Consider the following 144,179-nt stretch of genomic DNA (forward strand, 5'->3'; position numbering starts at 1 on the left):
GATGATCTCAAGGGTCCAGTCACACGGATGGCCAATCAAGCTGTTTTCGAAGAGTCGTTGGATGCAAGTGTTAAGAGAGGGTTTATATCAAGGCCATCCCCAAACAGATCTGCTGCTCAACTTAAACATTGGTGTCCCATTACGATGATGTCAGTAGCATACAAAATTATTGCCAAGGTGATAGCTCTCAGACTTGCCCCCCTCCTAAGTCGGATCATTTCTCCCCATCAACACGGGTTCATTAAAGGGAGATCTATATATGACAATATCTTGGCAGCAATGGTAGGAATAAAGTATGCATCCTTCTCCAAGCAAGAGTGCATCTTGCTGCAGCTGGACCTCGACAAAGCCTATGATAGAACAGAATGGTCCTATATAGAAGAAGTCATGGGAGCTCTGGGCTTTGGGCCTCGCCTTTGTCGCCTCATATGCACACTAGGCATTGGCAGCCAATCAAAGCTCATGTTTAATGACAGAATTGTGGGCTCTTTTGAGGTTAAAAGGTCTATTAAGCAAGGATGTCCCCTGGCCCCCTTGCTTTTCGCCATCGGGTCGCATCCTCTCAACACAATGCTCGAAGCCAGTGTTGCGTAGGGAGAGATTTGTTACCATATACATGTGGTAGTGATGTGTGTGAACACACTAGGAACGCCGGGGCATTTTTTCCCTCTTTAGGAGGTTTTTTCCCCCGTGCATTGTATATACGCCCATCATTCTAGGGCAATCTATCTTTCCATTGCACACTAAGTAATACATTCTCTGTTGTGTGCCTTGAGCCTCCTTCGTCTTCTCCAAGCTGTGTGCGTTTCTCTGCAACCCTAATTCCAACAATTGGTATCAGAGCAGGTTGCGTCCTCCCGAGCTTAGTCGCCAGCTGCTCCAGTACACGCCTGCTCACTTTCTTCGATTTTAGTGAGCTTTGGCGAGCGTTCGCAGGTTTACAAATACTTTGGGAAAGCTCGTATAGCTTGGTCTGCTCAGATTTTTGATTTGGGCTCATTTCGGCCTCCGTTTCCACTACAAGCAGGTCTGCACATGCAATTTTGTCATTTTGTGCAGAATTTCTATCAGTGTCGTTTTCTGCATAATAGGTGCCATATAGTCTTCTACAGTTTGTGCTATATAGCACGTGTTGTTCCCGCTCCGTTTCTCCTATTTTCGGGCAGTTTTCACATCAGGTGCAACATTTACCATGGCTGACAACAACAACATAGATGTGTTCAAGATGTTTGATGTTGAGGATAGGTTGGATGGGAACAACTACCCTATGTGGGCTTATACAAGTCAAAGGGCGCCTGGAACATTGTGCAGGGCATTGATGTACGTCCTGGTTCTGAGGATGTAGGCGATGTTGAGGATGTTGCGGGTCTTGCTGCAAGGATTGCTGCTGTGAGAGTTGTTTTGCCTACGACAGAACAAGCTCGTTGGGATGTTAAGGATGCGCAGGCTCTTGCATTGATTGCGTTGTCTGTGAAGCGCACCATTGTTCCTCACATCCGTTCAGCAAAATCTGCAAAACAGGCTTGGGATATCTTGGCTGGTCTTTATGCAAGTCGCAATGAGGCTAAAATTGCTTTGCTGCGTACAGAGCTAGAGTCGAAGATTATGCATGAGGAAGATGATATGGAAACTTTCCTTGCTAGTGTCAAGGATATCAATGAGCAGCTTATTTCTGCAGGTGAAGTCATTTCAGACAGTTCACTTGTGCAGACTGTTCTTGATGTCTTACCAGATTCTTACCAGACTTTTGCTAGTACTTGGAGACTTATGACCCAAGGAAATCCTGAAGTTATCAAGTTTAATGCATTATGCACATTGCTGTTGCAAGAGTCACTTTCCAGGAAAAACAGGACTATGCAGCGTGCAGTTGAACTGGCTTTTATTGCTTCTCAAAGAAAGGGTGGTAACAGCAATGCAGCCACTTCTTATGGTTCTGTTGCGAGTGGCAAAAATTATGTTCCTAATGCTTGTGCTAGCAGCAATTCGTCTTGAAATTTTGGTGATAAGGGCAAAAAGAAGATGCGTTGCCATTATTGTAAAGCTAATGATCACTTGATCAAGTCGTGTCCTAAGTTGAAGGCCAAAGAGGCTAAGAAGAAAGAGGGTGGTTCCACTGCAAATGCTGGTTCCACTACAAATGCAGCCATTGTTGGGTCTTCTGTGAAAGGAGACTGTAATGCTCATGTTGATGCAGAATGGGCTTTTAGCGCAGAGTGCACTTACAATCCCACTGTCCATGATGCATGCTTGTCAGTTGCTGCAGATCCACATGTGTGGTATTTCGACAGTGGTGCTACAAAGCACATTACCTCACATCGTGAATTGTTTACCTCTCTCGAGTCTGTCCCTCGTGGGAATTCAGTCACTTGTGCCAGCAATGCCTCTTATCTAGTTCATGGAGTTGGAAAGATTGTGCTCACTGCTGCCAATGGCAGTTCCTTCACACTTGTTGATGCACTTTATGTACTTGGGATCAAGAAGAATCTCTTGTCTGTATCCGCACTTGCTAGACTTGGACTTGTAGTCAAATTTGTGGATGACAGATGTGCAGTTCATGATCTCAGTTTTGGTGATGAAATTGTTGCATCTGGCCTTTTGTGTCATGGGCTGTATAAGCTCACTTTGTATGACAAGTGTGGACAAAATTTTGCAAATTCTGTTGCAGATTCAAGGGCTATTTCAGATGCAAAACTTTGGCATGTACGTTTTGGTCATCTGAATTTTGCCAGTTTGCTGCGTTTGCAGAAATCTGATATGGTTGCTTCTTTGCCGTCTCTTGAAGCACCTGTCAAACATGTTTGTGAAGGCTGTATTTTGGATAAGATGCAGTGTTCTAAGTTTCCAAAGGATGGTTCAGTTCGGGCCACATGTAGGTTGCAGCTTGTGCATAGTGATGTTTGTGGGCCCATGCAAACTCCGTCCTTGGGCAATTACCTTTACTTCGTGACTTTCATTGATGATTACTCCAGGCATGCATGGTTGTTTCCGCTTAAAGCGAAGTCCGAAGTTTTTATGTGCTTCAAACAATTTCTGGCTGTGGCTAAAAATGTCTCGAAATGTACTATGGGCACCCTCCGTTCCGATCGACGGGGGGAGTATATGTCTCATGAATTTAATGCATTTCTGGCTAGTCGTGGGATAACACACCAATGTACAGTGCCTTATACACCTCAACAAAATGGTGTTGCTGAGAGGAAAAACAGGTCACTGACGGAAATGGCACGATGTATGGTTAAAAGTCAAGCTTTACCACATTCTTTTTGGCTTGAAGCCATCATGTGTGCCACTTATGTACTTAACAGGTGTCCTATGAAAGCTTTGCAGTCTATTACTCCATATAAAGCATGGCATGATAGAAAGCCTTCTATTGACCACATGCGTGTTTTTTGGCTGTTTGGCATATGCTTTGGTGCCACAAGTGCAGCGCAAAAAATTGGATGATAAGGCTGTCAAATGTAGTTTTGTTGGTTATAGTGCTGAAAGCAAAGGTTACAGGTTGTATCATCCGCAAACAAAACGTATTCTGGTTTCACGGGATGTAGTGTTTGTGGAAGATTCTATTCAGCCCTTGCTGTCATGTACTAGAGACAGTAATATAAGCTCACAGGACATTTATGACACTTTGTTGCCTCTTTTCAGTGGTGGAAATACGAATGTAAGTTCCAATGAGTCACATGTACAGCCTATGGGGGTTTTTGAAAATATTACAGATCACCTATTACTGATGCAGATGTACATGATTTACTTGATGAGGAAAGGGCTGAAAATGAGCAGGCTAGAGGTATGCCAAAATGGCTGGTGTACACTTTGCGTGACAGTAAATTGCATGCACCTTTGTCTAGTCGTACTCGTTCAGGCTCTCGCCATGCATCTTATGCATCAGATTGTTATGCTTTGGCTGTGTCTAGCTTACATGATGTTGAGGAGCCTCTGTCTTTTGATGAAGCACAGAATTCAAAAAATTGGATGGCTGCCATGCAATCAGAATATGATGCACTTATAGAAAATGACACATGGACTTTATGTGATTTGCCTCCTGGAAAAGAGGCCATTGGTACGAAGTGGGTTTACAAGTTGAAACTCAAACCGGATGGTGAGATCGATCGCCATAAGGCTCGACTTGTTGCAAAGGGTTATGCACAACAAAAAGGCATAGATTATGAAGAGACTTTTGCTCCCACTTGTCGTATGACTACTGTGCATTTTCTATGTGCATTGGCAGCTCATTTTGGTTGGGATGTACATCAATCAGACATTGTTACTGCTTTCTTGAATGGTGACATATTTGAGGAAGTTTATGTAACGCAGCCTCACGGTTTTGTCATAAAAGGACACGAGGAAAAAGTGTGCAAATGTAACAAGGCTTTGTATGGGTTGACGCAATCTCCTCGTGCTTGGTATGAAAAAGCTGACACTCAATTGGTCAAACAAGGCTTTTGTAACAGTCCAACAGAAAACACATTGTATGTAAAGCGTGAGGGTGATGTACTTCTCATTGTGGTTCTTTATGTCGATTATTTGATGATCACTGGACCAAATGAGAGACATATTGATGAATTTAGGGCTGATTTGAATGCTACTTTCAAGATGAAAGATTTGGGGTTGTCGCATCATTACTTGGGCATACAGTATAATCAGTGTGATGGTGGTATTGCCTTATGTTAGAAAAGTTACATAGAGACATTGCTATGTAAGTTTGGACTTGAGGATTGCAAACCTATTGCCACTCCCATGGAAACAGGTTTGAAGTTGAGTCTACATGATGCTGGAGATTCTGCTAATGTCACTCTTTATCAAACTGCTGTTGGCTGCCTCATTTATGTATGCAACACGAGGCCGGATATTCAGTTTGCAGTGTCACAGGTGAGCAAATTTATGCATAGCCCATGGTCCAAGCATTGGCAGGTTGTCAAGAGAATTTTCCGCTACCTTAGTGGCACTTTACATCTTGGCTTGTTTTATCCCAAGGGGGGATCATTGCCGCAAGACTTACATGCTTTTTCGGACTTAGATTGGGCTGGTTGTTTTGACACGCGAGTGTCCACAAGTGGTTTTTGTTTCATGCTTGGCAGTTCATGTATATCATGGTTGAGCAAGAAGCAACCTATTGTGGCCACTTCGAGTTGTGAGGCTGAGTACAGGGCAGTCTTCACAGCTACGGTTGAGTGTGTATGGCTCAGATGCCTGATGGCTGATTTGGGTGTTGGACATGACACTGCCAACACTATCTACACTAACAGTCAGAGCGCATTGGCAGTTGCGAGGAACCCAGTTTTCCATGCTCGTACAAAGAAAACTGAGGTGCATTACCATTATGTCAGGGAGAGGCTCTCAGTAGGAGAGATCAGCTTGGCTTATGTGCCAACATAGGACAACCTTGCAGATCTTTTCACAAAGCCATTGTCTCGTGAGAAGCCTGAAGCTTTGCGCAAAGCTTTGGGCTTACTCCCCTTTGTGGACTGATCATGTCCTCAGGGCATGGCACTTCCCTTTACTCATGTGCCAGCTCTCGTTCACCGCATCACTCCAAGGGGGATTTGTTACCATATACATGTGGTAGTGATGTGTGTGAACACACTAGGACCGCCGGGCATTTTTTCCCTCTTTAGGAGGTTTTTCCCCCCGTGCATTGTATATACGCCCATCATTATAGGGCAATCTATCTTTCCATTGCACACTAAGTAATACACTCTCTGATGTGTACCTTGAGCCTCCTTCGTCTTCTCCAAGCTATGTGCGTTTCTCTGCAACCCTCATTCCAACAAGATTCAAGGTCTGGCATTAACGGGCAACGACCAGCCTACTGGCCAAAATGTTTGCAGATGATTCGCTTCTATTCTTGAAGGCGTGCCCTCAAGTTGTCAGGAGAGCTCTGGAGATTGTGCAAACATTTGTCGTGGCCGCGCGAGCCAAGTGCAATATAGAGAAGTCCAGACTTATCTCCCTGACGGAGAACGACTCTTTTGACCCTGCAATCTGGACAAGAGAGCTTATCTCAAAAGGGAGTGTATTTAGACACTTGGGAGCCTCCGTAGGGATGGACGTAACCCACAGGCAAAGATTTCAATGGGTCCTTGAAAAAATAATCTAAAAAATGAGAAGATGGGAGTTTGTTCTCCTCCCTCAAAGTCGGATTAGAGTGATTAATGCTTTTATGATTCCGTATATTGCTTTCCTCGGCCTCGTGCTCAAGATGGCTAAGTGTAACTGGAAAGAATTCTTAAAACTAGTGAGAAGGTTTCTTTGGAAGAACAACACGAAAACCTCCCATCCATGGCAGTGGGTTAGATGGGAGGTAGTGTCTCGCCCGGTAGACCAAGGAGGGCTCGGCATTCTTAACCCTGTATCCCATGCTGAGGCCCTTTGTGCCAAATTTATGGTCTCATTGGCTAAATAGGACCAAGCTTGGGCTATCACGACGAAGGAAATGCTTGATGCAGTAAAACTGGGAGCGAAAGGGGGCAAGTGGAAGGGGGTTGTGATGCACGACAAACTTCTCGCCCCGAAGTGGTCTTATCTTAGATCTGGTGGACTCTCAGGGGAACTGACGAGGAAGTGCAAAAGAACAACTGAGGTTTTGGAATGGGGGGACGCAACTAGATACTTTAAGAACTCCATTTTGCATTGGTCCCCTTGGCTCTCTAAAATATTGGGCCCGCCGCAAAGCCCCTATTGGATAGAAATGGTCAGGAATGTGAATAATAAGGGGCTTGTTCGATGAGAGCAATTCTGGGATGGCAACAGTAAGTGCTAGAAAACTGCTGACTCTTTAGCCATCCAATTTCAACTGAATGGCTTTGAGATCTTACTAGTCTACAGGGTGATGAAAGAGCTTGATAAGGCGGCGATGCCAATTTGTGAATCCAACTTTGAATGGGATGCTTGGAGATGGCCCGGGAGTAGCCTCTTTTGGAAACCACATTCTAAAGGCATTTACCATGCATTAATGCACGAGGTTAATTGGTGTAGCCCCCTCAACAAATTATGGAAGAGACACTGGACGAAAAAACGATGGGAGGGAGTCATGGAGAACATCTGGAAGCCAAGGTGGCCTCAGTATATGAAGATATTTATGTGGAAAGTGATGTGGGGTGCTCTGCTGACAGGCGTAAAGATACAAGAAAGAGGAATCGGGTCTGATTGTTGCTCAAGGTGCAGAATAGCTAGTAAAGACCTAGCCCACCTTTTCATGGGATGCCAGGCAATCAGTGGCATGGCCGGGAAAATATGCAAGTGGATTCAAAGGACATGGCAAATTAAGTTCTTCAAGACTGATCTGTTCTTTGGTAGTAACAGGTTGGGAAGTCCAACTCTTCTTGTTTGCACTCAAATAATCAGGTACTACTTCTTTCACCATATTTGGCAAGCAAGGAACCGCCGCGTGTTTGAGGGGGATCTGGCTGTGGCAAGCTTTTGTGAAATCATACAAGAGAGCAGAGTAACGATCCACGTGATCGAAGGCAAACAAGCCTCAGAGGACTGGTCTAGAACAATACATGTCATGATGACATCTTATAATAAGTAAAGCGTAGGAGTAGTTGTGGTTTCTGTGTCAAGCAGAAAACTTGTAATCCTTTGACCCTCAAGGCTCGGTGTGAGCTCGAGGTTGGTGTTGTTCTTAATACTATCCACTCACAATTGTGAGTTTTGCAAAAAAAAAAAAAAGATTCCATAGTGGTGAGGGTTCTAAGTCAAAGGCTTTTCTTGTGACCTAAGCAAAGAGATTTTTGGTATCTTCTCTCTCTTTGATTTCATATCTCCCTCTTCCCATAACCTAGGGCGCACCCTCACTCTAAAGAGTCCAAAGCCTCCAAGGCATTCGCTAATGATCTGTGGTTAACGTTTGACTAAGCGAGACGATTTGAAAGCAGCAGCAGGAGCAGCAGCCAGGCGTAGAAGAAGAGATGCCGGGACCTGCGAACGTGAAGGAGAGTCTTTCTGCGCAGCTGTTCCTGGGCATTGGTCTGGACGAGCGTACCGCCACCAGCGCTCTCGCCAACGCTAAAGTCACCGCCAACCTCACCGATGTCATCCGCGAGGTCTCTCCCCCCCCCCCCCCCCTCCCCCTCCCCCCCCCCCCGCTGGCGGCAGTCATCTCTCTTTCTTTCTCTCGCTTCCACTTTTGCGAATGAAATTCTGTGCTGCTAAGTACGTGCATGGTGTATCAGTTCGGCTATAGTAAATGCATCATCTCTGTGTCATTATCGGTTAGCTAGATTTTATGCAGTTTCTAACGTGAATTTCCTGCTCAACCTCATGCATGTCATTTTAGATTCATTTATCCAAAGCCATACACAGATAAATCTTGTGAACCTTGTCTTTTCTTCGGCTTGTGTCCTCTTGTGGACTATGTTGTAACCTACCTGAACTCTCAAGAATAGATTTTGGCCAGTGATTCAAAGCGAAGGTCTGTAGGTGAATGCCTACTGATACAACAAACTAAGTTTGTCTGCCTCGATAGATAGGGAAAATTTTGTGAAAGAAATGATACGGATGTGCATGGAATTCGTGCACCCTAAATTAGAGCCATGTACTTATGGACTTATGGATTAATAAGTCGAATATGATCATGTAGGTGACACGGAAAGGTCATTGATTTGACCCTGATAGTAGTCTAGAGAGAAAATATAATCTTCTGTGCCCACCTGTATTTTCAGATGAAAATGTCGTAGTCCATATGCTATAAAAAATTTGATCTTTACTCATTTAAGGAAAAATGGTTTTCCTCAAGGCTCACAATATGCATGAATTGAAGCTCTTTATTAACCCTATGCCAAAGTGACAGCGGAAGATGCACGTTACTGCCACAACCTGTTACAAATAGGTGCACATACACCCTACTAGGGGAGGATAACCAGCCAAAAGAAAGAGGAGTGATCAGGTATCACCTAGAAGAACATGAGAAGAAAGATTCAAGAGAGTATTAAGGGCCATATAATCATGAGATAGAGAGAGGCGATACTAAATGCTAGCTTTAGGCTATGTAACAACCACAATGAGATCGTACAAGGGAGTACATTTATATGTGCCCTGCCCTCCTCTCATTTTAGCCCATGACCCATTGATGGGGACAATCAATATGAATAATGAGGAGAATAAATATATATAACACTAATGACAAGGCATCGATTCTCTCATAAAGAACCCTGAATAAGTGGAAAAATTAAGACAGTGTAAAGGAGCATAAAGGTCATAAGCAGGGCTTTAAAGAAGCGATATAAGAGAACTATTTCACACATAGTTGGGTAGCCACTGAATACCTCTTACTCTCTATTTAGCACTCTGTAGCTACAAGAGGATTGAGATAAGCTAAGATCAGTCTGAGAGGTGATATTAAAGCTCTTGGGTTGGGTTATCAAGATTCAATCTGATGGAGCTGGAGTGAGCATAGAGCTGTTAGAGCTACACCACCATTGCTTCGCCATTTTGTATGGCTAGTGATTGTCTCGGGTTGGCCACCCATCGCATATCATGTAGATTGCATGGACTGACACTTTAGCAGGTGTCTGGCTGATCATTTTCTGAGCCTGGCTGGGTGCACACATTTTTTAAGCCATTTTTGGGCTTTTATGTTTTTTGCACCAGTTACACATTTTGCCCTACCTCAACCTAAGATTCTATAAATAGAATGCTTAGGATCTTGTAGTCATTCAGATTGAGATTGTGTATTGAGAGCATCATTTGCAGAGCACTTGTTCTCTCTCTCTCTCTCTCTCTCTCTCTCTCTCTCTCTCTCTCTCTCTCTCTCCAGCGTTTTCGGCGCGCGTGGCTCACACCCTTTCCGCTACTCACTCTCACATGGTATCAGTCGCCAAGCATTGAGGATCTTCATCGATCTCATCATCCAGAAGCTCGCGCTAGCAGTTTTGAGCCCCTCCATCACGGGAAAACTGCAAAAAGCAGCCCAACATTTTCAGCCCTAGCATTTTCTGTAGTCAAAAGCCAGCGTTTTTGGACATCAGCCTTGCATTTTTGCATCTGAAGGCATCCTCCTCCCTTTCCCTCTCTTGGCGCCCCATCCTTGTAGAGTATCGCACCAACACGCACCAGTGTTTTTTCCAGCATACCTGCGTTTTTTGTGCACTTGCTGCGTTTTTGGAGGTTGCTGCAATTTCAGCGAACGCTAAGCCTCTTGCATGATCGGAGTGGCCAAGACTTGTACGGGAGACCCTTCTACCCCTGGCACTTGTAGATCTACACCTTGAACAGGTATCTACACCCAATCGGCACCATTTTTGGTACTTATTACTTGCTGTTTTTTCTCTGTTTTCAGCCCCTCGATGGCTGAAAAGTGCGAGAACCCTCCTCTTGACACTCTGCGAGGCTCCCGTACCGATCGATAGTGTACAATCACGCTGAAATCTCTATTACAGCAGCGTTTTCAGCACCCTTTGCAACTTTTTTTAGGGCGGACAACACGCTGAATTTTTACCTTTTGTGCGGTTGATCACTCCCTTGCTCGTCAGGACACCATCCGGTGGTTGTCTGAGTGGTTATTTTTGACTGCTATAGCATTGGAGACGGTACCTTTGTCGGCGATCTTATCGATATACTTCTGGGAATACTCTTCGAGCACGCGACATGTCCACTCCGAAGCAGAAGGGACAACAACAACAGTCCCAGAAGGAGGCCACTACGACTTCGGCGACTACGGCCACTCCCACTTCTACACCTACGTCGGCATCTGCCAACGCTACATCTAACAATTATGCCCTCACCCAGTTTGCTGAGGAGAAGAAGTTGGATTTACACAACTAATCTGTGTGGAGGACACGAGTATGCATAATCATTCTCTACCATCGACTTTGGGAATGGTTGAATGATTTCACCCATTCGGCTACACAGCCTTCCCTTCCCACCACCACTCAAGCCCAGATCGACGAGTGGGTGGATTGGGACATATGAGTCTTCACCTTTCTTATGATGAACCTCTCGGATCGCATCACGAAGGAAGTTTTCAAAGAGGAGCATGCACATCCATTGTGGAGACGAATTCTTGACTAGTTTGAGGAGACCTCGATTGCCAGACAGATCACACTTGAACAGGAGTTGTACAACGTCTAGTTCAAGGATTTCAACTCACTCGACGGGTTGACGCATCGCATGCGGGAACTTTGGGACGACGTTGTCTCTGCCGGAGGCGACATCACCTCGGCACGCATGGCTCGCCTCTTACTATTCAAGCTTCCCCCACGCTTTGATCCCTACTTTTAGAGTTTGCTCACATCTAGGCGTACCTCTTTTCCCACTTGGGACGAGATTCTCCCTTTCCTTAGATAGATCGAGGGGCACTCCGCATTCCAAGCCGGAGGTGCTGTTGATGCAGAAGGAGCATTGATAGCTCAAGGAGGAAACAAGACAGGTAAAGGTAAGAAGAAGAAGAAGAACAAGGACATCGAATGCCACCACTGCCACAAGAAAGGGCACAAAGAATTAGAATGCAGAAAGGAGCGAGACGAGGCTAACAGGGAGAAACAGACAGCCTCGACTGCAGTTGTAGCCTCTCACGAGACGGCGGGGACCGCTCTTGTCGCGATGACGGACCATGCTCTTGCTACATCGCATTCAGGTACTTGGGTTGTTGACAGTGGAGCCACACTCACATGACTCCCTAACAGTCTTGGTTTAGCTCTCTCATGGAGACTCAGGGGCTGACCGTCACTATGAGTGACAACCATGAGATTCCAGTGTCGGCACTGCCAGATAGTGGAGGTGCTTTACGTTCCGGACATGGCCTTCAACCTCGTCTCTTTGTCGAGTTTGGACTCTTAGGGAGCTGACATACACTTTGGGAGCGGCACAGTCACCATTTCTGATTCTACGATAGGTACTATCCTTGCACGCGGTGAGCGCGATGGTTCCCTATACTTCCTCATTGCTCTTCTGTCTGGGACCACGGAGTCTTCTTCTCTATTGGTATGCACGATTTGGACATCTATGCTATTAGCAGCTTCAGCAGGCTGCTAGGATCTCTATGGTGGAGGGTTTACCAACGATACGCTCCTCATCAAGCGTATGCGAGGCTTGCCAGATGGGCAAGCAACATAGGGTTGCCTTTCCGAAGCAAGCATCCACAGAGCTCCGACACCACTTGCACTTGTTCACATTGATCTATGTGGCCTGATGAGCACTCCTTCATTTTCTGGCTCACAGTTTTTGCTTGTGCTTGTGGATGATTTCAATAGGTACACTTGGGCTTCGTTCTTAAAGCTCAAGTCAGAGGCTTTCAATTTCATTCGAAATTGAAAGACGATGGTTGAAAAGGAGGACTTGCACGTCAAATATATTCGCTCAGACAGAGGGGGTGAGTTCACCTCGAAGGACTTTGCATAGTGGTGCAAGTCAGAGGGAATCGAGTGCAAGATGACTACTCCTTACACTCCTTCCCAGAACGGAGTTGTTGAGTGGAAGAGTCGGACTATCATGGAGATGGCTCGTGCGATGCTTGCGCATGCTTCCTTGCTCCGGGTCTACTGGGTAGAGGGGTGCAACACATCGTTCTCCTACCCATGCTTTGAGGACACGACTCCTTATCAAGCTTACTATGGACGCAAGCCCTCGGTCTCACACTTTCGAGTTTTTGGGTGTCCGGCCTTTGTCCATGTGCCAAAGGAGAAGCAACAAAAGTTAGACTTCAAGGCGAAGAAGCTCATTCAGAACCGTTCTCCTACCCATGCTTTGGAGGACATGACTCCTTAACAGGCTTAGTACGGGCACAAGTCCTCGGTCTCACACTTTCGAGTTTTTGGGTGTCCGGCCTTTGTCCATGTGCCAAAGGAGAATCGACAGAAGTTAGACTTCAAGGCGAAGAAGCTCATCTCCCAGGGCTATTCACGAGAGTTTGATGGATACCAGCTTTATGATCCTGACACCAAGACCACCACAGTTAGCCGTGATGTGACTTTCATGGAGCTCTTCAATACACTTGCAGAGGGGGGAGCATCCAAGCCTATACCTTCCCTACCTCCCTCCTCGTCCACCTCCTACACTTGATCCTACCTCTATCCTTGTTCCTGTGTACCCTCTACACCGCAGCCAGTTACTTCATTCGATCATGCCATGTCAGATTCCGATTTTGATGAGAATGATGGTTCTCCTTCGGTGGAGACGGTCCCACCTAGCAAGGAGAAGTTAGTTTTGGGTTGGCTTTACTCTATGATTTCTTCCTTTGGAGTCACGAAGTTAGTAGATTCACCAGACCCTGGACATCCTCGATGTTCTGCACTCCTCAAGCAGAGGCAAGTTTATGACGGGCAGAGTTCGTGAACTTTGCACTCATGTCTCAGATTCTCGGTGGAGGAAGCACTCCAACATGATTGCTGGAAGCGTGCCATGCAGACGGAGATGGACGCTATCGAGCAGAATAAAACCTGGACTTTGGTTCCCATGCCCAACAAGCGAAAGGTGGTTTCTACGAAATGGATTTTCAAGACAAAGTACAAGGCCAATGTTTCCCTCGACAAACACCAGGCGAGACTTGTTGCTCGGGGTTTCACACAGCGACCAAGCCTGGACTTTGACGAGACCTTTGCTCCCACCGCTCGCATGGCCACCATACGCACAGTGTTTGCTCTCGCAACCAGTTTTGGTTGGCCTGGCTGGGTTCACACATTTTTAGTCATTTTTGGGCTTTTATGTTTTTTGCAACAGTTACACATTTTGCCATACCTCAATCTAAGATTCTATAAATAGAATGCTTAGGGTCTTGTAGTCATTCAGATTGAGATTGTGTATTGAGAGCATCATTTGCAAAGCACTTGTGTTCTCTCTCTCTCTCTCTCTCGACGCGCGTGGCTCACACCCTTTCCGCTACTCACTCTCACAAGAGCAACTACTAAGGAAAAGGCTATGTAAAGAATTTTACAGTATTATTTAAAGTCTAACAATACCCCAATTGAGCATTATTGTTGAACACCTCTTGAGGAACTCATACTGTAATATACTCTTCCTCTTTTGTAGGCTTGCTTTCTCAAACCGAAGTAGCACCCAATCGTTCTCCTTCAACTGCATGTCACATTGATGCTTGTTTGCTGCCTTCTTATGTTGTGCTTGAGACTTTTGCAAAGCCTCCTTTACCTTGGCAAAGGCAATGTCTGTAACAGGCTTTGACACTCCAATTGAGAAATTTACAAAGAAAAGTGCAAACAACTGAACTTTAAAAGAGAGAGGAATGAGAGTCGACACAGAATGGCGGAGCTTCGTTTTCAGATGCATTGGCCCCAAAGTCTGGTCCCCCTTTTGGTACTTCTTTGAACTTTCGTTATTTCTTCGCAAAGGTACAAGGTTGGGGCCTTTGCTCTGTTTCCTCTGCACTCAAGATGCCAGAGAGAGAGAGAGAGAGAGAGAGAGAGAGAGAGAGAGAGAGAGAGAGAGAGAGCCCTCAGTACATATTTAAAGGCCCTTGGCCTTGAAAAGCACACACTTTTCGAAAAGTTGGCGCCCTTCTGTCTACTCGCCAAAACGTGGGTTGTCTGTGCATCCACGCCAGCAGCTTCCGTGATTTACAGGGGGCTATTTGTACGGTTGGCCACATTAACCGTGAGTTTGCGTTGCTTTATTTTTAAGGTTTGCCCTCGGCTGTCGCCTTCAAGTTAGAAGGTTAGGTTTTATTTAACCCTAATCCTCTGTGGCCCCTCGATCATGCTCTGTAAGTTGAAGCGTTAGGTTTTTCCTGACCCTCTGTTTGCCACATCACAACTTGTGACATACCCCCTCTTGAAAGAAGAGTAATCGCCGTCTATTAGGCCTGCAAAACATACAAAGGACAAAAACTAGCTACCGAAGGTCCTCTTTGCTTAGTGCTCATAGGCAAATCTGAGACCCTGGTTACATATTTATAGGCTCTGGGCCTTTTCAAAAGCAATTACATGAAAAGCTTCAGTCTCAAAAGCATCCAACTCCAAAAGCATTTGGTCCCATGAGTTTGCGCCAAATGTTGGCAGCGCAATTTGTGTCGGAAATCTCGAAATCCGTATATAGTGCCACGTCAGCAGCCTATGAGTTTTGTGGGCGTCCGTACAACTTGCCACGTCAATAGCCAACGCTAGACTTTATTTTCTTTGTGTCCCTTGGCCCCATCAGACAGGACCCCATAAGTTGGAACAACTTATAAAATCATTTTATCTGTCAAGGTTTGTCCAGGTGGAGATGCCACGTCATCACTTTGTGACAACAATTGCTGATGGAATTTGGGCAATTGAATTTCTTGCTCACATGTTACAAGAAGCTATGGAAAATCTTGCTTTGTATGCTATTGTCTAAACACAGTTGCAAACAAGGAATTTTATTGTCGCTGCTCTCAAAGAGTATTCTCTTGTGAAGTCTCATAAAGAGACTTCAAAAAGAGGAAATTCTATCGAGTTGAAGAAGCACTCATCTGCGACAAGAAGAAGAAGAAGCCCTCAATGTGAGGCAAAGTGAAAGAAGAAATACAAAGAGACAAGAGAGAAATCTCCTGTGAATGAAGAAGATAGTCCTATGTCGTTTGATGCAGATGTACATCCTAGGAGCCGTCAAAGAATTCCCTCATTATCACCTTTCTTTGGGAGGAGAAGATCTTCAAGCTTTTATTCTTCTCGTCGTTCTGGGGAGAGTGAGAAGAAGCCTGAAAGAAACAGAGAAAGAAGAAACCATCCAACTCTTTGTCATCGTCAAGCTCATATGGATCCGGGAGTTTCTTCTACTCAGACTGCAAGTCTCCCAAAGCACACAAGAGGAGAGGCCATCGATGCTCACATGCTGCCTGGAAGAGAGCATCTTGCCCAAGAAAGTTTAAGGAGGTAAAAGCATGACCTTCCTCTCCTTCGATGGAACTTTTGGTAATGTGGACAAAGCTCTAAGCTTTATCTAGCAATTTGATGCGGCCTTTGGGTTTGAATTTTTTTTGGAGTCATCCAAACTCCGATATGTTGCTATGCATCTACAGAAATTAGCCCGTCAGTGGTGGGCAAGCCTACGCTCCAAGGAGAAGCTTCGAAGGTTTGGAAAACATGCCGAGTTGCTATCATGAAGCAATTCTTATTAATTGGGGCTTCCAACCAAGTGCTTACGACATGGCGAAACCTTGATGGAGAGAACATGCAAAGATTTGTGGAGAAGTTTTGGGATCTACATCTCAAAGCTACGGTATACAAACGCATCAACTTCTCGGAGCAAAAACAACAATTCTGTGTTGGGCTCCTTGAAGATTGGAGAAACTATATCAATACACAAAGACCTCAGACCATTTCGGAGGTTATTCACCATGCAATGGTAGCCTCCAACATCAAATTCCGAGATTCGGACAAGGGTTCAAAGCCAAAGAATGGGAGAGAGAAGTCACATGAGAAAGGATGAAATGCAAATCAAAATGTTCCTACCAAAACTGGAAAGCCTAAAGATGGATCTGGCTACCAAGGTAAGAATCGATTTTCTCTTGAAGATATAGAGCGTTATCGTAAGTATAATAGATGTTTTAAATGCGGTGAACAAGGTTATTCTTACTGCTCATGCCCTCAAAAGCATGCAAAGATGGAACCCCCTAGAACTACAATGGTATTTGTTCAATAATAGGGCGGTCTTCAACTTGGAAGTCCCTTATGTTATGCATGGAGAAAGGTGAGAGTGTCACCAGCTAGTGGCAATTCCATTTTTGTTTATGTTCTCTTTCTTTGGGGAATTGAGTTTGTTTTACCTTTTGGAAACACCCCTCTGGAAATCTAACTGCCCTGCATTGCATAGCCAGTGTGGAACTGTTGAGAGAGAGTCCAGGCCCGAGGGCTAAAGAGCACTAAGGTTGGACAAGGACTATGGTTAGCCAAAGTGGGGTCATCGGCCAGCCAAAGCGGAATCCTTTGCTACATAGGCTACATTTCAGTTCTGGGTGTGGCTGCAATGTACAAAGAGGGTCAGATGACCTAGAAGAATGTAATGGCAGAAACTCCTAAATTTTAGGGATGCTATTTTTGGACGGCAAAATGTCTTCGCATCATCAAGTGCAGTTTGACATGGGGATCATTTTGTTACTCTGTGGCCAAGTCAACAGAGGTTGCAGGTGAGATATTTTTAGACCCGAGGGTCTAAAGCGGGAAAATGCACAAATGAGTGACATTTGGCACTCTGAGGCAAGTTTACTACTTAAAGAGAAGGCAAAAACGTGATTTTCAGCTGTGAGCTCGTTTTTGAGTGCTGTCATAGGTGGGAGAGCTTCAATGGAGTGCTGGCTTACCCTCTATGTACAGTGAGGTGCAGGATGTCATGACCAACATACCTCTCACATACCTCTCACTGCTCTCTCTCTCTCTCCCCCCTATTCTTTATGGTTATGCCCCTTTAGTGGGCTCATCAGATTGACCATGTACAGTTGTGTGGGTTCATGCGTGATTGCCGAGGCAAGAGCCTCTTGCACAGGTACTGGATTAGCTAGCGGCTAGTCCGCCGTAGATACAAGTGATTCGGAGAGGTTTCACGTGCGAAATCTCGTCTGATTCAAAGGGCAACTAGCCCTATAGGTGCGGGAGCTCGAGGACTTGCTACGGATGCGACCGGCACGCGAAACGGAGCCCGAAACAGTAAATTACAGCCTGCTGTGTATTTTTGCAGGTTTAGGGTTTTGGTCCTAAACGGACCCTAATACCCCCAGGAGGTTTGGGAACGCAAGGGGACCGCTGTACAGGTGATCTGACGCATTTTCAGGGCAGAAAACAGAGAATTCAGCGTGCTGCAGATTCTCGCCAGGTTTTGCAAAGTGTCCGTATGCGTCGGGAAAGTCATCTAATGCGTGGGGATACTGATTGTGAAGGGTCCTAGTACAGTTATGTTGCCGAAATCGGGCCAGAACAGAAGAAATTCAGCCCAGATTGTGCGGGGCAGCTTGTAGGGAACCACAACTTTTATTCCCTCTCTTAAAGAATAAAGAAATACCGAAAGGAGCGCCTATTTAGGGGCCAATCTGGTGTCTGACTCGCATACAAATGCATTCTAGCGTCTGTATCCCATTCCCCTCTCTTGTGTTATTATAGCACAGATGGAATAGACGACTAATAATGGGTGAAAGCTAAATCAAGGTTTGAAGTAAAGTCTACCGTCCTTTTTGAAGTTAACAAGCCGGTTACATGGTTCCATCGACGGGATTAAATCACTTTTTCCTCAAAAAGTGAGCCTTGGTCAGTTTGGGTTAAAGACACAGAGAGAGTTTGGGATGACCTTGAAAACACAGAGAGTTTGAAAGTAGATCGAGTGGATTTACAGGTGAGAAAGGCTACGAGTCTTTCTTTGGATTTACAGGTGAGAAAGGCTACGAGTCTTTCTTTGGATTTACAGGTGAGAAAGGCTACGAGAGTCTTTCTTTGGATACATGTGAGAAAGGCTACGAGTCTTTCTTTGGATATAGGATGGATGGCAACAAGGAAGAGGGTTCCTCTTCAGAGGATAGATAGCCTATTCCAACTGCACATGAAATTGGTGAGAGTTCATACCAAGCAGAGAAAGCTTTGCAGGTTGTTACTGTTGTGACCATGTTCAAGCAATTGATGGAGAATCCAAGATTTATGGAGTTCATACAATCTTCATCAATAGCACATCAAGTTCAAGGCAGTTTTGGCATGCTAGGAACAATGTTTAGGGGTATGCAAGGCATGGTGCCCATATGCAAACATTGGTTTGCACCCAAGATTTCAGGGCACATAAAGTCAGTTTGGGGTGTCACAAGGCAACTTGGGTATGGCTGGTTTTTCAATCCCATCAGTGAATATGACACCTGGACATCAACATGTTACTGGCCAGGGAGTACAGATGTCTCCCACATGTGTACCCATTATGCAAACTGTCTCTTTTGACAATTTGCAGTCAATGGATAAGCTAAAGCCATACAAAGAAGATGATCAGTGAGTCCATTGACACATTCAATGGCATTGATGAGAGGACAAAGGTTCTCTCTTTCCTCGAACAGTTTGACAAAGCATTTGTTGGAAGGAGCATTTAAAGTCAGGAACGCTGCCACTTTTTTGAAAAAAAATGCAAGTCAGTGGTGGAATACATTGTTGTTACAAGGACAGACTCCTTCCACTTGGAATGATTTCATACAGGTACCGAATTAGCTAAAGGCTAATTCAAAACAGGTACAGGACGATTTAACAAGATTTCTTGCGAGAAATCTCGTGTAAATCAAAGGACAAGTAGTCCTACTGATGCAGAAGATCAAAGGCTACGAACTGGTGCGATTGGCACGCAAAACAGAGCCCGAAAGAAGCAAATACAGCTTGCTGTATTTTTCTGCAGATTCAGAGTTTTGACCCTATTTGATGCTTTTTTGTCCCAAGAGCTTCGGGGAAGCTAGAGGACAGTAATACAAGTGATCTGGAGCATTTTAGGAGCTAAAAACAGAGAATTCAGCGTGCTGAATTTCCAGGACAGGTTTGCAAAAGTGCTCTATTATGCGTGGATAATCACTTGGATATGTGGATTTTTGGTTGTGAAGGTTTCTACTACAGTTATGCTGCCAAAATTGGGGCAAAAAGAGAATTCTCAGCCCAATAAAAGTGATAGCATAAGGGTAGATCACAGGTTAATTTCCAAAGATCAAGATGAAGAGCAGAGAAAGATTGTTTTCGATGCTCAGTATGCAAATCAGTGATATTGCATAAAGGTTGAAATTGCGTGAGAATTGGAAGATTTACAATGCGTTTCACGTGAGTCTTCTCAGACCCTATGTGGGTGATGTGCCTGAAGATATGCAAGCTGAAGATCAGCCGGAAGTCGAGGAACTTGACGAGATCTTGGTCCCGCAACAGATTTTGGCACATAAAGAAAGAAAAGAAAAGGCAAGGTTGCAAGGTGCTGTTTGGCAAAGTTCAAAAGCTATTCACCTTTGGATGTCAAGTGGATGGAAAAAAGTGAACTTGCAGAGTCACTAAAAGTATGGGAACTTAAAACTTGGTTTGCAACCTACCTTGACCCCTTGAGATAGAGCTACATGGATTGTCAGTGTGACAATGGCTTTTGAAAGAAATGATGTACATGTTACTTACAGTGAGCTCAAATGAAGTGCATGTTACATGAATGTTAGAGCTGTACAGATTGTCAGTTTGGCAATTGCTCTTATGGAATGTCCAAAAGTTTGTTTAGTGCTATAGAAGTGAGTATTTCTTGTCAGTTTGTCAAGGGTACAACAATTATTTCTATTGAAGAGTACATGTGTAACTGCATTCTTAAACTGTCGGTTTAGGTATGCTCGAAAGGTTACTGGATCCAACGTGTACTAAAAGACAGTGACAAAATGTGACGCTTCCATTTTGTCATTGGAAAGTTATGGACTCAAAGCAATGGCAGAGTGTGACGCTTGCACTATGTCATTGGGACAGGGTTCACACGCAGGCAATACATGTGTCAACGAGGTGTTGAATACACCAGGGTTGACAATGAGCATGTATGTGTCGTGCATGTGTCGACAGGTGTTGAATACACTCGAGTGTTGACTGTAAGCATGTACGACATAGGTGCAAACGAGGACGTTTGAGATTTCAAGAGGGGGGTATGTCACCAGCCAGTGGCAGTTCCATTTTTGTTTATTTTCTCTTTCTTTGGGGAATTTTGTTTGTTTTACCTTTTGGAAACACCCCTCTGGAAATCTAACTGCCCTGCATTGCATAGCCAGTGTGGAACTGTTCAGAGAGAGTCCAAGCCTGAGGGCTAAAGAGCACTAAGGTTGGACAAGGACTCTGGTTAACCAAAGTGGGGTCATCGGCCAGCCAAAGCGGAATCCTTTGCTACATAGGCTACATTTCAGTTCTGGGTGTGGCTGCAATGTACAAAGAGGGTCAGATGACCTAGAAGAATGTAATGGCAGAAACTCCTAAATTTTAGGGATGCTATTTTTGGACGGCAAAATGTCTTCGCGTCATCAAGTGCAGTTTGACATGGGGATCATTTTGTTGCTCTGTGACCAAGTCAACAGAGGCTGCAGGTGAGATATTTTTAGACCCGAGGGTCTAAAGCGGGAAAATGCACAAATGAGTGACACTTGGCACTCTGAGGCAAGTTTACTACTTAAAGAGAAGGCAAAAACGTGATTTTCAGCTGTGAGCTCGTTTTTGAGTGCTGTCACAGGTGGGAGAGCTTCAATGGAGTGCTGGCTTACCCTCTATGTACAGTGAGGTGCAAGATGTCATGACCAGCATACCTCTCACTGCTCTCTCTCTCTCTCTCCCCCCTATTCTTTATGGTTATGCCCCTCTAGTGGGCTCATCAGATTGACCATGTACAGTTGTGTGGGTTCATGCGCGATTGCCTAGGCAAGAGCCTCTTGCACAGGTACTGGATTAGCTAGCGGCTAATCCCCCGCAGATACAGGTGATTCGGAGAGGTTTCACGTGCGAAATCTCGTTTGAGTCAAAGGGCAACTAGCCCTACAAGTGCGGGAGCTCGAGGACTTGCTACGGATGCGACCGACACGCGAAACGGAGCCCGAAACAGTGAATTACAGCCTGCTGTGTATTTTTGCAGGTTTAGGGTTTTGGTCCTAAACGGACCCTAATACCCCTAGGAGGTTTGGGACGCAAGGGGACCGCTGTACAGGTGATTTGACGCATTTTCAAGGCAGAAAACAGAGAATTCAGCGTGCTGGAGATTCTCACCAGGTTTTGCAAAGTGTCCGTATGTGTCGGGAAAGTCATCTAATGCGTGGGGATACTGACTGTGAAGGGTCCTAGTACAATTATGCTGTCGAAATCGGGCTAGAAGAGAAGAAATTCAGCCCAGATTGTGCGGGGCAGCTTGTAGGGAACCACAGCTTTTATTCCCTCTTTAAAGAATAAAGAAATACCGAAAGGGGCGCCTATTTAGGGGCCAATCTGGTGTCTGACTCGCATACATATGCATTCTAGCATCTGTATCCCATTCCCGTCTCGTGTCATTATAGCACAGATGGAATAGACGACTAATAATGGGTGAAAGCTAAATCAAGGTTTGAAGTAAAGTCTACTGCCCTTTTTGAAGTTAACAGACCGGTTACAGAGAGAACATGATGCACTCATCCTCTTTGATTCTGGTTCCACACATAATTATATGTCTGTGGGATTCGTATTGGATACATGCTCACGAGATGGGACAAACATATCCTGCTAAAGGACCATTTGAAGGCCAAGAGACTCCAGTCACGCCTTTGATTGGAAACTTAAGGCTTCATGTTCAACTCTCAAGGGTATGTGGACAAAGAGATTTTTCTCATCTCTACTCTCAAGAATGAGGATGTGTTGCTTGGAGCACCATGGTTCGATCGTATGGTTGCCTCTATCAAATGTTTAGAGAGGTTGGTAGCATTTTAGTACAAGGGTAGAGATCTCACTCTGCAAGTCAATGAGAAGGGACACACCATTCCCATTGTATCTCATGACTCCTTTGACATGCTTCTGCTTAGATGATATTTGTCAAGGATGTTCTTGAAAATAATGTTCTCTCTTCTAATGCTTCATTAAAGGTAGAAAGTGATTTCTATTCATTTCTAAATGAACATGTTGATCTTTTTACCGATGACATCTTGTCACAAGACGGGCACCACGTGCCAATAGAAAAGAACAGATTGAACAGCCTTTAGCACTTTAACAACAACTGAACTGAAAGAGAGACGACGCGCGACACGGAGTGCCGGAACTCCACCCCAGAGAGTATTGGCCCCAAACCTTGGCGCCCCTTTCGGTATTTCTTTATATTGCATCAACACAGTACAAGTCGGTATTCCAGACTCTTGCACCTTCTCCAAGAAGCATGCCAGAGAATGAGCCCTAACCTCATATTTAAAGGCCCTTGGCCTTAAAAGCAATTACAGTGAAAAGCCTTCAAACTCAAAAGCATTTGGTCCAAAAGCAAAGTCAAAAAGCTGCCAGCGTAATTTACGGAAATCCGTACAGCCTGCCACGTCATCATGTCAACGCAATTTTAAAAAATATGCCACATCATCAGTTTGTGCAAGTTTTGAGAGTCCAGCTTTATTTAAATCCTTTATGTCACTCGGAGCCCCATCGGACGGGGTCCCCATAAGTTGGTAGGACTTCTTCTTCTGTTACTTGTTCTTCTTAGGGTTTAGGCCCCTCGGCCGACATCTGCAAGTTGGCTCCATTCTTCAGGGCTTTGACACGTCAGCAGTTTGTTACACATCCCAAGAGAGTTACCTCCTAGAAAGAAGGATGATGATCATAGGATTGAGCTCATGCCAGGAAGCTCTCCTCCTAGCAAACCTCCTTATCGAGTTTCACCAGCTCAATAAGAGAAGATTACGTCACAAGTCAATGAACTTGTGCAAAAAGGAATGGTAAGACCTAACTCTTTGCCATTCCGTTCTCTTGTCTTATTAGTGCACAAAAAGGATGGTGCATATAAAATGGGTGTAGACTATCGCACATTAAACAAGATGACAATAACGAACAAATTTCCAGTCCCAAGGATTGAGGGTTTGCTGGATAAGCTACAAGGGTCTACATATTTTAGTAGAATAGACCTTAAAAGTGGTTATCATCAAATACAAATTATACTGGAAGGTATTCACAAGACAGCCTTTAGGACTACTTTTGGCTTGTACGAATATCTTGTCATGCCTTTTGGGGTCGACAAATGGTCTAACCACATTCAATTGAATGATGGAAAGAATTTTTCATGTACCTAGGGCTTACACTGGAGTATTCTTTGATGATATCATAGTTTACTCTAAGTCCTTAGAAGAACACAAAGAGCATCTCAAAGAATTTTTCATGTACCTAGGGCTTACACTGGAGTATTCTTTGATGATATCATAGTTTACTCTAAGTCCTTAGAAGAACACAAAGAGCATCTCAAAGCAGTGTTTCAAGCATTGCAAGAGAATAAGTTATTCATTAATGCAATAAGAGTGAATTCTTCTTAGAAAAGATTCAATATTTAGGTCATTTTATCTCAAGGAATGGTATCCATATGGATCCACAAAAGCTTGAGGTGATAAATACCAAGGAGTCCACATGAGGTACGAAGTTTTATTGGAATGTGTTCATACTATAGAAGATTCGTTGCAAAATTCTCAGCCATGGCAGGACCACTACACGATTTGACCAAGAAGAACGTCAAGTATGTATGGATTGAAAAAGGAGAGAAAAGCTTTCACTAAGCTTAAAGAGAGACTCACGTCTCAACCTATCTTGGTGCTAGCAGACCTCTCAAAGCCATTTGAGGTCCATTGTGATGCAAGTGGTGATTGCCTTGGAGTTCAAGAAGGGCACGCCATAGCATATGAGAGTCGCAGTTTGTACTTTGATGAGATGATTCTTGGCATCTATGAAAAAGAGCTTCTAGCTGTCTTACATGCCTTTGATACGTGGAAGCATTACTTACTTGGGACGCCCTTTATCATTCGAATAGATCACCAGAGTCTCAAGTACTTCATGACACAAACCAAGCTTTCTGACAAACAAATGAAGTGGGCAAAATGCCTTTCGCAATTTCATTCTCACATTGCTCATATTCATGGCAAGCACAATCAAGTAGCCGATGCACTCTCACATAGTCCTTGATGCAATGCTGTGTCAATGATTTAGCCTCTATGGTAGATGAGTATGCTACTGAACCGGATTTTCGAGATGTTATGTCTACCATAGCACTAGGGAAGACGCGAGAAACATACGTGGTTCAAGATGGCTATCTTCTCTATGGCTCTCGGCTATATGTTAAAAGTTTAAGAGATAAGGTCATGGATGAATCGCATTCTCTACCATATGTTGGGCATAGAGGGATTCAAGCAACAATGAATGCGATTGAGACATTTCTTTTGGCCTACAATGAAAAAGGATATACAAGAATATGTGATTGAATGCATTACTTGCCAAAAGATCAAATATGACCTTGGAAAGTGTCACCCCAAGTGATGACGTGGCGGCCCGAGAGCAAAAACCCTAACCCTAACTGTTGCTGAAACCCTAATTTTGGAAACCCTAACCCTAAAACATGCAAACCCTAAAACCTACCAAAAACCCTAAAATTGCAAAAACCCTAACCCTAACCCTAAAGGTAGCAGGGGGAGATTTCGTAAAATGCGCAGGCATGACACGTGGCAGTGTACGGCAGATCCCGAAAATCGTGCCGAAATTTGCGGAGGCTGCTTTCTGCGGCAGATTTGCTTTTGTTCAACGCAATTGCAGAGAGAGAGAGAGAGAGAGAGAGAGAGAGAGAGAGAGAGAGAGAGAGAGAGAGAGAACTCCATTGCTTTATTTTTGGAAGCTCACGAGAGAGCTTGTGCTTTATTTTAAGTTTTTGGGGCTCTGCTTTTGGCAACCCTTGTAAATAAATGTGGTTTGGGCTCCCACTATGCAGAGCATCTGGACGCAGAGTTTGAGAGTGAGACCCAACCACTCTTGTACTTTGAACTCAGATTAATACAAAAAGAAATACCGAAAGGGGCGCCAGTCTTTGGGGCCAATATCTCTAGGCACGGAACTCCGCTGGGCCAATGCAAATCTATTGTGAACTGTGAAGTGTTTTGAAGTGGTTATTTGGTGCTGTCGCGATTGATTCTTGACTTCGAGTGTCCAAGTCTGTTATAGTGGTATCAGAGCACGACCGATTTCTCTTCTACGGGAAATCCGATCCCAATTTTTTTCCGCGGTACCTATGGTTTCACGCAAGGATCAGTCGACTCCCTCTGCATCCGAAGATGCAGAAAGGGATCACAACGAAGATTCCGACAGAGAGTATGGCCCGCCTCGGCCTACTCAGGCGGAGCCACGAGAGATGGAGTGTCGTCAATTGATTGGCGATGCAACAAAGATGATGCTCAATTTTGCGAAGAACCCAAAATTGGCAAAATATATGTGCGAGACTTCTTTTAAGGAAGTGCACGAGCAGTGGCACAAAACCACAACACCACCCCCGAAACCCGCTTTCATGAAGAAACCTTTTGCTCACAAGACATATTCAGAGAAGGAATTAGAAGAGGTGGTTGATTCACTGATTACTCAGCTTTTTGACGCGCATAACAAAGCTAAAAAGCACGGCAAAAAGCAGAAGAAAGGCACTGACTTCCCGGGATATTTGGGTCGTCAGTCGACATTCGATAAGGCAAAGAAACAGAAGAAGTGTGTTCGATTTGAAGGAGTACCCAGTTCTTCTTCTTCTTCTTCTGACAGTTCTTCTAGCTCTTTGGATTCGAGCGAAGAAGACAGAAAAGGCAAAAAGCGAAGCAAGAAACAACGCTTCGGAAAGGGCAAGAAAAAGGCAAAGAAGTCTAAATCTCGCCCAATGAGTGACAGTTCTACAGAGGACTGGTCTACAGACAGTTCAGACTCCGACGACGACAACTTTTATGCGAACAAGAAGAATTTTATAAAGCCAACCAATATGACTTTCTGGAAGATAAAAGCAAGAAAGTCCGAGAGTTTAAGGAAGGTGGACAATCAATCAAATTTGACACTGATATAAAGATGCTTCAAAGGCTTTGTCTTTTATACAGCAGTTTGACATCGCTTTCGCGAGAGGACGCTACTCAGAGCACTCCAAGATTTAGAGAGCTGCCTCTTATTTTAAGGGGAATGCTCGAACTTGGTGGTCCACGCTTCTTTTAAACAAGATTGCGCCAGTTAAATGGCTGAAATTAAGAAGCTTTTTATTTCTTCTTGGCTAACTCAAGAGTATGAATGCGATATACGAGTTGCTTGGAACCATCTTCGGATGACCAAGAGAGATACAGCGGACACTTATTGCGAGAGATTTTGGAGCTCTTTTCTACCCGCCTCTTCATTCAAGAAGATCTCGTTCAGAGAACAGATTGAGCGGTTTACCTTGGGTCTACCTACAGAGATCCGAGATCACTGCTTGGAACAGAAGTCAACTTCTATTCAGGAGTTGATGAGTCATGCGAAACGGGGCTTTGCCATTCACTCCGGCAGTCTGACCTCCCCACCGATGAGGTCATGACACAACGAACTGAACAAACTTCAGCGAATGAAAGTAGAAAGAGAAGAGCAACCCAGAAAAGAAGGATGCACGACCCAAGCTTACTCCTCAGGAGAGAGCTCGTATGATCATGGAGGGGAAGTGCTTTGGATGCGGGGAACATGGACATATCTCCGCGAAGTGTCCTAAAAAGGCACAAAAAGAACATAATGACAAGGACGACGAAAGGCCTAAGAGTTTGAGAGCAGCTGAGGAACGTGGAAGAAAAGGCAAGATGAAAACAGGACTGGTTCCAGATTGTGTGGGTACCGATCCCAACACCATGGACGAGAGTACAGAACTTTGCCGAGCTTGGGGCAAAGTGAAAAACCAAGAGGCCTTGATCTTCTTTGATGAAGGAGCCAAGGCCAACTTCATTTCACTGGAATTGGCGGCGCGGCTCGAGATCACTCCCGATCGGATGGGACCACTTGCGGAGGCTGTTCTAGCGGCACCCGGCAGGGACGTAGCCATTACACCTGTCATTGGCAAACTTCGGTTGCATTGTCAGGGGTATTTGGGGCATGAGGGCTTTTACATAATGCCTTTGGAAGATTGTGATGTTCTCTTGGGGATTCCCTGGTACCACAAGAACAACGCCGTGGTCGATTATCGGGCGAGAAAAGCGACATTGACTACAGAGAAGGGCAGAACCATTGTACTTGACATTAAACTGAAGGGCGAGTCTGTCCCTATTATATCGGCTTCGGCCATTTCCAAATTAATGAAATCCAGTCTGTTTGTTTACTCGATCTTTATGAAAGAGTTGAGTGATAAGGATAGGTACAATTATGTCTAAACTTGATAAAGAACGCCAAGATTTTCTCCACTCTCACGCTGATTGCTTCTTAGAGGGCCTACCATGCGAGTTACCACATGCTCGTCCTGAAGATCATACCATTGATCTGATTCTTGGAAGCACACCACCGAACCGGCCACCTTACCGTGTGAGCCGAGCCCAGAACAAAGAGATTATGAACCAAGTGAAAGACCTCTTGGAAAAGGGTCTTGTCCAGCCTAGTACTTCACCGTATTGCTCTCCAGTGTTGTTGGTTTTGAAGAAAGACATATCTTGGAGAATGTGCATCGATTATAGAGCTCTCAACAAAATCACCATCAAGGACAGATTTTTGATCGATGATATACTCGACAGATTACAGGGATCCTCATGCTTTAGCAGGATTGATTTGAAGAGTGGATATCATCAGATCCGAATCGCACTGCGAGACGTCTACAAGACAGCCTTTCGGACGACTCCTGCGATATTTAACCGGATGATGGACAGGATTTTTCGAGAGTAGAGGCTATTTGTTGGCACTTTCTTTGAAGATATCATTGTTTTCTCCAAGAATGAGGCAAAACAAAGAGATCAGCTGCTTCAGGTCTTTCAGGCATTACGAGATCACAAGTTAGTGATTAATGCGAATCCTACTAGAGATACACTTTTTGGGACACACTGTCTCAGCAGCAGGAGTGCAAATGTAACTGGCCAAGATAGAGACTATCCGTGATTGGCCCGATTTGAAGAATGTCCATGAAGCTAGAAGCTTCTTGGGATTGTGTTCGTACTACAGGCGGTTCATTCGAAAGTTTGCAGAGGTTGCTTCCCATTTGCATACCTTGACACAGAAAGGAGTCCCTTTCTTGTGGGACCCACAGAAGTGACTGCCTTTTAGGAATTGAAAAAGAATTTGACTACAGGAAAAGTTTTTGATTTTGCCGGATTTGCAGAAGTCGTTTGAAGTATATTGTGATACTTGTGGTCGTAGTCTGGATACGGTCTTAATGCAACAAGGCCAATGTCATTGCCTGTGAGAGCTGATTGTTTTCAAGGCCGGAATTGATAGTATAGATATGTGAGAAAGAGCTTTTGGCGGCTATCCATGCTCTTATCCAGTGGCGACATTACCTACTCGGAGGCGATTTTACGGTTTTTCACAGATGATGGGAGTTTATGCTACTTCTTGTCATGAATGTAGCTATCGGAAAAGCAGATGCGGTGGGTAAACATCTTATCACAATTTACTTCCGGATTGTCCATGTGCAGGGACAAAAGAAATTGGTGGTAAATACTTTGTTCTGAAAGCCGTTGGTTCTGGCTATTTTCGCGATACATCATAGAAACTTCGAGGTATTGGTCGGTCAGTACACCACATACAGATTTTGCGGATGTATTCCGTTGAATACAGAAAGGGGAGATGGTAGCGGACTATTCCATTTGGGATGGCTACTTGATGCGGAAAACCATGTTGTGCGTTACACAGCCGTTGAGGGAAAAGGTTATGACTAAATGCCATTGTCCGCCTTTTACGGGTCACCGCGGCATTGCTACCACCTTGAAAGGAGTAGAGAAATACTTCTTTTCGCCAAGACTCAAGAAGGATGTGGAAGAGTTTGTGCGCAGTTGCTTGGTATGCCAGAAGGTCAAGTTTTGACACGCATAAAGCAAAGGGATTGTTACAGCCTTTTACCCATACTCACCCACCCCTGCATGCCTGAGACGATTGTCTCCGACAGGCACCCCAGGTTCACGAGTTTGTTTCGGAGGGCTATTTGGGAGAACATAGGCACGCAGTTGCAGTTCTCGTCATCGTTCCACCTGCAGACCGACGGGCAATCAGAGATTGCTAATTCAGTGGTACTGGATTTGTTGAAGTCTTCTTTGTTGGATCAGAAGACTAATGGGGAAAGGTTTTTACCTTTGGTGGAATATGCCTATAGAAACACGTTTAACTAGGGACTTGGTCTGGAAGGCTTTGCAGAAATTTCGGGAAAAGACAGAAAAAGGCAACAGATCGCAATTGTTGGATTTGAAATTGAAGGAGAATGATTGGGTGCTCTTACATTATGGAAAGGCACTCTCGAGAAAGAAAAATAAAATGGGAAAGGAGCGGCTTCTTTGAAAGCTTAGCATGAGATAGTTTGGACCTTTCCAGATTTTCCGAAAAGATAAATGATATCTCCTGTGGATTGAAGCTGCCAAAATACTTGGAGGATTCACAATGTTTTTTATGTGAAGTCTCTTAAAGCCTTTTGAAGGCGATGTGCCCGATGATGGGAAGCCAGATGTGCAACCCGAATTGGACGAAAACGAGCAGATACTCGTTCCAGAATAGAAATTGGCACAGAAAGAAAGAAAGGAGGTAAAGCGAACTGACGGTTCTTGGTTAAATTCAAGACCTACTTCGCAGTTATGCGAAGCGAATGGAGGAGGAAGACCTAGCAGATATTCCTCGGAATGTGAATCTTTACCTTGAAGCTTTTGATTTAGCATAGTCTATTTCAAATGGAACCCATAATTCAGCTTGGCTGGAGATCTGGTGCAGTGGGATGCACAAGTGGGGAGTTACTCTGCTCCTTTGTCAACAAATGCCTCAATTTTTGAAGACTAGAGTCACTGATGTCTCTTTGAGCTTCAGGGATACTGAGAGCTGACAGTATTCTACTGGATGACTTTATGAAATGGAATTCTGGAAAATATGAAACTGACATGTTCTTGACTTGTTTAAGTACAAGAACTGATAGGCGAAATGACTGCAGCATTTTGGTCTACTTGATCTTGAATAGACATGGTTGCAATAGGGGTTAGTCAATTGGACATCGATGAGGTCTCGACTAGATCTAGATGCGATTGGTAGCTACAGTCGATAAATCATGGTCTAAGATTGAATGTTGAATGTCATGTGATGTCCTGTGATGTGACTGTCGATTGGTACATGTGCTAGATGTGTGTTCCTAGTGCGTAGGTACTAACAGTCGGTGTCTGTTAAGACGGTTTATGGCCTCTTTCTGTTTTGCAGGTGTAATCGAGGGCGATTACAACGCTTTCAAGAGGGGGGTATGTCACAAAGTGATGACGTGGCGGCGCGAGCGTAGAGACCCTAACCCTAATTGCTGCTAAAACCCTAATTCTGGATAAAAGAAAAGATAAATGATGTCTCCTTTAGACTGAAGCTGCCTGATACTTGGAGAATTCACAATGCTTTTCATGTGAGTCTCTTGAAGCGTTTTAAAGGCGATGTGTCCGATGATGGGGAGCCTGATGAGCAGCCCGAAGTGGACGAAAATGAGGAGATCCTTGTTCGAGAACATATATTGGCACATAAAGAAAGAAAGATTAAGGGTAAAGCGATGAGGCGGTTCTTGGTTAAATTCAAGGACTATTCTGCATTGGATGCGAAGTGGATGGAGGAGGAGGACCTAGCAGATACTCCTCAGATTGTGAATCTTTACCTTGAAGCTATAGTCTATTTCAAATGGAATCCCGAAATCAGCTTGGTCGGATATCTGGTGCAGCGGGTATGCACAAGAGGGGAGTTACTCCGCTCCTTTGTCAACAGATGCCTCGATTTTTGATACTAGAGTCACTGATGTCTCTTTGAGCTTCAGGGATACTGAGAGCTGACAGTATTTTGTTGTAATGACTTTATGAACTGGAATTCCTGATAATATGATACTGATTTGTTGTTGACTTGTTTAAATGCAGGAACTGATAGACGAAATGACTGTAGTATTTTGGTCTGAATGATCTCGATAGACATGGTTGCAATATGGATTAGTCAATCAGGCATCTATGAGGTCCTGAGTGGATCTTGATGCGATTGCTAATTGCATTGCCGATACATCATGGTTTGAGATCCGAATGAATGTTGAATGTGATTTGTCATGTGATGTCGTGTGATGTCAAGTGATGTCCTGTGATGTCGTGTGATTTGACTGTCGATTGGTACATGTGCTAGATGTGTGTTCCTAGTGCGTCGGTATTAACAGTTAGTGGCTTCTGTTTGTTTTGCAGGCGTAGTCGAGGGCGATTACAATGCTTTCAAGAGGGGACGTATGTCACAAACTGGTGACGTGGCTGCCCAATACACACACACACCCCCCCGCCTTACTGCTGAAAACAGGCTGCTGAATTGCAGTGTACGGACTCCCGTTGAAAATACTGACGTGGCAGGCAGCGTACGGATTGGCGCGGAATTTGCGGCGCGTTTTGCGAGATGCTGACGTGGCAGCAACGTACAGAAAATCCATGCTTTTTCTCTACGCAAGGGCTGAAAACTTTCTACGTTAGAGCTTTTTGGGATTTGCTTTATTTCCACTAAGCAAGTGAGAGGAGATGCTTTATTTTGATAATGCTTTTGGGATAGCTTTTGGGGCTCTGCTTTTGGCATCCCTTGTAATCTCTTTATAAGTGATGTTGGGCTCTCACTTCTTGGAGCATCTGGACGCAGAGTCTGAGAGTGAGTCCTGACCACTCCCTTGTACTTTGAGTTGTAGATTAATACAAAAAGAAATACCGAAAGGGACGCCAGACTTTGGGGCCAATATCTATAGGCACGGAACTCCGCCGGGCCAGTGTCTAATCAATTGTGAACTATGAATTGTTTTGAAGTGAATTCTTGTGGTGTCGCGGTAGTATCTCGACTTGGAGTGTCCAAGTCTGTTACAAAAACTATCCTTTTGAAGATGCTAAATGGATGCAAGAGCCACAATTGAAGGATAGTATGTCATTTGTAGCTACCTACAATGAATCGCATACAAAGCCCTAATGTTTTTACATCGATGTATTCAATGAAAATGCAATGAAGAAGAGCAGGATTCTCCCTTTTGAACTCTGCCATCTCAAGTTTTTCATTAATGTTTAAATGTAATGTGTGCATATCAAATGTTGGACACTCACGGCAGAGTTTTTCCCGAGTACCGAGCTGACTTGCAATCTATTGCGAAGAGTGTTGTCAGATCCATATGAAACTTACGTACGAAACGAGGTTACGTAGGTATGAAACGGGTTTCAAATATCTTTCGAAACGTAAGAAATGCGGTATATAAAAAACTAAAAAATATAATCATATTTAATTAATCTAGTAAAATTTCCTATAAACATGGTTCAAAACACTTAACCTTATAGACACAATTAAGAAGAAAAAGATACAAAGAACACGTCATGTGATGCATCTCATTGGCAATCGCTACTAATCTAGTAAAATTCGCAAACACGAGTTCAAAGCTAGACCATGCCACAAACTACAATCTTCACCATTTTCAAATAATAGTCGATGCAACATAGAAAAAAAGATATCTCAACCATTGAGCATTCAAATGCTCAAAATAAGAACGATGAGACTCTTCAAAACAATTGTGCACAGATTTCCACGATAGAAATCCCTTAAAAGTAAAGCAGGGTTAAGGTATAAGCAACGCGTTTCATATGAAAGAAACGTATTGAAATGTTTCGTAAGTTTCATTATGGATAAGAAACGCGTTTCTATGCAACACTGATTGCGAAAAGGTGCTAGTGCTAATAGGGTAGGCATATTTGCGGCATATTTTCTCCCAGGTGCCAAGTAAATTGGCCATCTACTGTGGAACCACGTCCAATGTGCTAAAAGTGGATCCTGAGCAAAAAAACCAATGGACCAAAGATACCTCTCTTGAATAGAAGCATAGTTGAGGGCGACTATGATTTAAAGGGTGGGGTAATGTTTTTTGGTCTACTTAAATGAATTTCTCTCTCTAGAATTGGCCAATCTAGTGAGAGAATAATAGTAGTAGAAGGGCCAATTATGTACAATGTACAGAGGAACGTGGTCGTGAACTACAGAGCTCCAAAATTTGAATGCATTCTTTAGAAGTGCCAATCGAATTCAAGAAGGATTCAATCTGGATTTTATGGAGCGAAGACGGGATATTAGCGAGTCCAAAAGAGTCCGAAATGGATCTCGAAAGCCTCCGAAAGTGAGAAGGATAACCAAAAGGTGGGAATGGGAGCCAAGGTGTTATTGTCCACACATGCCAACTTAAATGGAGGTAAGGGATGTGGTTCACAAGCCTTTCATGGAAAAGAGAAGGTGAGAGGAGTGGCTGTAAAAATAGAAAATTGCTTTTACAAGAACTTGGGTGAGTTTTTTTTGGAATAATTCAAAAAAGAAGGCGTTTCTGTAAAAAAGGTCGAGGCGACTTATGGGAAGTGGCGAGATGAACAACTTTGTAGTTCAAAGTTTTTTCTTTTTGAGGACCGCAAGAGAGCAATTGACAGCAAGGACTGGACAAAATTCGACCATTAATAACAGAAGAAGAGAGAAGTTTCAGAAAATGGAGGAGACAGTCCCTGACTGACTGAGGAACGAGTACCTCAAAGAGCGGAAGTGTTTTGATTGTGGAGAACAAGGGCACATCTTTGCACGGTGCCCCATAAAGGCACACAAAGGACAATCAAAAGATAGGTTAGAGAGTTCCGGAGCAGTCGAAGAACGTGGAAGGAAAGGAAAGATGAAAACAGATTTGGTACGAGATTGTGTGGGGACGGACCCAAGATTAGATGGATGAAAGGACAGAACTTTGTCGCGCTTGGGGCAAAGTACGAGATCAAGAAGCTCTTATCTTCTTTGATGGAGGAGCCAAGACCAACTTCATTTCACCTGAATTGGCGGTTGGAATCACACCCGACTGAATGGGACGACATGCACAAGCTGATCTAGCGGCACCCGGACGGTGTCATTGGGAAACTTCGTTTTCATTGTCAAGGTATTTAGGGCATGAAGACTTTTTTACATCATGCCTTTGGAAGGGTGTGACGTCCTCCTAGGAATCCCCTGGTTCCACAAGACAATGCTATGGTTGATTATAGGCAAGGAAAGCGAATTTGAAGAATGAGAAGGGCACAAAAATTGTACTTGATGTAAAACTGAAGGGCGAGTCCGCCCATTAGTAGTGGAAATATCACCCAAGAAAACTCGCTTTGGTAGCTCCCATGACCATGAGGTTAGAACCAGTAATGGAAATGATAAAAGGAAAGGCTCCTATGAACGAAGAAGTGCCGATCATCTCACAAAGTGATGTGGTCATTCAAAAGAAGGTAGGAAATTCTTTCAATTATATTGCATTCATTTCATCACGAGTGATTAAGAATGAAATATCACTTTGAAAACATTGAGTTGTTCTTAATCGGGGAAACTACTTCTGTAACAAACTGTTGACGTGTCAAAGCCTAAAGAATGAAAACCCTAATTTCTGCCAGAAACCCTAACTGCTGAAACCCTAATTTTGGAAACCCTAACCCTAAAACCTGCAAACCCTAATTCTGGAAAACCTAACCCTAAAAATTGCCAAAACCCTAACCCTAACCCTAACCCTAACCCTAACCCTAACCCTAAGGGTAGCGTGGCAGATTTCCGAAAATTGCGCTTGCGATGATGTGGCAAGCTGTACGGATTTTCGTGATTTATGTCGGTAGCTTTTTGGCTTTGCTTTTGGACCAAAAGCCTTTAAGTTTGAAGGCTTTTTACTGTAAAGTGCTTTTTAGGCCAAGGGCCTTTAAATATGAGGTTAGGGCTCATTCTCTGGCATGCTTCAGTACGAAGGTGCAGAGTCTCGAGTACCTGCTTGTACTGTGTTGATGCAATGTAAAGAAATACCGAAAGGGGCGCCAAGGTATGGGGCCAATACTCTCTGGGTGGAATTCCGCCACTCCGTGTTGCATGTCATCTCTCTCTCTCTCTCTCTCTCTTAGTTTTGTTGTTATTGAAGTGCTAAAAGTCTGTTCAGTCTGCTCTTTTCTATTGGCACGTGGTGCCCGTCTTGTGACAGTGGTATCAAAGCATCAGGCGTGTGCTTTTTTGAAAGCATACCGGTCCTACAAAAGAGCAGACAGAGCTATTGGAATTTTATTGGGGGGTTATCTTCGCCCTCCAACCCGGACTTATTAGCCACTCCCACCCTTACTTCATCGCGCATCTGGCGCGCTCCCATCTTCACCGAAGTGTCTTACAGGGCATAAGCCAATTAAGAACCCAATACTTGGAATTCATGACTTCCGCAGAATATTTGCAGTTTCTGTTCAGCGAGCTTCACGACATTCTTTCGCGGCATCCTCAACATAATCTTTCGATGCTGCAAAGTTTTCAACAATTTTTGAGCTACATGTTACCCCCTCTGATGCCCCAGATGGTACCTCCGCCTCCGGCACCAGAAAGTACGAGAGGTTCCAATCGACAACCTTCTCAGCCGTCTGTTCCGATCGGGGAAGTCTTCAGGAATATGGTGCAGCCATCTGACCTTGATCCAATGCAACCGCCTTTGACACCGCCATTGCCTCCACCTCCACCACCACCGCCACTAGGCTACAATGTTTGGAGCCCATATGGATACCCTTATTATCCATATCTGGGACATGTGCCTAGCCAACCCAAAGATTTAAAAGATGGTGGCACGACAGTCAAATTTTTCACTTTTTCCGGGTTGAAAGATCGCAAGAAAGCATTGCAGTTCCTATAGCAATTCGACAACATCTATGCTTTGGGGAACTATACAGAAGAATCCAAGATTTTTCGAGCAGCGGGATTTCTTAAAGATAATGCTATGCAATGGTGGAGTTCAATCGCGACACAACCGCATGCTCCAAGGACTTGGCAAGTTTTCAAGACAGTTTTTGCGCGTAGTGACATGACTTCAATGTTTGAAGTCCGGATTTTGGCAGAGTGGGGCAACTTGAAAATGCTGGCCACCGATACCATGGACGACTATAACCAAAGGTTTCTCGACGTGTACCTTCCGGTGTCCTTCTTTAAGTTCATTCCCTTGGAGGACCAGTGCGAGTGCTACACCATTGGACTACCATCACCATTGCAGGAATATTGTCTCTCCAAGCAAGTCTCTACCATGCAAGAGCTTATGGACCATGCCGCGGTCGGCTACAAGCTCTTGAAAGGAAAGTTGGAGTTTACCACAGATCAACCTTCGGCCACTAACCAAAACCCCCGGCAACAACGAACAAATTCTCGAGAATCCCGTGAAAACCAACCTCAAGGGCCTCGTTTGACACAACTTGAACGAGACGCCTTGTTACAAGAGGGCCGATGCTTCGAATGTTTCCAAACAAGGCATACGTTCAATACATGTCCTGAGCGAGCCTCAACGTCCTCAGTGCAACCTTCTGCTCCCACGACATATAGATCCCCGCGGCCACCTCCGGCCAAGAAGCCTAGACCTGCTATTGGACTAGTACCCGATATTTATGGTATACACCTCGAGAGTTTTAATGAATTATGCAGAGCTTATGGAAAAGTCAACGGCTGAAACCCCTTATTTTCTTTGACCTCGGAGCTATGGAGAACTTCATCCATCAAGAATTCTTGAAGCAGATGCACTTTGATTATGATGCAGAGGGTGGAGAAATTGAAGCTAAGCTAGCCACGGGGCAAACTCAGAAAGTTGTACCGCTCATTGGTGCACTTCCAGTGACTATACAAGATTATCATGGAAAAGCCGATTTCCACATTATGAAGTTGGGCAATTGCGACGTTCTCTTGGGCATGCCCTGGCACGACAAGAATGATGTAACTCTCCAGGTCCAGAACCGAACCATCACTGTGATGCAGAAGGGCAAGCCCCTTGTCCTCAAAGTTGGATTGTTCGAACAAAATCCCGAATGACCTCTCTAGTTGTTTTCTACTTAGATACTTTTGAACATTGTTTGAGAAAGTTGTTTGAACTTTGTTTGAAATGGATGCTATCTGTTTTAAACCTGTCTTGGTGCTGATTTGAAATGTTTGACTCTGGTTTCAACACTGGTTTCATTGATTGGTGATTTTTACTCGCGAGTTGAGAAGTGAAAAATACTGTCTTGATGTTGTTTGAACCTCGGAATGACGCAGGCCGATGCCTGGGGAGCGTTTCGTTGTATGCTAAAAAACCTCCGAACGACGCAAGCCGATGCCTGGGGAGCGTTTGGTTGTATGCTTGAACCTCCGAGCGACGCAGACTGCGGTCTGGGGAGCGTTTGGTTGTACAGTCCTCTGAGCTCATGGCCCGGACCTTTTTAGGTTATTTACGGGGAGAGTGACAAGGTAGTCGTTGAGTAGCTTCATACCGCAGACCGTTTGTCTCGAGGGAGTGCTCAGTGGCGTTGTTTGTTGTGTCTTGTAACATGCATATGTGAGCATTTGTGTTGCATTGTGATGTGTCCATTACTGAATATTCCTAATTGGATGAGATTTCTTGGGTATGTAATTTTAGTGCATCAAGACACCCGTGGAAGATAAGTACGGTTTGGGTGTGATGGCTAATTTTACTACGCCGAAATATCAAGAGTTCCGATCTGGACGAATGGAGAAGCTAACTCCTTGATCAACAGCCGAAAGGAGAAGCTAACTCCTTGATCAAAAGAGCAGGAAGGAGAGGCTAACTCCTTGATCAAAACAACCGAAAGGAGAAGCTAACTCCTTAATAAAAAGAACAAATTGATTGTCCCTCGGAAATTTTTGAGCTAACTTGAGTTGTTTTGCAGATATGCTGTAATCGTGGACGATTACTCTCTTTCAAGAAGGGGAGATGTAACAAACTGCTGACGTGTCAAAGCCTAAAGAATGGAAACCCTAATTTTTGCCAAAAACCCTAACTACTGAAACCCTAATTCTTGAAACCCTAACCCTAAAACCTGCAAACCCTAATTCTGAAAAACCTAACCCTAAAAATTGCAAAAACCCTAACCCTAACCCTAATCCTAAGGGCAGCGTGGGAGATTTTTGAAAATTGTGTTGGCATGATAATGTGGCAGGCTGTACGGATTTCCGTGTTTTGCGCTGGCTGATGATGTGGCAGGCTGTACGGATTTCCGTGATTTACGTTGGCAGCTTTTTGGCTTTGCTTTTGGATCAGAAGCTTTTAAGTTTGAAGGCTTTTTACAGTAAACTGCTTTTTAGGCCAAGGGCCTTTAAATATGAGGTTAGGGCTCATTCTTTGGCATGCTTCAATACGAAGGTGCATAGTCTCGAGTACCGGCTTGTACTGTGTTGATGCAATATAAAGAAATACCGAAAGGGGCGCCAAGGTTTGGGGCCAATTGAAACGAAGGCGGAGAATGGATCTCTCGGCTACACAGACCGCCTACAGATACGCGTCGGACGAACCACCCGACCATAGCCACCATCCGGCAGCTCCCCCATGCTGGGGCCAGTGTCCGAGGACGTAGGCATGCACCTGTAAGACCGAGCGTCCCATACCACCCGGCCTCACCTCCTCGAGATGACCTTGCACACTCCTAGCCTCGCGAGCTAACCATTGGCACTGTGCCAGTGGGGGTTGATAACTGTCAATGAGGCCTTGGCCTCCCTTTTATAATAATGGCCGGCCACATTGGCCGTGTTCACACTACGTTCGCCCGGACACTGGATGCCCATCCCGACGGCATCTGGGCTAGATCCCCTCTCCTGTGAGCGGGACATAACACCAATACTCTCTGGGGTGGAATTCCGCCACTCCGTGTCGCGTGTTGTCTCTCTCTCTCTCTCTCTCTCTCTCTCTCTCAGTTCTGTTGTTTTGAAGTGCTAAAAGTCTGTTCAGTATGCTCTTTTCTATTGGCACGTGGTGCCCGTCTTGTGACAACTTCATTTGAATCTTGCTTTTTAAAGAAAACAGTTGAATAACTAGGAAGGAATTGGAAGATGATATGTTTTCTGAAAATAAGAAAGAATGTTTGCCTAGGAAGGACTCTCAACCTGGGTAGAGGCAATTGCGACGTTAGTTGATATCATGAACCGAATGCCAACCTTTTCAGTTCCAGGCAAGACTCCATACGAAGCTTATTTTGGTAAGAAGCGCGACGTCTCCCATTTTCGGATATTTAGGAGCTATGTATATGTCCATGTACCGAAGGAGCAGAATCCAGAGGGGGAAGTTTGACCCCAAGTCCAGGAGAATGTTTTTTGTTAGCTACAACTCTCTTTCCGAGGGATATCGACTTTATAATCAAGAGAAGAAGGATGTTGTATTCAGCAGAGTGATGTTGTCTTTGATGAGTTTTTATCTTTAGAGGGGGCTTGTGCTCTCAAGTCTTCCACAACCACCCCTGATTTGCCGATATATGGAGACTGAGATTCTGTTTTGCCTCTTGATGAACCTTTTAGCTTCCGAGGAGAGACCAGATGCTTTTGGAGGGGTGTTGCTTTTCACAACAGATGCTTTTGGAGAGGCCAAGGGCCTTCAAATATGTGTATTGGGCACTCACTTTGGCATCCTACCTTGTGGAGCAGCAGAACAGAGCCCCAAAGTTGTAACCTGCTGAAGCAATATAAAGAAATACCGAAATGGGCGCTAGGGTTTGGCGCCAATGCAGTCTGGGAGTGGAACTCCACCACTGCGTGTCAGCTCAGTTGTTTTGAAGTGCTAAAAGTCTGCTCAGTCTTTTCTTTTTTGTTGGAACGTGGTGCCGTCCCGTTACTCTGTGATCGGCTGCTCAGCTGGATAGACGGTAAAATCACTGCAATGATATTGAATTGAACTGAAAGCAACAAACTGAACTTGAAATCACACATAGGGACAATAGAGAGGGAGGGAGTTCCACTCTTAGAAGCACTGGCTCCCAAGTGGGTGCCCCACGGGGTATTTCCTTTTTATTACTCAAAACTACGGTATAACACCTAAGTGAGACCACTTGCAAAATTTAAGCTTACAATTGGTGCCCCGGCCTTTAACTCATAGGCTGGGGGGACCAAGAGCTACCAAAAGCATCTGTTTTCACCAGTTCAGCGAATAACTTTTGGCCAATAATCCACGTGGCATCTGCAAGAGAAACATGTGTAGAAATCTACCATTGCTAGCATGCCTGTAAACTCTGCCACCTCGTCAGTGCCTATAGTCCCAAAGATTTGCGCCGTGTTTCATGATGTCCTTACAGCAGTCCTTTTGCTCTTTGATTTCTGCTCCGATCTATCCATACAGTGGATTATTGCCACGTCATCAATCAGTGACTGGTAAGCAAGGATAGTCACTAAGTAATGGATCAGTCTTGGCATGCAGGTTTTGCAAACAGGCTCTTGGTGTTCAGCAGTTGTCTGCTGTGTGTTCATTGTCTCTTCTCTCCTGCACCATTGTCTCTTTTGCATCGCCCCTCTTCAATGTACGCTGGCATTTATGTCATCTTCTGAGAATGTTAGGCACTGCTTCTTTGTTTGGTTTCTTGTATCTTCTGTTCTTTGAGTGTGGATGAAGACTCTTTTTTGCGCTTCATGAAAACCTAATGAATTTATACAGGCTGGAGTTGAAGGAGGCTGTGACAAAGCTGTCGGAAATCTTCTCTACATGGTATGATCTCTCAGCTTGTCAATGCGAAAACAAAATGAGTCTTGCCCTGAATTCTGAGCATGTTGCTGCATAGGTTGCAACCAAATTTCCGAACAATGCATTAAACCATCGAGCTGGTTTTCTAAAGTATATTACGAGTGGTCAAGTGAGTTTTATTCCCTTTAGCTTGCCTTAATAAGGTGCGTTTGTGACTATTTGTGTGAGTTCCCTTTTGTCTTTCATTTTTAGGTCAAAAGTACTCCTCAATTGGAAGCAGCTTTTTCTTTCTTCTCGGGTATTGGACCTGACAATTTCAATGAAGAAGATTTCGAAAAAAGTTGTGGTGTTGGTGAGGAAATGTCCCTTTCAATGATTTTAAGCTGATTGTAGGGGCTTTGTTGCAAAGTTTTGTTTTGACCTTAACTTGACGTAATGCATGGTGTGTCTCATAAATAGTGAATTTTGGAGATTACAGCACCCTGAAGTTTTCAGCTACATTTATTCAAAGCTGTGCCAAAGTTGGATTGATAACCATACGTATTTGATCTCTTTGTAGGAGTGGAAGTGACTTTAGAAGAAATCAGAAAAGTTGTTGAAGCTGTCATCGAGGAGAATAAAACACAGATTCTTGCTGAGCGCTACAGGATTAATGGTATGAATGAGATTAAATTCCCAAATAACTTTTCTTGGAGATGCTAATGAGGTCTAACTTCTCTCACTTGTAGTTGGTTTGCTACTTGGCAAAGTGAGAAAAGAGTTACCATGGGCAGATGGAAAGTCTGTCAAGGTATGGAGGTTCTTTGAAAACTTAAATTTCTGCACAGTTTGTTTTTGTCGAGCACTTTCTACTTAATCCACTTGTTTTTCCTTATAAACAGGAAGAAATGGATACGCTGATGAGAAGTCTGCTTGGAGAAAGAACAGAAGAGGATGATGCAAAGCCTGTCAAGAAGAAAAAAGAAAAGGCTCCAAAAGTAGCAGTGAGTTTTGTTTAAGGCACTTTTATTTAACATGTGTGGGCTTTGGGAGTTTGTACAGTTTCTACGATGCTGAAAATAGGAAGTGCCTTTCGTCATCTCGTTGCTCTCATACTATGGCTGGCCAAATGTTTTCTACATGTTTTAGTCCACTGCTTCTAAATGAACAGCTGAAACAAACATCCAAATTGTTAGAATGCAAAGGAAATGAAAGGGTTTGTATCCTTAGAGAGGGAAGATTTTAGCAAAGAGTATTACTTTTGAAATCTATACGTTGAACACCTTGACACATCTGACATGTCAATCAAGATAGTTAAATGTGAAGATTCACAAACATATTTCTAACAAAATATATTTTACAGGATGGAGCTGTTACTCCAAGTGCGCAGTCACCTCAAACAAAACCTGAAGCAATCAATCCGTTTTCTGATTTCCCAGATCCTCAGAAAAATATCCAGGTGAGTATGATCTGGTGCAACTTGCAAGTAACGCCTATTCTTTCTCCTTTTCTTTCTTCTTGCTGGTTCCCATCCTTTTTGTTTTGACAGGTGCACCAGGAAATATTTTTCAGTGATGGCAACATCTGGAGACCGAAAAACACATCTGAAAAGCTTGAAAGGCACTTGCAATTTACAGGTGGATGCGTTTACACACGATTCCCTCCTGAGCCTAATGGATATCTTCACATTGGACATGCTAAGGTTTGCAAATCTTAAAAGAAACATTATTCATAGTTATCCTCATAGACAATCCAATGACAACCGTTCCCCCTCCCCCCCCCCCCCCCAAACAACAACAACAAAAACACACAACACACACACACACACACACACACACTTTTTTTTTTAATAGTAATGTCAGATTGAGTTACTAATGGGAAACCTCAAAACGAGGAAAACCCATAGAAAATATTACAAGCGGTGAATCAGAAACAGTCAAAGTAGAGCTCGTAATGACTGAAGGGGAGCTCATCCAAGTCATAGGCAACCTGAAGAAACTGATGAAGAGAAGTTTTGAAGAAGGATACATACTCCACTTGAATTTGCTGAAACATGAGGAAATTACGTGCTCTCCACACTGTCCATAGCACCCAGAATCTAACCCAGCAGTATGCGTACGGCCGAAGTAATGGCGGAAGAACTCCAAAGAGCCAGAAAAATCTATCAAAATGTATCCGAGGGAAATGCGTGCAAAGAGCTGTAGGATGCAGTCCACAAACTGTTGCATACGGGAACAATACCACAATAAATGTGGAATATTCTCAACGCCTGCACCACAACGAACACATTGCGAGGAGGCCGATCTTGTGGAGTGAAGAAATTTGCCCACTGGCAGCACCCCAATTATGCATCTCCACATAAACAATCGCTCCTTTAAAGGTAGCTTTGCATGCCACACTTTCATAACCTTACTTTGCCACCATGTAGCATTCTTATTCATATTCCACACCTTGTTACAATGTTCTCGAATCCAGGAGGATGACTACAAATGGCAATACACTTTCTTTGCAGATATAGAGTGAAACGAAGAATCAACGTAATGCCAATCAAAGATTTGATCCTCCACAACCAACAGCGGAATAGGAGATATAGAATCAACCAGATCCTTAATGGTGTTCCATATGTGCGTGTAGTGCATTCCAAGTCCCAAATTAATAGCATCCTGTTTGAACGAGAGCACTTGTCAATCCGCGTCAAGCACATCTAATATCCTTTCAATACCTTTCTGGGAGAGAAAGTAAGCTTGTGTAGGAGACTGCTTGTTGGAATCACACAGCTTGGAGAAGACGAAGGAGGCTCAAGGTACACATCAGAGAGTGTATTACTTAGTGTGCAATGGAAAGATAGATTGCCCTAAAATGATGGGCGTATATACAATGCACGGGGAAAAAAACCTCCTAAAGAGCAAAAAAATGCCCCGGCGGTCCTAGTGTGTTCACACACATCACTACCACATGTATATGGTAACAAATCCCCCCTGGAGTGATGCGGTGAACGAGAGCTGGCACATGAGTAAAGGGAAGTGCCATGCCTTGAGGACATGATCAGTCCACAAAGGGGAGTAAACCCAAAGCTTTGCGGAAAGCTTCAAGCTTCTCACGAGACAATGCCTTTGTGAAAAGATCTGCAAGGTTGTCCTGTGTTGGCACATAAGCCAAGCTGATCTCTCTTGCTGAGAGCCTCTCCCTAACATAATGGTAATGCACCTCAATTTTCTTTGTGCGAGCATGAAAAACTGGGTTCCTCGCAACTGCCAATGCGCTCTGATTGTTAGTGTAGATACTGTTGGCAGTGTCATGTCCAACACCCAAATCAGCCATCAGGTGTCTGAGCCATACACACTTAACCGTAGCTGTGAAGACTACCCTGTACTCAGTCTCACAACTCGAAGTGGCCACAATAGGTTGCTTCTTGCTCAACCATGATATACATGAACTGCCAAGCATGAAACAAAAACCACTTGTGGACACTCGCGTGTCAAAACAACCAGCCCAATCTAAGTCCGAAAAAGCATGTAAGTCTGGCGGCAATGATCCCCCTTGGGATAAAACAAGCCAAGGTGTAAAGTGCCACTAAGGTAGCGGAAAATTCTCTTGACAGCCTGCCAATGCTTAGACCCTGGGCTATGCATAAATCTGCTGACCTGTGAGACTGCAAACTGAATATCCGGCCTCGTGTTGCATACATAAATGAGGCAGCCAACAATAGTTTGATAAAGAGTGACATCAGCAGGATCGCCAGCATCATGTAGACTCAACTTCAAACTTGTTTCCATGGGAGTGGCAATAGGTTTGCAATCCTCAAGTCCAAACTTACATAGCAATGTCTCTATGTAACTTTTCTAACATAAGGCAATACCACCATCACACTGATTATACTGTATGCCCAAGTAATGATGCGACAACCCCAAATCTTTCATCTTGAAAGTAGCATTCAAATCAGCCCTAAATTCATCAATATGTCTCTCATTTGGTCCAGTGATCATCAAATAATCGACATAAAGAACCACAATGAGAAGTACATCACCCTCACGCTTTACATACAATGTGCTTTCTGTTGGACTGTTACGAAAGCCTTGTTTGACCAATTGAGTGTCAGCTTTTTCATACCAAGCACGAGGAGATTGCTTCAACCCATACAAAGTCTTGTTACATTTGCACACTTTTTCCTCGTGTCCTTTTATGACAAAACCGTGAGGCTGCGTTACATAAACTTCCTCAAATATGTCACCATTCAAGAAAGCAGTAACAATGTCTGATTGATGTACATCCCAACCAAAATGAGCTGCCAATGCACATAGAAAATGCACAGTAGTCATACGACAAGTGGGAGCAAAAGTCTCTTCATAATCTATGCCTTTTTGTTGTGCATAACCCTTTGCAACAAGTCGAGCCTTATGGCGATCGATCTCACCATCCGGTTTGAGTTTCAACTTGTAAACCCACTTCGTACCAATGGCCTCTTTTCCAGGAGGCAAATCACATAAAGTCCATGTGTCATTTTCTATAAGTGCATCATATTCTGATTGCATGGCAGCCATGCAATTTTTTGAATTCTGTGCTTCATCAAAAGACAGAGGCTCCTCAACATCATGTAAGCTAGACACAGCCAAAGCATAACAATCTGATGCATAAGATGCATGGCGAGAGCCTGAACGAGTACGACTAGACAAAGGTGCATCCAATTTACTGTCACGCAAAGTGTGCACCAGCCATTTTGGCATACCTCTAGCTTGCATCCTTTCCTCATCATGTACATCATGTTCATCTGCATCAGTAATAGGCTGATCTGTAACATTTTCAGAAACCCCCATAGACTATACATTCGCCTCATTGGAACTTACATTCGTATTTCCACCACTGAAAAGAGGCAACAAAGTGTCATAAATGTCCTGTGAGCTTACATTATTGTCTCTAGTACATGACAGCAAGGGCTGAACAGAATCTTCCACAAACACTATATCCCATAAAACCAGAATACGTTTTGTTTGCGGATGATCCACCCTGTAACCTTTGCTCTCAACACTATAACCAACAAAAATACATTTGACAGCCTTATCATCCAATTTTCTGCGCTGTGTTTGTGGCACCAAAGCATATGCCAAACAACCAAAAACACGCATGTGCTCAATAGAAGGCTTTCTATCATTCCATGCTTCATATGGAGTAATGGACTACAAAGCTTTCGTAGGACACCTGTTTAGTACATAAGTGGCACACACGATGGTCTCAAGCCAAAAAGAATGCGGCAAAGCTTGACTTTTGACCATACATCGTGCCATTTCCGTAAGTGACCCGTTTTTCCTCTCAACAACATCATTCTGCTGAGGTGTATAAGGCACTGTACATTGGTGTTTTATCCCACGACTAGCCAGAAATGCATTGAATTCATGAGACATATACTCCCCTCCTCGATCGGAACGGAGGGTGCCCATAGTACATTTCGGGATATTTTCAGCCATAGCCATAAATTGTTTGAAGCACATAAAAACCTCGGACTTCGCTTTAAGCGGAAATACCCATGCATGCTTGGAGTAATCATCAATGAAAGTCACGAAGTACAGGTAATTGCCTAAGGACGGAGTTTGCATGGGCCCACAAACATCACTATGCACAAGCTGCAACCTGCAGTTGGCCCTAAGTGAACCATCCTTTGGAAACTTAGAACACTACATTTTACCTAGAATACAGCCTTCACAAACATGTTTGATAGGTGCTTCAAGAGGTGGCAAAGAAGCAACCATATCAGAGTTCTGCAAACGCAGCAAACTGCCAAAATTTAGATGACCAAAACATGCATGCCAAAGTTTTGCATCTGAAATCTACAACAACATTTGCAAAATTTTGTTGACAATTGTCATACAAAGTGAACTTATATAGCCCACGGCACAAAAGGCCAGATGCAATAGTTTTATCACCAAAACAGTTTTATCACCAAAACTGAGATCATGAACTGTAAATCTGTCATCCACAAATTTGACTAGAAGTCCAAGTCTAGCAAGTGTGGATACAGACGAGATTCTTCTTGATCCCAGGTACATAAAGTGCATCAACAATTATGAAAGAACTGCCATTTGCAGCAGTGAGCACAATCTTTCCAACACCCTGAACCAGATAAGATGCATTGTTGGCACCAATGACTGAATTCCCATGAGGGACAGACTCGAGAGAGGTAAACAATTCACGATGTGAGGTAATGTGCTTTGTAGCACCACACATGTGAATCTTTAGCAACTGACAAGCATGCATCATGGACATCAGGATTGTAAGTGCACTCTGCGCTAAAAGCCCATTCTGCATCAACATCAGCAACACAGTCTCCTTTCATAGAAGACTCAACAATGACTGCATTTGTAGTGGAACCATAATTTGTAGTGGAACCACCCTCTTTCTTCTTAGCCTCTTTGGCCTTCAACTTACAACACGACTTGATCAAGTGATCATTAGCTTTACAATAATGGCAACGCATTTTCTTTTTGCCCTTATCACCAGAATTTCCAAACGGATTGCTGCTAGCAGAAGCATTAGGAACATAAATTTTTCCACTCGCAGCAGAACCATAAGAAGTGGTTGTATTGCTGTTACCACCCTTTCTTTGGGAAGCAATAAAAGCCTGTTCAACTGCATGCTGCCTAGTCCTGTTTTTTCTGGAAAGTGACTCTTGCAACAGCAATGTGCATAATGCATCAAACTTGACAATTTCAGGATTTCCTTGGGTCATCAATCTCCAAGTACTAGCAAAAGTTTGGTATGAATCTGGTAAGGCATCAAGAACAGTCTGCACAAGGGAACTGTCTGAAATGACTTCACCTGCAGAAATAAGCTGCTCATTGATATCCTTGACACCAGTAAGGAAAGTGTCCATATCATCTTCCTCATGCATAATCTTCAACTCCAACTCTTTACGCAGCAAAGAAATTTTAGCCTCATTGCGACTTGCATAAAGACCAGCCAAAATATCCCAAGCCTGTTTTGCAGATTTTGCTGAACGGATGTGAGGAACAATGGTGCGCTTCATAGACAATGCAATCAATGCATGAGCCTGCGCATCCTTTACATCCCAACGAGCTTGTTCTGCCGTAGGCAAAACAACTGTAATAGCAGCAATCCTTGCAGCAAGACGTGCAACATCCTCAACATCGCCTACATCCTCAGAACCTTGACGTACATCAATGCCCTGCACAATAGTCCAGACGCCCTTTGACACAAGAACGTGTTGCATCATATAAGCCCACATAGGGTAATTGTCCCCGTCAAACCTGTCCTCAACAGCAAACATCTTGAAGATATCTGTGTTGTTGTCAGCCATGGTAAATGCTGCACCTGATGTGAAAACTGCTCGAAAATAGGAGAAATGAAGCGGGAACAACACGTGCTATATAGCACAAACCGTAGAAGACTGTAAGGCACCTGTTATGCAGAAAACGGCAAAGACAAAAATTCTGCACAAAATGAGGAAATTGCTTGTGCAGACCTGCCTGTAGTGGAAACAGAGGCCGAAATGAGCTCCCCCGAAATATTTGTCGACCTGCGAACGTTTGCGAAACCTCATTGTAATCGGAGAAAGTGAGCAAGCGTGTGCTGGAGCAGCCTGGCGACTAAGCCCGGGAGGACGTAACCTGCTATGATACCAATTGTTGGAATTAGGGTTGCAGAGAAACACACACAGCTTGGAGAAGACGAAGGAAGCTCAAGGCACAAAATAGAGAGTGTGTTACTTGGTGTGCAATGGAAAAGATTGATAGCCCTAGAGTGATGGGCGTATATATAATGCACGGGGGAAAAGACCTCCTAAAGAGGGAAAAAATGGCCCGGCGGTCCTAGTGTGTTCACACACATCACTACCACATGTATATGGTAACACTTCTGAACAAGAGTCTGTGATGAAAAACCAAACTCCAATGCAGACTCTCCAATTGAAGCGAATTGCCACTCACATCATCTCTACCATGCCACAACAAGTCCCGTGTAACTATTTTCCAATTAGCCACAAGACTGGAAGCAAGGGGGCATCCAGGTATTTTGGCTTCAAATTTACCAAAGACCACATGTCAGTATGAAGGCTGCCAATGGCAAAAGTTGGTGTAGAAACCGCACTAGAACACAGAAATGCCATCATTTGCGTCTAGGGCTGTTTTTGTTTTATCAGTAGCAATAGGAAAGTGGCCTTCCTTGCTGTAACATGAGAACACAAATGTAGAATATTGAGACCACCACAACGCTTGGGAGTACACGACTTATCCATCGCGAGCAATCATAGGCCTTTTTTCTGGGAGCAAGTAGACCAAAAGTTCTCTAAAATCCAAGACATAAAGGCCCGAAGACGATGGGGTGGCCAATGCAACAATGGCAAGAAACTTTGTATATATGCCACCAAAATAGACTGCACTTACATGCAGCGGCCAAGTAGACAATTTCCAATAGTGCAATTTAGACTTAAGTTTATTCTCAACCCAATCCAATAACTTGGCATGGTTCACTAACCAAGCCATCAGGTATCCAAGGTGTCTCACAATTTGATCAGACTTCACAATCCCCCCTAGCCATAACATAGAGTGCCAATCCATTTGATGCAACGACAACAATTTACATTTTCGAAAGTTCACATGCAAACCTGCAGCCAATCCATAAACATGTAGAGCTTCCATGATATATCGAACATCCTTAGGTTGATTTCGAGGCCAAAACATGGAGTCATCTGCATACGCTTGGGCCACAAAATATGAGGTGGCAATTCCAATCCATGCAAATGGCCAAATGCTATCAAGGAGTCCAAATACAATAACAGAGGATGTGTAGCAATAGCATACAACATAGCACTCAAAGGGCATCCTTGCTTGACCGAACGACCAAGATCCCATAATTGAGTCAGCTCACCATCAATTATTCCGGTAGATTGACTATGCTCATAAAGAAAATAGACCACACGACCCATTCTGGACCGAAAGCCCAATGCCGCCATTATCTGTGCAATGAATTCCCAATGAACAGTGTCAAACGCTTTCTCAATATCAACTTGCATAACCAGTACAACTTATCCTGTATATTTTGCATACTCAAGTCCAATGAAAGCGTTGGCAATATTATCCATAATTTGTTAGTGAGGAATTAATCCATATTGAGCTTGATGTATGCAAGAGAATAAGTGATCCTTAATACGTGTAGCTATCATTATCGACAACAATTTATAAATGATTGGCATAAGCGTAATGAGACGCCAATGTGAGAAGGATTCACACAGTGCTTGCTTGGGTAACAATTTCACCAGTCCTTCTTTCCACGATTGCGGCAAAGATTGTGTAGTCTATGCATGATTTATAGTGAAAAGTAGAGGCTGTTGAAGGGACTCCCAAAAAACGAAGGAAAACTTCAACTGTAAAACCATCCCGTCCTTGAGATTTCCAATGACCAAGATGTGACAAATGTAACAAACTTGGACACCCCAAGTCTAGATTCTACCGCGACACAATAGAGATTCACTTTAAACGGTTCACAAAAGACGACACGGCCCGGTGTAGGTCCGTGCCAAGACGTATTGGCCCCAAAGACTGGCGCCCCTTTCGGTATTTCTTTTTATATTAATTTGTGTGTAAAGTACAAGAGTCCGTGGGAACTCACACTCAGACTCTACGTCCAGATGCTTTGAGTAATGAGGCCCTTGGACTTATTTATTCTTACAAGAGATGCCCAAAAGCAGAGCGCCAAAAATCTTTTAAACTCAAAAGCTTCTAAAGTCAAAAGCATTATGCTCAAAAGCTGGCCAGCGTAATTTGCGAAGATCCGTATGTACTGCCACGTCAGTAGCACAACGCGTTTTACGGAACACTACCACGCCAGTAGTGAACGGAAATTACGGGTGTCCGTATAGTTTGCCACGTCAGCCTGTCGGCGCCTTTCACGGAATTCAACAACAGGGTGTGTGTCCAGGGGCTTGCCACGTCACCAGTTTGTGACAAACCCCGTCTTGAAAGAATTGTAATCACCCTCGATTACGCTTGCAAAAGAGACAGAGGGCATAAACTGTCTTAGTAGACACTGACTGTTAGTACCGACGCACAAGACACGACACATCTAGCACTTGTACAGGACAACAGTCACATCATTGGACATAACAGGGCATCACAGGGCATCACATGACAAATCATATACAAATTCATTTTAAATCTCAGACCATGATTAATGGCAACATATTTAGTAATCGCATCTAGATCTAGTCGGGACCTCACGGATGCCCGAGTAACTAATCCTTATTGCAATCATGTCTATAGAGATTTATGACACCGAAGTGCTGCAGTCATTTCGTCTTTCAGTTCTTGCACTCAAACAAGTCAAGTACAAATCAATCATTTTCATTTTTGGAAATTCCAGTTATAAAGTCATATGGCAGAATACTACTCAGCTCTTTAGTATCCCTGACACCCAAAGCGGATATCAGTGACTCTATTCAAAATCGGGGTAATCCGTTGACCAAGGAGTGGAGTGACTCCCCTCTTGTGCAAACCCGCTGCACTAGATTCACCCTTGCTGAAATCAGGGTTCTATCGGAGTGGACTATGCTAAACCAAATGCTTCAAGGTAAAGTTCCAAAATCTGAGAAGTATGTGCTAGGTCCTCGTCCTCCATCCACTTCGCATCCAATGCAGGATAGTTCTTGAACTTAACCAAGAACTGCCTAATCACTTTACCTTTTATCTTTCTGTCCTTGTGTGCCAAAATCTGTTCTGGAACGAGTGTCTCCTCGCTTTCCTCCACTTCGGGTTGCTCATCTGGCCGGGTCCATCTGTACTCCTGCTGCTGAGATGATGTGTCCCAAAAGTGTATCTCCAGCAAGAAAAATTCACTCTTTTTGGCATTGATAACTAAATTGTGATCTTGCAATGCTGAAAGACTTGTAGCAGATGGTGTCTATGTTCTGCTTCGTCCTTGGAGAAGACTATAATGCTATCAAAGAAAGTGCCGACAAAGGATCTATACTTTCTAAAAATCCTATCCATCATTAGGTTGAAAGTCGCTGGAGCATTGGTAAGGCCAAAAGGCATCGCCCAAAATTCATACAAATCGAAGCTAGTCCGAAAGGTTGTCTTGTAGACATCTCCTGGTGCGATTCGGATCTGATGATATCCGCTTTTCAAATCAATCTTGTTGAAACAAGAGGAGCCTTGAAGTCGGTCAAGAATATCATCGATCCTTGGAATTGGAAATCTGTTCTTGATGGTGATTTTATTGAGAGCTCTGTAATCAATGCACATTCTCCAATATCCGTCTTTCTTTAAAACCAACAAAACCAGAGAGCAGTAGGGTGAAGTACTCGGCTGGATAAGACCCTTTTCCAGAAGGTCTTTCACTTGGTTCACTCAGCTCAGCTAACACAGTAAGGTGGCCGGCTCGGTGGTGTGCTTCCGGGAATCAGATCAATGGTGTGATCCTCAGGTCGAGATGGGGGCAACTCGCCTGGCAGGCCCTCAGAGAGCAATAGACATGAGTGTGGAGAAAATCCTGGCGTTCTCTATCAAGTTCAGACATGTTCGTTCTCCGTTCATCATTTAACTCTTCTAAGTAGATCGAGTAAACAAAGAGGCTGGATTTCATTAATTTGGAAATGGCCGAAGCCGATACAATAGGGATAGACTCGCCCTTCAGATTTACATCAAGCACAATATTTCGGCCCTTTTCATTTGTCAACGTTGATTTCTTTGCCCGATAATCGACCACGGCGTTGTCCTTATGGTACCAAGGGACTCCGAGGAGGACGTCACAACCTTCCAAGGGTATTATGTAAAAGTCCTTGTGCCCTAAATACCCCTAACAATGCAACCGAAGTTTGCCAATGACATATGTAATGGCTATGTCCCGTCCGGGTGCCGCTAGAACTGCCTCTGCTGGTGGTCCCATCTTGTCGGGTGTAATCTCAAGTCGTGTCCCCAGTGCATGTGAAATGAAGTTGGCCTTGGCTCCTCCACTGAAGAAAATCAGAGCTTCTTGATCTTTCACTTTGCCCCAAGCTTGGCAAAGTTTTGTACTTTTATCAATCAAGCTTGGGTTAGTACCCATGCAATGTGGTACCAGTCCTGCTTTCATTTTGCCTTTTCTGCCACGTTCCTCTGTTGCTCTCGAACTCTATGGCTTGGTCTTCACTTTGTTCTTGCTGTGCCTTTTTGGGGCACTTTGCGGAGATTTTCCCATGTTCCCTGCAACAACACTTTTTTTCTTTGATGTAATTGTCCCTCTCTCGAAGAGTGAGCTGGGGTCGTGTATCCTTATCTTTCTTTTCTTGGGAACTCTCTCTCTTTCTACTTTCATTATTTGAGGTCCGTCGAGTTCTCTGAGCCAAAATCTCATCAGTGGGGTTAGTTAAATTTCCCGAATGTATTGAGAAACCCCGTTTCGCATGACCCATCAATTCTTGAATAGAATTTGACTTTTGTTCCAGGCAGTAGTCTGGGATCTCTGTAGGGAGTCCGCAACAAAACTGCTCAATTTGTTTCTTAAAAGAGACCACCTTAAATGAAGAGGTTGGTAGAAAAGAGTCCCAAAATCTCTCGCAATAAGCGTCCAAAGAATCTCCCTTGGTCATCCGAGGATGATTCCAAGCGGTTTTCTATCTCGTTCGTACTCCGAGTTAGCCAAGAAGAAATAAAGAGCCTTTTGAATTTCAACGACTTGATTGGAGCTTCCTTTCTCAGCAGAAGAGTGGATCACCATGTTCGAGCATTTCCTTTGAAGAAAGATGTAGCCCTCCTAATCTTGGAGTGCTCTGAGTAGTGCCCTCCAGAGAAGGCTATGTCAAATTGTTGAATGATGAAGGCCAAAGCCCTCGGAGCATCTCTGAACCCTAAAAAGGATTCAAATTTAATCAACTCTCCACCTTCTTGAACTCTTTTACTTTCTTGCTTTTGTCTTCGAGGAAGTCATATTGGTTGGCTCTGTAAAAATGCTTTTTCTTTGCATAAAACATATGGTCATCGGTGTCCGAACTGTTAGAGGATGACTCCTTTGTAGAATTGTCTGAAACATGGCGAAATCTGGGTTTCTTTGCTTTTTTCTTGCCCTTTCGAAGCTTTGCTTTTTTGCTTCGCTTTTGAACTTTTCTATCCTCCTCGCTTGAGTCAGGAGAGCTAGAAGAACTGTCAGAAGAAGAGGAAGAAGAAGAACTGGGTAGTCCTTCAAAATGTTCTCGCTTCTTCTGCCTTCTTGTAGATGCAAAAGAAGATTGACGGCCCAAATAACGAGGGTAGTCAGTCCCCTTCTTGCGCTTTTTCACTTGCTTTTTGGCTTAATTGTTCGCGTCCAAAAGCCGACTGATCTGTGTCTGAATCACCTCCTGTAATTCTTGTTTTGTAAACATCCTTGGAGAAGGAGATTTCTTGCTTGCCGGGTTGATGTGTGGTTATGTGGCTTTCTGCCACTGGGTGTGCGCTTTTGCGATGGATTGCTGAGACAAAAATTTTGCAAACTGAGGATTCTTTGCAACTTTAATCATCTGCTTTGTGCACTCGTCAACCTGCTGTCGAGGTTCCATCTCTTGAATTTCGTACTGAGCAGGCTGAGGTGGCCTGTACTCTTCCTCTGTTAAATCATCAAAATCTTTTTCGTGATCTCCTCTCGCATTAGCAGATGCAGAAGAAGTCGACTGCTGCTTGTTGGAATCCATAAGTGTCGTGAGGAAAGGACCGGATTTCTCGGTAGAAGAGAAATCGCCCGCGCTTTGATACCACTTTTACAAACTTGGACACCCCAAGTCTAGATTGTACCGTGACATAACAGAGATTCACTTCAAAATAGTTCATAAAACACGACACGGCGCGGCGTAGTTCCGTGCCACGAGGTATTGGCCCCAAAGACTGGCGCCCCTTTCGGTATTTCTTTTTCTATGAATCTGTGTGCAAAGCACAAGAGTCTGTGGAAACTCACACTCAGACTCTGCGTCTAGATGCTCTGACTAATGAGGCCCTTGGATTTATTTATTCTTACAAAAACTCTCAACTCAAAAGCATTATGCTCAAAAGCTGGGCAACGTAATTTGTGGAGATCCGTACGTACTGCCACATTAGTAGCCTTTGCCACGTCAGCATGTCGACGCCTTTCACGGAATTCAACAGCAGGGTGTGTGTGTCCAGGGGCTTGCCATGTCACTAGTTTATGACAACAAACTATTGTGCAATTCGGCTTCAGTAAAGCTGGCTTACACACGCGCGTGCGCGCGCGCACACTCACACACACACACACATGCGCGCGGGTATTGGTAAAACATTGTTTTTTTACCTGCCTTGTCCATTTCCCTCTCAGAGCTTAGCTCCTTTTTGACGTGGCTATTCTTGAAAGGGCACTTTTTTGACTAGGTTGAAGAAACCAGTTTGTTAATAGATTTTCTTGAAGCTCTTTTTGGTTGAATTGAACCCTTCACCATGTGACAAGGGTGTACCATAATAATCCTGTTGGACTTCTCATGGAATTTTCCTCTTGCGGGGAAAGAGCCTTGCCTTGGGCATGAAGTGTGCCTTAGAGAGTTTTTTCCATGGGTAAAACCTCCATGTATGGAGATGCTCTCTTAAGGGGGAACTACCCCCTGCCAGTAGTGCTAAGACCAGAAAACTAGGCACACAAGGTAATCTTATCCCACATCAATCCCATCCTTTTCTGCAATCGAAATCCCATTATTGCTGACCAAGACATTCGAATACTTATCAATGCTTTTTGTTGTAATGGTTTTGAACAAGCAAAACTATGAAGGATTGTTAGGGCATATCTAAAAAGATGCCAAGCATCTAGTCATGCATGTAACCTCATACAATAGGCAAGTAAAAATTGGTGGGCACTAGTACGATGATTGGGCGCCCCCCCCCTCCTACCCCCCCCTCCCTCTCCCACACACACACACACACTTTTTTGTAAATCAGTTTGATTAATGTACTAGTGGGAAACCTCAAAGCGAGTAAAACCCACCGAAAAGATCATATACAAGAAAAAGAACACATAAGTGTTCGGCTGTACAATATGGCTAAAAGCATTCATAGGAAAGCTGATGTATTTTTGCGGTGATATCACCAACTTCCAAGGCGAACCGTAAAGATCTCCTAAGAGAAAGCTTGAAGAACGGGAAGGGATTTGCATGAATGTGATGGAGCATAAAGCCATTACACTGACGCCTTCCCCATCCGTGCTACTCTTTCGGCAACATCAAGTAAGCCCAAAATCTGAGCCACATGAAGAAGACTACGAATCGTTGCAATTTCGGTGAGAAAATGCCAAATACCCAAAACCGTTTATGGAAAACCATCGCTGAAAAACGGAGCCGCATACAGGCTGATACGCGGCGAATGAGATCTCTCGTAATACAACAATCCCACAACAAGTGGCAAACATTCTCTTCCGTAGTCGAGCAACAGATACAAGAAGAAGGGCGGATATGACGTGCCCTAAGAAAAGTGTCCACCGAGAGCACTCCAAGCAAATAGTGCCGAAGAAAGAAAGGAAAATGGCTTTTCTACAAGTCAGAGAGAAACTTCCTCCACCAAATATCAGATTTGTGCATGTGCCAAAGGGCATTACAATGATTAGCAAGCCATGGTTGCGGTAGAAGAAGAGCATAAACTCGATTGGCAGAAATATCTTGAAAAGGCATTTCCCGAAGATTGCAATGGAACATGCGATCACCAATCAGGCAAAGCGAAATGGGCAAACAATCAACCAGCATGTGCTGAAGTTCTCTCCAGAACTCATGGTAATGCATGCCCAATCCAAACCGGCGAGCGACAAAGGGAATCTCAAGAGTGGCCACATCCATCACATCCTCAACCACCCGAATGCCACGGCAAGAGAGGAAGTACGCTTGGCAACGAGCGGTCAACCAAAGTAAGAGAGAATGCTCGGCTCCAATGAAGACTCTCCAAACAAAGCGAATTACCTTCCCCCCGAGCATTTCGCGATAGACGAATCGTAACCTCTTTCCAAGATGAGAGCAAAGTGGAAGCAAGAGGACATCTAGGAATGTGCGCTTCTATCTTACCAAACACAACCTCCCAAATAGACGATTGCCAATGGCCAAATGAGGACGTGACAACATGCTGACTTAGGTAGGCAAACATAAGAATTCAAGGCTGAATTTGTTGCATAGGTGTAGGCAATAGCATAGCTTTCCTAGCACGAACATGCCTACGTAAGTCCAAAATATTGAGACAAAGCTTCTCCATCGACATCAAACGTAAGCCTTCTTTGTGAGCATGAGTACGCCACAAATCAAACAAAATTGCAAAAACAAGAGAACCAATACAATGGCGAGGCCAATGCATTAGTGGCAAAAAGAACTGAACATATGCCATCAGGATACTCTGAACGATTCGCAGGTGAACATGTAATGGCCAAGTAGATAGCTTCCAGTAATGCAATTTGACATTTAAGCGTTGCATAACCCAATCCACTTTTTGAGTGTGAGTGACATACAATCCAATTGGATACCCCAAATGCATGGTGATCACATTTGGAGGAACAATGTCACTTGGCCACAATAGACTACGCCAATCACAAGAACGAAGTGGCAGAAGCTTCAATTTACGAAAATTGACTTTAAGACCAGCCGCAATCGCAAACAATTCTAAAGCTTCCATAATCACTTGGACATCAGCGTGCTAGTTGCGAGGCATAAACAACAAGTCAGCCGCATAAGCTTGCCCAATGAAGGTATGACCCAAGGGTAACTTCAAACCATGAAGACGCTCAGCTGAAGTTAAGTGATCAAGATACATCAACATGGGGCGAGTGGCAATAGCAGATGTGTACTTTTGACCTATAGGGGTTTTGGTGCTGTTATGTTGTGGAAATTGGGTCAAAAACCTGCAATTACAGCCATGGACAGGTTTGGACAGCTTGGTGAGAGTTAGGTGAAAGTTTTCCGATTGTTTGTTTCCAATAAGAACAAAGAAATACGGAAAGGGGCGCTAGTCTTTAGGGCTGGGCGTCGCTGTCTACTTGGAAGCGCTTTAGCTACAAAGTGGTGAAGTGTTGAATTCTAGTTACAGGTATATTCGTGTAATTGCTTTGTGTCCTCAAGTACAGGAAAAGTTAATCAACATAAAGATCGAGTGAAAGGTAAATTCTACCGCCCTCTAGTGAGTCTATGGGCCGGTTTCACCAACTTTATCTTGCTATACAAAAGTTGTCCCACCACCACCCTATAATGTCGTAAAATCGCTTTTCGCCTTGGTTAATAGCAAAAGCAATTTCTTGTTTTGTCTGTGATCTGAGGTCTCTAGTGCTATCCTCGCCTTTATTTCCTCTACTTCTTTGTCAAGCTCAACTAATAACGTTACGTTCACCTAATAAAGTTATGTATAATGAACCTCTAAAGAGGTTTGCGCTCGCGCGCACACACACACACACACACACACACACACAACCACAACCACAACCACAACAACAACAACAACAACAACAGTAGAAATCTCTGCCTCTTTCCCTCTTTCTCCGTCTTCTTCTCCGTTGTTTCTGTTGATTACTCTGATTAAAGATGATATGTTCAGGCACTCTTTGTCAACTTTGGACTAGCAAAAGAAAGAGTTGGAAAGTGTTACTTAAGGTTAGTGTTCATTTGCGCTGGTTTGAACTGCCAAAGCTACTATATTGAATGGAGTATTTTTGTGTTGCTTAAAGAAGCTTCGTTCTAATCTCTTTTTAAGCAAGGTTATTTGTTCAAATCTTTTAAAGCGCTTGCTTTTGCCACAATCAACTTTATCTGCATAATCTTAGCTCAGTACTCCTCTGCAATTGAGTTGATAATGACTTGCAATGCATCCAGTTAAAAATCAGTTGATATCGATTGCTCTGCAGTTTGGACTAGCAGGGTTTGAAAGATGACAGAGACTTTTCAAAAGAACTTGTATGCCTAAATATTTTCCTTTTAGCCATAGTCCATAAGAAAATTTAATTTCTCGCAGGATTTAGATCCATTTTCTCCTTATAATATCTGCATCACGACCACTCTAAATCTGCATTTGACTTATAGTCAAATGAAGGATTATTTATGCAGGTTAATGACTCTGTAAGTAAGTTGATGCAGCATAGATGTACAAGCTTAGGCTGAAACATTATTTTATACAACAATTGGATAGATACTCCAAACTGTATTCTCTTTGCAGTAAAACATCGGGTATTTCACATAAGATGACAAAGTCAGGCAGTAGATAGCCTACTAAGCATCGACACAACATAATCATAGATTCGCTTTTCCTTTATGGGGTCGTCTTTGATTGTATTTTGTTGCAATCCGGTGGGTACAAAAAACTATTGTGACTGCCTCTGTATTCATCTGTGCAGGTATGACGATACAAATCCTGAAGCAGAGAAACAAGAATATATTGATCACATTAGAGAGATAGTAGACTGGATGGGTTGGAAACCCTTTAAGGTTAGGAATTACTAACTTCTCCGTGGCTTGGCTGTATGTTAATTTATTGGTCGAAGAGGAAGCTTTGTGTTTCCGTGCATTTCTACTCCTAAGTGTATGCGTCATGATGGACAGACTTACCTCTCGTTTGTCATTATTATCATTTTGATGATTATGTATGATTTGTTGACACTTTCTTATTGGTATTTGAAATAACCCTCAAGCAAGGAAGATTATGTTTTCAATTAGACTCTATTGCTTTAACTGGGATTCCTCATTTTATCCCCATGCTGTGTGTATATGTGTTCCTGCTTGTTTGGCTGCATGTGCACATGACATGCTTGTGTGTGGTGGCTGACCAATTGTTGTTTTAACTATTATGGTGTTCTGACAAATCAGGTCACATACAGTAGTGACTACTTCCAAGAGCTTTATGATCTTGCAGTTGAACTGATAAAGAGAGGCTACGCGTATGTGGACCATCAGGTTTTGTATTTAAACAAGCTTTATATATGGTGTGTCTATGGTAGTAAGATTTATTGTAGCTTTGGCAGCCTGTTGAAGTAGCTAAATCGTTTCTTTCAAGCTTGATTGTCGTCTGATACAAGAAATATTGTGAGTTTGGTGGAGATGTGTTGCTTGAAATTGTTAGTGAAGCTGTCTCACAAGAATTGTCAAGAAACTGAGTACTGTACATTGCATTGTTGTATCCTTAACATTGTCTTACAACCTGAGAAGTACTTCCATGCAGTCTTTATTCTGTAGGTTTAGTCCTTCATCTCCATCAACTTATTAATTAGGCAAAGTATGGCATGATGCAGTTGGTGGTTATAGATGACTACCACAAGTTTATAGCTTGCACTTTGCTTTCAAAGGTGAATTTGGGCTTTCCTGGATTCATCTAGCCACATGAAACCATCATAGATGAAACCTATTTTCTCAGTTGCTTTGCTCGTATTAATTGTCCGGGGCCTGTCCCACCACTTCCTGTTATATTGCTAAACTTCTTAAGTTTTTTTGTTGGTAGACTCCAGAAGAGATCAAAAGTTTCAGAGAATCAAAGACCGAGAGTCCATGGAGAAATCGCCCTATAGCAGAATCTTTGAAACTATTTGATGAGATGAGGAGGGGATTGATGGAGGAGGGGAAGGCGACACTTCGTATGAAGCAAGACATGAAGAGCGAGAACCCTAATATGTTCGATCTGATTGCTTACAGGATCAAGGTTGGCTTCTTTCACATAACTGCTCTAAAGTAAAGAAATTTATACTCATGGGGCTTGGCTTAATGTATTTTGCGAATCTTACGCATGACTTTTGCTTAGTAGCTACAGGATACACTACGCCTTCGTGTGGGGAGCATTTATTCCAGCTGACTATACTCACTGCATTTTGTCTTGTACAGTATACGCCTCACCCTCATGCTGGAGATAAGTGGTGCATCTATCCCAGCTATGACTACACTCACTGCATTGTGGACTCGCTGGAAAACATCACTCACTCTGTAAGTTTCTCAGGCATACTTGAATTTATGATTAAGATCATGCCATAGAACAGAGTTATTACCATGCGAGTCAAAAATCTTGATAAAATTTTTCAATGGTGGGTTCTAGCTATGCACATTGGAGTTTGAAATCAGGCGGCCTTCTTATTATTGGCTGCTCGAGGCCTTAGACCTTTACCACCCTTATGTTTGGGAGTACTCACGTTTGAGTATCACCAATACAGTGTTGTCGAAACGGAAGGTATGCTTTCGAAAATGGATTCGATTGATTGTTGGAAGTCTGTTATTAAGTGTGTTCAGTTATCTTGTGCATGTGCAGCTTAACCGATTGGTTCGCGAGAAGTGGGTTGATGGCTGGGACGATCCTCGTCTAATGACCTTGGCTGGTCTAAAACGCAGAGGATTCACACCCGATGCGATCAATGCTTTTGTTCGTGACGTCGGAATAACAAGAAGGTACTTCTTCTGCAATTTATTTATATTGGGTAAGTAGAGGGGGATGTGTTTGTTGGTGATAGTATTTCAATCAGACTACAAGAGCTTTCCAGGCTTTTTTGGTTCCCAAACTTAGCACATACCTGAGATCTGACCAATGGCTTTGTCCAAGAGCTCGATTATGTCGTTCTTGGATATAGTTATTTTGGTGTAGGTTGTGTAGTCATAATCTTCACGTGGTAGTTATGCAACACCTTGGTGCATCATAAAAAGTGAATTTCGACAAATCAAGAGGCATGTGTGTTTTGATTTCTTCAGAATGACAGACTAGGTGGGCCTTCGTTGATCTGTGACAATCATGTTTCCTTTGCTCATTCAATCATCGTTAATTACTTTTGACTTTGTCTGTGCCACCCGTGGGTCTAAAACTGTAAAACAAGACTTTAAGTGTAGAAAGGCAAAAGCAGTATATTGAATCGATTGGTGCTATCGTGATCTGGCTATGGGATTTTCTTCATGATTTTGTGCAGTGATGGTAGCATGATCAGGCTGGAAAAGATTGAACACTATGTTCGTGAAGATTTGAACAAGAAATCTCGAAGAGTGATGGTCGTTTTGAAGCCTCTAAAGGTAATATCTTTTCCATTCAGAAAACTTATGTAGCTCTTCTTCTTCTGTAACTCATGCATTGCATGTTTGCAGGTAGTCATAAAAAATATGGAAGAAAATGCCGTGTCAAATTTACGCGCCAAGTACTGGCCAGATGCAGCTGATGATGATGACAAGTTGCATTATGAGGTGCGTGGATTATGGAAGATATATTTGTTGCTTAGCTTTACTGTCAGAGTCTGTACTTAAGTGTCTGTTGTCTGTTACTTACTAGGTTCCGTTTAGTAAAGTGGTGTACATTGAATCTTCAGATTTTCGAATCAAGGACTCGAAAGATTACTATGGTCTTTCTTTGGGAAAGACCGTCATGTTGAGGTATTTGTGCAGGGTTTAAATACTGCTAGTTTCTGTTAAACACTGCTAATTATTTGTTATTCCCTCCTTGCTGACATGTCAAACCGATCAGGTATGCTTTTCCAATCAAATGTGTGGATGTTGTTTATGCCGAAGATAAAACTACGGTGGTCGAAGTCCATGCAGAGTACGATCCAGCCAAGAGTATCAAGCCTAAGGTTTATATAGCATATCTTTTAGCTTATGAACACTGGTTCAATTACCGGGGCCCCCGATTGTTGTCATTTAGCAAAAGTTACCTCTTTCTGGTTGTCCTGATGGGAGTCTTTGCTACAGGGGGTGATACATTGGGTTGCTGAACCTTCCTGTGGAACCCAGCCGTTGAAGGTGGAGGTTCGGTTGTTTGACACCCTGTTCTTGTCAGAGGTCTGTGCTATTTAAGTCTATGTATTGCAAGGGCTAATAAGATTTTTGTGCAATGGTGGAGTTTTTGTGATTTGTGAGTTTATTTTGGGTGCAGAATCCAGGTGAACTTGATAATTGGCTCGCAGATCTGAACCCCAATTCTAAGACGACAGTTGCAGAGGCCTTTGCAGTTCCTGTTTTAAGGCATGCCTGCCTTGGAGATCAATTCCAGTTTGAACGTTTAGGTGAGTTTACTTGTCACCACCTTCATTTTATCGTACTTCTATGCCTCATTGTTTTATTAGATAAATTATTATCGCAAAAGAACTTCTCAACAGAAAATCTTAAGGCAAGATGCAAAGGATTTTGTTGATAAAGGGAAGGCAACCCTTTCAGGTTAAGGGTGGTCGAGGGTTTGCCTAAAAAATAATACCAGTTAATAGCAGATTTCATAGCTCCTGAGTAGGAACCGTTTGTATCGTTTCTTTCCTAGAAATCTGACTTATGGACAGCCTGTGCTCTTGAGTCTTATGGTTCAAAGCTCCTATTTTTTCACTTTTAAGTATTGAAATACAAGGATTGCTAAGGGACCGAGTATGCTTAGATGTTCATATTTGGATAACAACAACGAACTCAGAAGGGCACCAAATCCTTGGGAGTGGAGTGCTAGATGGGACTTAAGTGCTTGTTTCTATCGTAAATTGAAAAAAGATGAGAATATGTATACAACATGGACGATTCATGCATAAGGGGCACCAAACTTAAACGGCAACAAACCATCGTTTCCCAGACGTATCAATGAATTGTGTTCGGCAACAACTTGATCTATCATAGATGAATCAAATTCTGCATAGTCTTGAACGCTTTGCATTGAAACACGTCGAGTCTGACGCACAGCCCATTTGCATTGATTGCAAAGATGGGACACCCCTGTCAAGAGATAGACATCTTGATTGGACGGGCCCACTCCGTCGTTGCTCACAATGTCTGTCTGCACATGTCCAATCTGCTTACTCTTTATGACTTGACTTTACACTGATCAGGCTACTCTTTGTGTGTGTGTGTGTGTGTGTGTGTGTGTGTGTGTGTGTGTGTGAGGATGTGGTTAGAGGTGAAGCTTCTGGCTCGGACCCGCATCCTGGGCCAAGTCAGCCATTAACTTCCCCTTTGCACAGAATGGATGAAGACGTGTCCATGGGCATGTCGACCTAGTTGATACTTTCTTTGCCCTTTGTACATATGTGGTGTGATGAATAGCAGTATAGTATGCATCTCATATAATGTGCGAGTCTTACGCAACCCAACAAGTGGAGGCTAACCTGGCATGTTATACATACATGTAAGGCAGATGTAGTGGTTTTACAGGAACATAATCAACACGATTTTGCCGGACAATGCTCTTATTTTGCGGGTTATTGGATAGCTAATGCTGGCTTGGCTGGTTTTTGGGTGTTCTGATGCTAGTTCGTCATGAACTACAGCCGGTTCTTGCTTACAATGATTTGGGTGGTCAATGGATGGTGATACAATGTATGTTGCATGATCAAGTGTATGAGGTGGGTGGCGTTTATGGGCATACGGCATCTGGGCACAGGGCTGTCTTGTGGCAAGATATTAGCTCTTGTGGCTGTCTTGTGGCGTTTATACAATTCGGCCCGCCAGCGTGTGATCAGGCTCTTCCTCGGAAGCGTCTACTACATATGAATAATGCTTATCTTTATCATGACGGCTTTCAAGATATGGTAATGAGGTCATTCCTTCACTCTGTGATGAGATGCATTATGATCCGGATACTGCATGGTATCGTTTTGTCATATGTATCCAATGCGTTATCCGGGATTATGGTAAGCAGTACATGTGCGAGCTGCGTGGGGATGTTCATGAGGCAAAGTTGGTTTGCCAAAGTCTTCAAAAGTTGGCTGATTTGAGACCCTTATCGGCTTATCAAGAGGCCGCTGTTTGTCAGGCTCGTCTGTGCCTACGTCAGAATGATCAGCGCAAACTTGATAAATGGCAAACTCGCGCTCGCAAACGGGCTCTCATGGATAAAGGGTGTGCCTCTAAACAATTCTTCAAACACTTGCATCATACTAGACAAACCTAAAGTATTAAGTGGGTTATGCTCCCCTCAGGCTCTTGCACTTCTACGAAACAGGAGCTTGCTGATGCTATGGTTTCTCACTACAGTTCTGTGTTTGCTGCTCCTCCCTCCACCTCTACTGAGGCTCACCGTACGCGGCAATTATTGTTATCTCGAGTGCAACCAATTCTTTCACCAGAGGCTGCTAATTGTCTTGAGGTAGCATTTACGCTAGATGAGTTACACTTGGCCTTGCTTGCTCTTGGTAGATGGCGTTCACCTGGCTGGGACGGTCTCACTGTTGAATTCTTCATCTCGTTCTGGGATTCTCTCAAGGAGCCTCTGCTTCTCATGATGAATGCCGCATGGGACACTCAACATCTGCCAGAATCTTGGAAAGAGGGTCTTCTTGTATTGATACCTAAATGCAAACTCTGCGAGCATTTTTCCCAATGGCGGCCTACTACCCTTCTGCTCGTTATTTATAAGATTTTGGCCAAAATGATAGTACTTCGTATCAAAGATTATCTTTTACAGGTCTTCATCAGGCGCAGTACGGATTTATCCCTCGTTGCCAAATAATGGATAACTTGGCCAATATCCTTGTGGGTATGGAATCTGCTAAGTATACACAACAGGATGTGTTTGTGATGCAAGTTGACATAGATAAGGCTTTTGACACTGTCCACTGGGATTATATTGCGGATGTCATGCAGTGTCTCGGATTTGGCCCAAAGTTAGCGCATATTGTGTATTTTTTATACGCTCGCAGTACGACCTCAGGGATTCTTGCAGGCGAAGCGATAGATTCTTGGTCTCTTGGATGCTCAGTTCGACAAGACTGCTCACTTAGTACCTTGTTATTTGCCATTGCTACCCACCCTCTGCTTTTACACTTGGATCACTTGATCTCCCAAGGCCACCTTCATGGATTACATTTGCCTTCAGGCCAGAATTTCATTGGGCAGGCCTATGCGGATGACTCCTTGTTCACGCCCAAGAATACTCTAGAGGACATGCGCGAAATTATGCATGCGCTGGACTTGTTTGGTCTTGCTGCTGGTCTTAAAGTTAACTTCTACAAGTCTAATCTCTTGCCTCTTCACGCACAAGCTTTGCATCAGCTTTTGTGGCTTGGAAAGATTGTGCCTCCGCATGAAATTACCCGACATTTGGGATATCCTATTGACTGGCATATTACTGGTACTCAGTAGATTGAATGGGTTATGAATCATCTGAATATCAAATTCCAATATTGGAAATTGTCCATTTGGCCACTACATGTCAAGCTCCGCATTGTACAGAGCATCATGATGGCATATGTTCAGTTCTATTTGCCCTTGTTGCCTTGGCTGCAACACCGACTTACCTCTCTTCAGTCGTCTATATTTGTCGCATTTATGGCATACAAACGCTAACAAATGTGGTTTGCGCTTGATGTCCATGGGCAAGATTTGCAGTCCAAAGCGCTTTGGTGGCCTTAACATCTTGGATTTGCGCAGACATGCTCTTGTTAGAAAAGCATCGGTTTTGCCCACGCTTGTTGAGTAGCGACAACCATAGACAGTGATGGTTGCTTTCTTATGTGAGCATGTGGTTACCTCCTCATTTGGCCATTGGCATTCATCTCTTTGGGAGTTTGTGTTTGGGAAACTTGATGGACATATTCCTGGCTGTTCTCTCATCTCTGCTTTGATATCGGATTGGAAAAAGGTCACCTTACATTTGACATGGGCTGGTCGCACCGAGCATGAAGGTAACTCTTTGAGGTTGGAAAGCATTCATTGAAGCAGGGCATTCCCGCTGACTTTGGTGGACAGCTTCCCACGCCAGGCTTACTTTCTTTCTGGTCGTGGGCTGTGTATGGCTGCTGATGTCGTGAATTCAGAAGGGAAAGTGCTTCGTTTTGACAAGATGGCACGCAATTTTGGTTTAGGCATGCATTATCGACCTCTCTGGCGGCAATTGCACCTCATGCTGGCTGACCTACTCCCCATTCCACCTCTGGCTGATGGAAGCCATATCATGGATTGGCGACTACAACAATTCAACTTCACTACAGTTTTTGCTCGCCAGGTTTACAACATTTTGTTGCCCGATCCGTGGCTTGTGGACCACTGCAATGACCTATGGTCACTACAGCGTTCCACCCGGTGGTGGCAGAAACCCCTTATTGCCATTTGGAAGAGCCATTTGCCTCTTAAGGAACATCTATTTCTGTGGCGTTGCTTGATGGGTGTGCTGCCGGTTGGTTCTTTTTTGCGAAAGCGTCGAATCAGCTCCTCACGCTGCGTTCGTTGCTTTGCTTCTGAAGAATCTGTTCAACACTTGCTATGGGATTGTCGTTGTACTAGAATCTTTATTGCTCGGGTTTCTACACTCACGCGTCTCCGTTTTCCCGCAGCGGTCTTTTAGAAGAAATTCTGCCTTTTTGGATTCATGTCGCCGCCGTTAAAGCCTTTTGCTACTCTCTTCACATGGGTCAAATATTGGACCTTCTGGAGTATTTGGCGCCAAAGCAACTACCGCATGTTTGACCGCATTGATCTGGACCCTTTCCCCTACTTCAAGATGTCTCAGCGGAAATCCTTGCGGTTTGCCCTCGCTGCTGGGGATATATCGCCTGACCTTTATTAGCTTTCTTATGTTTGCTTTTAGAGCCTTTTCATACTGGAACACATTGGTGTTCACCCTGATGTATCGACTTTTTGTTGTGGGTTTTCCTTCTTTGGAGGTTTCCCACTTGTAAATTAATCAAATGCGGTGTCTGAGATATGTCAGCAAGAGCATGAGAAAGAGGAGCATTATATATGCCGTTGCACTGCTTACTATGAGATCCGAGGACGATTTCACTGTCTCTTTAAAGAGGGGTTTGGACCACTTTCTCGGATCATGGATTACGCTGATAAGAGATGCTTGGAGCTCTTTCTTTTAGAGATACACCATTTTATAGAGAGACTCTTGAGGAGCAGAAAGTCGACACGCAAAGCGCTAGCTCAAAGAGAGCTTAGGGATTTCTTCACCAACACCACTTGGGATGATGTTGAGCGGTAGTATCATATATCCCCTCAACAAGGTATACTGTTTGATCGAGCAATCCAGCTTGGTCGTTAGAGATGTTTGAGGCCTCAGAGATCTACGCATAGGCAACATGCACACATAAGGATACAGGTAATCATCGCTCAAGACCGGGTGAGACATCCCGGGCGATTCACCACGGAGGAGATTTATGCAATGTTGCAGCAGCCTATGTGAGAGTTCATGGGATGACGCATCTGTTTCCGCTCTTGGGTGTGTTGTCCTCATTGCCCATTCTACATTTTGTAACACGAGATTGTATCCTACTTTCCTACCAGCTTCATTACCTTTCTTGCTCGGATTGTTTTAGGATCTAGCCTTTTATGCTTTATCTCAAGTGATTTTATCGCATGTGATACGGTTTTGGTCTCTTAGGTCACGCTCTCTGAGAGGGTCATCCTGAGAGTGCTCGAGGGGCCTTATATCTACCTTGACGACAACCTCACCAAGATGCAACAGGACCACCGCTGAGCATGCATGCCTAGAGTCATGAAAGTTTGCAAAGAAGGAAAGAAGGCAATATACCGAGATGGTAGGGTCATCATTGATGGCAATACCATTGCATAGGGACTTGTGGCCTATGCGACACATGAAGAGATACATCTCGTTGTTTGGAACTGCAACGGAGACCTATGGACACACCCAGAGAGACTTGAGGAGGGGATGAGAGGACATGACATCATTCTTCTAACAGAGACACATGAGAGTCTTGAGCAAAGTCTACCAAAGATTCAGGGCTTTCAATGGGAGTCCTTACATCGAGAGAGCACTCGCCAGCACACCACAAGAGGATCAGTAGGGTGGCTATACTCTTCAGATAGGGATTCCGGAGCAGGATACAAATTGTGAGACCACAAGCTCGTTACCTCTAGATCCGTTTTGAGCTATCACATGCCAGGACTATCTACAGCACTGTGGATTACATCATGGGACCCAAAGAGGCCACCCACCTACTTAGCTCTTTCACCATCCCACCCATATTGATTGGAGCCGACCACACCTATCTTGCGCTCTCCTTCACTGGCGACAACACACCCCTCCTACCCATGACGCGCACCCCACACACCACGATCCATTTCACACATGAGCTAGCCCCCTTATACTCGACAGAGGTCGAGAAGGGACTCCTCTTGCTCCACCTCTCTACACCTCTACCTATGCTTGCCTCTCACATCACATCTGTTCTCCAGACATCAACCATAAACTCTTTCCCACACACCACCCATACAGGCCACACTCCCCCCTAGGGACCATGCCACAGAACCATTGGTACGATGATGAGTGTGGAGATCTCTAGCACTGGCTGCGTGCACAACGAACTCTTGGAGAGACCACTGATCGAGAGGGCAGACGCCAAATGAAGACACTCACACGTCGAAAGCGGCGAGCTTTTGAGGAGGCACAGGAGCTAGAGCTATATCACCTGTTTATGAGCATTGAAAGTGCCACAGCGTGGCGCACCCTCCAAGAGCCACGATCGACTACCCCCATTGAGGATCCACATGTATGGCACGACTACGCAGAGAAACCCTATGAGGTGCCGAACGAGCCTCCGATCCCCAACCTCCCGGGCCTCGACCCACGAGCTCTTCCTTCTTCACAGCCGAGATGGTCAAGAAGGTCATCCACCGATTACAGCACTGTCGATCATCAGACCATACAGGTTTAGAGAGTGAGCACCTCATTATGCAGACGACACGATAGCCCTGTTGATTGCACATGCGTTCAACCGGGTTGTAGGGGAGGGCTTCCGGGAGAAGTGGACCAGACACACCATTGTACCGATCCATAAGATTCGAGACACTTCGGACCTAGGGAATTACAGGACTATCATGGTCGGCCATACAATGGCCAACCATGGGAATTACAGGACTATCATGGTCGGACACTTCGGACCTAGGGAATTACAGGACTATCATGGTCGGCCATACAATGGCCAAGCTATATGGGGAAGTTCTTGAGGCTGAGCTTAGTGCTTACGGGGAGGCCGAAGGCCTATGGGCACCCGGTCAGGGAGAGTTTAGGCGGACCTCCTCTACTGTCGACCCATCGCCACCTCCTGCTAAGAGAGCTAGACCCGCTATTGGACTAGTTCCTGATATTTATGGCATATGACTTGAGAGTACAAATGAATTGTGTCGGGCATATGGCAAAGTCAATGGCTTCAAAGCCCTTATTTTCTTTGACCTCGGAGCTAGAGAGAACTTTATTCATCCAAAATTCTTAAAGCAGATGCACTTTGATTATGATGCAGAGGGTGGAGAAATTGAAGCCGAGTGAGCCACTATTGAAAATTATCATGGAAAAGCTGATTTCCACATCATGAAGTTGGGCAATTGCGACGTTCTCTTGGGCATGCCTTGGCGCGACAAGAATGATGGGACTCTCCAGGTTCGGAAGCGAACCATCACCATGATGCAGAGGACAAGCCAGTTGTCCTCAAAGTTCGGTTGTTCGAACAAAACCTTGAATGAACTCTGTCTACTTGTTTTTTCTTTATAGGTAGAAAGTATTGTTTGTGAAAATTTGTTTGAAATGGATGGTATCTGTTTTGAACTTGTTTTGGTGCCGATTTAAAATGTTTGACTTTGGTTTTAATACTGGTTTCAATGATTGGTGATTTTACTCCCGGGTGTAGTGAGAAATGATGAATGGAAAGTGTTATTTTTACTCATGGCCCGGACCCTTGTGGTTATTTTATGGGGGGGGGGGTATTGTTATTGTGACTCCCGGCCCGGACATGGATGGTTATGCGGGAGGAGCATTAAGAAGTCTGAGCAGTGGTTACTCTCAGCACCTCCAAACGACGCAGACTGCGGTCTGGGGAGCGTTTGGTTGTAAAAGGCCTGTATATCTCCTGGCCCGGACATTTTTAGGGTTATGCGGGAGGAGTGATGAGGGAGTTGTTGAATATCTCCTGGTTCGGACCTTGTTAGGTTATGCGGGAGGAGTGTTCATCGGCGGTTTTATGTTTCTATGTCTTGTAACATACATATGTGAGCATTTGTGTTGCATTGTGATGTGCCAACCACTGAATATTCCTAATTGGATGAGATTGCTTGGATATGTAATTTTAGTGCATCAAGACACCCGTGGAAGATCAGTACGGTCGGGGCGTGATGGCTAATTTTACTACGTCGGAATATCGAGAGTCCCGATTAGGATGAAAGGAGAAGCCAACTCCTTGATCAAAAGAGTTGAAAGGAGAAGCTAACTCCTTAACAAAAAGAACAAACTGATTGTCCCTCGGAATGTCCCTCGGAATGACCCTTGGAAATTTTTGAGCTAACTTGAGTTGTTTTGCAGATATGCTGTAATCGCGGATGATTACTCTCTTTCAAGAAGGGGAGATGTAACGAACCGTTGACGTGTCAAAGCCTAAAGAATGGAGCCAACTTACAGATGCCGGCCGCGAGGGGCCTAAACCCTAAGAAGAACGAGTAACAGAAGAAGAAATCCTAGCAACGTATGGGGACCCCATCCGATGGGGCCCCAAGTGACATAAAGGAAATAAAGCAAGACCCACACACGCACACACGAGAAATTGCGTAGCTGTTGATGACGTGGCATATTTTCAAAAATCACGTTGGTTGATGACGTGGCATGCTGTTCCGATTTACACGTTTTGCGTTGGTTGATGATGTGGCAGGTTGTACGGATTTCCATGATTTACGTTGGTAGCTTTTTGGCATTGCTTTTGGACCGGAAGCTTTGGAGTTTGAAGGCTTTTCACTGTAATTGCTTTTTAGGCCAAGTGCCTTTAAATATAAGGTTAGGGCTCATTCTTTGGCATGCTTCCTGGAGAAGGTGCAGAGTCTTGAGTACCGGCTTGTACCGTGTTGATGCAATATAAAGAAATACCGAAAGGGGCGCCAAGGTTTGGGGCCAATACTCTTTGGGGTGGAATTCCACCACTCCGTGTCGCGTGTCATCTTTCTCTCTCTCTCTCTCTCTCTCTCTCTCTCTCTCTCTCAGTTCAGTTGTTATTGAAGTGCTAAAAGTCTGTTTAGTCTGTTCTTTTCTGTTGGCACGTGGTTCCCGTCTTGTGACACATGGTCTTCCAATGAGTAATGGAAATCTGCCCTCTATCTGAGGGAGGCGAACCACAACGAAATCTAGGTTGAATGTGAAGTCTTGTACTTGCAGAGGGACTATTCCCACAGGGTAGATAGTTCTTTGGTTTGCCAAAGTCATTGTAAAGGGAGCGGGCCGGGTAGGTTGGAGACCTAATGCCAACATAGTGAATTCGGGCGTCAAGTTGATACCCGACCCACCATTCACTATGACGCCGGAGAAGTCGCGCCCTAGAATAGACGCGATGAGACGAGGACTCCTGTAATCAGTGAGAGCGGAGCAGCGAGGAAGGAAATCATGTAGAACTCTAAGGGCTGCACTTGTAGGTGCCCGCCACTAGACCCTGCACCAGGATACAGATATTGAAGGATGGAAAGGGTGTCACTTGGAAAATTTGCATCAAGTCGAAGCATGTCGTACTATTTAGTCAATACTGTGCATGATGGAGCTGATGGTTATGTTGTCTTGTTGGTGACCACGATGAGTTTATACCTTGCACTTTCTTTTGTGGTGTATCTTGGAGTCATCTAGGTATATATACTATCCTCTAAGTGAACGATCTTGTGATTATAGATCGCCATGTTGAGCACATCGCAATACTATGGAGATCCAAGACCACGATGAGTTTATACCTTGCACTTTCCTTTGTGGCGTATCTTGGAGTCATCTAGGTATATATACTATCCACTAAGTGAACGATCCTGTGATTATAGATGGCCATGTTGAGCACATCGCAGTACTATGTAGACCTTGGATAAGGAGTTTGAGATGATAGATTTCAGCTTGCTTCACTACTTTCTTGGATTGGAGAGATGGTAGACAGAAGGGGAATCTTTCTCTATGAGCAATGCTATGTCCAAGAGTTGTTCGAAACATTTTGTGTGACCGAGTGCAAACGTATCTCATCTCCTATGGATGACCCCTCAAATGAAGTAGATGCTACAAAGTATCAGAAGCTGGTCGGTTCTCTTATTTGTGTGTTCTTAACACTTTATTTGATGTCAGTTTCTCGGTCTGACTTCTTAGTCAGTTTATGCAGAGACTCACCAAGTCACATATGGAGCAGACTCTTTGGACTCTGCAATATTTAAAGTAGTCAAAGGTCGTTAGGCATTAATGCTCTATGCGTCTGGAGGTACGGACTCAGATTTTTCTGTGAGGATGGAGTGATTCAGATTGGGGTGGAGATCCAGATGGACGATGGTACTAGAGATTACACACAATAGTAAGAAAGAGCCTACAGTTGCCTTATCACCGATAGAGGCGGATTATAGGGTTTTCTGCAGTGCTACATGCAAGTCAATGTGGTTATGGAGGCTACTTCTGGAGATTGGCTTGCTGCAGCAGACGACCACGATCTACTTTGACAACGATAGTTGTGTATCCATCGCTAGGAATCTGGTTTTTCATGCCCGAACCAAGCATATGGAGATACACTACCATTACATTCGTGAGAAGATCAAGGATGGCTCTATTTGGCTAGAGTATATTCTTGTGTCCGAAAACCATGTTGATATCCTTACGAAACCTCTACCGCAGGCAACATCATTCTGTCATGATAGCTCCCTTGGAGTGGTATCCCATCAAGGAGCTGAGTGAGGGTGTTAAGAGTTTTAGATTTATGTCAATGGAGGTTCAATATCTTTCAGGAGCAGATCAGGGAGTGAGGGCTGTTTTGTGGACGTACAATCTTGGCATTCGACACTGCTGTTGGCATGAGTCAGGACCCCTGTTCCTAGGGTTTCCCGGGGTCAATCTCTATTGTCCTGCAGTTTTCGTTGTAAATGTGGGTAGTTAATAACTTTCAGTGATTTTTACAAATTTATTAGGAGTTTAGCATTATTTTCGAGTTGTGGAGTATTAGCAGGTGAACAAGGTTTTTTTTTAAGTTGCCTATACATGTAGACCCCCCCCCCCCCCCCCCCCCCCCCCCCCCCCCCCCCCCCCCCCCCCCCCCCCACCCACCACCACCACCAACAAACCCTTCTTGTACTTTCGCATATCATGTCGATAGTGTTTTGGGTGTCACAAACTGGTGACGTGGTAGGCTTCCATACACACACACATACGCGCGCGCACACACATAGTGACTGCGGCAGAAATGCCACGTGGCAGCAATACAGACCCCCACAAAATGCACTGGTAGACTGACGTGGCAAATTGTACGGAATCCCGCTTTTTGCGCTAGTTGACGACGTGGGCCTATACGGATTCCCGTAAATTGCGCTGGTTGATTTTTATGACAGCTTTTGGGACAATTACTTTTGAGATTAAAAGCTTTTGAGTTTAATGCTTTTGGGGCTTTGCTTTTGGGCATCCCTTGTACCTTTAAGTAAGTGGGCAAGGCCTTACTTCTCAGAGCATCTGGACGCAGAGTCTAAGAGTGAACACCTGTCTACTCTCTTGTACTTTGAACACAGATTAATACAAAAAGGAATACCGAAAGGGGCGCCAGTCTTTGGGGCCAATACCTCTGGGCACAGAACTACACCGGGCCGTGTCAATTTTCTGAGCTGTTTTGAAGTGAATCTCTGTTGTGTCGCGGTAGAATCTTAACTTGGGGTGTCCAAGTTTGTTACAATGGTAACAGAGCGCGGCCGATTTCTCTTCTACCGGGAAATCCGATCCTTTTTCTCGCGACACCTATGGATTCCAACAAGAAACATTTGACTTCTTCTGCATTTGGGAATGCGGGAGGAGATCACGAAGAAGATTCTCATGAGCAATCAGAGGAAGAGTACGGCCCACCTCAACCTACTCAGCTTGAGATTGAAGAGATGGAACGTTGACAATTGGTCGACGAGGCAACAAAGCAAATGATTAAAATTGAGAAGGATCCAAAATTTGCAAAATTTTTGTCTCAGCAATCCCTCGCAGAAGTACATACCCAGTGGGGCAGAAGGCCAAAGAACCATCCATCAAACCGGCAATCAAGAAACCTCCTTCTCCGAGGATGTTTACAGAGCAAGAATTACAAGAGGTGGCTCAGACATAGATCAGCCGGCTTTTGGACGTAAACAACAAATCCAAAAAACACATAAAAAGCACAAGAAAGGGACTGACTTCCCGGGTTATTTGGGTCGTCAATCTTCTTTTGCATCGGCAAGAAAGCAAAAGAAGCATGTACGATTTGAAGGACTACCCATTTCTTCTTCTTCTTCTTCTTCTGACAATTCTTCTAGCTCTTCTGACTCGAGCGAAGAAGACAGAAAATGCAAAAAGTGAAGCAAAAAGCAAAGCTTTGGAAAGGGCCAAAAAAAGGCAAAGAAGCCTAGATTTTGCCCAGTTTCTGACAGTTCTACAAAGGAGTCATCTTCAGACAGTTCGGACTCTGACGATCACATGCTTTATGCAAAGAAGATGCATTTTTATAAAGCCAACCAATATGACTTCCTCGAAGATAAAAGCAAGAAAGTAAAAGAATTCAAAGAAGGTGGACAATCAATTATGTTTGACTCTTTTTCTGGATTCGGAGATGCTCCGAGGGCTTTGGCCTTCATACAGCAGTTTGACTCTTTTTCTGGATTCGGAGATACTCCGAGGGCTTTGGCCTTCATACAACAGTTTGACATAGCTTTCTTTGGAGGGCATTACTCAGAACACTTCAAGATTAGGAGGGCTACATCTTTCTTCAAGGGAAATGCTCGAACATGGTGGTCCTCCCTTCTACTGAGAAAGGAAGCTCCAATTAAATGTTGAAATTTATTGCTTCTTGGCTGACTCGGGAGTACGAACGAGATATACAAATTGCTTGGAATCATCTTCGGATGACCAAGGGAGATTCTCTAGAAGCTTATTGCGAGAGATTTTGGACTTCTTTTCTACCAGCCTCTTCATTTAAGAAGGTCTCGTTTAAAGAACAGATTGAGGGGTTTTGTTGCGGACTTCCTACAGAGATCCGAGATTACTGCTTGTAACAAAAGTCAAATTCTATTCAAGAATTGATGGGTCATGTGAAACGGGGTTTTGCGATACATTCGGGAAATTTGACTTACCCCAATGATGAGATCTTGACTCAGAGAACCCAACAGACTTCTAACAATGAAAGTAGAAAGAGAAAGAGTTCCCAAGAAAAGAAAGACAAGGATTCACGACCTCGGCTCACCCTTCGCGAGAGGGCCCACTACATCAAAGAGGAAAATTGTTTTGGATGCAGGGAACATGGGCACGTCTCCACGAAGTGCCCTAATAAGGCACAACAAGAACGTAGGATAAGGAGAAACTACCACCATGAAATTTGGGCTAAAAGATTGAGGAATAGAGGGTGAAAACCATATTTTGGCAAAAAAGACCATAACTCTGAAATTATGAAAACTTGATGGTAGAGACCTCATAAGTGATCCAAATTCAAAAATTTGTGGATCAAGGGCATCAACATACTCTTTAGAAGGAATTTGGCAAGTCTGGCAAGATTCTGTGGAGGAACATGGATTGCGTCCATGTACCCCAGAGACCATTTTTGGTGACAGATCTTGGAGAATGTGCATTGATTACAGAGCTCTCAATAAAATCACCATCAAGAACAGATTTCCGATTATGAGGATCAATGATATTTTTGATTGACTAAAGGAATCCTCTTGTTTCAGCACGATTGATTTGAAAAGCGGGTATCATCAGATTAGAATCGCGCCGGGAGATGTCTACAAGACAGCTATTCGGACGAGCTTCGGTGTATATGAATTTTTGGTGATGCCTTTCGGCCTTACCAATGCTCCAACGACTTTCAACTGAATTATAGATAGGATTTTCAAGGAGTACAGATCTTTTGTTGGCACTTTCTTTGATGACATTATAGAGTCTTCTCCAAGGATGAGGCAGAACATAGACACCATCTGCTACAAGTCTTTCAGACATTGCAAGATCACAAGTTAGTAATCAATGCCAAGAAGAGTGAATTTTTCTTACCGGAGATGCACTTTTTGGGACACATCGTCTCAGCAGCACGAGTACAGATGGACCCGGCCAGAATTGAGAGCATAGATTTATGAGGAAGAGCTTGTGGCGGTTATCTATGCTCTTACTCAGTGGCAACATTACCTACTCGGAGCCGATTTTACAGTTTTCATTGATCATCAGAGTTTACGCTACTTCTTTTCACAGAAGCAGCTTTCGGAAAAGTAGATGCGGTGGGCTAACATCTTGTCACAGTTTCACTTCCAGATTGTCCATGTACAGGGACAAAAGAACTTGGTGGGAGATGCTTTGTCCCGGAAGCCTTAAGTCTTGGTTATTTCCGCGATTCATCATAGAAGCGTCGAGGATACGGTCGATCAGTACGCCACAGATCCAGATTTTGCAGATGTATTCAGTCGAATACAGAATGGGAAGGTAGTAGCGGAATATTCTATACTGGATGGCTACTTGATCAAGAAAACGGTGTTGTGCGTTACACAGCCGTTGAGAAAAAAGGTTCTAACCAAATGCCACTGTCCACCATTTACGGGTCACCGCGGCATTGATACCACCTTGGAATGTGTAGAGCGTTACTTCTTTTGGCCGATGCTCAAGAAGGACATGGACGATTTTGTACGCAGTTGCTAGGTATGCCAAAAGGTCAAGTTCGACATGCATAAAGCACAGGGATTGTTACAGCCTTTGCCCATTCCCACCCACCCCTGGGAAAGTATTGCTATGGATTCCATATCCCCCGAAGACACAAAGTGGACATGATGGTATCTAGACTGTTATTGACAAATTTAGCAAGCAAGCTTATTTCATTCCAGTGAAGAAAACAGTCAAGCCGGATCATTTAGTGAGACTGTTCATTGCCCAGATTACATGGCATACCTGAGACAATAGTCTCTGACAGAGATCGCCGATTCACGAGTTTGTTTTGGAAGGCTATTTGGGAGAACATTGGCACACGGTTGCAGTTCTCGTGATCTTTCCACCCGCAGACAATGGGCAATCTGAGATTGCAAATTCAGTCGAACTCGATTTATTGAAGTCTTACATTTCTGATCAAAAGACTCAATGGGAAAGTTTTATCTCTTGGTGGAATTTGCCTACAATAACACGATCCACTCTTCGACGGGGAAGGCGTCGTTTGAGATTATCGAAGGTGTTAGGAAGGTTCCATCCTTCCTAAGCACGAAAGATTAGATTTTTGAAGCCGATTAGTTCACGAGGGACTTGGACACTGCCTTTGCCAAGGTCTGGGAGGCTTTAGCAAAATCTCAGGAAAGACACAAGAAGGCAGCATATCGACACAGTCGCGATTTGAAATGAAAGGAAGACAATTGGGTGCTCTACTGTTTTGAGAAGGCACGCCTTACAAAGAAAAAGGGAAAGGAGGGGCTTTTTCCAAAGCTTAGCATGAGATACTATGGACCTTTCCAGATAAAAGAAAGGATAAATGATGTCTCCTTTAGACTGAAGCTGTCCGATACTTGGAGAATTCACAATGCTTTTCATGTGTGTCTCTTGAAGCCTTTTAAAGGCAATGTGCCCGATGATGGGGAGCCAGATGAGCAATCGGAAGTGGAGGAAAGCGAGGAGATCCTTGTTTCAGTACAGACATTGGCACATAAAGATAGAAAGATTAAAGGTAAAGTGATTCGGCGGTTCTTGGTTGTATTCAAGAACTATCCTGCATTGGATGTGAAGTGGATAGAGAAGGAGGACCTAGTAGATACTCCTCAAATTGAGAAACTTTACCTTGAAGCATTTGGTTTAGCATAGTCTACTCGGATAGTTCCTCGATTTCAGCATGGGTGAATCTAGTGCAGCGGGTTTGCACAAGAGGGGAGTCACTCTGCTCCTTTGTCAACATATTACCCCGATTTTGATATAGAGTCACTGATGTCCCTTTGGGTTTCAAGGATACTGCTCGGCTGACAGTCTTCTGCTGTATGACTTTATGAACTGGAATTCCCGAAAATGCAAATAATATTGATTGATTTGTACTTGACGTTTTTGAGTGTGGGAATTGAAGGACGAAATGATTGCAACATTCCGGTCTCATAAATCTCTATAGACATGATTGCAATATGGAGTAGTTAATCGGGCATCTGTGAGGTCCCGAGTGGATCTAGATGCGATTACTAAATTTGTTGCCGATTAATCATGGTCTAACATTTGGAATGAATTTGAATGTGATTTGTCATGTGATGTCTTGTGATGTCCGGTGATGTGAGTGTCGATTAGTACATGTGCTAGATGTATTGTGCTTAGTGCATTGGTACTAACTGTCAGTGTGTGCTAAAACAGTTTATGGCCTCTGTCTGTTTTGCAAGCGTAATTGAGGGCGATTACAATTCTTTCAATAGGGGGGTATGTCACAAACTGGTGACGTGGCAGGCTTCCAAACACACACACACACAGTGAGGTGGCAGCACTACGGACCCCTGCAAAATACACTAGCAGGCTGACGTGGCAAACTGTACGGAATCCCGCTTTTTGCGCTAGCTGGTGACGTGGCAGCATGCACGTTGGCTGATCTTTATGACAGCTTTTGGGACAATTGCTTTTGAGATTAAAAGTTTTTGAGTTTAATGCTTTTGGGGCTCTGCTTTTGGGCATCCTTTGTGCCTTTAAATAAGTGGGCAAGGCCTCACTTCTCAGAGCATCTAGACGTAGAGTCTGAGAGTGAGCACCTGCCTACTCTCTTGTACTTTGAACACAGACCGAAAGGGGCGCCAATTTTTGGGGCAATACCTCTATGCACGGAACTACACCAGGCCGTGTCAATTTTGTGAACTGTTTTGAAGTGAATCTCTGTTGTGTCGCGGTAGAATCTTGAGTTGGGGTGTCCAAGTTTGTTACAATGGGGCTACACTCTCTCTCTGACGTTTGTGTGCACCAGATCCACTCTTATGGCGTTTTCTATTAGTGGCATTTTAGCTAGCGATCTCACAATCTCTCTCTAGTGCTCTCTGCTCTCCACCTCCTGTTTGTAAGTCACATTGCAGACCGGCTACCTGTGCCCGTTCCGTGCGTGGTACGTGATTGGAGGACGTTTACGAGGAGATTTGTCACGATAGATCCGAGATGCATTAGCTGCTCAGTCCCGAGAGGAGGTTTGCTCGCAGTTGCAAATGAGATCATCACCCGATTCGCCCTTTTGTGGTGCACCTTTGACAATGTGGAGGAGAAGGAAGCCCCGAACAGGACAAAAGCTTCATCATAAAATCTCTTCATAAAAACTTAGCTTAATGTAAGAGCTAGCAATCACTGATTGCTTTTCCTTGTAAGAAATCGTTTGCCAGGTCCTTCAAATTTGAAGAACAGGCATTTTTTAGCATAGGAATACCTCTCTAAGAAAGGCTTTTGGCTCAGTCTTTCAACAACAGCCTTTGAAGAAAACCAAGGTTCTTTTTCCAGCATTCAGGATTTCTTTTTCCCACTCCTTTTGTTCTGTCAATTACTAACTATATTATGTAACTACATACAAGATTTTACTAAAAAATGAAATTTTACAAGTGTGGTTTCTTTTGCAGGCTATTTTTGTGTAGACCAAGATAGTACTACAGAGAAAATTATCTTCAATAGGACCGTCTCTCTCAGGGATTCTTATGTCAAAGCTGCTGGAAGATAAGACGGTTGTGTAATATATAAGGTTTGTGTATTTTATCATTTCCACCCGGTGTAAGGAGGGGGTTTGGAGCTGGTTATTCATTTTTATATAGCTATTAATTATCTCTTACTTTAGTGACATTGAAGTGAGGGCATGAAAATTTTTGTAAGCAATAATGTGCTCAATTAAAATATTAGTTACTAGTAATTATCTTGTTTTTTCTTTCTTTTTTTGACCTAGTTTTAATAAATAATAAATTTCATGGCATTGTGGGTGTTTTGATCGGCAAGTGAAATTCATTCAAGCCTTCTTTGCATCACAGAACTGAAGCCATGCTCATTTAGTTGAAGACATCCTTTTCCTTTGAGAGTTATGCTCAGATGAAAACAAAAGAAAATTTATCCTAATGCCCCTGAAATTTGCTGAAATACTTAAAGTACTCTCAAATTTTAAATGTACTAAAATACCCTTGTACCAATTTTGGATGGACTTGCTTCAATTTTTGCATACTTTTTTCTTTTTGGCAATATAAATCTATCTTTATTGTCCTATACAAAATCTTTGACCTTTAGGCCACAAATATAGGCATGGGTTTGCCATTGATGAACCATTTCATTTTGAGAGCTCACACTATTATCTAAAATCCTAGTTCTATCATCTTCTATAGTCATGTATGAAAGGAGTAAGACATTTATAGTGTTCTCTTACCATGTATTTGAATGTTTGCCACGTTGCATGGCTGTCAGACACATTGGCTGTGATTCTCTTACATTTGCGGTTACCAGGTTTTAAAAGGGAATCTAAAGACTTAACTTGACCCATCGTTTTGTTCAATGGTGGGTACATGTCTTTCAAATTATTTTGATAAATAGCCGTTATTTGTATTTGTACAAAAGCATGAAAAAAAGGTTTCCAAACCCATCGATCATGCACGATAGCGTCACTCAAAAAGGAACACATCTTCACACCATATATTGGTTTTTTGGAAAGAAAAAGACCAATATAGTTTGCAAAATCTCTCGAGTCTACGAGATTATTCATGGTTAGCAACCGCAAAAGACTGTCCGGCTGGATCAAATGGCCATATTGTAGAGACACAAATCCTAGGGAAAAATACTAGCTATATGATTGTTTTTCGGCATAAAAAATTAAGCCTTGTGCAGAATTTAAATTCTCTACAGGCACAAAACACTCTCAATAAATGTGATAAGGAGATCCCTTTTATTACTATATCATGCAAGCAATGCTTTAGCATCTCACAAAGAATGTTAAACTTACATTTCATCCATTTCCAAATTCGCGTATATATCAACGTCATGTGTCGTTTTGGTCATACTATTGCAAGCACTTTGCTCAGGCATGCTGTTCTTTTGACATGCTTTGTTCTCCTCAACATCAGAATTGATTAAGATAGCTCTACCAAATTGTCATTTAAAGCATTGTCACAAAACTCAATGGTAAATTCTTCATATGCAAGCTCCATAAGCACCTTTTTTGCATCATAGGTCTTTGCATGCCCTCAATCATGTCGTATACTCAAGAAACCACTTCATTATAATTATAAGATTCATCCATGTATTTCCTATCTCCATTGCTAGACACATCCACGTTGCCATATGTAGCACTAATAAAATGCATAAGCAATATGGAAGGCATGATTTAAGAATCCTTTTTACTCTGTCTCTTCTATAACATGACCTTTTATGTTCAAATGGACCTTGGGGGTTTCACTAATACTTCTATTGCATGTATGGAAATTGCCTTCTTACCTCTCTATACAAGATCCTCCATTAGGATTTGGTAGTTGAAGGGAGTCAAACCTGTTGTATTAAGAAATCAATGAAACGATAGCTTTTGAATTCAAACAGACAACGGTTAGTTTCTTTAAATAAAGATTTTCACCAAGATGAAATTTAAAATCTATCGGGAAAAATCATATCATGTAACATATCTATGGAAAGATCTTGTTGTGTAGATTACAAATCCAAAATCTTTCTTCAAATTGGAGATCATATGTAAGAGTTATGGAAGGCAGAAAATCATGAAGTTGTCCACCTATTTTTAGGAGAAAAGTGTATCCTTTGAGCACTATTACACCTCTCTTACACACGTACCATTCTTGTACACATGGTCTGTATCTATTTGTCAAAATGTTAATCACCTTTTTGATCTCATGACAAATAAAGAGGCCCTCTTAGGCCCTATCCTCTTCTTGATGCTTTGTGTATTCTATCTTTATTGTGTTATAAAACCATCCTAGTGTACACACATGATACCATACAATAACCTTTAGTTGATACCTGGTACAAGAGCCATTATCATTGAGATATGAGTCTACCTTTGTCTTTCTAGCTTCTACTCCTTATGCTTTGCAACCTATAACGCATTATCAAAATCATTGGCCTTTTAAATTCAACCTTCAATTTTAATTCAACCCTCAAACTTTGCATAATCATACGCGTATTAGGTGTAGAAGATAGAGCAGCACTACTTAAAACAACACACTAGCTATTTCATAAATCATTAAACTGCTTCACAAAAGCCTCTACACTATGATCATCACCTTATACAAGTCTGATGAAGTGCCATGCATACTCTTATCTTCTTAAAGCTCACAAGGAGATCCTTCTTTATTGTATAATAACTCATCACTTGTGGATATTGACATGATTTTCGTTGTGTTTCATATTCATCTCAATGAATTTATTAACATCACCTACATGACCATAAAACTTTGGAAACTCTGCCATCACATCTAGCAAAATCATGTAAATGAAAAGGTCACTTGAAGGGACATTGCGGAGGGAGGCACCAACACATTGTTGAAACAAGCAAAAACTAGGGCACCTCTATAGCTATGACTCAAATAGTGTTCAATTCATAATCTCAACACCATAACCCACATACAAAGAAGTCCCACAAAACCCCAAGACAAAAGTAGGTGATCCTTGGGGAACTTTACTTGCTAACGCCCACCCAAACAATCACACATAGCTAGAAGAAACCTCTCTCGACATGGATTTATAGTACATGCCAACCGATGCACTGGAAGAAAAGAGTCTCCTTATCCATAATTCATGATAAAAGAACCATCACTTGAAACATGTTGGTCTCAAAGTCAGCACATAAGACACACAACACGCCATGACCAAAACCTAAAATTTTCTCATAATAAGTTGTCCCCTATTTACTTATGACAAAATATCACTATGTACAAGTGCAAGACAAAATAATCCAAGGTAGAATGCTTAAGACTAGCCAACTAGCTAATAAAGAAGAAACTGCTTGCCTTGCATGTACAAAGGCATTGTGAAAAAAGTTTCAAAGGCCATGAAAATAAAGCCCAAAAATGATGGCATGAATCACCTATGTCTGCATATGTACAAAATTTACCAACTACAAGGTTTCCATAGTACATCCAATAATGTATATATACATACATATGTATACACATCTCTCTCTCTCTCTCTCTCTCTCTCTCACACACACACACACACACACACACACACACACACACACACACAAGTATTTATATAGCTAGCATTTAACCAAGTACAAAAAAAACTGACTCTTCTCTGGGATACCTAAAAACCATGATCAAACCACCTACGCTTATTCTAACCATCATATGGATCGGCTTAAGAAAACGGGAACCCTCCTTTTCTTCCCCTATGGGTACCCACCCTTAATACAATGCTTAAAGATATTTATGCCTCTTGATATTTACCCTTCCCCCCCTCCTCTCTCTCTCTCTCTCTCTCTCTCTCTCTCTCTCTCTCTCTCTCTCTCCCCCTCTTGTCCTTATTGCAGCTCACCGCGTACTCAAGTTAAGCTGACGCTAAATCATACTCTCTCTCCCTCTCACCCCCACTATACGAGCGGGGGTGGCCATAGCTGCTTCTTGGAAATCTGCACCTAGTGAGTACTGTGTTCGTGGGGCCCTCTCTCTCTCTCTCTCTCTCTCTCTCTCTCTCTCTCTCTCTCTCCCCCCCCCCCTTGTCCTTATTGCAGCTCACCGCGTACTCAAGGCAACTTGGCGCTAAATCTTACTCTCTCTCCCTCTCACCCCCACTCTACGAGCAGGGACGGCCGTAGGTGCTTCTTGGAAACCTACACCTACTGAGTACTGTGTTCGTGAGGCTTTTACCACCTTGGGCAAGATTGAAGAATCAAACCCTATAAAAGGTGAGGGTGCTTTGGCCCCTCAGTTATTGTGTGGTGGGTTTCTCTTTGCGTGTGTTTGTGAAAGAGAGGAGTGAGGGCTTAGACACATACTGTGCAGTCATGGAGGTGGTTGAACTACCGTCTCAAGTTGGTGTTTTCCTTTTGATGGAATCTTGATGACATACTGTGAAGGTTTTTTTACATAGCTCATGAAAGAAATAATCTAGTTACTTTGATTGATTAAGCTTTTTGTCTGTAAGCTTTGTATAGCATTTCACTGCATTTGATAAGTTATTGGTTGGTTTACTTAACATAAATCCTCACATGTAAAGAGGTTACCGCGTGGCTTGAGTTGGGAAAAACATAAAAGGATGGGGTGTCCTGCTTCGATCGCATATTGTTCATAAAAGTGATTGATAGTCACCGTAGAATGATTTGGATTAATGGTGTTACTATGTATAAAAGTTGTCTGCATGGTGGTTGTTTCCTTTGACTTGATACAGGTCGCACTGAGGCATATTAAACTGGCTCTCTGGGATTTGATTACCTTGTTAGGAAGTTTGTATTATGGTTAGTAAGTTATGGGGTTTTGGGTAAAAATGTAATACTCCTTGGTTTGATGTATTAAAAACCTATGCATAAACAATATGCTGTTAAAACCAGTGTTCTGACGGCAACTATGCCGCATTTGGTTACTGGTTATTTTGGTGTTTTTGATAGAACTCTACCGTAAGCACTACACTGCATGTAAATGAATTTTTTGAGGAATGATGGGGTGATACAATACACCCTTGACACTCACAGTTAAGGCAACGGTTTATTGGGTAAGACTAACCCCAAAGGGCGATTGGTCTTTATACATTGTGGACTGATTACTGCATACCTTGGAGTAACCTTCATTCTCGTTGGTACCGAGTTTATATCAGGCTACCAACATAAAAGAAGGGTGCCACTTTTTATGCTGATCATTGGGGCACAACATTTTTTAAACTTTGTTAAAGCTAATATAATTGGAAGTGGTATGTTCTCTTCTCATTTGGCATAGAAGCTGAGGTAGGATGGATTCCGTAAGCCCAAGTGGGCATGTATAATTTAGTTTCACTTAATAAATTGGCTGAGTTTGATACCCTTAACTGTCAAATGGAATTTGTTGTTGCTAAGAGATATCTAAAGCTTTTTGATTTAGGTTACTTTATGGCTTGATGGTTCTTATAAAGCTAGAGGAATTGGATGCAGGTGAGGACTCTTAACTTTTTTTTTTTTTTTTTGGCTTGAAGCTAATGTCTGTCCGTGATTACACTTGCTCCTACTACTTGGGAAGTACTTCTTTAATGGGTCACTATCATTGTATACTAGAATGAGGATTTATTTTCATAAGCCATGTACAAAGATAATTCTAAGATTGAGTTGTTTTTGTACTAATTATTGCCTTTTCTCTAAAGCTAGCTGTCTTTTGAATGTGAAAATTTATTTATGTTTTATTATATAAGTAAAAACAGCCACACACACACACACACTCACACACACGTCCTATACATAAGTTTTTGTCATCCTTTTTGAAAAAACCACGACACTGGCTTTATAAGTTGAATGTATCTTAGTTCTAAATGTATCTTAGTTCTAAGTTGGACCCACTACCTATAATTCCTTGATTGGTTGGCTGGTGTTAGGTGGTCCTTCATAAGCTAATGTTGTGGATACCTGCTCATGCCTGTTATAGTCTCTGACTTTGTGTTGGTTTACAGATTGCAAGCCTAACCTACTGGACTAATTATATATAAGCCCTAGCTGTTAGAACTAGACCTTTTCTGGTTAGATGGGCCAAATGTTGTGTTACATACTCCCATATGTAATCCATGACTTACTAACAATTTATTGCAGACCCTTGCTCTCTCACAAGGCTTGGAACTATCTTCGGAGCCGATCTTTGTGGCTACCTCTCTTATCCTCATATGTATTGGCAGTTTGGATGCTTCTCAATTAATATATGATTTGGATCTTACCTAAGATAAAAAGCTATCTATCTTACACATGTTGTCTTTTTAATGATCGGGTGAAGATTTTGGCTACCTTGGACAAGGACTCCAAAGATGGGGTTAATATGATTTCCCATTACATAGCCCAATTGCCTATACTTTATGTATAATATCAGCAAGAGCTAGCCTTATTTTCTTCTTCAGGGGCTAAATTATCTAACTTTTGAAAAAAATATGTGGCCTCAATCCATATGTTATCAGTACCCCTGCTGCTCCAACTATTCCTCAAACAGGTTGTATATTTTGCAGAGATAGTGCGGCACTTAAAGCTGTCAAGGAATTTCAAAACAATCTTTGCTTCCTAAGTGACTCTAACCTCTTAGAAATGGTACCCAAAGTTTCCAAGGTTTTTTCGTTCTTACCAGTTAGACAAATTGAACTTGAATCTTTTAGTGTGGACCATCAGCTTTGGGTTCTATCTAACAAAGCCTTTTTGACACCAATTCTTAGTGAAATGTGGGTATATTTGGCTAATCTTGCTGCCGCCACAATTGAGGATTGTAAACTCAGGATTCTGAAAGGTGGAGAGTTCTTAAACAAAGGAGAACTCATTAAAGCCCCCTTTAACACTAGAATGGTATAACAGGACACTTTTATGTCCTTGGACACTTTTGTGTCCTGTTAAGTGACCATTTTTCTTGAATTATTTGAAGAGTATGAAAATGAATTTCTAGGTGCTATATATCCACAAAGTTGTCTTATGAGCTGAAAAAAACTTAGCATTTTTTTATGAGTATCGATCTCACCATTAACCTTACTCTTGCACAACATTTTTGAACTTAAACTGTGTGAAAAAACGGGTCCTGTTTTTGGCTTTTTTTCAATTTCTGGCAACTATACCACTCTAAACTTCATGTTTGTGAGGTTTAGATGGCTAGAGGTGAGGCCTTCAGAGTTCTCAACATGTTTTGATGCTTGTAGGGAGAGCTAAGTGTTAAAATTGAAAGTTATGACCAATTTACAAGAATTACATAATCCTGTTTTTTGGCCAAAATTAGTACTTTTATGATTTTTTTTTGGTGGCTTTCTTGATATCCAAATTCAATTTTGATTGTGTAAGTGTAATGTATAACATAAAGCTAATCTTCCTTGAGTTTTGGGGGACCTAATATGCTATATAGCATAGTATATGATGATGGTTGAGTTTTTTGATTACTGAAGAATACGATACATTTTAGAGTAGCAAATATAACTTTCTAAATATTGCTAGTTTCTTAGGCCAATTGTGTGTATTTTGTAGGTAGTGACCATATCTAATCATAGACTACAAACTTGGCTAGATATTGAGTAGTTTCTATGGGTTTCTAGAGGTCATAATGCTAAACCCAGTTTTTTCATGTTTGCTGTATTTAGCACTTTATCATTGCCCCCAAGGTTCCAATTGTAAGAGATCCATTATCCTTTTGACATGCTCCATGGCTTCTTTTGAATCCAGAGGCCCAAAGGGAACTAAGAAAACATGTATATAGTATCTGTATTGAGCGTGACTATAGAAACTTTGATGATAGGTCCGCAGAATGGCAAAAATGCAACTTTTTTGTAGCTATTTTTTTTGCCCCATAAAAAATTAGTGAGGTAAAAGCAACCATATGTTTTGGTCACCAACCCATTGAAGTTAACGAGGCATTTTATCTCATGTCCTACAAAAATCTCCACTCTTATTTATATGCAATCAACCGTAAGAAATTGCTGTTTTGGGCAAAATGCACTAGTCCATCAACTTTGGAGGCTTGTAGTGACCAAGGGATGAGAAAAATTTCAAGTTTCTCATTTTTTTCCATATGTAGTAGTTATTGAACTATAAGCTCATGAAAGGATTTTTCAAAATGAGTGGATCTACTATGGTTTTGGAAAATTTTCCCAAAACCCTGAAAGGACACTTTTATGTCCTGTTAGGTTACCATTCTAGTGTTAACCTTTACTTTATTGACCACTCCAAATGCTCTTCCAATACAGGTCTATACATTTGAACAAAATGGAACATAGAGTTTGCTAAAAGTAATCCTGATTTCTACACAGAATCCATTTGGAATTTTTTTCGACCATATGTTAAATGTGCTTGTAAATTTCTTGACCCTAAAGCATCGTACAAATCCAGCATTATGTGGTTTGACCATGCTATCTGGTTTATCCTCAATCGTCTGGACATGCTCTTTCCTGAAAAGCCGGTGGACTTTCGTCTATCCCTCATCTGCTCTTGGTTAGGTGGCCAAGCTAAACAATTAGTAATTGCTCAAATTGCTTTCAACATTTTTCATGGGCTTATGCTAGATATCCTCAAAGAACTGAAATCTGATGAACATGGGACATATTTAACTACTTACACATACTACAAAGGTGTTAAGATTATCAGCAGTTTACTGAAGCCATGTATTGAGGATGATGAGTCCCCCTCGTTGAAAAGTACTAACTCTCTTTCCACTCCCAATTCATTCACCTCATTTATGACACCTAGTTGTTCCTCTAATTTTAATAAAGGAAAATCTCGTAGCTTCACTAGGGGAAGAGGAAAAAACACCCCTATCCGGCACCTTCTTGACTTATGATCACTTATGACTGTGCAGGTTGCTGTTGGCCCATGTGGAAGGATGCATCTCACCAAAAAGACATCTTGCAAAAATTATATTTATGAACATTGTCTTTTGCAAAATATACTTCTGGACTGGGTACACCAAAGACACTTTTTTGTGAGTGTTTTGACTTACTGTTTGGTAACCATGAAATACTTGATAATGTACTTATTGGTTATAAGTATCAACAACCTATTAAGAATTTGGTCTACATTAATGAATTTTTACGACACAACACTCTTACTGATTGTGCTTGTTATCCCATACTGTAAAGATTTTGATACTTATGGCTTGCAAGTTTGCACTTGTAATCTTAATCTAATAAAAAATACCACACTCCAGAAAATCCTTGCTAACTATGCTCTTGGAATGGAGTGTTGTCTTTCTTCGTCAAGTTGTAGCCCAAAGTTCAAGGGGAGGATTTCTCTTGTATTGACATGCTTAGTGGATAAAGAATTTTCCATGTATACTTCCTCGTACAAACCTCAAGCGGAGGATTGTAAGGTGTGAGCTTTGCCCTAGAGTACTAGAATATGATTCAAGGAGAGAAGAGAAAGAAGTATCCTGCATGCTGTGAGCTACTTAAAGCTCATTTCATTTCATGAATAAACCAAGTCTATTTTGCACTACATCCCTTTTTTTTTTAATAGTGAGCTTGTGATGGCTTAGAAAATACTCAAGATTGTGTTTATGAGTCCAAGTTAATTGATCTTGGAACCAAACTTGCTTGAGTGATAATATAGACAACACACTCACTTGTGTGCATGATGTTTCTCTTTTATCCACCCTAGCTAGCATGATCCCATTCCCATCAACTAGATGCAATTTTTTTGCTACAAAGGTATTCTTACTAATCTTGGACTTAATTGGTTTTATTGGTATCTATTGCTAACATGATCTGTTTAGTCTAGGATATACACAAGACTTACCCTTGGTAGAATGGGGTTGCCTTAGACATAGGGTTTGGAATTGTTTGTTGACTTGTTGGTTACCTAGTGAGTCTTTGATTTGATTTCATTTTGATCACTTGCTGTGCAAAGAAATTCTTGAGGGAGTACTCTTGAAATGGTGATGTTCTTCAAATTTTATTTGGACTAACAAGATTTTGCTAGTTATTTGTAGAGCTTAGACATTATGAGTAGCTTGAGTAGCTAACAAATTTGGTTACCTCTTTACAAAACCTTAATGATGTTATGAAAGCTTCAAAATTGGGTTACAAATATAAGGAATTTCTTAATTAAATGCATGTGATAGCATGTAGGTAATTGGGTTGCAAATGTAAGGAATTTCTTAAGTAATTGCATGTAACAACATGTAGGTAATGGATCTCTAGAAACTTGGTTTAGACCGTTCATAGAGTTGTGCTAATGCTAGTTTGATGCTTTTGTTTTAAACATAAAAACATAAAGACTTCAAGGAACTTTGAAACATAAAAGTAAATTAAGAATTTCAAAATAGAGACCGTGAAATTTGGATCATTGAACAACTTTTAACTTTTTTGGAGCTAATGTAATTACTTCTTTCTAATTGTTGGGGTTCCACTTTGAAGCTTGTAAGGTTGGGATGCTGACTCATAAAACTTACTAAAGGAAAAAGATTGAATCTTACAATAACCTTTTTTTTTGAACATTGGTTGCCATATATTAGATTGCTTCTTGCCGATGATCTCAGAACTCTCACACCTCCATCAACCCTCTACAGTCCCACACTCCATAGCCCTAAGCTCCACTATCCTCTCTACCTCTCTACCTCTCACTCCTCCCCTCTTTCTCTATCTCCACTATCAAAGCCACCATAGCCACCATAGGCAACTCACCTCACCCTCCCGTCAACTCCTCATTCTCTCTCCACAGTACTCAACTCTTTCAAATCCCTTCCTAAGCCCAACTTCCCAAGAATGTCCACGCATAGACGGCCCAAACCAGAGATAGAGGAGATTGTGTTGCACAACACAAAAGACTCAGAGGGGGTATGGATCCCATAAGTATTCAAGAAGAGTGCATGGGTCTACATGCAACCGTCACGTGCTGGACCTTATCGCGTACGGTGTCGAGGCGTATTGGAACGTCATTGGAAGGGCTGGCTATTGGCATTCAAAGAAACCAAGTCTGGAATGGTGGCCATCGTGCAACACGTCTACAACGCAGCTGAGATCCACCTCAAGAGAGCTTCAACTCAATTTGCACCTCATTGTAAGTTTTCATGGTTTAGCTATCCCATGCATATGTCATGTTTACGTTTATGTGATCATTATGTTTAACTAAGGACATTTGTAAAGATGTTTTTCCATCCAGCTTAGTTGAGGAGCAGCCGCTTGAGTGCCTCTCAGGCACGTTCATGGTTGTGCATGCTCACATTGGGGAGTTTATGTTTCCTAATGTCTCATCAAAAAAACTTACCGAGCAGCCAATATTCATGTACTCCCACAAGTACGTGGTGCCGAAGTCAAGCCAAAGCTATGGTAGGTTAGAAGCCTTGGAGACACCCTCATTGCAGAGTGCAGAATGGCCAACTCCAGACCATTGGGCTTTGCTTTCTTTCAAGCACAAGGTGCTCCAAGATTTCCAAGGGTCCCTAAAGTTTGGTAAGGCAACCAGATCGGTGGGTCTTAGTTGGCATTGTCCCATTCATTTGTTTGTGCATGCATTCCGCTCTTTGCCGATTGTAGAAACACCAACAATGTTTGTTTGCAAAGAAGTTGACATAGATGCAATGGACACCATTCTAGGTGTCAATTGGGGCTATGTTGACGGTTTGCATGATGGTGACCGTTATAAGTGCAATGTGTCCCCTACACAGCTTTGCCTTCGGTATTTGAAAGCAAGGTGCACCTTGTATGCACGGTTTAGCTACGAGAGGTGGATGCACAAACGTGGCACATGGATACCCTTGCAGCTGACAGCCGAAGAGGTTCAATCCTTTGAAATTCGTGTCCGCATGCCCAATAACGAGGTGGAGGTGGTTGCAGTGAATCCACATTGGACTCTTGCCAATCTTCGGGAACACTTTGTCATAATGGGATTCGAGGATGTCGGTAATGCAAGTGTCAAACTGGAACAACGCAAGGTTTTCTTTGTGCTTGCTTAGCTACCTTTTCTTATTCTTTGTGGGTTTTTGTATTTTGATTGCCCATTTTTTGGTTGTATAGATTGGAAGGCGGATGGAGGCCACTATGCTTGTTTACAAAGATTGGGTTACAGACGAAATCATCTTGTCTAAGTGAATTGGCTTGTAACTTTAATCGTTTATATATTGGATATTTTATTAAAGATTTTGAAAAGTTTAAGGTGTTGTACTTGATTTTGAACTTGAGTTCTAAGGTGGTGTAAATTTATTTTTGAAATGCATATTTTTTATTTTTTTCGAGATGGAATATGTCTATATAAGGGGGACCACCTCCTCATTTCACCATTTTCATCCCAGCATTGCAGAGAGACCTAGCATACCCAATCACACAAACAGAAGAAATGGATGCTACTAGTGCTTTAGATGCATTCCTTACTGAGGTTGGGCATGCAAATCGCCCTGAGCTTCAAGCATTTTTCACAACCCAACCTGATTTGGAAACCACCTTGACCCTCCACTCTCAATCTCTTGAGCACATTACTTCATACATTTCCACGTGCATGGGGAGATTCATTGTTGAGTTACCAAACCGGCCAGGGCAATGGGTCCCTGAAGGCCTTCTCCACCACATCTACCAAGGGGACATGCCATTTCATTAGCAGCTTGCACGCTTTGCCACCATAGCACAACCCGCCGAACAATATGTGCGGCTTGAAGTTGATGATGTGCGAGCAATGCGTAAGGGAAGGATCGGAAACACTTTTTTCTCTGTTCAGGCCATAATGATCTTCCTCCTTCACGAGTGCCCAGCAGGCCCTGACGTAGTGCTACCACACTTGCAGATCAGTGGGGTACTGGCTGATGTGAAGGACCCCAAGCCCGCGGCCATTGACTCATCCGTAGAGGAGAGGACGCTTGCCTTGACCTACCCTGTAGGGATTCAAGGCCTCTTGGAGGCCTCTCCATCTGTCGGTTCATCCTCGGGACCGCCAAAAGGAACCACCACTTGGGATGCCATCCCTGAGGTAGAGATTACCCGCTTCTCCTCCATTGTGGTGGGTGGGGAGGAGTTTGTGTTTATGTATGATCTGGAGAAATCCTTTGAGCTTTGCATGGATGAGTGTTTCACCATCCTCGATGCCCATGGAAAGTTTGAGGTTGATACCACCTACCATGACGATGATCTCCTACTACCCATGGAGAATACTTTGGCGGACACAGTGGCGATCGCACAAGCCGAGGTGGCAGCGACCGAGCAGGCCAAGGTCTCTAAGGAGGAGTTTGTGGCCGTGCAAGCCATGTGTTTGGCTAAACACGCAAGAGTGGATTCACCACCACCTGCTGCAACACCTATTTTGCTTGATCCAAAGGGGAAGTGAAGTGTGGATCTTTACTTGCACCCGGATGCCGATGAGGAGGATTGTAGACAAGAGGTATAGATGCTCACTTACATTTGATTGTTACAAATGGTTTTGTTGATGTTATATCATAACTCTATGCCATATCTCAGAAAACCTATGTTTTGCAGGATGTTCTGGAGGTTGACGCCTGGGCGCAACGGTCAGGGGGGAGGAGGACGCCGTTCGGACCTCAAGCGGCACTTGCTCACTACCTCGGCACACTTCCCACTGGTATCGTGGTGTTTGTCCATGCCTACTACTCTCCCAATGGTCGCTACAACATTTTTGCTCTCCATTCACTCTCCAAGGCGTTGTGTTTAACAACACTTGCCCGACCGGCCAACCTTGTAGTGCTTGTAAAGAAAGATTTTGCAATATCCACTTTCGGTGTTAACTTTCGCGGGCGCCTTATTGCCCATGTTGGCATGAACCAAGCTGTAGGGGTTAATGACACCCAAGAAATCACAACCACTTTACTTAACAGGGAGCCACCCCAAAAGGCCAAGCGCCAAAAAATTGTAATTCGAAAGATCCCAAAGCAAAAGCCGGATATCATGTAAAGCATTGATTTCTTTAATGAAACTACTTTTTGCTGTCTATGACTCTCTTTCTTGCAAGGTTTTGAATTTCTTATATGTTGGGCTTCCATTGTGTATGACAAGCACCATAATTTCTGCTATGACTACTAAAGGGTTTGGCAGGCATTAAAATTAATAAAATGCATACTTTGTTATATCTAGGCTTCCAAAGTTATGGATGTGCCTAGTAAAGGGCTTGGAAGTCCCTAAAATATGCTGCCACAAGGGCGTGCATTGGGGCCTTCCATCAGCAGATGAAGTGTGCAAATGCGCGCCCTTGTGGCAGATGATTTTGGACCCATGTAGGAGCATAGCCAGGTGCAAAACAGAGTGACAAGACATTAATACCCAGTTGCAAAATAGGAAGACATGCATACCCAGGTAACCTTAATCCCATCTTGCCCCAGATACCTAAAGTTGTATCAACAAACCACAAGAGTAAACTATGTGGCAATATCTAGCCCATTTTGGAGTATAGGACTGACATGGACTAAGGGGGGATGATTGCCAGAAGCATCTATGCTAATTGAAGCATTGAAGCAAACAAAACATACTTATTGCTTGTCAAAATTGTCTGGAAACCACTGGAAAGTGTTTGGAAAGCACTAGAAAAGGCTGCCACAAGGGCGCGCATTGTGTCCATCCATAGGCCTCTGGAAGCCCCAAATGCGCGCCCTTGTGGCAGCCAGTTTGGGGGAATTCCAAGCCATTTTCAACACTTTGTAAATGCTTTTTCCATGCAATAGTGAGTCACATAGCATGGATACATCAGGAAGAGCATGCCCCACTTAGCCAAGGTGCTAAACGTAGGCAATTTTTCACAATAACAAGCTAATGGCTACATACATACAATAGAAGGTAGACAAAACTTGGACCAGTGCTACATCGCATGGTACAGAATTAAAACAATACAATGCGCAGTGGGGTACACAATAAAAGACGCTTATATTCAAATTCTTCCCAATAGAATTCACAGAGTGGGGTATACAATCAAAAGACGCTTGTATTCAAATTCTTCCCAAACTTGGAGTTTCGTAAATACAAAAAAGTTTGATGCCTAATTACAAGCTACTCCTCATGGCGCAAACGACGAGCAAGCTGCATATCCTTGGGGATAATGGTTACACGCTTTGCATGGATGGTACAGAGGTTAGAATCCTCAAATATGCTAGTTAAATATTGCTCTGCTGCCTCTTGGACTGCTTCTATGGCCACGGCGCCCATCCGAAACTGAGTGTTGTACAATTGCAAAACCTCCCTGCATAGCCTTGCAAAAGGGGCCCTCCGAATCAAGAGCTCGGTGCTCTTTTGATAGTGTCGAATCTCCGCAAAAGCACGACTGTGCTTTTGTACCTTCTGAGGTCGATGTGGAGGTGCATTTTTGGCACGAGTTGGGACAGCTTGCTTCCTCTTCTTGTAGACAATGCTCTTTCTCCTTTTTTTCTGCACAGGCACTTCGAACACCTCATAATCTGATTCCACCCACTCTCCATCTGATTCATGCTCTTCACTATTGAGCGGATGTGATGGTGTAGGTCCACTCCCTTTAGGAAGTGTCTTACCCCCAATAGACATGTGAGCCTGATAAGTTTGTATTTGGACGCCAATCCATGGGGCATCTTCATCCGTTTGCATCTCTTCGGAGCCTTCTGACGGTTGCTTTTGGCTGTTTGTTTCTTTGCCTTGGTCGTTCTCATCCTCCCTGTTGCCATCAGAATCGTTGGAGTCCGATGAATAGACAACAAGGAGATGCTTCCTTCTCTCTTTTGCAGCTGTAGAGGACTGGCCATGCTTATTTGAAGCTCTAGCTTCTTCTATGTGGACTTCACCTTGAGCTTATGAAGTTCCAGCTTCTGTTGCTGTACCTTTGAGTCGTTGGCCATCCGGACCCTCTGGATATGCAATCCTAGCCGTATGTTTTGTTCTTGCCATGGTAGCACCTAGCAGGGAAAATGACAAAATGAGCGCCTTCAACCTTTAAATAGGTTTTTTTGAGATTTGGGCCCTTTCACACTATGCGGCCAATTGAGTGAAACTCAAATAAACCAATTGAATTTAACAACTAAACCTGGATCATGCGGACGGCTGACGCGATGCCCAAACACTGCCTTTTCGATACTTAGTTGCACACCAAGCTTCATGGCCTAGAAACGCTCGCGAAACGCTCGCGAGCGTTTCTACTTCTCGGATGCTGCAGTACGGGAGGCGTTGCGTAACTGCTTTGCTAACATCGACTCTCTTGATTTCTCAATAGTACGAGTTCTCCCAAAGGTGTGCCTAAAAAACCAGTTAAACATCTCTTGGAGGTAGTTGGAGTGTGAACTGCCACCACCATGCCGAGTATTCTTGAAGTAGACTCCGTTTGCTCGATAGTGGGACTTCTCCATGCCTTGTGTACTCCATATATCAAGCGAACCATAGCGGTCCATGAAGTATGCACTATGCGCATAGAGAATGTGCTAAAACAACCAAAAAGGAGATAAGCCAATAGAAAAGTTGCATTTTCAAACATTGCATATGTATTAAGTCCGTTAAAACAAACCATGTAGTGTGTAATCTTGCTTTCAGACCATCCGTCCTTAGCGGCCTTTGTGAATTCATAAAGCACCTTCTTGAACTCCTCTCGCTGCTCAACGGTGGTGCTTGAAAGATTCATCAATTGCACAACCTTTTGAAAGGATGACCATACTAGCTTGCGTTGGTTAGCAACCTCCACATTGGGATCTTTGTCCGTCGTGCATGAACACAAATCTTTCCACAACTCCCACCGCTTCTCACTTGCTAGATCGACACTTGCCTTGGATACCTGCATTGGAGACTTTGACATCTTCTTGAAAAATCGACGTGCCTTGGCTCCATTCATGAAAACCTTCTGTGCCACCTCATATGTCTTCTCCCTACAAGTCTCTGCGACAATGTTCACCCTTGATCGGTGACATCCAATCTCATTAAGGAGCATCTCCACTCCCTGCAAGGAGTCTTTTGACCGTTGAAGGGGCTTCATTGTGAAAGTATAATCAATGTGATGCTTTAGGATCCTATCAAATATTTGCATAAACGCATGCAATGTACAAAAGTGAACATTGTTGAGGGAGAAGGGAATTATGGGGTTCCACCCAAGATCTTTGCTATCCCTATTGGGCACCTGCACCATATCACATGAAAGAACCGAAGTTTGCCACTCCCTATTTATATGGTCATCATTATCTTTGTCCTGACCTTCCACTTGAGTTGCTCGACTTGTCTTGTGCCCTTTCGTACAGAATGGACAGGGAAGTAAAGAATTTGCACCTTGTTTGCATCCAAGCATGCACTTTATGGTCTTTAGATCAGCACATAAATGCCATTCAACATCAAACTCCCCACATCCTGGAACCATGAGCTTCTCACTGTTTATTTGAGCTTTAATGACCTCTCTGACCCATGGGATTCTACTGAAAATCCATGCAAGGACTTCATGTGTCTCTTTCGGAACTTCAATTACACCAAGCCACCATATATCCTTCTCTGATTGCACACTAAAAGAGGGCTTTGTCGCTTCACTCGAACTGCAAGATTGCTTGGCATAAGCTAGGGCTTCATTCATAAGCGTGATGCTCATTCTCTCCAACTTTCTCCCTTTAACAATTACACACTCATCCAACTTCAGCACGAACACAAGCTTGCCTTCAAGAGCTGCCAACAATATAAAGCCTCAGAATGCATGTTATGACACATCATAGAGCATGTAGGAAACTCTAAACTAACCTGCATCACTCAAATTGTAGAAAACAGCCATGGACTGCTGCAATCGTATCAAGTCCACAAAGATATTGTTGAATTTGGTGTAAACAAACCCTTCGGTCCGCAACACACTGTTAGAAACAGCACCGCTTCCCTTCCTGCGGCCCTTCCTTCCTTGTGATTTGCTACGGAGTGGCTGAAGAGGCATCGTGTCTTCAATATACAAGTAGTCCCCTAATCGGTGAACAACATCTTCATTTGACACCTTCTTGGCAATCGCCACTCTGTGAGGAAGTGGGAATAGGTTTTCCGTGACTCCTCGACTTCTTAATGCATCTTTTAACACTTGATGTATTGCTTGATAGCCCTTCGTACTAATCCCAACAGCATCACAAATATTCTGAACATCTAGATCAGTGACAATATTAGAAAAATCACTAAGAACTCTCTTAGTGATTGCGTCTTTCAAGTGTTTTGCCTCTGGAGCATCAAGCATCCCAATAAAATCCTCTTTGTTGAAACAAGAACGAAGTAAAGTAGCCCTAGCTGACGCATTCTTGCCGTCGCACGTTTCTTGGACGAAGTTCCTATTGCCCAAAACAACAATGATGAGCGGTATTAGACTTAAACAACATGAGGGACGGAACATGTTACCTTATAGCTATCACCCTTCGTTTTCTTGCACCTTCACGTGGTGCAAGAGTCTGAATTTCGGACAACTCTCGTTTCCTCACCCTACCTCCCATGGCAGTACTCTTCATGTGTGAAAGAGTATCCTCAAGCTTTTTAATTACATTTTCCTTGGTTGTGATGGTGCTCTTTGCCTCCTCAAGTGCACTAGTAGCTGTTTGCATCTGATCTTGAAGATTGTGGAAACTTCCATTGAGAAACTGCCAATGATGCAAGTAGATCTCGGACCGCGCAAGCTCGTGTTTGTTGAGTCTCTTGCAGTAGCCCAACAAACCTTGCTCTCCATTTCCAACGTATTGCAACAGTGATGGAATGTTTGTAAAAGACGGATGAACATTGAGAGAAGGATCCTTTGGATACAAGCATCCGTCTGTCCAGAGATCCACATTCTTCTCCCCTTGAGCGCGGCGTTCGTTGGCTGAAGGTTATGTACCCAAGCATGTTTTCTTTGTCGGAACATACTCTTGAGGTAGGCGTAGGAAAAGCACTGGAGACCTACCGCGTGAAGAGCTTGCTGGGACATTGGTCACGTCGTCAAGAGGCATTGTAGGATGGAGAGATGGAGCTTGAAGTATGGAGAGATAGAGCTTGTAGGATGGAGGGATGGAGCTTGAAGGATGGAGAGATGGGTGTGTAGGTGCAACAGCAGGTGCAGGTGCAAGGGGGATGGGTGTAGGAGAGGAGCTTAGATTAGGAGAAAAAGTTTTCAATTTTGGGGGGAATTTCCTAAAAGTTTTGGAGGGAGTCAAAAAATGTTGAATTATGAGTAATTTAACTCAAAAATAGTTTTTTAAATATATATATATGTTGGGGGTACTTTTTAGGGGGGAATAGAGTTTTTTTGAAAGTTTTTGAAAAAAGTCATTTTTTTGACCTCTTTGACCCACGGATTTGCTTAGGTGGCATGGGAGAGTTAAGAGGCCACTTACAAGTTGACCAAAAATCTAGAGAGAGAAGACCCCCTACCCCCCTACTTTTCAAATGGTTTACCCCCCCCTTCCCTACTTTTTAAATGGTTACCCCCCCCCTTCCCCCTACCTTTTTAGGAGTCAAAGGTGGAGGAGACCCTACCAAAATAGTCCCATTCAAAGCCTTTGTCCCCCTTAATCTTGGCAGGCTTCCTTGAAATTAGGGATTCTTACAAAGCCCATGGAGAGTCCATTTTTTCCTAATGTATATATATATATATATATATATATATATATATCTGTGTGTGTGTGTGCGCACGTATATTGTAGCACTGATAATGTGTCGTGCTCTCTACAGTGGGTGGTCCTCAGTGCAATGTGTGTGACAATCTAACTCAAATAGACTGAACAGAAAGGAAATAATACACATCAACAGAGCTCACAAAGACACAACAACAGACCAGAACATATGACTCGACTATCTCAAAGACTGATATAGACTCTGGCATGGCAGCACACTCAGCTCCAGCCCAGGACTCACAGGTACAATGGGGGTGTCGAGGCTCATATGTGCAGGGATGGTGAAGCAGTGCTCTGTGCATAGACTCACTCTAGATGACTACGTACAAGATAATGCAACTGGCCCAAAACGACTACTCATATGTACAACCATAAAGAGCCACCAACGGCTCATAAATGTCCAGTCAGCTAAGTCTATCTCCAAACTGAGTGGTGGTGACGACATGGCCACGATGTCCACTAGACCACCGTCGGTACCCTGCCACGTGTCATCCCTAGCCCAGAGGGTCCGTCCAATGTGAACCAGACCAACTATAACTAACTGTCCAATTGTCTGTCTGTCCTGTGAAGTGACACTGTAGCCTTGCTGCCATCTACAGGTTGCCCGCCACAAGACCGCTCAGCGTCTCGGTGAGAGGAAGACTGAAACTGTGAAAGAAAACTACTAGTATGTACAATGGTGAGCTCTTGAATCTGTCATCCAAGAGATAGAGTGGTGGCCACTGTTGCGTCCGAAGTATCAGCCTCTGGAGGTGGAGCCATCAAATAAATTATGGGGCCCTGCTGTATGTGAGCTCTCCTATCAGTAAGTGTGCTTCAAGGGAAATGACCAGCCACCTACTGTTGGGCAGATGGCAACACCTGTCCTGTAGTGTACTGAGGACGTCGAGTAACACAGCCATGGCGATGCGCTCCAACAACTCTGTCACAACAAGTCATATTTTGCATCTGAGGCAATGGTGACGACTGAAACCCCCGAGGAGGATACTGTTGTTGTTGATTGTAGTACTGGACGAGAACTGGAGTCTGTGAGTAAAGTCCCCTAAACTGCTGAGAAGGACCCGTTGCTGCATTCTGCACTGGTGTACCTGCTCGAGTCCACCCATATCCCATACCCATTATCGTAGGCTGTGTTGTCCTATTTTCATGTAAGAGAAATTCTCTAAATCCTTGTACTTGATTTTGAAGGTCACTAATCACTTGAGACTTTAACTTCAGGGCCTGTTGGAGTGCAAAAATAGTGGCATCCCTATCGGCGATGGCGCTCTCAGCAACCTTCAAAGCTCCCTCCATGGCTGCATAAGTAGCCGCGTGACGCTGGTGTGTGGCTGTTAAACGTTCTGCTCCAAGCTCAATGGTGGCAATGGCTTGCCTAGACTCCTGCAATATATCCTCAGATAGCCGAAAAAATGATGTAGAGTCTGACCCTGTGGAAGGTCCTGTAACAGTGTCAAGGTGAGGAGGGTTGGCAAGTGGTACAGCTGGTGGGATTGCTCGTGGTGGACTTGGTGCATGCCTTTCTTTCGAAGTAGAGATGGTGGGAGTGGATGCGGCAGGGCTAGGCATAAGAGAAGAAGCAACTGCCACTGGGACATGGGAGCTAGTCACTGTGGTAGGGGTAAAAATAGCAGCAGTAGAGAGAGGAACACACTCTGTAGAAGCCATAGCTATGACATGCATAGTGTGATCTGCACCACCTGAACTTACCATCGAATCAGTAGCGACCGTATGCGAGGAACGTCAAACAGGTTGCTTCACTCGAAGCTGTTGGCTTTCCGAAACTGGCAGGGCGAGTAAAGACTGCACTGTATCCTTCGCCACTTTTGCCTTTATCTTCTTCCTCTTGGTAACTGTAGGGTCAGCCTGAATGCTTACAGATTTTCTTTTCTCTTTCGAGGGTTCCTGTGGATCTTCAATATTTATGACCCATGCCAAAAGAGGTGCTGCAAAACATTTGAAACTTAATTGCACAGATTGCACTTGGGCCCAAAATCTTTTAGCCCTAGACTGCAATGAGGTGAAGAGAATTTGGTGGAATCCACAAGGTATGGTGTGGATTAAACAGTAGAGGCCGTCGCAGTGGGAGAAAATAGTGGGAAGATCACTTTTTTCTTTATCTTCTTTGGCTTCTCTAGCGAGAAAGTAATACCTAAAGATTGCCTGAATCCGTTTGTTCCTTTCATAGTTTGGGTGATCCGAACTGAGCAGTTCTTGACATGCTTGAATTGTGGCATCCTTGGATAGCTTAGAAAAAGTGCGTGTAGCCGGCTTCAGAGATGGAAAGCTAGTCATTCCCATGGCATGGCCAAGCCTCTCAGCTGTCAACTTGTGGCCCCTTACTTTGGGAAATCCTTTAACATTTGATGTATCATCTCCACAGGAACAATGTTAGGTAGATTGGCATCAGCCAATGCTGTGAGGCCTAGAGTGTGCAGATGAACATTGGAAAATACCTCGCTCAGAGATGGTCGAGGTTGTTGTAAATAAAAATCCAAAGAGAACGTAGTGCAATTTTTGGATGTTGCAGGCCTCTTGATTATATGACTCATGATTGGTTGTTTCCGTTTCTTTTGAGTTGTTCTTGTATGGTCCTCTTGATCACTCGAAGCATCTGACTCGGAGTGTGCTTCTCACTTAGAGGGCGAGTGTGCTTTGTAGCTTTCATCACTTGGATCGCTGGAAGTTATGTCATCCAATCCGTGGCTACTGCTTGCTGACATCTCTTCACTCTCTGATTCCTGTGATTCCTAAGCCACAACTTTCTTCTTTCGCATCAATTGTTTTTTGCTGCTACCACCTTCTGCTGTCTGTTTCTTGCTACTTCCTGCCATAGTGAGTACCATTGAAAGAGTTTGTCAGGTACGAGATCCCGACAGTAGAAACTGATGTAGGGAGCAGTAGATTCTGTAGACTCTTTTTAGATTCTATAGACACTTTTCTGAGTATTCTGGTTTCTGGTACGTTTATGAGATTCTGAGATTTGTGGTACGCTTTTGAGCCAAAGGGAATAAGGCGAGGGGTGGGGTAGAAACCTAAAGGAATTAAGGCGAGGGGTGGGTAGAAAAGCCAACATAAAGAAGGGAGAGGGTGGATAGGTGCGACGGGCAGAGAGGGTAGGGACCGGGTACATAAAGGTAGAGGCTAGGGGGTGGTTATGGGCGAGGGGTGGGTAGAGGGTAGGGGCGAGGGAGAGAGTATGGGCGTGGGTAGAGGGTAGGGGCGAGGGAGGGTAGGGTAGGGGGCGAGGGTAGGGGCGAGGGAGAGGGTAGAGAGTATGGGCGAGGGGGTGGTTAGAGGGTAGGGGCGAGGGGTGTAGGGTAGGGGCGAGGGGTGGGTAGAGCATAGGGGCGAGGGAGAGGGTATGGCGAGGGGGTGTGTAGAGGGTAGGGGCGAGGGGGTAGAGAGATAGGTCCAGGGAGAGAGTAGGGCGCAGATAACCTTGAAGAGAAAGATGCAGTGGGTAGATACAACGAGAAGACAAGTTTAGGTTTGCAAGCAAGTTTTGGAGTCCAAAGTACAGAACTCTAATGGCCCCTTTCTGCAGCTAGAATACTAGCTGCACTGCTAATGGGACCAAAAGTTCTTTGATAGATTCTGCCATATTCTTCACATAGACATTTTTGCATTGTGAGCCTCATCAAGTCCTTGATTACATATTGTTCCCTGTCTCAATTTCCATCTAAGCAATTACACTTGTTCAAACTGAACAAAACCACGACTTTTGAGACTCCCGAACTGGAAAGACCTTAGTACTTAACATCAATTAACGCTGAGGATAGAAACTATTAGAGGAGGAGTGATTGGACTGTAGAAGTTCATGACAATGGCCAATTACCAAGACTTAGTGGAGAAAAGATATCTTAGAGGAAAGGCGGAAACTTACAAACATAGCAGAAACTGAGACAGTAACAGAACACCCGTTCTGATGGAAAGATAGTGAGGAGGAGAGAGATGGGACATAGAACCTACAAATGGTGGAATAATTGCAAACCCTTTATTCAGAGGAGTAATAGCACTTGATTCTGGAGCCATTTACCAGTGGCAAAGGAACGCCTTCCAAAGTGACTAACTAGACAACCCCCTGTGGCAAAATCTCCTGTACTTTGAAGGGCCCTTGCCAGGCTGGGATCAACTTCTTAGCTTTCTTCAGATACTTGGCTTGATAGAGTAGCACCAGCGAGCCCTGCATTATTTTCGACCTGCGGAGATGGCGATCATGCCATGCTTTGCGACGAGTCTGCTTGGCTTGGAGAGCATGTGAAGCTAATCTCCTGTTTTCTTCTAACATTGAGAGTCGCGAGAGGTTTGCTGAAGCACTCCTAGCTGTGACACGAATGATTCCCACTCTTGCTGAACCTGAGTTGAACTCATATGGTGCAATTGCCTCTAAGCCAAAAGCTAACTGGAATGGGGTGTAGTTAGTGGTTGCCTTGAAGGAGGTGCGATAAGCCCAAACTGTGCCGAGGATAGCCTGAGCCCAAGAGGTTGGATGCAGATGACAAGCTTTCTTAAGAGTGCGATTAGCACTTTGTTAGTGCTTTCAGCCTGCCCATTTGCTCTAGGATAGTAAGAGCAAGATTTGCGATGAAAAATCTTGTAATTCGTGAGGAGAGTGGAGATCAAGTCGTTGACAAAATGACTACCTCGATCACTTGACTTCCAGAGGACACCCAAACCTGCAAAAAATATTTTCATACAAAAATTTTGCGACAGTGGCGGCTGTGCAGTCGATGGTAGCCACCACTTCGGCCCATTTTGTTGCATAATCTGTTGCTACCAAGAGATACTTACAATTGCCTGGTTGAGCAGATGGAGTAACTAGACCAACAAAATCCAAACCCCATCTCTCAAAGGGAAACCACGCCATAGATACCTGGAGAGGGCGATTTGATTGCTTGCTAGGCTTAGGTGCACATCGCTGGCAGACATCACAAATCTTGACATGAGCAACAGCATCTCGAAATATATAGGGCCACCACAAGCCCGTCTGTAAGATTTTTTGTGCCGTGATGTAACCTGGATAGTGGCCACCTGTAGGACCACTGTGCGCATCCTCTAGAATGTGGTCTACCTCATGAGGGGAGACGCACCTTCTCAGCACACCATCTGGCCCTGATTTATAGAGTTGTCCACCAATCAAAGAAAACGGTCTAGATTTCAGCAAGAGTCTTCTTTTTTGCAAGGGAGAAGCATTCTCAGGATATAGGACAGTAGAGAGCAGATGTAACACATCTCTATAACATTTTGGGATTGTGTCCACCTTAAAAAGATGACTGTCAGGAAAATCATCATCAACCCCAGTATTGGGCTCACTTGTGTGTATGCGAGAGAGATGGTGGGCCATGATGTGCCGCTTGCCTGGACTAAGAACTACTTCGAAGTCGAACTCCTGGAATATGAGTAGCCATCTCCACACTCTTCCTACAACTTGGGGTTTATTTAGAAGATAGCGTAGCGCATGATGATTTGTGATGATAGTGAAGTGAACCCCTAACAAGTAATGACAAAACTTTTGTAAAGAATACACCAGAGCCAACCCTTCCCTTTCTGTGGTGCTGTAGTTGTGCTCTGCTTTGGTGAGCAGGCGACTTGCATAGTGAACAGGGCGATCCAGGTTGTACTCTTTACTAGGCCGAGTCAGCACAGCCCCCACATCCAGCTGACTGGCATCCGTATGCACATGAAAAGTAAGAGACCAATCTAGAGCCACTAAAATAGGTGCTTCAGTGAGACGCTTTTTGAGGTATTCAAATGCTTCAGCCTCAGGTTTTGACCATTTAAAGGGTACTGTAGCACTAGTTCGTCGGGTCAATGGTTGAGCCACCTGTGCATACATCCGTATGAACCTACGATGATATCCTGTGTGGCCTACAAAGCTCTGAACACCTTTCGGATTGATAGGATGTGGTAACTTCAAGATTGCCACGATCTTCTCTGGGTCTGGTGCTAAACCTTTGGCAGACACCACATGGCCTAGAAGTGTGCCTTCAGTGACCAAAAAGTGACATTTGTTAGGATTGAGCTTTAGCCGTGCCTCTCTGCACCTTAGGAAGACAACAGAGAGCTGAGCGAGGTGTTCCTCTAAATTTTCCATTGGGGTTGAACATTGAGCACCTGAGAAGGTCGAAAAATCGTCCATCAAGATGCGAAGATGATCCGTAAGTAGAGGACAAAAGATGAGTACACCGCTCGATTGAAAGAAGCTGGAGCGTTTTTCAACCCAAAAGACATTCTAGTGTAGATAAAAATACCCCAGGGAGTCACAAAGGCCGTTTTCAGCTGATCACTTGGATGGATGCCCAACTGATTGTATCCACTAAACCCATCCATGAAACTGTACAATACATGCCCTGCTACATCTTCGAGCACACGCTCAGTGAAAGGTGTTGGGAAACCATCTGGGATAGTTACCTTATTCAGAGCACGGTAATCTACGCACACCCGGATTTTGTTGGACTGCTTCTTAGGCGCTATCACCATGGGTGATAACCACTCAGAGTGCTCCACAGGTACAATGATCCCTGCCTCTTGCATTTTTTCCAACTCTGACTTGACCGCCTCAGCATACTTCGGGTTGAGCTTGTAAGCTCGGCCTCTTACAGGCTTAGCCCCTTCAACTAGAGGTATAGTGTGGAGACCCAATTCTGGTGGAATCCCCTCCAAATCCTTGTAGGACCAAGCAAAAACATCTTTAAAAGGGTGTATGAAAGAGACTACCTGATTGAGTAATGCGGGATGCTCCCATAACCAAGCTGCTAAGAGGATGTGCTGAGGGTTGTCAGGGTCACCCAGGTTGACTTTTTTGACAGGGTCAGGAGGTGTAACTGTGGAGGGTACTTCAGTAGTTGAAACATGAGCTCCCTCTTGGAGCTTCAAGACATCATGTGCTGGCGTTTGATCGATTGGAAACTCTGCATACTCTTCTTGTAACCATCCAGGCAGAAGCTCATCGAAGGGTAAATCTTCAAACACAGACATAACTGGGTGTTTTAGAGTGGGCAGGGCATCCGACCTGGGAGATGTTAGAGAAAGGGGGAAATCATTGGCGAGTTCATGTAGAGGAGATTTTTTCCTCCTTCGGTGATGTGTGATAGGTTCCCCGAGGCCGAGGGCTTCCATAGGAGGATCATCTGAATCTTGAGAATTTGGGGCTGGTCCACTTACTGCTTGTACTGGTCCACTGTCTGCTGTAGGACTTGTGACATCTGTGTCCGCCTGAGGAGTTGGAAGATTGAGTGTTACCGGCACATGTGAGTTTGGAATAGAGACCATATAGCATGGCATCAAGGTGGTAGCTTCCAACCACTGCAGCAGGTCGTCGTCATATCCGTCAGGTGGGATGGGCTGCTCAGGCTCGGGGTTGAATTGTACCGACAATGAGCTGTGATGAACCACTGGATCCATACCTCCTTCGAGCCGGATTGGTTGCATGGGGGAGCCAGGAGTATGTATCCACATGGCGTCGTTGCTCCAATCATGAAGTGCCTTAGTATGCCTCAACCATGGTCGACCAATCAGCAAAGGAAATCCTCCCTCCACCTAAGGAAGACTGACCACCATAAAATCCAAGCTAAATGTGAAGTCTTGTATCATCAGAGGCACCTTCTCTACTATGTCCACAAGGTAGACTGTCCTCTGGTCTGCCAATGTAATAGTGAATGGAGCAGGGCGGGTAGGCTGTAGGCCTAAGGCCAACATAGTAAATTCTAGCATCAGATTGATCCCAGATCCACCATCCACTATGACGCCTGAGAATTGATGCCCAAAAATAGACACAGTGAGACGAGGACTTTTATAGTCGGTGAGGGGAGCAGCTGGATATGAAATCATGTAGGACTCCAAGGGCTGCACAGGTAGGTGCTCGCCACTAGGCCCTGCACCAGGGTATAGAGACTAGATGATGGAAAGGGTGTCACTTCTAAAATTTGCATCAAGTGGAAGCATGTCGTACAGTGACACTTGTTGAAAAGTGTTTTTCAAGATAGACTATGCTTTGGGCTTATTTCCTTTGATTAGAGCTTGCTCTGGTATGTTAAGCTTCTGCAAGTCCTCTACTGCTTTCATGAAAGCCCCGTCAATATCTGATAGAAGCGAGGTAGGCTGGCTCTTAACACTACTTGCTGGTTTGTAACCTACTACTGGAGGTTGACTCATTTGTGTGACAGGAGATGGAAAGATTGGACCACCAGGGAGGCTGAGGCCAAGAGCAGCTCTCTGTGCCCGTGTGAGCACCCTAGCCGACTCTTCCGCTTGCTTCAACCCTTCTTGAGAGGAAACTACAAGAGTGGAAGGCGGTGCCTATGGAATGGAGCTTACTGGGATGAGGTTAAGCTTTGGGAATGTAAACTCCTGTTGGCTTGTACTGAGGCGGTCCGGGGCGGGCAACAAGAAGAGCGGCCTCTAAACACCCTTTGAGGCTTCGGTGCTGCTCAATTGGGGCTGGGGCAAGCACAATCAGAGACAACAACAACCCACAGCCAAAAACCAAACAAGAAAAGGTGCACCACCTAGTTGTAGATGCGAGCTAGGGCGCACGTGATATCTCCTTGTACTCAAACGCACAAAGAGAGGGGAACACAAGATAGCCACACACACCAAACACAAACATTCACCACGCCAGAGAGAGGTAAAGAGCACAAATCAACTTGAGCAACTCAGTCTTAGCCTTAAAGACTAGATGCACACAAAGCTTGATGAGAAATAGAGAGACAACACAAAACTTGACCTTGTTGCAGATACACAAATTGTCTTAGGGTCACGGGAGCCCTCTCACCGAGCACCCTCTTACAATTTACCTTTTCGGCAAACAATTCAACAAGCCCTCAAACCACCAAGCATGAAATGGCACAACAAACTTCAAGGACAATATACCTTCAACCACCTGATGAGCCAACTTATCAAGTCAATTTGGAGAGAAGAGTCGTAGTTGCAGCATACAATTGCACCCAAAACTATGAACCTTATTTATGGACAAGAGTAGGCTACAAGTGTGATTGCAGAGTATAGTATCACTCCACTCCCCTAGATGGCATAACTAACTTCAAGCTTCTCCATGCACCTATGTGTAATGATGGAATAGAGCACTCACGATGCACACACTCTACACAACTAAGCTTGAAGAGTGGTGTGTTATGTGTTGAGAATGGTGTGGTGTAGTGTGATCATGTGATGATTTACAAGGGAGAGAAGGGCTCTATTTATAGGTTTTAGAAGCCCCGATTTGGATTAGGCCTAATCAAGTTTATTTGAAGGAATAAAAGATTATGCATATTTTTATTTTTTTTAATGAGGGTGGGTCTCTCTTGCCCATTGAGTCACATGGATGTGGGCTCAAGGGAAGAGAATTATTGAGGATGATAGGAGAGAGGATTGAGTGAATAATTTGGGAGTGCCTACTCTAGTAGAGGGTGCATTTTACAATAAGGTTAGTGGTTAGTAGTTAGTAATTATCACTAAAAAATATTTACAAAATCATTCACCAAATGGTGAGATATATGATGAGAAAAGTTAGAGAAGGGATAAGCTTGTAAAGCAAGGTTGAAGCTTGGAGAAGTTGACATTCACCTCTTTACAGCACCGGTAGAAGAAGCGGTCAGCATGGCGAAGTAGCGCGTGTCGATGAAGCTATGATATCTTCAAACCTTGGAAAATTCATGATAAAAGCCTTCATTTGCAGAGGTTATCCTTGGATTTTTGCTGATTTTTTTAAGTTCTTTACAAAGCTGAAGAGAGTATGGTAATATGGACATATATGTAGAGAGAAAGGGGGACACATAGGGTGTAGAAATGGAGGATGAAGGCTATGGAGGTGTGAGAGATGTGGCAATGGTGAAGAGGGTGAATTAGGACATGGGAGTTGCAGGTTTGGGAGTGGGAAGGAGAGGGAGGAGTGTGTGTGAAAGAGGAAAATGATAAAGTGGAAGAGGGAGTGTGGCTGCATAGCATGGGCAAACTGGGGTCCACCAATAAAATCATAGCTCACAGCTCGTAGCTCAAAAAAATATGAAAACATTTGAGGTGAAAGTTCAGCTCACGAGCTACAACTTTTGTTTGTATCACCTTTTCAAATTCGGGGAGCATGTGATCTTTAAAAATTCAGCAAAACCGTCTGTTTTTTCCATTGCATAAGGTCCTTGTGAGGTCCTTCTTTGGATGATTCTTTTGAATACCTCCAAGAGTGAGCTCCCCATGGTGCATGCATGCAATCCACATACCCTTGACCTTATTTGGTAGGTCTATAATTGAAGATATTGTTGAGATCATCATATAAGTGAATAGTACAACTAAGAAAATCAAATATTTAGGGGTCTAAAAGAAATATGTACATGTCAAATATAAATAATATAGGTGGAAAAAATATAAAGGGGTCAAAATAAATCTCTCTCATTATAAGTCTACCATAAAAAGATGAATATTTTTGGTGTTCTAATTTATGAGAGTAAAAGAGAATAGATGTAGGAAGAAATAATCACAATAGTGAAAAAATATACACATAAATAAAACTAGTTTTATTAATATTTTTGGGATGGAGTTACACCAAAAATAAGAAAAGCTTGCATGAAATTATTTTTATATGGAATAAAGAGTATGCAAAATGGTAAGAAAAAATATGTTAATGGTGAGTCAATGTACATAGCATAAATAACACACCATAGGTAGAAATATTTAAATAAATACCAAAATAATTATGAAAAATACTTTTAGTTAGGCCCTATATACAATGAAATATTTACACACAAATGGGCCATAATATACTTATATTTTTTATTTTTTTGGCTCAACTAGCCCAGTGACTAGCTAATTAAGGGTTTTTAAGAAGATATGGGAAAAGTCCCCTAACTCACACACGCCTATATACAGTGAAATGGTAGGGATAAACAAAATGCCTGAGTGATTTGATAGGGTGAGGTAGCTTACTATGGAAATTATGGAAAGCGAAAAAACGGCTATCATTTGCCCCCCCCTTAGATAATGGTACATTCATGTACCATTTATCCAACCATACAACATGTAGATTGTGTAACGTCTGTCTTTGTCTGCTCTCATCTTTGAAGAACCTTTGTTGTATGATTAAAAAACCTTGTGTGATATGAAAGGTTCCCAGAGCCAATAGCAGGATGTAATGAAGTGACTGAGTAGAACTCCTCCATTGAGAAAGTTTCCATAAGCACCCCCCGGGATCAAAGATCTTGAAATATCTTTCCCAAAGAGAGACGTATGGTATGGAATCACTTACTGATTTCGGTTGAAGAAACTTGTAGATTCTATTGTTGTCCATCATTGCATCTATCACTATGAATGTGATATAAAAGATTGGTTGCTCTTCCTCCTGTGTAAAGTTGATATATTTGCTACGATCTTCAAGAGCTTGTATGAGCAAATTCCTGAACTGTAGCTCATAAAATTCATTCAACCTGCGTAGGCTCATCAAGTCAAAAATTCTATGACCTTCATGATTTAGGAAAGCTTGATCCATGCTTCCAACTGCTATTGGAAGATATTGCAAATAGTTTACCATATAAGTAGATAATAGACGAAGGTTTCTATTGCTTCCAACACATTGGAAGAGAATAGATTTTGGTACTGATTGATGAAATATCCACATGTAGCAATCAAAAAGTTTTTCATCTATGATGAAGACCAGAAGCATCACAATGTGCGACCTCCATACACCAAAGAACCAAATGAAGAAGGTTTGGAAACATCCGTTCATCACCAAGTATTCATGTCCTCTTCCACTTAAGAAGGTATGGTGCCCACGATGAAAGGTATATGTGAAGAGAGGAGAATTTGACTTTGAAGAGGTGAAACCCAATGTGAAGATGATTGGGGCTTCAAAAGCTTGGATTTTCTTGCTAAGAGATTGTCCCATGAATGGAGAGCCACCCACTAAAACACCATTGGGGAGAATGATACCCTTCTGACAGTTTCCTTTTATGATTTTATTTTTTACTACTCTCCCATGTTCTTCATCCCCTTCTAAGCCCCCCTTTGGCAAGGTTGTAACTCCTCACATTGTACCACCTCAAAGGTTGATGGATTACTGTTTGATTTTGTGAAAACTTTGGCTTCTTGCATGATAGGTTCCTCTATGCTTAACATATATGGGTCATACCAATGCTTTTCAACATCCTCAAACACATTTTGAAGATTATCCTCACATGGATTCAGCTCACACTCTTCTACTTTGTTTTGGAGTTGGCATTCCATGTACACAATCATCTCTTTATGATCAATGTGGTCTATGATCTCCCCACCTATGATCTCATATTCTTCTTCACTCTCTTCTTTTAGACAAGATACACTCTCAGAACATTCCATAAGATCAAGGTTACCTTCAAGGTCTTCATTCTCCATAGAGTCATGTTGCACAAAAGCTTCGTCTGCTCGGACTAGAAATTGATCCTCTGCCAAAAGGTTGGATGTATCCATTATTGAATCATCAATGCCATTTGAGATATCTTGTGTCGATTTTTGCATGCTTGTGATAAAGGTAGAAGAAAGAGATTCCACATTTGAGTCTTGGCCACACACTTTAGCACTTGAATAATCAGTCGGCATGTAAGTAACTTCTTCAACATTTGTCGGAGTAGAGGGAGACAAGTATGGCAAAGGAGATGACTCCTTGATAGAAACACTTTCATGATGGTTGGTTCTTCCAGCATGATGGAAACCATTTTTAATGTAGAAGTACTTGTGAAACTTCCTTCGGGCAATAGTGACCGCTTCTTCAAAGGTAGAGGGTCCACTACAAGTAACCTTAGTCTTGAGGAAAGAAGACAAACCCGAAATAAATTTATCTATTTTTACATAATCTGGAAATGTAGAACTAAATCCACATCTTCCCCATTGACGAGAAAAAATATCCTCATAAGCATAGTAGTCTTCACCATGTTGTTGAAGTCTCCCTAATGAAGCCCATGCTGTCTCTTTTGTTGGAAATTTAGAGAATCTGGTCTTCAAAGCTTTGGAAATTTGGGTATATCCATCTTCAATCTGAGAAGAAATACTCCAAAACCATTGCTCAGCGTTGCCTCTAAGGCATAGCAATAGAAAATCCCCTTTTTCAATGTCATCCCTTTTACCAAGGATACGACAAACCATTCTAAAATCAGCAAGAAAATCATCAACATCTTCTTCTAGATTTCCGAAGAAGATTGGGATGTCATCAAAGGTATAGCGTGTCATAGTTTCTCAATGATAGAACCACACAAAGATTAGTTCCAAACAATCATTTTCTCTCATGACATCAACTACTACACAAAGTTTTGAAAGGTCTTTTAGCATGAATTCTAGATTCTTATGTGAAAATATTTTTTTCCTTTCTTATGTTATGCTAATCCAAACCATATTCTAGATCAATTTTTGTTGCCTTGAAATTAAACTCGGTCATACAAGTTTTCATGATTCATATAATCTTCTTGATTATGCTAAAATTCAAGCATTCATGCAATACAACAACAATAAGCACAAAGTCAGTTCCTTAGTGGGGGCACCAATTTGAGGCGGTCCGGGGCGGGCAAAAAGAAGAGAGGCCTCTAAACACCCTTCGAGGCTCCCGTGCTGCTCAATTGGGGCTGGGGCAAGCACAATCAGAGACAACAACAACCCACAGCCAAAAACCAAACAAGAAAAAGGGCACCACCTAGTTGTAGATGCGAACTAGGATGCACGTGATATCTCCTTGTACTCAAACGCACAAAGAGAGGGGAACACAAGATAGTTACACACACCAAACACAAACATTCACCACGCCAGAGAGAGGTAAAGAGCACAAATCAACTTGAGCAACTCAGTCTTAGCCTTAAAGACTAGATGCACACAAAGCTTGATGAGAAATAGAGAGACAACACAAAACTTGACCTTGTTGCCAATACACAAATTGTCTTAGGGTCATGGGAGCCCTCTCACCGAGCACCCTCTTACAATTTACCTTTTAGGCAAACAATTCAACAAGCCCTCAAACCACCAAGCATGAAATGGCACAACAAACTTCAAGGACAATATACCTTCAACCACCTGATGAGCCAACTTATCAAGTCAATTTGGAGAGAAGAGTCGTAGTTGCAGCATACAATTGCACCCAAAACTATGAACCTTATTTATGGACAAGAGTAGGCTACAAGTGTGATTGCAGAGTATAGTATCACTCCACTCCCCTAGATGGCATAACTAACTTCAAGCTTCTCCATGCACCTATGTGTAATGATGGAATAGAGCACTCACGATGCACACACTCTACACAACTAAGCTTGAAGAGTGGTGTGTTATGTGTTGAGAATGGTGTGGTGTAGTGTGATCATGTGATGATTTACAAGGGAGAGAAGGGCTCTATTTATAGGTTTTAGAAGCCCCGATTTGGATTAGGCCTAATCAAGTTTATTTGAAGGAATAAAAGATTATGCATATTTTTATTTTTTTTAATGAGGGTGGGTCTCTCTTGCCCATTGAGTCACATGGATGTGGGCTCAAGGGAAGAGAATTATTGAGGATGATAGGAGAGAGGATTGAGTGAATAATTTGGGAGTGCCTACTCTAGTAGAGGGTGCATTTTATAATAAGGTTAGTGGTTAGTAGTTAGTAATTATCACTAAAAAATATTTACAAAATCATTCACCAAATGGTGAGATATATGATGAGAAAAGTTAGAGAAGGGATAAGCTTGTAAAGCAAGGTTGAAGCTTGGAGAAGTTGACATTCACCTCTTTACAACACCGGTAGAAGAAGCGGTCAGCATGGCGAAGTAGCGCGTGTCGATGAAGCTATGATATCTTCAAACCTTGGAAAATTCATGATAAAAGCCTTCATTTGCAGAGGTTATCCTTGGATTTTTTCTGATTTTTTTAAGTTCTTTACAAAGCTGAAGAGAGTATGGTAATATGGACATATATGTAGAGAGAAAGGGGGACACATAGGGTGTAGAAATGGAGGATGAAGGCTATGGAGGTGTGAGAGATGTGGCAATGGTGAAGAGGGTGAATTAGGACATGGGAGTTGCAGGTTTGGGAGTGGGAAGGAGAGGGAGGAGTGTGTGTGAAAGAGGAAAATGATAAAGTGGAAGAGGGAGTTTGGCTGCATAGCATGGGCAAACTGGGGTCCACCAATAAAATCATAGCTCACAGCTCGTAGCTCAAAAAAATATGAAAACATTTGAGGTGAAAGTTCAGATCACGAGCTACAACTTTTGTTTGTATCACCTTTTCAAATTCGGGGAGCATGTGATCTTTAAAAATTCAGCAAAACCGACTATTTTTTCCATTGCATAAGGTCCTTGTGAGGTCCTTCTTTGGATGATTCTTTTGAATACCTCCAAGAGTGAGCTCCCCATGGTGCATGGATGCATTTCACATACCCTTGATCTTATTTGGTAGGTCTATAATGGAAGAGATTGTTGAGATCATCATATAAGTGAATAGTATAACTAAGAAAATCAAATATTTAGGGGTCTAAAAAAATATGTACATGTCAAATATAAATAATATAGGTGGAAAAAATATAAAGGGATCAAAATAAATCTCTCTCATTATAAGTCTACCATAAAAAGATGAATATCTTTGGTGTTCTAATTTATGAGAGTAAAGAGAATAGATGTAGGAAGAAAAAATCACAATAGTGAAAAAATATACACATAAATAAAAGTAGTTTTTTTATTTTTGTTGGGATGGAGTTACACCAAAAATAAGAGAAGCTTGCATGAAATTATTTTTATATGAAATAAAGAGTATGCAAAATGGTAAGAAAAAATATGTTAATGGTGAGTCAATGTACATAGCATAAATAACACACCATAGGTAGAAATATTTAAATAAATATCAACATAATTATGAAAAATACTTTTAATTAAGCCCTATATACAATGAAATATTTACACACAAATGGGCCATAATATACTTATATTTTATATATATATATATATATATATATATATATTTGGCTCAACTAGCACAGTGACTAGCTAATTAAGGATTTTTAAGAAGATATGGGAAAAGTCCCCTAACTCACACACGCCTATGTACAGTGAAATGGTAGGGATAACCAAAATGTTTGAGTGATTTGATAGGGTGAGGTAGCTTACTATGGCAATTATGGAAAGCCGAAAAACGGCTATCAGTACTCGCAGATGTGGACGCTCGTTGTTTTGGGCAATCCTTACTATAGTGATCCTTAGCTTCAGGGAAATGTCGGCAAGGAGGGGACCCTTCTGGTAAGGGACATTTGCTCTGATAGTGTCCATACTCCCCGCACTTGTAGCACAAAATTGGCCTATTTGAGGGGCGAGGTGGTCTCTGCCCTTGCGGCATAGGACCGGAGGCTGGCGTGTAGATGCTTCGGGGAACTTAAGGAGTACTAGCATGATAAAAGCTGGGAGATGCAAAGTTATTGTGCATACCTTGCTGCATAGGAGGTGTTGTCAACAGAGGTGGCAACGGGTTTTGATGGCCATAGGGTGAGACCATGTTCGATGCAGGTGGTAGGCCTTGTTGGAGAGAAGGACCTAGAATTTGTTGTATTTACCGCAACCCCTTGATATAGTAGCAATCCTTGTCTTCGTGCCCAGATTTTTCGCAGAAGTGGCAATAAGCCTGAAGGGGACAGTCCTATGGAGGATGCCCTGGAGAGCGACACGAGCTGCACCATACCATAGCCTTAGTCTCTTGTTGAGACCGCAGCTCTTCTAGCTCTCTCTTTATTTGATCCAAAGCCTCAAGATGTGGGGGTTTCTCCTGGTGAAGAGAGATATTTTTCTCCTCTTGAAGAGCGCGTTGTAGTTTTAGGGCTTTAAGTTCTCTTCGTAAAGAAGTCAACGGATCAGCAGGACTTTCCAGAAACACAGAGGGGGTCTCTATGTGAGGGGATTTGTTGAACAACTTCCTAGCCCCCTCTATCCTAGTAGCATCTGCAATGAACTCCTCCAAAGTGGCGTCGGGCCGGAGACTTTCTCGGAGTTTTTGTTGAGAAGTTTTGGGAAGCGCTTTCTCCACCCACTTCTTCACCATGAATTCACCGGGTTGCTGAGGAAGCTTGGCAACTAGAGACTTGGTCTTAGTCAAAGCTCTGCAAAAGTCTCCTCTGGCTGGAGCACCATGTTGGCTAACTCATCCAACACCTTCTCCTGGTAGTCACCGGGCCTGAAAGCTGCACAGAATTGTTGCCTTAAGGCTGCCCAAGTTGCAAAATGGTTCTCTACAAACTGGCTATACCATTTGTCTGCTAAGCCATCCAAGGTGGATGGAAAGAGTACCAAGTAAGCATCTTCCCTGTTAAGACCATGACCCCTACAGAGAGATACAAACCTCCTTGCATGGTCGTCAGCATCTCTTGAAGAGAGTCCTTTCAATGTAGGGAACTTGATGTTTACCTTAGCCAAAACGCTAGCCAACGGCTCCATGGCCCCTTGCTGAGCCTATAGCTCAGTAGCCTGTAGCAGAATAGGAGAGAGCTTCACTAGAGAAGGAGATCTCGAAGATGTGGAAGCGGATGAAGGAATGGGTGATGTATGTGGAGGGATAGGTGATGAGGTTGATGGACTTCTACTCGGTACCAAAGGTCGTCTTCTGTTATAGTACTTCAGAGGGCTCAGTAGTGTGCTTTGACGCTCGACTGACCGCCTTGTATGTGTCATGGAGTGACAACCAATCCAACCAACCTTCGGGCAAGAAAACCTTGAACTGGCTGAAAACTGGTCTAGACTCTACTAGACCAGGGAAGTGACTAGACCCGGTTGGACCAGGGACGAGGAGGACTAGACTAGGTCGAGGACGTCTAGATAGGGATGAGGACAGGTTGGACCAGGGCGAGAGAGGACTAGACGAGTTGGACCAGGCGAGAGGGGAACAGTTGGACCAGGCTACAGGAGAACAGTGCAAGGCAAGGTTTGCGAGCTAGATAAACCTAACTAGCTTCGAGATTTGGACCTCACAGAGTGAGATTTTTGTTGAGGTACCATCGTGATCGCCAAAATGAGAGCACCTGTAGCGCGGATAATGTGTCGTGGTCTCTACAGTGGGTGGTCCTCAGTGCAATGTGCGTGACAATCTCACTCAAACAGACTGAACAGAAAGGAAATAATAGACATCAACAGAGCTCACAAAGACACAATAGCAGACCAGAACATATGACTCGACTATCTCAAAGACTGATACAGACTCTGGCATGGCAGCACACTCAGCTCCAGCCCAGGACTCACAGGTACAATGGGGGTGTTGAGTCTCAGATGTGCAGGGATGGTGAAGCAGTGCTTTGTGCATAGACTCACTCTAGACGACTATGTACAAGATAATGCAACTGGCCCAAAACGACTACTCATATGCACAACCATAAAGAGCCACCCATGGCTCATAAATGTCCAGTCAGCTAAGTCTATCTCCAAATTGAGTGGTGGTGGTGACCTGGCCACGATGTCCACTAGACCACCGTCGGTACCCTGCCACGTGTCACCCCCAACCCAGAGGGTCCGTCCAGTGTGAACCAGACCAACTATAACTAACTGTCCAACTGTCTGTTTGTCCTGTGAAGTGACATTGTAGCCCTGCTACATATATATAATCATGTATTTTGGGCGATGGATCTCAACAATCCGTTATTTAGCATGCAACCCTTATCAATTACTATTGCTGATGGGATCCAAAGCGCGCAATGGGGGGGTCGGTCCCTTAGGGCCCCCTTGGTAGGGGAGTTTAGGGACAACGCCTATCAAGGTTGAAAACGTACGCATTTTAGGATACGATATTGTGATTTTGGTAAAAGAAATTGTATTCAATGTGTAATAGGACAATGTATAAAGGTATATATGTACGTGTGTGTGGTTCAATGCGACCTATATATTTGTTGGGTAGTGATAACATTAGAAGTGGTTTAGGTAGGTTTCTTTAAAGTCAAGCTTTAATAGTTTTTCTTTTTTTTGGGGGGGGGGGGGAGTATGGGACAGGAGAAAGGAGAGACATGGATTTTTGGCCGGTGGAAGGCCATAGGGTTCATTGTGCAAGGTTGTTGCAACACTGAGGCCATTGGATTATTTGGTCAAATGAGCAACACATGGCAAGGGTCTTTGTAAAATAACTTTGTTGTCCCTTCAATTGTTTTCTTACATCACCTTTTCATGGACATTATGCAAGTTTATTGTTTTTTTTATAGTGACTAGATCTACCTTTTTGTACAAACAGTTATAAAATTCTCTTGTCTTTTGTTTGTAAATATGTTCATTCATTTCACAACATTACTATGCCTTGACTTTCCATTCCTAATTCTTTTAGAATGCCCATGTGAAGTTTCATATTTTTTCTTGCAATTTCACATATAATTTCTTCTAAATATTAGCAAATATAAGCCTTGTTATGGTATTTATTTGGTGTTCTTGAGAGGTCTAACAAGAATCCCACATAAAAAATCTTGAAATTTTGAAGAGAAAAACTAGGTTAAGTGAGGATCTTATTTATAGAATTTATAGAGTCATGGCCTATTAGCTTAAAGACCTCCAATAAAGTAAGTGTCTCTAGTTGTCTCTTCGTGTATGAATGTCTCTAAACTATCTCTCTTTAATTCACTTAAACTATTTAAGAATTACTTGGGATAATAATTAGTGATATTTTTGAAAACTATAAATACTTTCTTTTACAATGCAAAACTGCACACTAAAACTTCTTGTTTAACACGCAATATAAGCTATTAAGATGAGCATGGCTTCAAAAAGTTACATCGATCAATAAATCATAGCAAACGCCACAATGAAAAACTTACTAAAGCATTCATATTCTCATTTCCATGCTTAGATAGTCACAATTAAATTAATGTTTTGATTAATTTTATTGAACCAAATCTCAAGATGCATAACAATGTATACAAATTATGTAAAATTTAATCCCAAAAGAATTTATATTTGATTGGTTTTAATCTATAGAATCAATTTAAATCATATTTTTAAACTAAAATTACCACATTGATTTTTGTCTTTTTAAAAGAAGCCTTAGACGAGAGTTGAGTTAGGCATACTTTCAATGTTTTCAGTGATGATTGAAACTTACCTCTAATGTTATTTCAGTTTTCATTTCAGATCTGGACATGTCTTGACTTTTCTTGCATTCTATTGTTTTAGAGTGCTAAAGTGAAGCTTCACTTTGCATAATTCTAGTAAATTCTATACATGCATATATACACACATACACATTAATGAGTTCTTTTTATTTCACCTTTCATTTCATAGGCTCTATTTCTCTCATATCTTCACCAAGAATTAGCAATTAATGTATTCTTAACCAACTAAAATTATAGAAACTTGGCTAGTTTCCAAGATTTCCTTAAAATAAACCAACAAAAATTGAAGAATTTTTAGTGCAATCACAAAAAAATGCTTCAAAGTAACACATATGGTCAATCATCCCTACTTACATATGGTCAAATTTTGCCACATCTGGTCAATCATCCCTACTTACATATGGTCAATAAAACGATGACACCTTTTTCTGGCAAGCTGTCTTTTTGTGTGTGTGTGTGTGTGTGTGTGTGTGTGTGTGTGTGTGTGTGTGTACTACAGATCCGACATAGTGCCTTCGTTTGGCGGCTTGTGGTGTGAGTGTGAATGGACGAGTCTCATGTTGTTGATGGCGGAGGTTCAAGAGAAAAGCTTTTGATCATCTCTCATGCGTAGCCACCCATTTCTCATTTAAGGCTTGGTTTATACATTTGCTCACTCTCACCTTCAAAGGGTCTCTCTCTCTCCCCCCCCCCTCCCTTGCCAATAGTGTTTGGTCAAATTCAAATCTCTCTCTCTCTCTCTCTCTCTCTCTCTCTCTCTCTCTCTCTCTCTCTATATATATATATATATATATATAGATATATATATATATATTATATATATATATAGATATATTTCCACCATAACTTGGAGAAAAGCTTGCGTAGGTTCTCTCTCTCTCTCTCTCTCTCTCTCTCTCTCTCACACACACACACACACACACACACACACACACACACACACACACACACACAAGTATTGTGATCAACAATGTTTCAAGAATGTACCATCGTCCTATTCTTCACCGCGGGAAGCTTCCCTCTATGTCGAACTACAATCACTTATAGAAATGCAACGGATTCGTGCCTTCATCTTTTGCTTGTGCCATCTCTAACGACTTAGCCTGCTTGGAATGAACTCTCTTTGAGCTTTGCAAGGGACATCCTTTTCTTACCTTCCCTTAGACTTGATCAATTTGACAACCAAGTGTTGAGCAAGCAAGAAGGTTTTCTTGACGACCAAGCAATGTTACACTTTGAGCGACTGATCGACATCATAATCACATAACCCTTTCCTTGGATACAAGATCGAGATCCATGGAAGTAGACTTTTTATAACATTACCAACTTTACATTCTTTCTTGCAACTTTACAACCCCACTAAAATCTATCTCTGTCTCTCTCTCTCTCTCTCTCTCTCTCTCTCTCGCGTGTGCGCACACACACCCAAACATATACACATATCATGCTCTAGTTTTGTGTAAATAACTTTACATATCAACTAATCTTTCCTATTTTTTTTTAAGATATGTGCGATAGCGGTCTCCCTCCAACCAACACACGAAATCGAGTGTCCTATCAAAGGTATCATCTAAAACTAGCTTTTATGTATAACTATCCAAAATTGGTAGAAAATAAACAAATTTTGAATGAAATGAAGAGAAGGTGATGAACTTCCTTCAATATTGATGTTCCAGCCCTCCATGTTGGTTTAAAACATGTTGCATACTCCATTCATAGTTACTTGGTTTGAGTTGACAACATGAGTTGATAGTAACTTAAAAGTGTGAAGGTGCTTTTGCATTTTTCAACTAACCATACCCTATATTGGGTCTAGTCTTCAATTCATTAATTAATTACATCCCTAGATTCCTCACCTAAGCTTCCTAAAAGCATAAGTTTTTACCTTCAATTGTTCCCGTGCAATCCCTCCCCTTGTCGGAGCAGTTGCCCCTCCACCTTCTCCCCTGAGACTTTTGCAGGCCAAGGCTGACTGAGACTTCTGCCCTGCCTAGTGTACACACAATCAAAATATTTGCGTTCACAATTTTTTCTTTTTCCCTCTTTGGACACTTCCTAACTGGCCTCATTACCTTCGCCCTGCACCGAGTTGCTACATTCCCATAAACAGACAAAGGAACTGCAGTCATTTGAGCTCTAACAATAGGACAAACCAGAGACACAAAGAGAGAGACTTCAAGCCTACCAGAGAGAGAGAGAGAGAGAGAGAGAGAGACTGTGTGCTTCAACTTGGAGTCTCCTGTCCTGCAACGTCTGCCTTCAAACCAGCTCCACTTCATGGCCAACTGACGTTCCGCACGATGTGTGCCCCGTCCATCCCATTGGCCTTGCTCTGCCTGCAGTCCACTGCTCGTACTTTGCAATCTTCAAAGGGAAACCAGGGTCTGTAAACGAAGATAACGGGGAGAATCCTTGCGCCTCCTCATCGTGCACTCACAACAAAGATAGAGAGAGGAAAGATTCTCTCTTGTAATGGGCTGCTGGCAGCAAGAAACACACACACACACATACACACAGATCTGCCTTGTGTTTTTCTTGACGAGAGAGAGAGAGAGAGAGAGAGAGAGAGAGAGAGAGAGAGAGAGAGAGAGAGATCCTCGTTGCAAGACAAATGAGATCTCTCCTTCGTGCTATCTCGGGAATGTTTTCCTTTCATTTCCATTAGCGCATGAGCAACTCCACATCCAATCTCCATACCAAAGGGAGAGACAGAGAGCAAGATGGCCTCCGCCTACGCCACGGAGCTCAGAGTGCCCCTATCAAAAAGAAAAATCTACCCTCTCTCTCTCTCTCTCCACCTTTCCAATTTCCCTCCTCCATTCACTTTTGCTCTAAAAAGACAAAGCATCTTTGAAGATACCATTTAATGAGACCGAAAAGTAAAATTGAGCCGGCCTACTAAAGTGTCAAAGGTATTTCTCTTAGATCTGTAAAAAGTAAGATGAAAATTGAAATTGAAAGTGGCATTGTTGTGGCTTTTAAATGGAGAGTGCATGGAGATTTTGAAGCATATTGTGAAGATTCCATATTCCATACAAATTTTTATGACGATGCGTTCGAAACAAATCCACGGTGTGAGTGAGCACGTGATTTTGTCCACATGATATTGTCTATTTTCTATTTATCGAATTCTATTTACGCTTTTGGCAAAAAACAAAGTGTTTTGGTGAAAGAAACTAGGAAGCCATTCCAATTTCAAGACAAAAACCATGCAAAATGTTTTAGTTTATGTGTACAAATCTATTGAAGGTTGTTACCGCAAGACATGCATTTACGACCAAGATTTGGCCATTATGACAAAACAACAAAACATGTGGTCGAAATAATCTAGGGGGGCCATAAGTTGATGTCTACAATTTGTCCGGGCTGGAAAAATACATTTTCCTAACCAAAGAAAATAAGGGCAAACTTGAAATACTCCCGGGTTTTAGGTCAAAATTTGAAGCTTTTGCTAACAATTACACTAAATCTTATGAAAATTTCCCAATTTTCTTAAAGGCAAGCTCAAATTCTAACCGAGATTTTAGGATTTCAGCCGGTTAAAATAGACTCGACCTCAATTTTTTGTCTAACACTACAATTTGTAATCTATGTTCACCTTGGTCTAGAACCACAAAGTAGTTTGATTGAAGAGCAAACTCAATGTCAAAGATTTTATCCATGTGAACAAATCTCACGCTTTGCCACCCTCTCATTCCATCCTTTAGTTTTGTCCATGTCATTCTTGTTTTTCTCTTCACATTTTTACCCGCCCCCCCCCCCTTTCTTTCCCTTGTGTTGGACGGAGCGACTCACACACCCATGAAGTGCATGCAAACACTACCTAGATCAACATAATGTCAATTGAGGACACAGATGACACGATAGGCACACGGAGGAAATCTCTTTAGCTTGTCAGGCTGAGACCATCCTACACATACAACACTCTGGAAGGCCAACTAAACCACAATAAAGAACCTCATTGCTCTCAACTACACCACCTAGCCACATACACACATACAGAAGGTAACTCACCTAATCATGCCAGATTCATACGAAACTTAAGGAACACCATCCCCTCACTAGGATACACATGTCCCTACGCTTCTACACTCAAAACCGTCACTCAAAACCCATATGCGGAAAATGCGTAGGAGACAGAGCAGAATTTTTAAAGTGCCCGAAACTGAAATTTATGAGTACCTATGCGTAGCTTATGTCGCCACGATTCTATAGACTACTAGCATGCAGAAAACAGACATCGTTTGATACACATACGGCCACAAATAGCTCGTAGATGCGTCGGCGTGGGCGCTTCGTCTCGCGTGGAATGCTTGGTGTTGTCGCGTAGCTCTCCTCGAGCCTACAACAATGGTGCAGTCGGATCTCCAATGTGTTGAGCGAGCTGGGCGTAGCGAGAGGATAAAGCTCACGCTCACTCTCTTTCTCTCTCACACACAGTAGACGGCAGCGCTAAAGTTTTGATTAAGATTAAAGTCTTCTTTTACAAAATGACCTAGGTACCTTATATACTAAGGCTACCTTAGGTTTAACCAAAAATGGGGTTGAAAGGGTCAAATGGCTTTGTATTTACAATCTGGAAGTGCCATTGCACCCCGGCTTCTGAAACTAGAATAACTACTCATTACAAATGACGTTTATAGCATAATCCGCAGCATTTCATAACTCGCAAAAGATAAGACTTTGGTACGAAACTTGAGTTATGTTGTGTTGTTGACCCAGCGGTCAACACTCCCCCCTTCCGCGTTCATGTCGTCCCCAACATGACCTGATTGTCGATGGCGATGTGGTCTTTGTTGTCGTTTTGGCTTCATCTGTTGCACTGCTTGTAACTTTGTCGAACCACAACAAGAACTATGATCCATTAGAGCGGACATCTATCATCATAACCATTTATCCTTTGAGATCCTCTGATCACTTTTATGTCTGGTCTTCTTCATTGGGGACTTCTTTGTTCCTGTGCAATCATGTTGTTAGTGTTGTCTGTAGCTTTGTCATTGTAGGCCATTCTTCGACTCGCCATTGAGGAGAAGTATGCTATGATCTGAAATTGGTGCTCCAATTCATTTGTCGATTGATTTGAGTAGCATTTCCTTATTGTTGAGGTAGAAGGAATATGTACAAGAGGATGGTGATAGGTGTCTTTAGATTAGGGTCTAAAACCTGGATGACCAAAGGGAAAAAACCCGGTGGGAAAAAAAATGCCTTTGGTATACGCTCTTATTGGAGTTGAGCAGTTGAACGTGAAGTACATGTTCATGAAAGGTGAGTGCTTGGGTGAAACACGGAAAGAGTGCCTGATGCAAGTGCCAATTATGGGACACTCTATATGCATATGAGAAATTTTGCACCAAAAGCATGCAATGTGAAAGAAGGAGATGATGGGTGTTTCGCGGAATAAATGTAGCACATGTGACATCAAAAGATGTCTCAATAGCTTCCACCTTTCCAAGAAGGGTTGTTGATGTAGAAGTTTCTCCACTCGTATCTCACTGTGCTCAGTACGTGAGTGTCTTTTGGACCTTCTCCTTCACTTCACCAGACTTAAGTACTTAGACTTCGACTCTTTTGCTCACTTATACCAACATGAGCGACACAACGTAAATATGCTCAACTCTTCCAGCTTGAGCAGTACCTAGAATAGCTAAGACGCTTAGACCTTAGAGAATATTACTTGAAGCTTTGGGACTAACACCTCATTCATTTTGTGGCTTAGCTACTCGACTTTGACTTTTATGACTTGTCGGTTGCATGTTGACACTGCTTTGTGACAAGTTCTTTAGCTGTTGTAGTGGCTACTGAGACATACTTCGTGAAGTTTCATCGTTTCCTTGTACCTTCTTCTCTTTGTAGTGCTCAGGCCTCTCGTTAGTCTTTTCTTCATGTGGAGTATGGATTTTTAAATATTTTTTCTTAATAATAAACAAAGAAAATATTTAAAAACACTTAACAAAAGAAAAATCATTCAAATAGAAATCTAAATGCTATGTACACTATACACATGTCCCTAGGGGCTCATATATGGATTTCGTCCCCATACTCCTCTGTAACACTACTATGAGGGCATATACTCTAAATTTCGTCAAAAAATTATCACAATAAAACGCAAAAATTCAATGCATCTCACAAAACATTTCCCTCTAATAGTCATAATGTTAGGTCCGCATTTAGAATGCCTCCCCCCTTTCTATTTGGAGTCATCCTTTACGACAAGGTATCGCAAAGGGTATGTGTTGTGCTTGGGCAATTAAAAGTTGTGCCTATGCAGGCCTTGTAATGTAGCGCTATTATGCATACACAGTCGATGCATGGAAAAGATTTATGTTGTGCAAGATGTGGGTATAAGCAATTTGCTTATTGGCATTTGTTGGCGAGGCTTCCTATTCTAAGCAATGTAATGGTCTTTGAAGCTTTTGTATCGTTGCTTGATTGAAGCGACTTGCTCTCTTCTAACTGTATTGTAATCGTAGGAAGAATTGTAAGAATTCAAGCGGTGATGCACTGACAACAATTTTGTTGTTCTTCTTTGGGACCCATTTCTTTGCGATTATTGGCTGTTTTGTTGCTGACGCTCGTTTGGGAACCCATACTTGCCCGTGCTTCGTTTGTGTTTGAAGATACTTCTTTGGGATCCACCTTTTTGTTGTGTGAGTCGACAGTGGTCTTTGCTTCAGCCCTTGTACGCTTGGTTGGGGACGGTATTCAGGCTTTGAAAGTTGATACTGTGGTTGTTTTGGAATCCAAATGAATTCCTCACTTTTTTGTGCTTGAATTAACTTCTTTGGAGCCCAAACCTGAGTTGTGAAAGCTTGCGACTTTGTGATATTCTTACCCGTTCGTGCACGCTTTCCTTGTTTTTGTTTTGGTGTTGGATCTTGTGATTTGTCATTAGAGATCTTTGTCTTCTTGATCCATATCTGTTTTTGGCGGATCTGGCTTTTTGGTATCCAGATTTGTTGAGCTTTTTGGCTTTGACTTGTTGTCCTGTTCTTTTGACCTGTCATGGTTGTTGCTGAAGGGGTTGGTGATAGTGATGGCCTGAGTTGATGATAGGGGATGTCGTAAGATTCATCACTATCGCTACTATCCTCAGCAATGTTGACTTCTTGTACTTTCCCTTGATTTTTTGGCTGGTAGTGGAAAGTTACTGCCTGTTTGCTCGTGGGTGGTAGTTTCTTGGAGGACTTTTCTAGCCCATTGATTAGAGCATTGTTAGCTCGTTGCTCTGGTCCTTTTTCTCCTAGCTGAGTCTTTGCATCCTTATTAGGAGCCATGTTTGAGGATTCTTGTGGTGGCTTTGTCTTCACGGAGGACTTTGGAATCCACTTTTGATGCACTTTATTCGTGTAGCGATGACATTGATTCCCGGATCGTTGATCTTCTTGAAGCTGGAAGTGTTCTACAGAGTCATAGAACTCGTCGTCTTCTTCTTTTTTTTGATTCTCCACATTTCTTTGTTTGCTCCTTATTTCGAGAGCTTGTTGATGTCTGGTTCTCTTCATTTCCTGGATTACACTCACTGCAAAATGAGGAACGACATCATAGCCATTTTTATCACAAAACTTTATGTGGGAGCATCCTCCACGGCGCACACGTCCAGAGTAGCCAAGATGTGTTCCCATCCAAAAGGCTCTAACTCTTCTTTAGGAAATGGTTCTGGGATATAGTCCATATCCTCTATAACCCGCTCTAGGATACATTCCTCAAGTTTCAAGCTACCACATTATGAAACTCCACACATCCACACAGTTCTTTAGGCTTACCTAACCAAGCTGGAAGTTCTGATCCTGCTACTGTGGCGGAATCAAACTCCTCAACCGGTGTTCTCGTCACATCCCTATAGCTATGGTCCCTCAAGTTTATCTTTGTTATGGTTTCCATATGTCTCAGGTATATATGGTCATAACCCCAATCTTGGACCATTTTCAATTGTTGCATGAATGGTCTTCCCAGAATGATGTCTTAGTTGTTCTTCTTGCCAAATTCAACAACAACAAAAGTGTGTTCATATTCAATGCCACAAGAAGTAACAAGTACTTTTTCTAGCAGTCCTAGGGGCTTTTCCTTGTGTCCGTCTGTAAGCTGCAGGGTCATTCATGTGGATATCAAGGCAGCTTTTCCCCATTTTTTCCAAACCTCTTTGGTTGCAATGGCCACACCAGCTCCACTGTCAAGGATTGCCATGATTTTTACATTATTAAATTTCACAGGAAGGGTGGTTTTTCCCTCTTCTCCCTCGTAATACTCGCCTACCTTGTTTAATGGCACTGGCTTAGTATTTAGTTGAGGCATTTCAAGCTCTTTGATGCCTTCCTCGATTTGAGTCATTGGGGTTTTTACACCAAATTTCTCTAGACATTTACCCACATTAGCCCACATGTTTGGTCTTATTCTGAGCAACTCGGCTAACATTATTGTATAGGTGACTGGGGTAGATAGAATATCTACTAGCCCCTTTGAATCGATGGTCTTGTTGGGAGACAGTCTCTGCGATGGGATTGCAACCACATCTGACTTGGTCTCGTACTCTCCCATGTAGGACGGTAGTGTTCTTAGCGAATGGGGTTGGCTATCCATAGATTGTATAGATCCTTTGTCGCCCCAATACGATCTCACGTCTAGATTCATTTGAGATCCAGTCTCAAATTCCTCTATTGGTGATAGAAACACTCCTCGTTCATCACCAGTCTTGTCTACTCGTCTTATTAGGTTATCGAATTCATTGGCCTCTCTAACTTGTTTCCACAATTCGTCAAGACCATCTATCTCTTTACAATCCTCAAGTATAGCTTAGTAAAATCCCTCGGAAGAGTTATCCGTGGTATTCAGTCCTATCCTTGGTTCTAATGGTGGGTCTTTGAGGTTTGGTATGTGCTCATGACTAGAATCTGGCTCTTTTAGTTCCTAGTTTGGTGGGATTACTTGTGTAGGCATGACACGGATCACATCCTCAGGTTTTGCAACTGGTGGTTGTAGTAAAGCTTGGGCTGTTTGAATCATTTTCTGGCACATTTTAAACCTTTTCTTTTCTAGTTCTGCATAGGGATATGTCATCCACCTGTGTTCTTGGGTTCGGTTGTTTTTGAGCCTCACATCATAGGCTTTCAAGAGGGCATCTAATGTCTCATTAACCTTCTAACCTTCTCTGCCAACACAGATCCTCCTGAACTAGCACTTCTCGGTTTCTCATCCGTGGATGGTTCTTCTAGAGGTTTAACCATCTGTGTAAGAGAAGGTGCCTCCTTTTCTTCATGTTGTTTTATCTTCTCCTCAGCTTCGGTAAGCTTCTCAGCTAGGGAGTTTTTCTCTCGTTCCCTGCGTGCTTTCATCCTAGTCTTTCTAGCTTTCCAACTATTTCGTTTGCTCTTGGTTTTTTGACTAGGTGCGTCTGTCTTTGGTCCATCATCTGTCTTTGGACTCGTGTCACTTTCCGTGTTCTTTGTCTCTGGTTTCTCATCAACTTTCTTTTGAGCTTGTGCTCTCGTAACCACTTGAACTGGTACGACATTTTCATTTTCTGAGCTATTAGGTAGCTGAACATTTTTCGTGATTTTCCTGATTTGGTTTGGGTTTTTCGAGCAATCAGGGATCAAGTGAGTGATGCCACACTCAAGACAATAAGCATTTACTTCAGTGATCTCCGTATGAGGAAATTGTTTGACCAAGTGGTTGTCTCGACTTTTGTGACAATCTGTATCTGGTTGAGGAGATTCTTTTAGCATTTCCTCTTGGCTATAAGCAAGCTTTGACCTAGATAAGCCACTATTTGCAATGAATCACAATGTCCTTTCGTCCATTTCATACCTTTTTTCTCTTGATTGAAACCCAGGAGGTGGAGGTTGTACCGGCCTCACCACTCCATGTGTTTCTCTCACATTTTGTTGCTCCGAAGGGTAGTACTCACTTTGGTTGCTATACCACATTATAGCTGGTACTGGCGTTGGTTTATTTGATGCTTCCATCATTGGCATGTATCTCATGTCTACCGGCATTCTAGCACCTGGCAGCGGAGGTTGTTTTCCTAAGATAAGCTGTGGCCTTAAAACTCCTATTGGTCTTGGTGCATTCCCCATAATGTATCTAGGTGGAGTAGGTGCTTCTGGAACAGGTTGTACATACCTCTCCCTAGCATTTTCCATGCTATAATAGCACTCTTCCTCCATATGGTTCGTCCATTTTTTCTCAATTTCACACCACTTCGGCTCTCTCGAATCAGACCTTACAAGAGGAATCAACCTCTTGACCAAGTCGTCGATAAGCTTTTCTTGATCAATAGGTGCCGTTGGCTTGGCAATGGACTCACTTATCTCTGAAACACTGTGCTGAGAGGATGTGTCATCTCCTTGACTCTTTAAGTCCTTTTCTTTGTAAGCCTCACAGTTATCCACTAGATAAAGAGCTTCTTTGATCAACTCGTTTAGCGTCATCGTCCTTATCATATGTAGATCCTTCTGAAGGCCCGCATGTCTCATTCCCTGGATAAAGATCAGCATCAGTCGTGCTTGCGTAGGTAATTCCGCTCTCGGACAGAGCTTAACATATCTCTTGAGCCGTAATGATGTTTTGCGTACTGATTCATTCTCTTTCTGTTTGAATCGATGGATTTGCGAGACTGTGTTGTGAGCAATGCCTTTTGGCAAGAATTCTTCAATAAACTCCTCAGAAAGCTCATCTAGGGTCTCAAAATCCCATTTTTCCACCGAGCCGAACCATCTAGCTGCATCATCTTCTAGAGTCAATCCAAATCCCGCAAACTGTGTCGCAAAATCTGAAACTTCCTCTGCTCTAATCACTCTTCTAAAAGCCGTTACGTGATCTCTCAGATCTTTATCTCCGGAGCATTTTCTGTTTACCCATTTCTGGACTTGGGATGGTCTAACTCGTCGATTGTCTACAAGTCTAACCAGAGACTCTCCCAATCCTTCTTTAGTTATCGCTCTTGAAGGGAATCCTGGTGGCTCTCTTCTTGGAATTCCTATAGGAATTCTCATGTTTGGTGGAGGCATTTGTGGTCCTTCATTGACCAAATATCCACCTCTTTCTAGTGCAGTCTGTGGATTTGTGCTTTCTACAACTCTGTATTCTCGTCCATACTTGTCGACAACTATAGATCTCCATTGACAATCGACTCCGTATGTGTAGACATATAAGAGCTTGTAATACGTTATCTCTTCTAGGTATGGATCTGAGCACCTATAAAGATTGACCTCATTGTCGTCAATGTATCTATATATTCCTTCACTCTCATGACCAATCATCCAAACTCTCTCAACAAGATGGATCTTTATCAATTGCAAGTTTGGAAGATCCATTGTGGGAGGATATTCCTCTATCGTCGGGATCTCCAAGCTTGTGTAATCTGCGTTTGAATCTAGGGGAGACATGATTTCTGGGCTTAAGAGCTTTTGCTTGGTTCAAGTAGACTTAGTCCACTGTGTTCAAGTGCTTTGGTTAGGGAAAAGTCGAAACTATGTCCAAAACCGCAACCGTTTTGTCAGAATGCTCGCAAATTGTCGCTTTTAGACACCCCTAACTTGCGGATGTATTTTGAGGCCTCAAACGATGTTTTTTCCAAAATTGACCTAAATGGTTGCCGTAAGCATACATTTAGTTCAAGTTTTGCTCTAAGATCTGCAGAGTCGCTCTCAAGCTACGTTTTGATATAAAAACTTTTCCGATCCGATACCGTTTGTGAAAGTTATGGCCAAAATAGTGAAATGCAGTTTAGACTGGTCAAAATGAGTCCAAATTCAATTTTGAAAAAATATTTGGGATCTCTGTGACACTGTGAACACTCTTGTATGGTCAAAAGTACAGTTGAATCCTAAAACTGGCCTAGAGACATCCTACGCGTAGGATGCCTATATGCTCAGAATTGAACAAAATTTGGTCTAGAGACTCCCCTTGAGTCCAGCAACACAATGGTATGCTCATAATTTCATTTGGACCTAAAAATGGCCTTGAGACATCCTACGCGTAGGATATCTTTTTGCTCATAATGACTTGAAATTTTCACCCCAGCTTCTCCTTGATGTGCTGATCTCAGTGGTGTGCTCATAGGTTGGTTTGAAGTCCTAAATCAAGCTGGAGACATCCTACACGTAGGATGTCTAACTGATCAGAGTCCAAACTTGATCCCAAGACTCTCCTAGTGCTCAGCAACCCAATGGTATGCTCAAAATTGAATTTGGATGCCAATAGGTCAAGATTTAGGCTGCAAGAGCTTCTAGTGCACTCGAAGAGTAGGATGTCTGACAATTCTTGTCTTTGCTTGGCAAATAGGCCAAACAAGGTCCAAATTGACTTTTAAAAAAGTTCTGGAATCCTTGAGACACTTAGAACCTCCCTATATGGCCAAAGTAGAATTTTGACCACTTTATGACCCTGGAGACATCCTACACATAGGATGTCTTTTTGCTCTGTTTCAGCTCAAACTTGCACTGTAGCTTCCCCTTGATGTGCTAAACTCACAGCTATTTTTACTTTTTGATTCTTACACCTATAGGTTGGTCAAATGATCAAGAATCTGTTCCAAAAGCCTGATGTCCGTTCTGATGAATTCACCAGTCAAATCAACTCCAAATTGGACCAAATTTGCCTAGGAGGCTTATCTAAGGCTATATGATAGCATGGTATGGTCACAGTAGAATTTTGGTTTCAGAATTATGCAGTAGACATCCTACGCGTAGGATGTCTTTTTGCTCAAAAGGAACCCAAACTTGGACCACAGACTCTCCTTAAGGTGCTGATCACTGTGGTATGCTCAGAGGTTGATTTGGGGTGCTAAATCATGGTGAAGACATCCTACGCGTAGGATGTCTAAGTGCTTAGAATTTCCCCAAACTTGAGCCACAACTTCCCCTTGATGTCAGCAACCCAATGCTATGCTTAGATTTTAATTTGGATGTCAAAAGACCCCAAAACTAGCTATTCTTGCCTTTTTCAGTAAAAAATGCTAAAGTCTGTTCAATCTTCCTTCCATTGACCCAAATGAGATGAAATTTATCACATGCACTCAATACAACATTTAGAACATGCCTTTGGAGTCATCCTATGGTTTGGTCTCAACATGGGGCCTTGGACACAATTTGGGTAGGATGTCTTGCAATTTTCGTCTTTTGGCTTTGATCTGTCAAAATTTGGTCAAATTTTCACTTTCCACGTGAAAATAGGGTAAAACCTACCTTCTGAGCACACTGGTCAACTCAGAATTTCAAAATTTCCACCAGATCACCCTGTAGACATCCTACGCGTAGGATGTCTACTGCTGATTTTTTGAGACTGAAGTGTCCCTGATGCTTCCTTATGCTCTCAACAAGTGCAAGTATGCTTCACAATTGCAAAAACATGCAAAAATCACTCAATTAAGCCTTTGCTGAAATTTTACGTTTTTTGACTCCGCCTTTTGGCTTTTCGTCAACAAAAATAGGGAAAAACACCCAAGTCAATATGTTACTAGGGTAAAACCTACCCTCTGAACCCACCGGTGCAGTCATAATTTTCAAATTTGGTCTCCAGAACCCCCTTGAGACATCCTATGCGTAGGATGTCTATGTTTACAGAATGGCAGGTTTTCTTCACAGAACCCTTGCAAATGCTCTTTTATATGCACAACATTAGTCAGTCGTACAAAAACATCCACAAAAGCTTGTTTAATGCATTTTTACTCTCAAAAGCACACTTTTCCGTGATTTCAAATGCAATCAAGCACTTTAGCAAATAATTCAGTGCTGAATAGCTCTAGATCAGAATCGGATCACTTACCTAAAGCTACTCCTACAAATCATATGGGGTTTTGCATCTATGAGTAGAAAAACGCTTCACTGCCACACACGGACTAGTAAACGCTTTTATCACCTCACAAATCACTCGACCACCAGCAACTACTCTAATCCACAGATCCTAACTAAACCTATCTAGTCGCAAAACCTCGGCAGGACACACGCTTCCTGGCTATCCACTTGATCGCGGAATATCCTCTTCCGGATCCACTTAAGAAAAACGCTTTCTTTAGCCAAAAATAAATCAAGCAACCATCACACGAGTGTTAGTAGGAAACCTACTTAGGTCCTTGTGTCCCCGACAACGGCGCTAATGTTGGAAGGAGCGACTCACACACCCATGAAGTGCATGCAAACACTACCTAGATCAACATAATGTCAATCGAGGACACAGATGACACGATAGGCACACGGAGGAAATCTCTTTAGCTTGTCAAGCTGAGACCATCCTACACATACAACACTCTGGAAGGCCAACTAAACCACAATCAAGAACCTCACTGCTCTCAACTACACCACCTAGCCACATACACACATACAGAAGGTAACTCACCTAATCATGCTAGATTCGTACGAAACTTAAGGAACACCATCCCCTCACCAGGATACACATGTCCCTACGCTTCTACACTCAAAACCCTCACTCAAAACCCATATGCGGAAAATGTGTAGGATGACAGAGCAGAATTTTTAAAGTGCCCGGAACTGAAATTTATGAGTACCTATGCGTAGCTTATGTCGCCACGATTCTATAGACTACTAGCACGCAGAAAACAGACATCGTTTGATACACTTACGACCACAAATAGCTCGTAGATGCGTCGGCGTGGGCGCTTCGTCTCGCGTGGAATGCTTGGTGTTGTTGCGTAGCTCTCCTCGAGCCTACAACAATGGTGCAGTTGGATCTCCAATGTGTTGAGCGAGCTGGGCGTAGCGAGAGGATAAAGCTCACGCTCACTCTCTTTCTCTCTCACACACAGTAGACGGCAGCGCTAAAGTTTTGATTATGATTAAAGTCTTCTTTTACAAAATGACTTAGGTACCTTATATATTAAGGCTACCTTAGGTTTAACCAAAAATGGGGTTGAAAGGGTCAAATGGATTTGTATTTACAATCTGGAAGTGCCATTGCACCCCGGCTTCTGAAACTAGAATAACTACTCATTACAAATGACGTTTATAGCATAATCCGCAGCATTTCATAACTCGCAAAAGATAAGACTTTGGTACGAAACTTGAGTTATGTTGTGTTGTTGACCCAGTGGTCAACACCTTGAAAGCTCCATCGGCAGTTACAATATCTCCCATCTCAAAAGCTTGAATGCCCAACTTAGTGGCCAACTCCATTGATGTGAGGTTGTGAGTAGAGCCATGGTCAAAGAGAATAAGGGAATCATGCTCCCTTATTGTTCCCTAAGCATAGGAGAGGCATGAGCCTTTGCAATGAGTATCCTCTTTTGGAGCTTCAACCATGGAAGCTCTAGGAGTGTCATTGAGTACATTTCTTTTCGGGCAAGAACAATAACCATGTCCTTGCTCCCCACACTTAAAGCATTTATGCTCTTTACGAAAGGCCTCTAATTCTTTGGGAGAGATCTTATTTTTACCTTTGTAAGATCCTTTCTTGTTGGCCCTATTGTTGTTATTGTTGGTGTTGCCTTGGGAAGAGTTTTGAGCATTGCTCTTCCCTTTAGATTCATTTTGATCCTTTTTTTCCATGGGCTTGAAATTTCTTTCACCCCTTGTTGGAAATTGATCCTTGAAGCAACCATAGTGTGGTGGATGGCTTCGGTGATAGTGCTAGGCTGTCGTGAGTTGACATACTTGGCCATTTCTTTAAGTAATACTGCAAAAAATTGTTGCTTTTGTTCTTCGGAGAAGTCTATCCTTTGAAAGACTATAGCTTTAAGATGTAAATCCCAAAACTTGTCTACATGTTTGTAGATAGACTCGTTGAAGAGCAGCTTCAAGCTCCACCATTTGGTAAGCACTTTGTCCTTTGCATCGCTTGCAAGGAATTGCTTCATGATGGAAATTTGTAGAGTTTTCCATGTCTTTGGGGCCTCGCCATTTCCATGAAGGCTAACCCACCATTGACGAGAAGATTTCTGGAAGTGCATAGCTACATGGTTTGGCCAGCCAAAGGGACTAATGGGTGATGGAGTCTTGAAGTATCTGGTTGTCTCTCCCCATTCCATTGCTTCTAATGCTCGATTTGTGATGCCAAATAGTTTCATTTTTTCCCAAACTACTACCAGTAGTTTGTCGTGCACTCCTATCCCTTTCCACAGACCCCCAAGGGAGAAAAGCTTTTCCTAGTCTATCATCTCCCATTTCATAGTGGCCCATGCATAATCCTACTTAGCTATTGCCACCACAAACTTGGCACATTGGACCTCTGCATGGAGTTTTGGGATGAGCATCCTAGCTCCACCCTGCTCCTTGGGTCTAGCAACCCAGTCCCATTTGCCCCACCACCATGGTTACCTGTCTTTGAAATTGTTTTAGCACAAGAATCTTTTCATAGGTTTTAGAAACTTTCCTGTTGCATTTGGATATCTTTAGGATACGAGAGAAGGATAGGTGTGGGATCATAATGAATTAATTACCTTTATTCTACTATGGAAGGGAAGAATCACGTGTTTCCATATTTTCATCTTGCTCCTTATTTTGTGCACATGGACCCACTAAAACTTTTGCTTGTCAAAGACACAGGTCTAGTGGGGCCCCAAGATGGTGAAGCACCTTTTCTTCGAAGACAATTCCACCCGACCAATCTATAGGGGCAAATGAATCGTTCTCTAGTAGGGACATCAATCTTGACTTCTCAATGTTGCATTTGGATCCGATGTGGTGGCAAAACATTTGCACTGTCTTTGGCACATTATTGAGAATCTATAGGGTGGCTTTCATCGGCAAAAATCTTGGCAAGGATTTGTTTGCTCCCTAGGAGAGAGAGGCCTTGGATGTCCCATTTTGTAGCACTTTCCTCGAGCATGGTGGCAAGGGGATGGGAGCCAATCACAAAGAATAAAGGGGCTAAAGGATAGTCTTGTTTGATTGATCTTTTGGCCTCAAATGCTACCACAAATTTTCTTTTGAAGAGCACTTCAAAAAGGTTGCATGATCCTAGGGTGTGTAACATCTTACTCATATGGGGCCCACAGCCTAAAGACTTCATGACTTCTTCAATGTACGATCAAGAGACCCAATCGTAAGCTTTGTCAAGGTCAAGTTGGAGAAGGATGTACTCTTGCTTGGTGAAGTTTGCATATCCAACCCAACCATTGATGCTAGAATGTTGTTGTATACTTTAATAGAGCCGTGTTGGTGGGGGGGTGATTACCTTTACCAGAAATGAAGACATGCTTAAGGCGATGACTTTAGGGAAATTTTTGTAAACCATTGGCATCATTGTGATGAGCTACCACTATTTAAGCTAGAGCAACAAAATTGTTTAGGGATTGGATTAATTATACCTATTTTCATACGAAGATCTAGTGAATCCTCCAAGAGGGATTTGTTAGCGAAGTGAATGATGGGAGTTTTCAGGTCATCCCAGAACTCCTTAAAGAACTCTCTTGTTGTCACGTCCCACTTGCGAGCCTTCTCTTTGCCCAAGGAGTGTAGGGCACATGTGCATTCATCTTCCATGATGGTTTGTTCTAAGAGGTTTGCTTCTATGTGCGTTACATCTTTGTTGAAAATGGTGATTGAGTAGTGTGGCTCTTGCTTCTTTGACCTCTTTTGATTGATCATCTGGTTGTCCTACAATACGACTTAAGTGATCAAGCATAGTTCTACCAGCATGTCTCGTAGCTTATGGACTTCAATACCACCTCATTTGTTATTTTTTTGTGATGGTACCCTGATGCTTTTTGGTTTCAACAGTTTTGAAGAAGTGTGCTTAATTGGCTGCTTTGAGTTTGAGGTAGGTCTCTCTAGATAATAGTCTTGCCTTCCTTACTTCTTTGAGCTACCGTTGGGCAAGATTTGATTTTATTTCAAACCATACTCTGAGGCTATCCCTTCTTGTTTTTTGATGGTCAGCACTTGCATTTATTTTTAAAGCTTTTAGTGCTTAGCCTCACAAGCCTTCTTCACCCTAGGCCTTGTTCTTTTGATCTCCGTCTGGATGTTGTGGGTAAAAGTGTCCCAAGCTCGTGGGTTATTTGCATTCATATCCTTTTCGATTTTATTAAGTGATGTTTTGATTAAACTTCTAAAGAGTGGTTCTTTGAAGAGGTGTTTCCATGTGACTAAGTTTGTCTTATTTCCTTTAGGGTAAGAAGTGTCTTCTTTGAACCCTTCCAATTTGGTTGAATTGGCAAGTGACATGATAAGATCTAGGAGTATCAACCATCATTTTTATTATGGGAACAACCAATCCGCTTGGTGGGAGTGGTAGCATCTATCAAGTCGACATGATATGTTAGCATACTAAAGGCTTGTGTATGTAAGTCCTAGCGAGTTATCCCATGGACCTAAGGACCATAGATCCACCAATACCCAATTCTCATGGACACGCCTTCCCATTTGGCTTTTTTCAAGCTTGTTAAGAGGCTAGATGGGCACATCTTGTCTTTCCTTGCCTCTACCATATTAAAATCCCCCATGAGGCACCAATCCCCCTTGAGGGGAGACTCTCTAAGATCCACCCAAATTTTGGCTCTCTTCTTAGGAAATGTCTATTTTATTTCTAGAGGAAAGATGTTTTGGATTATGTGGAAAGAATGTATAATGTGATGTCAACAAATAAGTAGGTGATTTCAATTTTAAACCCATTTCTATTAACCAAAATATTTTTTAAAAGTGCTTAGTTGAGCTTGAATTTCTTAATGTTTAAAAAGTTACAAAGAGCCCTGGCATATCCTTTGCACAGGGTTATCCAACAAAAAATCATCAATGGACCTAGATCCCATAGCAAGGTCGCACCTAAAGATTGGAATTCCCAAATGTGTGTGCACCCTATTGCAGATTGCACCGGTGAAATCATTGATTTTTGAACATACCCATAATAGGTACTGTCATAATAACCAATATCTAATTCTCCTAAATGATTTTCTCATATTAAACTGATCATTTAATGTGGGGAAGTGCCAGGGGAGAAAAAGCTAGAATATTGGTTAAGCTAGCAGACCGGCCATAGTAGGGATCCAAAGGAGGGAAAATAGGGATCCAAAGGGGGGGCCATCTGCAAAAGAGCCATGTGCAACAATGGGCTAAAAAGACCCTAAGGTTAAGCCCATTAAGACTTCCAAAATGCTAAGGTTCCAAAATTCAAAGGTTGTGTCTAGGGATTTTAATTACGCGATGACGCATTTTGTTAAATGTTAATTATTGTTGTTATTATCACTATTTTTTTCATGTTAATAACATATCTAATGTCATGACCTACGAAAACCGGTAGAAAACGTAGAACCGGCGGGGCAACCAACAAACCCCGACAGGCTCGACGGGCTTATTATGAAACTCGGCGGGCCCGGTAGGCAAAGCAAGAATCCCGCCGGCCCCGTCATTTACCCCCTCCATATTTGGCGGCTCTATATAACCCTGTAGACATCACATCACATCACCGCTTCCTCTAAATTTGGTCATCCTTTAAAATTTAGAAAAAAAACTAAAGGTAAAAAAATGAATAGTCTTAAAAAAAAATTAAAACTTAATGAAACTTGGATCATGGATCATTAGTTCTTTTTTGGACTGAACTGATTCTTGAAAGGAGGTAGAAAGGTGAATCTTTGGGTCGATATCTCTACATTTGGGATGGACTAATCTCATGTTTGGTTCACCGTTATATTTGCTAAATTGATTGCTATATTGATTAGAACTTCTATCATGGGTCATTAGTTCTTTTTTGTACTGAACTGATTCTTGAAAAGAGATAGAAAGGTGAATCTTTGGGTCGATATCTCTACTTTTCGGATGGACTGATCACATGTTTGATTCACCGTTGTATTTGCTTGCTATTCCGATTAGAGCTCCAATCATGGGTCATTAGTTCTTTTTTGGACTGGACTGATTCATGAAAGGAGGTAGGAAGGTGAATCTTTGGGTCGATATCTCTACTTTTGGGATGGATTGATCACATGTTTGATTCACCGCTGTATTTGCTTGCTATTTCGATTAGAGCTCCAATCATGGGTCATTAGTTCTTTTTTGGACTGGACTGATTCATGAAAGGAGGTAGGAAGGTGAATCTTTGGGTCGATATCTCTACTTTTGGGATGGACTAATCGCATGTTTGATTCACCGCTGTATTTGCTTGCTATTTCGATTAGAGCTCCAATCATGGGTCATTAGTTCTTTTTTGGACTGGACTGATTCATGAAAGGGGTAGGAAGGTGAATCTTTGGGTCGATATCTCTACTTTTGGGATGGACTGATCACATATTTGATTCACCATTGTATTTTCTTGCTCATGTTTGAGTAGATTGAGGTTTATTCCCTTCAGGCTTCACTACTACGTTTGTGTGTGATATTGATTATAACACTAATGTTTGGTTTGAATAATACTTGAAAGAAGAGATAGCATACTGAGCTATGTTTATTGGTATTGCAGGCATCCAATAAGTATGTCTTCCACCGGGAATGTGAGTGGTGATGTTGGTGTCTCAAGCCTGGCTTCCTTGAGGAGACCTCCTACCTCGATGCCAGGTCCTGCTCTGCTTCGCAGGGCACCACTTCGCAGGGCAAGCGAAAGGCAGGTGGAAAAAGTCCAGGACCCGAGTGGAATTTTGCCACAAATTTAAATAAGTATCAAGATTGGAAATGTAACTTTTGTGGCGAAGAGAAATATGGAGGAGCACCAAGAATAAGGGATCATTTTCTAGGTGGCAATACCAGAATCCAAGGAGGAAAGTGCAAGGGCTTAGGTGCAGAAGAAGCAGCTATGCGCTTAAAAGCTTTAATTGGTAAGCTAATTTCCACGAGCAAAAGATCAAAACTCTCTACTTTCGACCATCACACCCCGGTATCGATAAGATCAAACCAGTATGAGGGATCATTGGGTGTAACGACCACCAATGGAAGCACTCAAAGCAGGGAACCAACTTCTCATATCGATGGAACTACACCTCCAAACCATGGATCTCTTGACTTTCAGGTAGGATCGTCAAAAAGTAGACAGGTTAGCTTACAGACGAGCTTCAAAACACTTGCCTTAGAAGAAGCACAACTTGCACTAGCTAAAGCCATCTATTTCACTGGGGGATCATTGGCCATTGTCACCCGTGATGCATGGAAGTCAGCTTGGAAACGCATTGGGGAGTATGGTGCTGGATTTACCCCTCCAACATATCACCATATGAGAAACCAACTGTTGGATAAATGTTACACAAGCACACAACAGGATATTCAAAGGGTAATATTAAATGCAACAGAAAAATTTGGATACACCATAGTTAGTGATGGTTGGTCCAACGTTCAAAGGTGGCCATTAATCAACATCATGCTTGTATGTCCTCGTGGTGAATATTTTATCAAAGCTGTGGATAGCTCTGATCAAATAAAGTCTGGCAGTTTTATAGCTGACATCATTGGCGACGCAGTTGAGGAACTTGGAAAAGAAAATGTTGTCCAAGTAATCATGGACAATGCCAAAAATTGCAGGGCTGCAGGTAGGATACTTGAAAGTTGCTTCTCTCACCTATATAGTGCTGGTTGTAGTACACACAGCTTGAACTTGGTATTGCAAGATTGGTACAAGAGGGAGGACACAGAGTGGTTCAAATGGATAGTAGACAATGCTCGCTTAATAGTCAAGTTTGTTTTGAAGCGTCAGAGGGTTCTTGACATGTACCGTCAGAGGATGTCTACTATGTTAAAACTGCCGTGCGAAACTAGATTTTGCACCAACTACTATACGGTAGAATCACTAATAAAAAATAAGAATGCTATGATGGAGACATTTGTTTGTGCCACTTTTTCAGAATGGGAGGCTGGTCAAAGGGAGAAGATAAAAAAAAAATAGGGGTGATCAGAGATCTACTAGCTGATCGCCACTTCTGGGATGATGTGCTGGATGTGCACAATGTCATGATGCCAATTATGCTCGCATTACGCCAACTGGATTCCACCTTGCCTAACATAGGTAAGGTGTGGATGGATTGGTGGACTGTTCAAGAAAGCCTTGCAAATCCAGAGGAGCCCCAGGAGCCAATTGTGAAGCCTTGGAAGACACCATTCACTCAAAAGAGGAGAGAAATTTTGAGAAAGTATGTGCATGGTCGATGGGTTGGAGCACATAGTCCACTACACAGCGTAGCTTTCTTATTGGATCCAGAGTATTGGGAAATGGAAATAGACAAACTTGATGAGGAGGTGCTGGAAGACTTTTATGATATGATAGGCAGATTTTATGATGATCCTGATGAGCATGCATCAGCTGTTACTGATCTTACGAAGTTTAAACTCAAAGAGGGTAAGTTTGGTACAAAATTTGTGCAAAAACTTGCCACGGAGTAACCAGCGTGAAGTGGTGGATGATGAATGGTGGTAGTGCACCCACTCTTCAATGCCTAGCTGTTAGAATCCTAGCCCAATGTACATCCAATTCAAGTTCTGAGAGAAACTGGAGTACATATAAATATGTACATTCCACCATCAGAAACCGCCTTCTAAATTCAAGAGCTGAAAAATTGGTGTATATGTACTGCAACCATCGGCTATTGGCAAGAGTGCAAGCTGAGAACTACAAAGAGGAGATGCCGCGCTGGACTTATGATGTAACCAATGATGAGGTGGACGAAGACAGTGAGCTGCAAGGGGAATCTCATGAAGTAGAAACTACAAATTTGGAAATTGAACCGACTTTGACCCATCGTAGCAAGCGACGGTGGTTTAATTAATAGATTATCGAATCCATTGAGTGACTTCTGTTTAAGTTCAGAAACTATTTATCTTATAAGATTTTTTTTATATTTAGTTTAAGGTTTAGACATTTGCTTAACAATAAACGAAGCCCTTAAAAACCTTTACAAGGCCACAAATCACTATTAAAGCTTCATAATATACAAAGCCCTAACAAATCTTTGCATTATCACATATCATAATTGAAGCTGAAGTGAAGACAATTCACAATTCACTAATAAATTCTCGCAAGACAACGAGTAAACGTTTTCAAATGTTACAAAAACTATCCAAGTGATAGTGAAATATTTGTGAGAATATCTTCATTCTCCTGTTCACACTGACCTTTAAGCTTATTATAGTCTTCAGACATTTTGAACATTGCATATAGCTTTTTGAATATCTCAAACTCACATATAGCACAATGAAAGTTATTCATCATGCTTTGCATCAAGCATGATATATGATACATATGTCCACATGGCAAGCTGAAGTGACCACACCACTCATGAAAGAATGATCTACATATGGGGCAAGGACCACCGTGCTCACCAGAAGCTGGAGGGGCCTCAATAGATGTTGGGTGCTCAATCAATGTGGCATCATTTTTTTTTTTTAATAGTCGCCTCTAACTCTTTTACGTGGCGAGATAGCACCTTCACCTCCCTTTGCAAGTCTCTATTTAGGGTTTCTTCTGCATGAGAGCCTTGTGTAGCTTGTGATGCTTGCCTGAGTTGAGTTTGAACCTCCTTCTTAACTTGGTGCACTTCCATTGATGCACCTTCTAGTGCCAATGACATCTCTTGCCGTGTGACGGTGATTGTAGTACTGCGAATGTCCTCAACCGTCATGTGAGGTGTCCTTGAGCTAAAGTCCACTACTTCACCCAAGACATAATGCATGTATAACATCTTGGCAAACCACAATGGACAATCCATATGATGCATAGGATGACCCATAACATCGAGATATATGTTCTCTCCATTGTCTCGTATGTCTGCATTAATGCATTGTGATAGCTTGAGTCGGCCTTTCTTGATGTTGTCATCTGCAACGCCTGGCATATGGATTTGACCATTTCTCGGTCAATCCTAGTGTTCACCTCTTTCCATTGTGTACCCACTGGGTTGGCCCACTAGGAGCAACGAGCTACAATTCGAGCGGTGTCGTTCACTCCACCGCCTTGACACATGGATCTGAGACGCTCAAAAGCGCGCTTAGCCCTTTGATTATCATTATCCATATCCTGATTAAACACTATACTTCAGTTATAGCATACAAACTTAATGATAATCAATTGCTATAAGAGTAACCACCATTTTACGACAATCAATTGATATTATAATAACCACCATCTTACGACAATCAATTGATATAAGAGTAACCACGATTTGTTAAATCAATGAATGACAATCAGTGACTCCACGTGGCTTATTGCTTGAAACTTAAGAGAAAAAACAAAACTCATAGAAAATTTGTTGTCTATTGAGATATAACAAAGTGTTTTTATTACTCATACATCATCCGTGGCGCATAATACCCAATTTTTAAAAGTGCTTTTTTAAGTCAAAAGTCTCAGAAAACCTTGCTTCATAAAGTACATCATATATCCATCAAAAAAAGGCTACACTCATTTCAAAGGGAGGGCGTAAGCATCGTTCTGGCTGGGCTTCAAATATTTCTAATTCTTC

General features: G+C 42.8%; 1 protein-coding gene across 2 annotated transcripts; it reads left to right on the forward strand.

Moving 5' to 3' along the window:
* The first annotated feature begins 7,790 nt into the window (after positions 1-7,790).
* OVA9 (glutamine-tRNA ligase, putative / glutaminyl-tRNA synthetase, putative / GlnRS) lies at positions 7,791-80,870 on the forward strand. 2 transcript variants are annotated; one of them, XM_086493772.1, is made up of 24 exons: positions 7,791-8,039; positions 40,954-41,004; positions 41,078-41,149; positions 41,233-41,332; positions 41,540-41,635; positions 41,709-41,770; positions 41,862-41,963; positions 42,323-42,418; positions 42,509-42,661; positions 58,476-58,531; positions 59,269-59,359; positions 59,738-59,824; positions 60,366-60,563; positions 60,743-60,841; positions 60,951-61,082; positions 61,161-61,297; positions 61,807-61,906; positions 61,979-62,074; positions 62,160-62,260; positions 62,352-62,457; positions 62,576-62,665; positions 62,760-62,889; positions 80,315-80,433; positions 80,714-80,870. In XM_086493772.1, the coding sequence occupies exons 1-23, from the start codon at positions 7,905-7,907 to the stop codon at positions 80,410-80,412; spliced, it is 2,388 nt and encodes a 795-aa protein (XP_086349898.1). In that variant the 5' UTR covers positions 7,791-7,904; the 3' UTR covers positions 80,413-80,433; positions 80,714-80,870. The 2 variants fall into 2 exon arrangements, with proteins under 2 accessions (XP_086349898.1, XP_086349897.1); XM_086493771.1 differs by lacking the exon at positions 80,714-80,870 and having other exon boundaries at positions 80,315-80,598.
* The last annotated feature ends 63,309 nt before the right edge of the window (positions 80,871-144,179 follow it).

This window comes from Adiantum capillus-veneris, chromosome 21 (assembly GCF_014529385.1).
Source record: "Adiantum capillus-veneris isolate H3 chromosome 21, ASM1452938v2, whole genome shotgun sequence".
In the NCBI taxonomy this organism is placed as follows: domain Eukaryota; kingdom Viridiplantae; phylum Streptophyta; class Polypodiopsida; order Polypodiales; family Pteridaceae; genus Adiantum; species Adiantum capillus-veneris.

Excerpts from the sequence above, each read along its gene's own strand:
- OVA9 (XM_086493772.1), top strand. The coding sequence starts at position 7,905 with ATGCCGGGACCTGCGAACGTGAAGGAGAGTCTTTCTGCGCAGCTGTTC. Across the intron at positions 8,040-40,953 it reads TCACCGATGTCATCCGCGAG|GCTGGAGTTGAAGGAGGCTG; the intron begins GTCTCTCCCCCC and ends GAATTTATACAG. Across the intron at positions 42,419-42,508 it reads ATCCTCAGAAAAATATCCAG|GTGCACCAGGAAATATTTTT; the intron begins GTGAGTATGATC and ends TTGTTTTGACAG.